Source organism: Lycorma delicatula, chromosome 8 (genome assembly GCF_047948215.1).
Source record: "Lycorma delicatula isolate Av1 chromosome 8, ASM4794821v1, whole genome shotgun sequence".
NCBI classification, from domain to species: Eukaryota; Metazoa; Arthropoda; class Insecta; order Hemiptera; family Fulgoridae; genus Lycorma; species Lycorma delicatula.
The window spans coordinates 112,318,523-112,462,701 of NC_134462.1; the positions used below are offsets into that span (position 1 = coordinate 112,318,523).

General features: G+C 31.4%; 3 protein-coding genes across 7 annotated transcripts; 2 read left to right on the plus strand and 1 right to left on the minus strand.

Annotated features, from left to right (window-relative positions):
• The first annotated feature begins 7,474 nt into the window (after positions 1-7,474).
• wcy (WW domain-containing adapter protein with coiled-coil wacky) lies at positions 7,475-66,299 on the plus strand. Of its 5 annotated transcripts, none has more exons than XM_075373327.1 (12): positions 7,475-7,553; positions 8,541-8,574; positions 10,670-10,699; positions 20,738-20,951; positions 26,829-26,920; positions 28,587-28,676; positions 32,094-32,505; positions 46,665-46,943; positions 56,184-56,471; positions 58,111-58,280; positions 61,453-61,580; positions 63,473-66,299. In XM_075373327.1, exons 4-12 carry the CDS (start codon positions 20,795-20,797, stop codon positions 63,549-63,551), a joined length of 1,695 nt encoding a protein of 564 aa, XP_075229442.1. In that variant the 5' UTR covers positions 7,475-7,553; positions 8,541-8,574; positions 10,670-10,699; positions 20,738-20,794; the 3' UTR covers positions 63,552-66,299. The 5 variants fall into 5 exon arrangements, with proteins under 5 accessions (XP_075229442.1, XP_075229440.1, XP_075229444.1 ...); XM_075373325.1 differs by lacking the exon at positions 7,475-7,553 and adding an exon at positions 8,253-8,427; XM_075373329.1 differs by lacking the exons at positions 7,475-7,553; positions 46,665-46,943 and adding an exon at positions 8,253-8,427.
• Positions 66,300-100,365: 34,066 nt separating this feature from the next.
• On the minus strand, positions 100,366-110,818 carry LOC142329511 (mitochondrial adenyl nucleotide antiporter SLC25A24-like). Its single transcript, XM_075374186.1, has 5 exons — positions 110,675-110,818; positions 107,554-107,844; positions 104,993-105,160; positions 101,263-101,407; positions 100,366-100,538 (listed from the first exon to the last, which is right to left on the minus strand). The coding sequence occupies exons 1-5, from the start codon at positions 110,816-110,818 to the stop codon at positions 100,366-100,368; spliced, it is 921 nt and encodes a 306-aa protein (XP_075230301.1).
• Positions 110,819-111,632: 814 nt separating this feature from the next.
• LOC142329512 (calcium-binding mitochondrial carrier protein SCaMC-2-A-like) lies at positions 111,633-136,374 on the plus strand. Its single transcript, XM_075374187.1, has 7 exons — positions 111,633-111,727; positions 115,881-116,030; positions 118,930-119,068; positions 121,771-122,058; positions 123,615-123,782; positions 126,987-127,134; positions 136,334-136,374. Exons 1-7 carry the CDS (start codon positions 111,633-111,635, stop codon positions 136,372-136,374), a joined length of 1,029 nt encoding a protein of 342 aa, XP_075230302.1.
• Positions 136,375-144,179: the final 7,805 nt, after the last annotated feature.

Sequence of the window (144,179 nt, forward strand, 5' to 3'; positions counted from 1 at the left end):
ATATTCTAAGCTTTCTGGAGGAAATATTTTCTGTGAGATATACGAGTGATGTAATGTCTTGTGAGGATAAATATTGAACAGGAATGAATGTTTAAATAGTAAATACTAAAAACTATTTAAAAAAATATCTAAAATAAAATACATATTTCAATTGTTAAAAAATCACCATCTGATAATCGTAAAGGTCTAATGAATATTGTTTAATAATTAATATGTTTACTGAGTTTTAGTCATTAATATTTATTTAATAGTCTAAGCATTTTCTGTTTACAATTTTATTTCAATAATCTCTTATTATAATTCTTTTCCTATTGACTATCAAATTTATGTAATTGATTAAAGGAGGGGGGGGCTTATATATCAATATATTGTCGCAAACTGTTCTTTTCTTTTTTACCTTAAATGTTATGTTTTTGAATAATTCATCATAGTATGCTTCTATTACCATTTTAAATAACACTGGTCAACATGATATTTGTCTCATGAGTATGAATAGGTGTACTTAATGGAGTTTTTTCCTGTTTTCAAATATGTACCTGGAATTTCTCCATCACCCATAGTATTTTGTTATTTTATTTTAAAAAAAAAATACTTTAAACATTTTTTCATTCATTTGTCCATTGTCGGTAAAAGCTCCTAGAGCATTATAAACGTGATGGAACCAGATAAGCTAACTCAAAGGGTAGCATTGCTATTGTTGTGCAGGTTCAGACATGTATAGACATGTACAAACATGATCTAGTGTAGCACACATTCGTCAGAACGATGCCAGTTGTGAGCTACTAGTGAATCAGTAAACACGTCATTGTGAGTGCTTTGTGTGTCTGAATTATTGTTATTACATGTGTATAACTTTATTTCTTTTAATTAGTGGTTAGTTACAAAATGCCTAGAGTTTGTTTAAATCATCCTAACAATTTTTGTTATGTATGTGGTGAAGTGATGTTTAAGTCCCAAAGGGGAAACCTTACTCCATTAGTAAAAAAGTGTTATGAACTTTATTTTGGGTGTAAAGTCAGGGACCAAACAAGGGGCCTGGGCCCCATATATCTGTTGTTTATTGTGTTCTAGGCTTCTCACTGGGTGGAAAAATTATACACGTCACATGCCATTTGCTATCCCTATGATTTGGACGGAATCCAAAGATCATTACTCTTTTGACTGCTACTTCTGCTTAACAAACATTAAAGTGATTACGTCAAAATCAAAACATACAGTGGTGTACCCTAACTTACAATCTGCAATGAAACCTGTTCCTCACTGTGAAGAATTGCCCATACCGAAGCCTCCAGAACATGTGACATTAGATGAAGAGAGCTTAGAGTCTGATGGAAATGAGGAAGAAAAAGAAACAGATTCTGGTGATACAACTTTTGAACAAAGCAGTTCATCTGAGTCTCATTTACTGATTTAAGAAAATCTTAACAATCTTATATGAGATTTAAAGTTATCCAAAAAACAGTCTGAAATGCTTGCTTCCTGGCTAAAAGGATGAAATCTTCTTCAAAATAATACAAAGATATGTACTTACCATAATCGTCATTCTGAATTTAAAGACTATTTTTCTGAAGAAAATGGCTTAGTGTTTTGTAATGACATTTTTTCTCTTATGGAGACACTTTGTAGTAAATATAATCCATAGGAATGGTGCTTTTTCATTGATTCCTCCAAAGTTAGTTTAAAAGCTGTGCTTCTGCATAATGGCAATAAATTCCCATCAGTACCTGTGGCTCACTCTGCTAGTATGAAAGAAACATATGAAAACTTTAAATTTATACTGGAAAAGCTTCAATATACAGTGTATGAATGGAATATTTGTGGCTATTTGTAGGTAGTTGCACTTATTCTTGGTCTGCAGCTTGGTTACACAAATTACTATTGTTTTTTGTGTGAATGGGATAGCAGGGACAGAAAAAACCATTTCATTAGAAAAGAATAGCTTAAACGCGAATCACTCATTCCTGAACAGAAAAATGTGTAACATGACTCATTGTGTAATCCTAAAAATATGTATCTACCTCTGTTACATATCAAACTAGGATTATTGAAGAATTTTGTCAAGGCCATGGACAATACTCTTGGTTTCATGTACTTAAAACAGAAATTTCCTAAAATTAGTGTTGCAAAAATTAAAGAATTAATATTTGTAGATCCACAAATATACTAATACATAAATATACTAATGTATGAAGAAATTAAAGAAGGAATATTTGTGGATCTACAAATATACTAATGCATGATGAAAAGTTTAAGGAAATATTGAATCTACTGGAGAAAGCAGCTTGGCAAGCATTGAATAATGTTACTCAGAATTTTTTGGGAAATTGGAAGGCGGAAAATTACTGTGATATTGTCTACAGTATTATAACATCTTATAAAAATTTGGATTGTACATGTCCTTAAAAGTACACTTCCTCCACTTGCACCTAGATTTCTTCCTGGTAAATCTTGGCACAGTGAGTGATGAGCATGGGGAACACTTTCTTCAGGATATTTCAGCTATGGAAAAGAAGTATCAAGGCAAATGGAATCCTAATATTCTGGCTGATTATTGTTGGACCATCAAGAGTGATGCTCCTCAGGCGAAATATAGAAGAAAATTATTATTTCTTACTTTCTAGGTGAGTCAAATGTTTGAATATTGTATAGTTAAGAATGCATAAAGTATTAAAATGTTTGAAATTATAAATGTCTGTCTCTTGGAAACCTTGCATGATGGGGAAAACTGATATCATATTTTAATTCAGGGAAAAATATACTATCAGTTCATATATTTTTCTTACCGAGACAAAAATTATTTTTTGATCCAGTGTAATTTATTGAACCATTTAAAAGAATCTTCCCTTACAAAAATATTATTATTCTATCAATGGATTTTTAAATAGCACTAAAAAAAAAAATAACTAAATTTTTAGCATTTCTGTTCAAAATGTACATTAATATGTTCTCAAATAATTTTCATTTATGCCCTTTGAATTGTGATTTTGTAGTTATTTTTACATTTAGTAAATTAATATAGCAAATTGATTAATATTATTTCTAGTATTAGTATTTTTATAATTAATATGAACTTAATCACATTCTATAATTAATTGTGCACTCTATGATGCTGCTCAAATCAAGATCTGAGCACAATTTCTCTTGATCCGTCCATACAAATTTTGAAGAATTACCTTTTGTTTATCCACGGAGTAACTTATCTACCTATTACTGATATGATTTATATAATACATTATTACGTATTAACCAGAATAAAAGATTTATTTATAGAAGCAATGTACGAGTATAAACTCTTAATTAAGTATAAACTCTTAACACTCTTAATTAAGTTGCTGCAAAATGAGGTCTCTTTTGAGACCTCTTAATTGAGTTCCTGGTTCCTGCCTGGATTATTCTCATGGCATAATGCAGTTTGTAAAAAAAAATATGTATGAATCAATATCAGTAGGCATATGATAGTTGAAACTGGCATTTAGACTCTATGTGCTGTATTGTATATTATTTCAAGAAAAACTTAAATCGAAAATCTTTTGGTAGAATATATCCAACATCTATAAATTGGAATCTCAGATACACATTTCAATGAAAGATTAGAAATGATAATCAAACGAGGAAAAGATTGTGAAATGAAATTTAAAATGACATTAAAGAAATTATTAATTTTGATTTATATGGAGTACATTTTTTTGCACATTCAACAATGATAAAGTAAAACTATTAAAACTATGTTCACTGAAATAAGCTGCCCATACAAAAACATCAATAACAAAACAAAAATCTCACAATAAGACAAACTTGAACAATTCAAAATTTATACACAAATAAATATTAAAAAAATTGTAAATGAATAAACTAAATTTAAATCAAATAATTTAAAAATCACTGAAAGCCAACAATGACTTCTATTTGGGTTTTAATTGTAATTTAGCCAATTAATTACAAAGAACTGGAGAAACATAAAGGGTTAGTTTTCCTATGCAGGAGGTAGACAGTTTCAAGCCTGCCAAATGAACAAATAACATTAATGCTAATTATTATTCACTTTTACTCCTATCTAATACATGGTACATTGGTAAAAAAATGCCATACTCTTGACAAGAACTGAACCCCAGACCAGGTGATCTACTGAAAGGCTACAGAGTCCCTTTCCATATAAAGAAGTAAACATGAATAATTTTTTATTAATTTATTTAATATTTTTACGTATTAAACTTACTTTAAATTTGATCTGTATGTGCTCCTCCATTATCCACATACAGTTTTATCAGTCATCAAGTGTGTTTAGGCATTGTCTTCCATGTTGATGGATCAAGTAAATGTTGGAGGATAAAAACAATCTACAACAGTAATTTTCAGCTAGTCAACATTCTTTATTCGCAAATGAGATTTTTTCTTTGATTATGACCTAAAGGGAATTGTCACAGGTTGTTAAGTCTGAACGTTCAGGGGGCAACTGAATATCAGTGGCCCGTAATCACTGAACACCAACCCATCATCCTTCAAAATGTACATTTAAAAACTCTCTTACAAGTTGAGCATAATCCAGCTTACTGTAAAATGATAGTTAATTCCAAACCAATCAATTGAAACTGAGTAATAGAATAATCTTCAATCATGATAAAGTATAGAATGCTGTTGATACGTTCTTAAAAAAAAATATGATCCTATCAGTGCATTTCAGAAATTACTGTCCACATGAGGTGGGTGTCTGTGATTTCCTCATAAAAGTGGCGATTTTCTTTACACCAAAAATACGAGTTCCAAGATCTATTACCCAGGTAACTGGCACACTGATCAGAGAAGAAAACTGGATTTTAGGATTGAACAAGATCTGAAGAAGACCTTTTCCTGGTTGACTTAAGAGGAGATCATAAACAGGATTTCTGAACAATATCAGAACTATTCAATCGATTGGAAGAACACCCAGATAATTTCAAATTGAGGTTGACCTCAAGGTGAGGAAAAGGTCAGTCCTCAAAAGGTTTTTGCACTTTTGAGTGTTGCAGACTCCGTGCTACAATGCTAAACCAATCTGTCTCTTATGATTTCATAGTTTTCATTTACGTTTGTACGATCATGCACACAAACACTAGTAACAAGTCTTTCTTCAATTGAATACTCACTAATGTCTACTGTTTTAACTCGACACTGTACTGAATGTGATAATAACACCAATTTCTAATAATACTACAACTTTGTTGAGTAAATGAAAGGAGCTGATTAATCTTTACAATCACTTGATGACACATAATGTTACCAATCCATATGTTATAACTTGGAAAATGGAATTTGTGGCCATTCCGTAGAAGTCAGCATGCTACCATTAGACCTCTGGTCATCCTTAAAGTAATATCTATCAGCTGCATTGTCAATCTGTTTTTTTGTGTTGGGGAAAGACTGAAACTTTTCTTGAGATCCATACTATATGTTTAAATACCATTAAATCATTGATTCTTAAACTTTTTCACCCACCATCCACATAGAGAATCAAAAATTTTCTAGTGCCCCTAAAATTTTTAAATTTACCATCCATTAAAAATAATAATTGCAACTGCTGTTTTTAAGATATGCTCTTAAAAATAGCAATTGCAATTATTGTTTTTAAACGTGGCATATACTATTTCTGAGTTGAAACTTAGTTTCTAAATGAGAGCAGTTAAAATGCATATTTAATTATATTTGGAATTATTTTTTATTAAAATTGCTTTAAAAAAAAATTGCAATTATATCTGTACAGTTATATAACAACAATAGTTGTTAAATATTGGTGTCCCTTGAATTTTCTGTACTAGTGTAGTAGGTATTTAATTTTAGTTTGAAATATTAAGAAAACATAATTTTTGTGGTTTTTTTTTATTCAGCCATTGTATTCCTAGACCACCTGAACGCGCCCAATTTTCTGTGGGCCTATTACCGCCACCCCCTGAGGGCCACCATTACCCACAAGGGGGCATTATCGCTCACTTTGAGAACGAATGCATTAAATTAATCTTTACATGAAGAATGTGTTTTGTTGTGATTGATTTGAACATACTAATATTCAACAAATTAATATTTTACTGAAAAAAATATAGATATTTGGTTTATTATTTTTTACAGTAATTGACTTTCGTTCAGTTACAAGTACCATGAGAGATGAAATTTGTAGTTTATGAAAAAGCTAAGTCTGATTCAACCATAGAACCTTCTGCATGAAAAACAGATGATGCTATACCACCACAGAGACTTAGGGATACAATTATCTAATATCAGTTTTACTATTGCTGTGGTAACATAGTTACCACAAGTTTAGATTGTTGGTTTAATACCACAATAGATATATTATTTAAGACCCAGCATGTTATCTGCAAAGTTAAACAATATCTTTGTATTCAAGTACTTGGTTTAGATTTTCCGAAGACCTTTTTTTTAATGAATGTTTAATACCACTGAAAAATTTTATTTAATTGCTTCTTAATGAAATTAAGTTTTCAATGCATGGATCTTCTTACTTTTTGTTAGTCCTTAATCATCACATAGACTTACAGCTTGTCTGTAGAAATATGGAATGTAAATATTTTAATGGACATAATAATGTAAAATATTTTAGCAAATGAAAAATTCCTTGCCTGACTGGGATTTAAAATTGACAAATGAAAAGCTCATACAATCTGTGTGAGAGATGGACAAACATTTTCATTTAAATGTTTATTTTGATTTTTAATTTAATTTACTGAGGCTGACAATTATTATTTTAGTGTAAGTGAGTGAATAACAATTTACTGCCGAAATTGAATTTAAAAAATTTAAAGTTTATTACATAAGGGCTTGAAAACAAATGTTCATTAAGTAATCTGAAACATAATTTTTTCATGTGTGATTTTTGAAGGCAAAGGGAAACATTTTTAATTAATAAGCTCAAACAAAAACCAAAAAATTATTTATGGTAAAATTTTCATTACAGAAAATTTTTAATAAGTTAGTTTAAGAAAAATAAATAAAAAATGATACAGTTCTGTTTAAAATTAAGAAAGGTCTTTTTAAAGTTACAAATAGAAAAAAATTACATTTTTTTGTAGGGTTATTTAAAATTGGCTGGTATTTTTCTGCCAAAGTTGTAAAAACTTGCTTGGAAGTAAAGTTTGAAGCAATCATGACATTCACTTCTAGAAATGTGAACATAAAAAATATTTAAAAGCAATTATTATTACCATTTTGTGCATCATAAAATCATTTCATATGTAAGAAAGAAATTTTCATGTTGTTATATCTATTAAAAGTAGTTAAATAAACAAAATGAACCAGGTAATTCATTTATTATCAATAAACTGCATTATTGACGGTGTAGGTTAAATGTCATAAACGGCGCCATTCAAAACAACGAGATTACGAGTTCATAACCTAGCATGTAATATGAAATTATCAAACGTTATTGACTACCGTTCATCCTGTTGTAATTTTACTACACAGTTCATTCATTACCTCTTTGTTAATGGCACTTCTTTGTATGGTGCAATTTTTATAGCACTTCGTTTTCGTTACTGAGCTATCAGTTTTACGTCCTGCACGAAAAGGTGAGGAAAATTCTTTTCCTAATTGTTATTGCTACATAAAAACGCATGTGACTTACTAGTGTTATCTATTTTAGTACATAGATTGAAAGTACTTCGTTATATAAACTGAAAAACTAGTACTTTGAGTGTGTTGTGTATATTTATTGATAACGCAGCAAATAGTTGAATTATGTTACTGTAATAATTATTGCTCTGATACAATATACCAGCATTTCACTTAATTTATTTTCTAAATTATACTAATTTGTAAGGTAATAACATTCGATCGCATGATTCGGGTTGTTGATATGCGTCCTTTATTCTACCATACGAATACGGGTATTTATGTGTGATATTTCAACAAGCAGGTCTTATATTTGGTGAAATGAAGCACCAAATCACTTAACATTAATTACCATAACCAAACGCGCAACCATCACACAACGCTTGCACAGCGGAATTGTTGCCAACTTCGGTAGTAGAAGATTGAGCCTGAAACTGTCAATTCTTCTGAAATACTTTGGTTTCTTTTAGATTTTAAATGATGGGTATACAATTTTTATGTTACTAGTAAAAAAATAATTTTACTGTAATGGCTTCATAATATCCAATTTTTATTGAAAAAATAATGATTATATTGCTGTTAGTAGCGGATTTCATAGGTACTAAGAGGTAAGCGTTCAACCAATCGTGAATAGCATTTTGCCTGATCTGGTGCAGTTCACGTCTGAAAAGTGACATGGCGTCTGGGAAGAAAGTTTGTTAATAAATATACGTAAATGTTGTTTTTATGATTCGTATGTATCGGGAGGGCTGTAGTTAAGGCCGCACATATTTTAAAGAGACTTGCATTGATGGTAATGCATGCAAGGAAACCTCAGAGGATCGGCGATGGGTAGGCTTTTTTTATTATTTATTTCAATTGACACAACCTCTTATCGCCATATTATGTGAAATAATTACACTACCTGCATTATTTTTCTAATTTTTATGTTTGTTTGTTTACAGGTATTTCGAGAAACATCAAGCCCATCCCTACCAGGTAAACAAGAGGCATTTCGTAATGATTTTGAGCCGGGATCAATGATATCGGTTGTCACCATTGGTATTAGTCCTAGGCTGAGCCTAGGCATTTTAAGTTTGCAAATCTTTATAATCAGTTTTATTTAAGTTATCCGTTATGTTTCATACTTGCCATAGCTTTTCTAGAACATAATTACTTTTGAATTTGGCCTTTGATAACTTGAATCGTATTGTATTGTAATAACGTATATTTACATGAACCTATATATATCTACATACATTAACTTCTTAAGCTGCATGCAAATTGTTTTTGTTCCCATTTGGCTTCAGTTAATAATTATTAAATATTTGGTCATGTTCCTGTAAATCGAAAATAGTTATATTAATGATGTAGGCAGTTTCTTATAACATAAGCTTTGTTAACTATTTGTAATATTGTTATGAATATTGAATAAAAAAAAAAAAAAATATTAAATTGATAATTTAAATCGGTTCATGTTTCTTATTCTTATTATTCAAGTTTCTGTTTGTTCAAAATTTAGTGCTCTTGACTTCATTAAGGTTACAGTCTTAGGAATGTTAAATTAATTATTCTAGTAATAATAACAAACACTTGCTTTATTAAAATCAGTAGTTGTCTTAATTTCTAACATTGGATTTGGGTTTTGTCCTACTAAATCTTGTTAAATAGATACAGTTAATATATACAACCATTATATATCACTATCTTATTTTTTATGTTCTTAATGGTATGTCCATGAAATAGGTGAACTCTTAACATAATGCAGGTTATGTTTTTAATTTAAAAAAAAATTAAAGTTATTATAGTTGTCTTAAATATTATTATTTTGAGTTTGGTTTTTAACTCAGTTTGTGTAGTACTGTTGTACTACTATTATTATTTATACTACTTAAAATCTTCCTACCTAAACAAAAGAAGCAACATAATCTGCACTCATAAATCAAGATAACTTGACAATTCAAGTTGATTTCTGATATTTTTTAGACAGCTGTAATTGTAAAATGTTTATTATAGTTAGGAAATATTACTTGTAGATTGCTTAAGTATACGTAAGTACTCTTATGGTATTCATCATGCTTTATTTTTGTAGGTGTTGTTTGGCAATTTTTTAATTTTCTTAATGATTATAAATTAGTATTTCTCACACTCAGTAATTTCTATTGAACATAATTAATAAAATTTGTTTTAGGGTGAGCTATCTGCAATTATGTAACCCATCATTGGAAACATTTTGTAATTAAACCAGTACTGGGGGTACAGTTATTTCTCTCAAGGCATGAGGTTGTTAGTGAAATTTCTACCATTATTACTTTTGATAGTTATTAAATTTAATTTAACAGTTGTACTTAATAAATTTTTTATTTTATTTATAGCTCTTTGATATCATTTTGTGCTGTAGGTCAGTGTAAATAAATTTGAGGTAAATTTTACCATTATTTTGGTTTGAAAGCTATTACTGTTATTAAAAATTATGTGATTTATTACTTAAGTTGCAAGTATGTAAAACCACACTGGTTCTTGTTCTTTTATGAACAGATTGATTAGAAGTGACATCCCATTAATGGGAAAATATTAAATTTTTCATTAATAAATTTGAGATTTTCTTTATTTTTATCTTAAATTTAAGTTGAAAAAGAACACTTATTTAACCAGTTCTTTCTATTTCATTATTGAATTAACAGGAAGTTAATATGTACTTAATATATGTTATAAAACCTTTTTGTGATTTAAAAAAGTAATAAATAAATTTATAACTATCATACTATTTAAAATGTTTTTAAAAATAATTATGATTAACATAATAGTGTAAAGTAGCTTTTTATTTTTAAAAGAATTTACTTAATAAACTTTTGTTTTTTTTTGTCTTGTCATTTGACTGATGTGATGCAGCTTTCCAATATTCTCTACCTAGTGCCAGTCGTTTCATTTCGGTATACCCCAAAAAACTTTTATATTTAGGTTTTTTTTAAGATAATTCAGAGCATTCGTTTTCTAACTGGAAAGGTTATGTTGGCCTATTAATATTTTTATAAAGTTAAATATATTGAATCCAAGAATTACTGATTGTTATAAATAAGGTTTATTGTTTCAGGTTGTAAATGCAGACTCTGCTCACCTTAAGGTATGTAAAAAAGTTATTTTGATCATATATTTTCTAATAGTGAATGATCTAAAAATTGACTTAATTAATTTTTCAATGGCAATCATATTTCATCATTCTGACACATTTTATATATTTATGTGGTATTGGAGTTTTAATTTATGTTGTCTGTGTTAATGTTGGGGAAAAGTTTGCGTTACAATTTTAACATTGTTTTTTAGTTTTGTATTTAACTTAATAATAATTAAAACATATATTACTTATTAAAAAGGTAGTTATAAGGGATAATTAATAAAAAAGGTGGTAGATACATTAATTGATTGTCAATTATAATTATTTTCATGTTTGTGCTATTTGTTTATAAACGTTAATAATTTGGTACATTATTCTGATTGTTTTAATGATTATAAAATTTTAATGAATCAGGAAATGTCAATTTGCTTCATTTTACATTATTTTTATAAATATAAAGTTTTATGATTGTATCTGTGGTTAGAGATTGTTTACATTTATGTTCATCAATGAATTTTCTAGTAAATTATTGTATTTATAGTACATTCAGTAATTATATTTAAATAGTAGTCTTTTAGTAAAATAAAGGATATTTATATGTGATGTACCAAGTTGTATTTGACATACACATTTTCTTAATTTAATAGTAATGAATCAAACACATTGGTTAGCAACACTTTATTTTCTACTTTCAAATTTGATACTGTTGTGAGATTATTTGACATTATTTTCAAGAGTAAACAATGGTTATGCAGATTTTAATGTATTCAATACATTATTTTACATTAGTCAGAAAATAAAAATAACTTAATACTGTACAACTATTTAAAATAGAAGTTGTTGTAAATGAATAATAAATATTATAGTTCAGAGTCAGTCTCCCTTGCAGCTTTAAATAAGTCTATCATTTAGGAGCTATACATTGATCTAGGTACCATATTCCATTTCATTCAGATGAGTTAGACATGAAAGATAATAAAGTGGCTAATTAAATTTAAATTACAGATTATACAAATGATTAAACATGCAAGTGAATCAAAATGCTCAGCTTAATTAACTTCATTGTTGCTTGCACAATATTCAGAATAATCTCACGTTGGCTTATGTCTTAGCTTTTGCTTACACGGATGTATTATAAATTATAGGCTTAAAATTTTTATAATTTTAAAGATAGTTATATAGAATTATGGACTCGCCTCTAATTTTGATTAAGTCTGGTTATTCATTAGTCTGGAAAATTTATTATAATTGAAATTATTTTTCAGAAACTACTTTCACCTGATTTACATCCCTTTTAAGTTATACTGAACCTATACCAAAATTTTGTAATTCAGCACTATACAACTGTAGTAATGTACATTATTTTTGGACTATATAATTTGGTTTCAGTGAAATTAAGTTAAGAATGAGATCAAATTTACTTAAGTTTAAATTAGGTTAGATTAAAGCTTAAGGTGATTAAATTATGTTAGGTTAAAAAAGGTGTAGGTTTTGGTAAACGTGCAGTGTACATTGTTTAGGGAGTAAAATTTAATTAAGTTCAGTTTAAGGTTAGGTTAGAAAAGGAAAGAAAACTAATGATTTCGTGTACTGAACTTCATGCAGTATCAGCAAATATAACCCAATTTTTGCTTCACGTGCTAATCTTGTTTAATTAATATTAAATTGGCTGATTGTTAGGCCGAGTCTATAATTGTATTCAATAACCAATTATTTTATCCAAAAATAATGTGTATTATACTTGTTCAGTACTGAATTACAAAATCTTTGGTGAGGATACTGTAATACATAACAAGGGACATAACTTGTGAAAGGTGGTAATGACACATAATTACATTTGTTTGTATTCAATGAATAACTTAGTTTGTAAAGTCCAAATTTCATCAAATTGGAGGCTGGTCTATAATTGTATATAATCATTTTAAATTTTGCAGAATTAATACAAATTAAACTTGCAAAGGTGTAAAAAAATGTGTAAATCACCGATACTGCTACTACATTGAAGTAGAAAACTTATTTATTGGTGTCCATGTAATGAAGTACCTAAAAAGCTTTGTTGTAGGTGTTTTAAACTGTGCTACTGAGAAAAAACCTGCTTTTCATTTATGACTGTTTAAATTTTATTTATGGATATCTTTAAAATGTTAGTTACACTCATATGATAATTTTTTTTGTTATAGGCAATTGTTTATCCATCTTGTTCTTGTCTCATTGAAGGTGTAAATGCATTTATAGTTTTTAATTTTGTTAGCCTCATGCCTTATTTATAACTTGTTCATGAATAATTATGCGATATAAAATTAACTATTTTAATATTAATTAAATTAAAATTTTTGCATGGAAATTATTGTTTCTTTTTATTATTCATATGAACTGTAACCTGGCCTGCCATGCTGGTTGGGTTAAATGGTTAGCATCATCGCTGATCAGCTGTTATGTGGTGTTGCAGGACCCAGTTTTAAATCCAAGTAATGGATTAATGATCCAAGTTAATTGGATTTGAATGATTATGTTACCAGTATACTTTGGTTCAATAAGTGACACTCTCAGGAGCTGGTCGGCTTGATTATGGACTAGACCTACAACTAACTAGGCTAACAGCCTGTTGTTACAGTGTAATCTTAATTAAAAGTTTGTTAATTGTCAATTGTTTAATTAAAAGAAAACCTAATATTATTATTATTATTAAGCCCAATATAATCCATATGTTTTGAAGTAGTCTTCTGTAGGATTTATTAAACATTTGTATAATTAAGGTGTGGTTGTGGCGTGTATCATATAATAATAACAACATAATATAATTAAATACCAGTTTATTTTAGATTTAGAAGAAGCTTATATTAATTTTTAAAGTTTTTTTTTTTTATTGAGTTTATTTTTAAATTAGGACTGTTTCATTTTATTTGGTATTTTTATAAGTTATAATATCTTGCTTATGATGAAATAAATCTTTTGTATTAAATATTGTTTATATCAAATGTTAATCGCTGAATTTTTATTTTTCATGTGTTATAATTAATAAAATTGTTGTCCTACAATGTAACTAAATTTACATCATAGCTAATAGTAATAATAATAATTATTATTGTTGTTATTATTTTAACATTATGTGAATTTATATGTTGACTGGGGTGCAGATCGTGTTTGGTAATTGTGTTTATAACGAGTCTGACTTTTACACAAATTAGTGTTGAATACACATTAAATTTGCAGTAATTCTTTGTTTTTTAATAATTAAAATCATTTAAATAAATATATATATATATAAATTAAGCCTCAAAATAATTCTTGTGAGAGAAAGATTTGACATTACAGGTGAGATTGATCAATTTTTTTGTTGAAATATTGTAAAATAAGATAAACAATGAATTTTATTTTATGCAATTGCATTTTCTGATTTTAAAACAAAGCTTTTTTAAACTTCTGATGGTTAGTTTTTATTTTTTATTTAAGAACTTGAAGTAAAGGATATTGTGTTGTAGAGTATGGTATTTATTTGAAGTGAGTTTATTTCTTTTTTTTTTTTTATATTTCGAGTTTTAATTGATGGTGTTTTCTTCTTTTTTTTGTAAAAAAAAAAAAAAACTTAAATGACTTCTGATTTTGAACCATAGTTATTGTTGGTTATAAGATAAGGAGAATCATTTTACAAGATAATATTTTAACTAAAATTAATAGTATATTTATAATGAAATATTGATAAAACTTAATTTTGAAAATGACAGTATTCAAATTAATGAAATAATGCTGCTGTTTTTGATCCTTAATTGGATTGAATTGATTTTTTTTTTTTTAATGGTTAATCAGTAAATTCATGAACTTTAATAAATTAGGAAAATATTCAAATTAACTGGGAAATGAATTAATGGCCTAGTTTTCTTGGGGGTTTCAGCCTAGATAGCGGAGGATGAGTAGTGGATCATATAAATTCAATTGTTACTGTCACCTTTTCTAAAATTAGTACACATCCAAGACACAATAATAAACTTTGATTGAGTGAAAAGAAAGTAAATACGTCTTAAGCTAGAAAAGGAAAGGTTGCTGTAAGTAGTAGAAAAGTGTAATTGCCTTAGATGTTGTTAATTGTACAGCAGAAGTTCATTGTGTATTCAAAAAGCAAATTTACCTTTTATATTAATAAAAGATGTATGTAATAATTATGAATGCAAACTTGGGGATTATGAACATTTTGGCTGGTATCATTTTTGCTTTAAGCTTAATCAAATCCTCTTTTTTCATTTGATTTAGGTCCACAACCATAAGTGATAAAAAGCGACCTTTTTTTATGTTGTTCTTTTTAACTCTTATAAATATATAGTTTTTTTTAAAGCTATTCTACATAGTATTCTGTGTAATTTTTTGTTAGAAAATTTTATTAAAAATTTGCTTTTTGGATTAATTTTTTTTAATGTTTGCATTATTAACAGCTTATCATTTTTTGGTAGATTTTTAACATAAACCTTGTACTTTACCATATAGGAAATGAGCTAAAAAAAAGAAATAATTACTTATAAGTTTATCTAGAAAAATCGAATAATATCCCTATAAAACAATATTTACAGTATTATTAAAAATGAAATTGAAAAAGTCTGATGCTAAGGAAGTAATTATGCAATATCTATACATAACTAAAGCTTTTCATATTTGTTAACAATTTACATCAAATCACAAAGCAATATTAATAAAACTTTAAATATATTAAATTTAAGGATTTTCTATCAGATCCACGGAAAGAACTGGTTAAAAACAAAGGTAATAAACAGTTCTTCTGCCATAATGAAGAAAATATCAGTTTTTAAACCACATGATGACGTCAGTGTCTGCACAATGCATGACAAACCATGCTAAAGAGTTAACGCATGAGTGATGTTAGCTGTATATGCTCTGGCTTTTTTTAAGGCATTTGCAAATCATTTACTGATTTTTTCTTATTCTTAAGTATTTTTGTTATTTAGTTTGTTAGCCAGGTGCCATATAAAGAAAAATTTGGAATTAATCAGTATATGTTATTGAAAAATGGTAAATAAAATTGTTTTAAATTTTATGGAAGATTATTTCAAAAGACACATAAAGCTTTTAATAATTCTATGTTCTTTATTCTGTGAGCTTAGTAGTAGTATTCTGTTGTATAGCTTTTTCTGCTTGTTTCACTTGTGGAGGCAAATTTAAAAAAATAGTAATTGTTATTCGTAAAAATACATTGTCTGAATAACTTCATGAAAATACTATTTATTCCATTTGGTCAGTTTTTGATTTTGTAGTAATTGTTGGACTAAAAGGTTAATATAATTAAATTTAATGAATAAGTTCAAGTGTAGTTTAATTTGATTTAGATTATGACTTCATGTTTGTTATTATTTTGCTTCATTTGTATTTACCAGTGAGTTTATTCACTACTTGATTAATTTTATGTTACTTCTTATCAAATATATACCATAATTTTTTGTAATAAAATTTACTTATTCATTAATAGCAGTTGAGAAAAGATTTATGTTATAATATAAATATTCTATAGAGTTTAGGAAATGCAGAAAAGCAAAAGGATAAGTTAGGAATACTTTTGTTATGAATTGAATAATTTTCTCTCTCTCTCTATATATATATATATATATATATATATATATATATATATATAAAATTTAGTAAATTAATTCTTATTGTATTTTTTGTGTTTGTCCATATCTTCCTCTGTACTAATTATATCAAAGACAAAAGTAAAACCTAGCTTTCCACCAGCAGTACAGTCTAACAATGTTTCTTACCTTATCTTATTGTTTCTCCAATTTTTACATTAAAAGTGTTTTCGAAAGTTTCCTCGTCAGTTAAAAATTAAAAAAAAAAAATTTACACATTAAATTAAAAAATTAAAAATCCGACAATTAAATTGCATACTGCGACATTAAATTAAACACATTACAATATGCGACCATTTTTAATGTTTTAATTTAATATGTAAATTTTTAAAAAGATTTTTGATTAACTGATGATGAGGGAACCCTTGAAAGTGCTATTAATGTAAAAATTAGAGAAAAAATAATAAGGTAAGAAACATTGTTAAGATTATGTACTGCTGGTGGAAAGCTAGGTTTTATTTTTGTCTTATATGTATATATATATATATCAAAATAATAAATTAAAAACAAACACCAAATACAGTAATAGAAGAATGTAATAAATTACCAAAAGTTATGGTTTTTTTATGTACTTCTTTCTCTGTACTTTTACAGGATCCTGCATCATCAGTTGGCACATAATTATATGAAAAAAGAAATAAAAACTTAAAGATGTTAAACCTAGCCATCATAAAACCAATGATAATGCGGGATTCCGTGAAAGTTAACTTTCGGTAGTTTATTAGATTCTTCTATTATTGTGTTTGATATTTGTTTTTACGGTACTTACGTATTAACGCCACCGCAGCTGTAGCTTTATTTAAAAACAAAGTAGTCAATCGGATAGAGTTTAACATAGATTCAAAACAGTCTCTTTATTAATTTTGATAAATGGTTATTTATATTTATTTATTTTATAAATATAATTTAACCAAACTTAACCTATGCTCGCTAATCTTGACTAATTAACAGGAGTGTTTTGATTATTTAAATAATAAATAATTGCAATAATTACTGAATTTATTAATTAGTCAAGGTTAGCGAGCGAAGCGAGCGTAGGTTAAGTTTGATTAAGTTATATTTATAAAATAAATAAATATAAATAACCATTTATTAAAATTAATAAAAGAGACTTCATTTTCCACCGAAATCCGATTGACTACTTTGTTTTTAAATGAAGCTGTAGTTGTGGTGGCGTTAATACGTAAGTACCGTTTTTACATATACATATTATACATATCATTTTGAGATTATTTGGCACATTGGTAAGTACAGTAGTGAACAAATTAATCCGAACAAAGGGAAGTTTTGTTCTGTTCTAGAGAATTTTCATTCTGTGGCAGATTGCTTGCTGTTTGGTGTTTCAGGTTATGTTGTTAGTTCATATACAAACAGAATTAGTGGTTTTTGTGCTTTTATAATTTATTGCCAATTAGTTTTTGGTGACCTTGTGAGTTTCCATTATAATTTTGTTATTCGTTTCTAGTGAATATAACCCCATGAAAGCAGTCAAAAATTGTTACTCTGTCCCAGCCCTCGCTAATAACTTCGACAGATTGCCAGTGAGTGTAGTGTGGGGTTAGGTACTGTAAATAAAATGGTGAAAAGGTTTAGGGAAACAGGTCCTGTTTCTAAAGTGAAAAATAAAACGTGGACAGAATAAGAAAACCATGCCTACACAGGATCGATTACTAACAAGAAAAAGCAAATTTAATCTAAGATTGTTAGCTGCTGACCTTAGTAGGGAGTTTGAGAGTCAGTGGGACTAATGTTTCTGATATGACAGTTCATAGAAGATTGTCGGTAGTGGGAAGGATTGTTTGGAAACCTAAAATGAAGCAGTTACTGACACAGGTTGTGAAGAGAAAAAGACTTCAATGGGCAAAGGCACATGAAGAATGGACTATTGAGATGTGAAAAAAGATATTTTTTCAGAAGAGACTTCTTTTCTTTGTCCAAGGGGAGAGAGAGTACCCTACATTCATATGTCAGCAGTACTACTATTACGCAAGTCCTACTACTCTAGCACACCTGCAACAAGCTCTCAAACACCCAGCCAAAAAAAGGTTTTGGAGATGTTTTACACATGAAGGGGGCAGGAGCACTTAATGCCTATGGATGGGATGATGAAATTGAACCAATACGTTAACATATGCCAAAGATAGTCCCACTTAATGCAGAAGAACCCAGAACTCATTTTCCAATAGGACCTGTACCATGTGACATGTCAAAGAAAGCAAAAGAATTCTTGAAAAACCAAAAACGGCCAGTTTTCCTGTGGCTAGGGAACTCCCCTGATCTGAAGCCCATTGAAAATTTATAAGCTACACCAAAAAGAAGACTTGGGGAAAATGAATTTTAGCATAAAAACTGACCGTATTGGTTCAATGATACAGATTTGGTTTTGAGATTGAGTCAAAAATTATTGTTCTACCTTACTGGAATCAATGCCAAAGAGGTTTAATGAGATAATAAAAAATAAAGGAGGATACATAAATTAATAAATTTGAGTAAGTTTGACTATTAATCATATTTCCTTTTAAAAATAAAATTTTCTGTTAAAAATACTGTTCGGAGTAATTTGTTTGCCATTGTATGTTAATGAATTATTTTAATTTTCAGAAAAAAAACTTATATTTTTTTTTTATAAATGTGCATAATTATAATATTTTCTTAGTTAATATAGTGTGGTGTGTTATTTTGAAGTTTTATTTCATATAATTTGTTTTAAAAAAATTAAAATTTAGATCTGAATGCATCTGGTTATTATTTATTGCAAAAAAAATTTTGATGACAAAATGCATATTTTCTTTGTTAAATAATCATATTAACGTATGTGTGTTTTAAATCAGAGATTCTTTAATTGAACACTTAAAATTGTTGCATAGGATATTTTATACATTATATTGGTAGTGAACGAGCTACTAATTTATTAGTTTCAAGTTTTTAGTGTATTTGTTACATAGTGTGGATTTTTAATGACACATAAAATTAACATTTTATTGTTCTTGTAGATTAGATGTATTCAGTAATTCCTGGACAAAGAGGAAAATATATCTAGAAACAGATTTTGGCTTTTTATTTATTTACAGTAAGTAAATTGAATGTTCAGTTCAGTTGGATCTGATAGTTTTTTTAACACAAACATTTTTTTTGTCTTCCTTTTTTTATTTGATTTAAAAAAAAAATTAATTGTACTGTAATGATACCTCTTCAGTTTGGGGATGTACATTGTGCTTTGTTTAGCAACTAAACCTTATTTCAAGAAACCGTGCAGCAGATGTAAATGTGAATGTATCGTGTCATAGATAGTAATATCTCAGTAGTTAAACCAAGTCATTTTGTTACTCCCACATGCAAGTCAATTATTGCTTTATTTGTATAGTGTACAGTTAGCTATCACTTAGTCTGGCACCATGGTGTGCGGGAATGATAAACAATTAAAAATTTTCTTGAGTCCCTGTTGTTGAAGTTTAATACTGATAACGTCATTTGTAATGCTTCACACCATTATTCAATTCAGTGAAAGAAAGTATTTCAGCTTATTTACCGTGTTACTTTGTACAGTATGATAAAGTTTCACAGTTGATTTTTATAACACTTTTATTCAGTGTTATTTTCATTAATTTTAATTTATCTTTTATTTTTGTGTCAATGTGGTTTTAACAATGAATGATTCTGTTGTGAAACATAAACTGGGAAAACTGGTGAAATTGGTATAAATCAAAAGATTGTGTCTTGTTTCATCTTCTTCCATGCCATTGCAATTTTAATCGGATGGAATTGATACAGACACAAGTCGAAGGCTATATTGGGAGTATTAATAACATAACATTAAGTTAAGTGATAAAATATTTATTAGTGGAAGGTGTTTAGAGTAGATACAGATGCTTTGAATATTGTGTTCAGCATGTAATTAAAGAAGCAAAAACCATGGGAAGTGGACAGTTTGTGTGAAAATATTATTGAAGATATTATGATGAATTTGAAAAATGATAACAGTAGTTCATAGCAGTTTATCATGTATGGAAGAAATACATTGAGAGGTAACAAACACTTTTTTCTGCTTTACTTGATAAAATTAATAATAGCAGTAACGTATTTTCTTAAAGTTTTTATTTTTAAGATAAATGTATATAATTTTATTACAACTTTCTAATTTTGTATTACAAGTTATTTTCACTTCGCTTTTATGTAATAAGTAAAGAGAAGTGTTTTTTCTTGGATGGATTTTGCTAAATTAAATTAGAATCGTCATACTGTTATGTTTTAGTTTGCTGTACGGTTTTGTGAGACAAGATTTAGTGCTGCATGTTACAATCCAAATCAGATTTCAGGCTGATCATCATAATTCACATTATCTATACTTCCATCGCTTTTAAGGAGGATATTTATTTAATTTTATGAAGAGTGTTATCGCTTGTTTATGTTGCAGAATTCCAAGTACAGTTGTTCAAAGGGGAACTATGCTGACAGATGTAAGGACGACAGAATGCGGGACTCTCCTAATGGCAACTCCTACCGTTCGGATAGTCCAGATTCACAGAGCCCACGTGATAGATCTTATCATAATAAAAGCTCGTTCCAGAAAGTACGTGAAAAGGAGAGAGAAAATAGAGACTACAAATCAAGGGACAACAAATATTCTGGTATGCTATTATTTAGTATCTGTGTTTTGATATATAAATGTAACAGGGAATTATCACTTCTCTTAACAAACAAAAAAAAAACAGTTTTGGGGTGGGAAAGGGGGAAATCACAATGTTAGCAAATTTCTGTAAAAGTATAAGGGGGAAAAATAAAAAGTTTTAAGGATGTGAAGTTTTATTTTGGTTTTGTCAGGTGGTTAACACACATTAACAGATAAACATTTATCATCTTGAAGAAGTCTGTAGCTCTTTAATTTCCCCTCTCTGGAGGGGAAATTAAATCTCAATAGGGGATTGTTCCCCTCGGTACTGTAATAACAAAACAGTAAATCAAAATATTTTCAAAACTGTTTTTGTTTTTCATTAGGTGTATTGAAAAAAGCCCAAATAAATTAAAAATCAATTTATAGATAATACATTATGTGCTATTTTATATTTAATTAGAAAAAAAAACATTTAAATACCTAATGTATAATTTTATTTCAGTAGTGATGAATAATATTATTTCTGATATAAATTTATATCTAAAATATTATATCCAAAATTTATATCTGATATAACCAATATAAATTTGATGAATAACCATTGCGTGTCTTAATTATTATATCATGGTTATGGTTGAGATTATTATTATTGTTTAGATTAATAACTTAATTATTTTGACAGTACTTTTTTTACGGTCACCTAATTTGGATAAAAATCAGACAGGTTGTGTTGATGATTAGTATAAATTTTATAATACTAATTATATCAAAGAACATTAACTGTGTACGTGTTATAGGTAAATATTACTACAAAATTAAATGTTTATATTTTCTAGACAAATATTATTTAATTTATGAATTAAGTTGGGTTAATAAAGAGTAGAACGTATAAAATGTTTGTATAAACATTTAACTTTTTAGCTTTGCTTTGAATAGAGAGATGTTATTCACTCTTATTTAAGGGTCCAATAAATAATAACTTAAAAATTTTAAATTTACTTAATCATTAATGGCTCGTGCGCTATCTATTTTTATTAGGTTGTGTGCGAGGCAGTGTGTTTAGTTTTATTGTGTTTTTAAGCTAAATGTACACTGTTGTTAGTTGTGTTGCCCAAAATGAGATCGGTTAACATTTAGGTAGATTTCATTAGAAAGCTACCTATTGTAATGGGTACCATTATTTGACTTCTGGAAAATTTGACATATCTTCATGTTTCACATCCCGTAGACTCCAAAACCACTGTCAGTTCAAAAGTTTATATAACTGCCATAATTTTGCGCCGGTCACTTTCAAATTGATACATAAAATATAATGACCCAAAATCTCAGTCGAGTTCGTTAATGGGCAAAGTGGGACCATGGGGGTGAAAATGGAAGGGGGCTTTTTAAAAAAAAACAAAAGACTGATATTTTGTTTTTTAATAACTTTCTTATTAAGTAAAATGTAGAATTCATTTAAAGTTCCTACTATTCTTTGGATAAGGGCTGAAAATCTTAAGTAAAGGTTTTTGATATCACCAACTATTGTTCCGGGGTTGGGAAAATTGGGGTTTCAAAGACAAAAAAGATTCCCTTAATAGCCACAGTATTGAATCTATTTAAAGTGGTCATTAGTCCTCTAAACATTACCTAAAACCTTTGTGTGAAACAATTTTGATATAACCAACCAACCCTTACGGCAAGGGATGACCAAAATGTTGTTGGAATTGTAAGATGGGGCTTGTCATATGTTAAACATATGAAACTTTGTTTCACATGCAACCATTGTTTTATTGAGTAAATTGGAAGTTTTTCTTAACTTTAAGGTGGAAATCTTTTTTATTTCCTGCTTAGCATGGGTGAAATCTACCTCTGCCTTCTGGCATGCAGAAAGGAATTTTTTTTAGTTTCTATTAACAGAACTAGAAATCTTATTTTTATGATGTTTTGCAAGTACATTGTTTAATTTTTTCCATCTAACTTATTTTATATATTACATCCAGTGGGATGTGCTGTTGATGTGTAATAATTAAAGTGGACATTTAATTTTTAGATTTTGAGTAAAATTTTTGTAAGTAGTTTTTTTGTGTTTTCTAAGTTACCAACTCTTGATTTAAAATAATCTTTGCTGTTAAAAAAATATAGTTTTATAATAAATTTTCTGAGCTTTAAGTTGGTGTTTATTTAATTTATTCTCTTAGCTTATAAAATACTTCTTTTTGTACTTAAATAAATCAGTTGTTTTCATTAACAGAAAATTTATAATTTATAGAAAAATAATTTTTAGAAAAATAAGCAAATTAAATTTTGAAATGGTGTGGCTTTTTCTTCTCTTAGTCCCCTTTTATAAAACAGCCTAATTTCAAGAAATATTCATGCTTTAAACGACTAAAGATCGAATGTTAGATGGCATTTGTGGTTGTATAGTGTATTTAATAGCATTGTTTGATTATTAGTTTTTATTACAAAATAACTTTTTGAGAATAATCTTAAAATACTAATTATACAAGAGAAATTTTAGTAAATATTTGAATGGTCCTTTCAAGTCTCAGCGGAAATATTCATGGCATCTCTTTTTCTATTTTTCCTTAAACGATCATTCCTTTCTTGGTAACTTTCCTTTAAATATCACTCTCTCATTTGAGCAGTGTGTTTAGCAAGCTACTCATATTTTAGTTATGTAATAATAATTATATATATATATATATATTATTTACTATATATAATTTTCATATTAACTAACAATTTGTATATTATGAATGGGTTTCTAATGTTAAAAATTGTTATTGTATATGAACAAGAGCGGTCTAGTTATCCTCATCTAAGTGTAAAAGTGTTTTACGCTTTTACATTGTATTCCTGTATATCTGATAAGGTAAGCGCTTATTACTGGAAGATAATATTGCAAGATTATATATATATATATATATATTTATTTATTTATTTTAGAGCACTCACATTTCAGGAGTAAATGCTAGTAGAAAATATTGTCTGGGTAATTCTAAAGTGGATCCCCTCTCACGTTCCTTCAGTACCACACTCATCCTCATATTATATATGTTTTTGATAACATTGAAGTGGTTTTTCTTCTGTATATTAGTTTAACTTGTATAAATGTATTACTTTTTAGATTGTAATTTTTAATGAAAAAACAACATATTTTTAATTGAAAACAACACTTTTCTGGGACTATTTTGATTTATTTTTCAACGTAGTCACCAAAGGTCTGTGCACTTAGTCTAGCGTTCCATGAGAACTTTTATGCCAGTTCGGTATGTCAATTTACCCAACTCCTTAAACTAACCCATCTGTGGCAGCAATAACTTTATTATTGGTCGAAAATTTCTTCCCTCAAAGTCATTTTTTTTAGGTTAGGAAACAAGCGATAGTCACTGAACCAGATCAGGTGAATATGGAAGGTGCGGGAGGATTTTGAACTTGTGGTTCAAAATGCTCCTGCACCTTCCAAATAATTCATTGCTGAATATTAACTACCATATAATTCATTGACTTTTGTCATTGTAATGATTGAAGTGTGAGCTGGAGCATTGTCTTGATGGAAAAGCACTTTTTCCCCCAAATGTGGTTGTTCTTCCTTAATTTCATTGCCGAGATGCTGCAATAGGGTCTCATAATATTGGCCATTTATTGTTTCATTATTTTTAAGATAATCGATGAAAATTATCCCATGTGCATCCCAAAAAAACAGTTACCATAACTTTTTCATATGAATAACCATTTTTGCTTTTTTTTTGGAGCAGGTTGACTTTTTTTAACCTATTGTGTGTCATGTAATGATGAACCAAAGTCTCATCAACAGTAAAAAATGTACGTAAAAATTCCTTGGGATTACGGTGAAGGAGTTTGAGACAATTGCTTAAAATATTTTTTGGCTGGGCCTAAGCAAACATGGCAGTCATCTAGCTTGTTATGCCCAAATGTTTGTGCAAAATATTGTGCACGCATTCTGTTGACATGTCTACAGACTCTGCCTGATAACTCATTCACTGTCATTTGTTGATCTGCCGAAATAATTTTATGCTTTTTTCTATTATTTCTGGTGTAGTAATTTCAGAAGGGCATCCATTGTGTAATTAGTTAACCTGTACATAATGTAATTGGTTGACTATCTTGTTTTATTTTCGTTTTTGTTTTATTGTGAGAAATTAAGAGTTGTGTTAGTTCTTTATTGAATTAAGTAAACAGTATAGTTAACCAACTGTTATGTAATGTATTATCTGTTGTGTATTAATTATATTTTTTATATAGATGTTTATGACGTTATTTATGATGTATTTTGGAATGGTTCTGAGTCATAAAATAGAAAATCTGGAAACATGAGTGCATAAATATTTTGATAAAAAAATGTTTTACTGTAATTTTCTTTTTCTGTTTAGCCTTTGGAATCACCGTAAGTTATTAATTTCAGAGGATGAATGAGGATGATATGTATGAACGTAAATGAAGTGTATTCTTGTACAGTCTCAGGTAGACTGTTCCTGATGTGTGGTTAATTGAAACCCAACCACCAAAGAAACACCGGTAATCATGATCTAGTATTCAAATCCATATAAATGTAACTACCTTTACTAGGATTTGAATCTTAGAACTGTAATAGTATGTTGTTTACATGTTTTGTTTTATACTTCTGTTAAAAAGCAAATTAAGCGAATGTTATGAATTTGTATAAATAAGTAGTGTCTGTATGATTTATATCCTCCTGACATGTTCCTCAGAACAAGTTACAAATTTGTTTTACATGTATATGTACCAGCTGAAGTATCTGTATTGAAAGCACAGATACTTAAGCTTTTTTCAACTTAAAGAAAATATTCCGTATTTGTAAATCTGTATGCAGTTTATAAAATCGTAGTTTAAATTTGATTGTGAATGGAAATGAATGGCCATCTTATGTTACAGTTTTGTGATAAAGCTTTTGACTAATATTTTCAGTTCTTTTGTTTAGTTGGAAAAACAAATCTTTGCATAGAGTTGTTTTAGGGTATTTTCACCCTGTAAAAAATTTATAGTAATAGTCTGCTAACTTAAACATATTTGCCAGATCATGAGTTTCCAGCCTTCTTTAACTCTGCATTCCTTTTCAATCATTGTTTAATTTAAAAGTTAGTAGTTAGAATTATTTATCCTTACGCTAGAATAATTTATTCCTCGGTACTCATCTCAGAATAACTACCAAACCTTAGCTTTTTGTCTGTCTATGAAGTTTGAGAATTAATGGTAAATATATCAGAGAACTTAAGTATTTTTATGTATAATTTTTTTTATTTTAACATCTTATGTTTTACTGTCACAATAATAACAATACGTAATGATGTTAGTAAAATGTTTGAAAATTTTCTTTGATCTCAAAACCTTAAACCGTTGCTAAAAAAATGTACTGTCAGTATCACACAAGATATGTAAAACAGCTGGTCAAAAAATTAGTTTGAAAATATAGGCAGGAAGTCTTTAAAATATTTTATTGTAATTTTCTCTGTCTAGCAGAAGACATAGTGAGATCAGTTGTCAATTAAATTCATTAATGAGTTCTCATCAGATTGGCAGACTATTGTTTTTAGTCAATGAATATCACAATTTGCAAATATCTGTTTCTATTTTTCATTTAATTTAAGAGCAACCTGTTTTTGAATTGTTGATTTCAAGTAATATTAGAAATTCACAACGAAGAATGTGACATTTCACATTATTGCTTTATCATTACAAAGCATGTGATAAAATGCAAAAAAAATAAATATTTGAAAAATTTCAATCTGGGGTATTAAAAAGGTTGAATATGTGTGTGTGTGTGTGTGTGTGTGTGTGTGTGTGTGAGAGACTGAGTGTGTGAGTGTGATCCTATGTATATTGTTATTCTAATGATAAATAGACAATGCGGATGTGTTTCTGTTTACAGACTGTGTTACAAACAGATCACCGAAAGATAAACGCGGAAGAGAGACTCGTGATTCCGAGCACAGGACCAATCATGATAGGAATAGTTCAGAGGTGAGAGAATATACTGCAGCAATTATAAGTCAATCTATATTAATGCATATCCTGTCTCTATAATGTATAACCGGCTAATTGTAAATAAAAATATTTTCTTGTTTTGTATTAGTTTTGCCCATAAGAAAACAGTTGAGATAAACAGTTTTTTTCTTAAGGATAACTGATATACATAACTGTATTGTTTTCTCCATACGTAGGTTTTTTATAGTTTGGCTTTTTACCCTAATCTAATTTAATTGTGTTGAATTTTACATGGAGAATCCTTTTTGTCTTAGTTGTGGTTATGTTCTTGGATATTTTTGTGATTTGAAAATATTGCAAAAACTAAAATGTGATTTTACTTACTAGGTATATTTAAAAAAAAAATCAACCAGCCCAGCTTGATGAAGATTGTACTGAAAGCTGTCTTAAACTTCATTATGTTGATTATGGTAAATATCTTAATCGTACTTGTTTGCTCATAGGTTGCATTGTTTTGTTTATTAAGCTACAGAAACTACACAAAGCATAATCAACTAATCACTGATCAGGTGATTTGTTACACTGGGAATGACTTGAAAAAAAGGGGTATACAGTGTTTGTATTTTTTAAGGTTTACAGTTTGTCTATCAATGTTAGTATATTAAACATATTAATATTACGTCATCATAGTGAAAATTGAATTGCCAAATTCTGTTTTACATCAAACATAATCGGTAGTTCCCATAATAAGTGCAATATGTGTAAGTATTAAAATTTTTATTACATGTAACATAATTTTTTTTTAACATCATTTATGTCTGTATTTGTGCAGATTTCAGGCAATACAAGCAAACTATATAAGGAATTCCTTTAAAAAAGGTATCTACCATCAACATTAGTAGTACTACTGGTCTGTTATTTGTAAATTAGCAGCAGACATCAATGTTTTGATGGGTTTAATGTATATTTTTGTAAAATAGTATTAAGTATAAAGAAAAAATCTGACAACAATGCTGCTAAACTTACTTGGGTTAAGAGTAGAGTTTATAAAATTTGTTTGTAAAATAAGTTTTATCCTTCTTTATCTGTAAAATAAATTTGAGAATTATTCTAATTTTTGGATCAGACCCTCATGGAGGATACTGATCCAGACATCAGTTCCAGTATACACAGGAGGATTTAGATGTGAGGATGGGGAGTTGTGAAAAATATTTTATAAAATATTTGTTGCAGTAACCTTTACTATTGTTGTGACTTCCAAACTCATCTGCACTCTTATCTGCTTTTTTTTACTTTTTGTTTTAAAGTTGCGGGAAATTAAAAAATAATACAGTATTATAGATGAAAGCCGGGAATTTGTATGTGTTCGTAAGTAGAACTGAACTCGAAATCTTCAAATTTGCAGTAGCTAGATCATTTACGGAGAACCCATGCAAACACTCAATTTTCACCCATGGATGTGGTTGGAAATATCTTCCAGTTTTTACTTGGTGATAGATTTTTTTTTTCTTTATGGTTCTAATTTTCTGAAAGATGCTAGAAATTATGGTGAAAGTATAAAAATATACAAATTAGTCGAGCAACCATTTTTACTATAATTAAGCAATTTGATATGGAAAGATTCCTTACTCATCCATACATACAGAATTGTGCCTTTATGTCAGAGTTAATAGCATTTGAATGAGTTTTATTTTGTTTTCAGAAATTAATTTTACATCCAATAAAGTTAGCATCACAGAATTCTTCTTCAAGGGATTCACTGCAGCGGAAACCGCTGCACAATACTTGTCAGGTAAGCATGCTAAGAAATTCTTGTTTCTCTGTTTAATTTTGTGTGCACGTGCACACAATTTTTTTTCTAATCCAGTAGGCATCCTCCTCCTAGTCTTCACTTCAGTCTATTATTCTATTACTTGTGTGTCCTTCCATGAGGGAGTTGCACTCAGAATTTTCTAAGTGGTTTAATGATTAAGGCATAAATTGAAAATTCTATATTATCTAATTATCATTAGTTAATTTCCCATTTAATGCTCTCTTATATTATTTTGCTATATTATTATAACAATTTTTTTTTACATTAATAATGCTTTGATGTCCAATTCATTTTTATTTCCTTGTACGAAGTAAAGGAAGTATTGCGATCGTGAAAAATGTCAGTTTTCTAATTTCATCGGAAATATCCATTTTGACTAGTTTTGGCGTGATGTCTGTATATACATACGTATCTCATATAACTCAAAAATGATTAGCCATAGGATGTTGAAATTTTTGATTTAGGACTGTTGTAACATCTAGTTGTGCACATCCCTTTTTTATTCCAAAATAATTGGATTTTGACTTTTTGTTAACTGCAGTAATAAGCCCTCATTGAGAGTTTTTCAACAATATATCATAAGTGATACTTTTTCAGTTAACCCAAATGAAACTTTAACCTTTTCAGATCATATAGCCTTGGAACTGGTTATGTGCGGCGTCAGTTTTAAAACTCTGTTACAAAATCATTTTATGTGGGATCTAAGTCTGGTTATTTTTTTTATATTCACAAAGGAATCAGTTTTATTACACAATTTGAACGACTTGTATACAATGTAAAATGTTTTATTTAGATTAGAAAGAATATGACCATTTTTTTCTCAAAAATGTGCTTGTATTTGTGTGTGTGTGTGTGTGTGACTTGTGTATTATAATTGCTATGAGGATTACGGATTTATTTATTATTTACAAAAATAGCTTATCTTACTAGCTATGTATTGAAACACATAATAAATTATGATATACGGCACACAAAAAAAAAAGAAGGAATTTGTGGTCATAAAATACATCACTTTTACTTGAGGTCTATAAATATCTTTTCTGACAAATGATATCGGTAAATATGTAACACACATAGATTCGTAATGAATAACAGTATACAGTAAAAATGTTTTTTTGTCAATCTGAATAGCCTTTTTAGTGGTGGGGATTTTTATAAAACGTAGTTTTCTGAATCTACTTTCACTTATACTAACATGTTACTAATCTGTGATTTATGACACGGGTTTTTCATCGTATTTTGCCCAATTTTCAACCGATTTGCTTGAAAGTATTATTTTTAAAATCAGCAAACTATGTTTCATAAACACTAAGCAAAAAAAAATTTCACTAATAAAAAACGCGGTAGAAATGTGCAAAAAAAATTTTGCAATTAAATTATCATAATTTTTGTACTGTTTCAATTTTTTGTTGTTACAGGCATAAAAAATATCCAATCGTAACGGTTTTTTTGGTCAGAATCTGTTAAATCTCTTGAATATACTGTAATATTTTTCACAAGAGTGTAGCATAAGACTATGAAGGGAGGCAATCAGATACAAACATATTTTCGCGGAGCGCTAATCAACCGCGGATCATTGTGATGGGAAAAGGTTAATTGATGAAATATTTGGATGATCTTAGATGGTTTGAATTAGACTTCATCTCCTTTTTTTAAACTTTTATTTTTAATTTAATTATATTGATTTATTAAATTTACAATAAATAATAATACAATAATAATAATAAAAAAAATATGTGGAAGAACATAGAAGTTATTAATGAAATAAACTTTTGTGAGATTCATGTAAAACATCAAATTTAAATCAGAAACAAAATTTTATAATTTTATAAGAACAAATTTTTAATAAACAAATAAAATAAACTTACTATGCTGGGATTTGCGAAACAATGTACTAGGAGTACATTGTACTGGGAGTTGCTTATGCTTCTCGAGCTTAAAAAAAAAACAAAATTACAGTAACTCAACACATCAAAAAATATTTCTAACAGCGATTGATATTACTAATTACTTATAAAAATAAAGAAAAACGACAATAAACATACTTTACTCAGATCCCCATATCTAGTCTACTTAAGTTTGTAGAACCGCTATTACATCTACTTGTATACATCAAAATTTAACAAAATATCTTATTAATACTTATGATAGTAAGGAATTGGCCAATCCAAAATTAATTTTGATTACAATTTTAAACATAATTTGTCATTTTAACATGTTTCAATAATAATATTTTTTAATGTTATAAGAAAAAATTGACGGATAAGAAATCTTCTGATAAATCCATGAATGTCTTTATGGAATGGCCTTTACTATCAAATTCTCATACTTTTATTCCGTACAAATCGCCGCAGTGTATGATTTTCCTGATCAGATTTTTTTTTTTAAATACTCAACACTCATCTTATCATGACGAAGTCCTGCATATAACTAACACTTTCCGATGGTGTCACAGGTCTAACCCTACCATTATTTCTCTGAATTGTCCAAGTCTGTATGAGTGTGTGTACTCACACAAACATAACACTTTGTGTAGAAAATGTTTGCTCATCTTTCACACATGATGTCATATTTCTAAAAATCTATTTTAAGAAGGAATTTGATAACTAACGAATCATGCTGCTATTAATTTAATTTTTATGTTTTTAAAAAAATATATATATTGTCCATCGACGTATTAAGAAATCCATATAACATATAATTTACAATAAAATAAATTCACCAATTTAAATTAGTCAATTCAATTTAATTTAAATTTGGGTTAGAATTTATCATGGTTACAATTTTATGTACTTTTCATTTTTAAAAAAATATGTATATAAAAAAGAAAAAAAGGCGTACAAGGAATTCATGTGTTGCCCACATCAGATTTTTTTCATATCTTTTCTTTCTGCTCTTGTCTAAAAGTTTCTGCATAATAATAATAATGTGTAGTTTGCTACTTTTGAACATGTGATATGTACCACTGAGAAAATCGATAATTGGCCTAGTGGTTTTTTTTGTTGAAAATATTTATGTACTTCAAAATAAGTACTCATAAGTACTTATGTACTTAGGATATATTTATATACTCGAAAAAAATTTGTAATAGCATGTGTTGTTAACTCCTCTATCTTCAGGGATGTGTTAATGAGTTGTTATTAAAAGTGATTTGTGAAATATAATGTTTTTATCATTTTTTTAAGTGTATTTGGTAGATGTATTGTGAATTTTATTCTTTTGATTGATTGTTTGCCGGGAAATTTGAATGCTTTATTCATTGTGTAAATTAATTATTAGTTTAGATTTCTTGATTTTGTGTGTATGTATTTTTTATTAGCATTTATGTGATTTTTATTCTTAATACTTTTTATTTCTACTGATGATGATTAATGGTTCTTACTTCTTTCTTTTCAGGACAAAAGGGATGACAGGGATAGGGATAGAGAAAGGGACCGTGATCGTGATAATCGTGAACGTGATAGAGTGCTGAGAGTTGGTGACTGGTCAGAGCACCTTAGCTCATCGGGTAAAAAGTACTATTACAATTGTAAGACTGAAGTATCTCAGTGGGAAAAACCACGTGAATGGTTAGAAAAAGAACAACAGCGCAGTCGCAGCACCAATGTCCATCAACAGCAATTGCAACAGCAGCAGCAGCAACAGCCAGTGCAAGTACAACCTGTGGGTGGTGGAGGTACTGCTGGCCACATGGTCGGCCATTCTGTCACATCTACAGCATCTGTGAACTATAATATGACTAATAGTACAGCCATAACATCAGCAAGTATGACTGGACCTTCCCCTAGCCCGAGCCCCAGTAGAAATGGTAAGTTGATATTCTTAGTATATTTCAGATGTGCATGAAGTAGCTAAAGTAGTAAATAGGAATTTTAAATAATTATTTCAGCCCAAATATAATTTTAAATATCAACATTCAAAAACACAAATAGTATATCGGTGCTTAAGATGTCATGCAGTTATAATTTAATAGGGTAGTGAACATCGGAACCAGTTCATCTTAAGTAAATATACCTGCTTTAAAACCAGTCTATTATCAGAAAACCAACTTATACATTCTTTTTATTTCTTAGGGCTGAGTTATTAGAAAAAAGTTCAAGAAAATTCTCCCTTAAAAAGAAGTTTCTTTGGAGTAGATTTATAAATTATATAAATGAGTCGATCTTTCATTCTGATTGGTACATTGAGTTACATTATATAGATCATAATTTCATTTATCTTAATAAGATAAAATATAGTATAAATATAAAAACTAATTATAAGATAAAAAAGATAATGATGATTAAATTTTATAAATTATTTAAATGCAAGCATATAAAACAATGTTAAGGTAAATAAATACATTACACCAAAACAACAGTTTCCTTGTAAAAGTGTTGATATCTCCCAAAAATACCACCCCACTAACAAAAACAGAATGGTTTAAAAAAGGATGGTGAATCATACAAACCCCTGACAAACACTTGAGTGCGAACGTACCTCTCAAAAAACAATTTTTAGTCTCAAATTAAAAAAAAAATTGATGTACAAAAAAACGAGTTGTATTTGCTGTCCTCAAACATCTCTAAACACAGTTACTTTGCTTCAAATGCAGAGAAAAAAATATTAATTTAAGTTTTGGTAAAACTCGAAAAAAATTACAAAAATTCACTCACCATGGGGCTGATTTTTCTATGTTTATCTGTCGATGACTGTTTTCTTGTTGTCTTTTACGAAAAACAACAATGTCTGCTGTTGTTTTTCGTCTTTGGGTATAAGGACTTTAATACTATGAAAAAAATAACTGAGCTACTCGGTCATTAACAACATATATCCATTTGGAGTAACATTATTTTGCTACTTATTATTTGGGAATTGAAACAGCCTCATTGCGAGTGAATTTAAAAAATTAAAAAAAAAAAGATTTCTCTGCATTTGAAGCAAAGAATTTTGTTTTCAAGAGAACTGAGCTTGCCTTCCTCTACAGGTTTGGCGTTTTATGACTAATTCATCACAGCTTTGGACCAGAATACAGTGACCAGCATGGAACCATCAAACTTCTACAGCTTCAAGTAAAATGTATTATTGCAATTCATTTGAAAAGTCAAATAAGGTTACAAAATTTGTTACAAATTTCTGCTAAAAGTAATGTTGAAGAATCTACTTCTGATGAAGAATTTAAAGAATTCTAATTGTTGAAATTTGTATTCCCCATAAAAAGTTGAAAGCTGGAAATGCTCTGAACAAAAATTTGATTGTTTTAAGTGAATCACCTATTCAGAAAAGAACGACTATGTGAGAGAAAATACCCTCAGGAAAAGCTTAAGAAAGTAGCAGTAGTGTTCAAAAGCAAAATCTTGAACATGGTTTCAGATTCTGAACAAGATGGTATTCCTATTTCCTCTGACCATGAAATTATTAACCAATTAAAGGAAAAAACTTAATACTACAGATGATGAACGCTCCCTGATGATGAAAAGCTGGACTTTGAATTTGGAGTATCAGATTACACTGAGGAGGAAGGGTAAAAAGAAAGCTAAAAGCCTGGTTACAGAAAAAGGTGTCATGTCATGTCCTGATCCTAAACCTGGTAGGACTTTAGATTTTGTAACAGCAGGTAAAGTAACTGATCTGTTTGAGAGTGAGGAAATAAGTCGAATGATGCCTGGAAAAAAAGATTTTATTTCTCTTAAGTTAAATGGAAGAAGAGCATGCCCAGAAAAAATTAATTTTTTGTAGTCTCTATGAAACTTTTGCATTATTTAAACAGAGGTACCCATTGTTGAAAATAGGATTTTCAAAGTTCTGTGAACTCAGGTCTAAGTACTGTGTTCTTGCAGGTGCAAGTGGAACCCACAGTGTTTGTGTATGTACAATGTACCAAAACGCAGAACTTATGGTTGTGCATTGTAGAATGAAAGAACTGATAGAAGGTGATAGATCAATTAAGTCTTACAAAGATATTATGATGTATGTAGTGTGTGCTAATTCAACTGAAGCTTGCTACTTTAGAAATAGCAAAAATTGTCCTGGGTTTAAAGAAGTCAAGGGAAGGATTGAGGGAGCTTTTGAGCCCAACTGCATTGAAAAAATCACCTACAAACAGTGGATGCAAGTTGAAAAAAGAACATCTCTTGAGAAATTAGTCGAACCTACTGAAGAATTCATCAGTGTACCTTTTGAAAACTTTCGAAACTTCAACACTCATTTCTTGCTAGTCAACAGCCCGGTTACCTCGCTCATCTGAACCAATCTCTGAAAGAAGGTGAATAGCTTGTAATAGCGACTTTGCTGAGAACTATTCATTCATTCTCTAGGATGCAGCTCAACGTTTCCATTGGAACAATGCACAGGCAACAGTTCACCCCTTCGCAATCTATTTCCAAGATCCAACAACAAAAACATTGATGCATACATCTCTAGTTATAATTTCTGACTGTCTCACACATGACACAAAAGCAGTGCGCACCTTCTCCAGAAATATTAATTGGTTTCATGCAGTCTCACTTTACCACAAAATCAAGCCTGATCTATTACTACAGTGATGGTGCTGCCCCTCAGTACAAATACACTCAAGTTTTTCGACCTCTGTTACCATGAATCAGACTTTGGGATCAAAGCAGAGTGGCATTTTTTGCCACATCTCTTGGCAACAGTGCGTGTGATGGTGTGGGAGGGACTGTTACTTGCAGCTAGAGCAAGTCTCTAAATGACTCGATGACCAGATCATGTCTCCATGACAGTTGTATGACTGGGCAAATGGACACATTGAGTTGTCAATACATTTCCATTACAGTACAACTGAACAGCCTAAAGAATAGGCTTTGAAGAGTAGGACAGTGACAACAAAAAATATACCAGGTACTCAGAAACTCCACTCTTTTGTTCCACTGAACAAGAATCACGTGTAAGGGTGTTTTAATTTTCTAACAACTCAACAGTAGCAAGCACAACAAATATTGAGGATGATCTTGAATTCACAGAAATCATTGGGTTCTTGATCTGCAGATATGTTGGATACTGGTGATTGGGATGTGTTCTAGACTCAAATGAGGAAAATCAAAGAGTGAAGATGAAGTTCTTACATCCACATGGACCTTCACCTTCCTTCCATTACACAGACCTTGAGGATGTTGTTAATGTACATAGGAGTGATGTTATTTCAAAATTAGATCCCAGAATAAATACAACAGGAAAAATTTATAATCTCTAAAAGTAAGAAGAGGACAAAACCAGAAGTTGTAAAAAGTGTACACTATGTAATTCTGTAAATGTATTTGGAAGCTGTACTAATTGAAGTTATGTGGTGAGTACGTACAAGTTCATTATTTTATTTCACCATGATTGCATTGTAATCCCATTATGAAATGTGTTTACCACATTGCAACACATTAGGAAGCAAAAAATATAGTTTTTCAAATTTAAAAAAAATACACTTGATATATTTAAGGTCAAATACATTTTTTGGTTACCTTGAACTATTATTGTCACAAAATCTTGCCAAGTGATGTATCACATGAAAGCCCATTCCAAGAGCTTTAAAATAACAGCAATTTGAGCTTTCTAGCTCCTATAGGAGATGAGAGAAATAATTTTTTGTAACTACCTGAACCTTGCTTTTTGCAATTTTTTCACTTTTTTTTTATGGGGTCCTGCACAAAAAAACTGAGTGATCACTTTATAGATATGATCAATCCTGTGAATTTTGTTGAAATTAGTAACTGTCAAGTTGTGAGGCTTGTTGATTTGACATGGAATGATCCACTAATGTACCAAATAGTACTCAGTTTCTTTGTATATCAATTTTTTTCAGATTTGGGGCAAACTGTTGTTTTTTGAGGGATATTGTCATACTGCAAGTGTTGGTAAGGAGTTTGTATTATCCACAATCTTTTTTATATAATTGTTTTTGTTTGGGGAGGGTGATTTTGGGGGGCGATAAGGAAATTCACTAACACTTAAAATAAAATAGGTTTTTTAGCGGTTGTGACATGAGTTATTTTTTAAAATTATTATTCATTATTATATTTGCATTTATAATTTATTAAACAGTTTTTTCGTAATAAATTTCTGATACATATCGTAATATCTTCAGAACCCTGATAGCTTGTGCCATGACGAAATATGGATAAGACATACACCTGCTTGCTCTTGTAGATGAATAGAAATGGCAGTGTCATTTATTGTGATGAGAAAATAGTAAAAACTTGTGAATATGTCTAGTGAAAATAGCTTTTGTATAAAGAAATATGCATAACAAAACTGTATTACCAGTTATCATGTTAGTGTATATTTCTTTTCGTGAACGTAAAGTCTCGATGTTTCATAAGAAGCTTACCCTGTTTGTTGTTTTCTTTTTCTCTCTTGTATTTGAGTTTTTGGCAGAGATCCCCACTCAACTTCCGAAGGAGTCATGAAATATAAAAAAATTACTATAAAATAATTCACTGTTCAGAAGACTCCATTGAAATTTATTTGAGCACATACTTATGTACACATAATGAGATGCAGATAAATCAGTTTTTTTTTTAAAATTAGTGTTTAAAAATTTGTTGACAGAGTAATATTGTTTCTGTAAAAGAAAATCTTTTAATTGTATTCTAAATTGTTGCCGAACGGCTTTGATAGCACATGGCACCTTAGAACCTTATGGCAGCCTTGAAAAAGGCTGTTTGGAATTTTGTAGTGGTGGCCTTGAAAAGGGCTGTTTCTATGTTTGCAAGGAGAAGGATTGTTGGGTCTGGAAGCTGGTCTTTGGTGAAGTTGGCTTGGCCAGCAGGTGGTAGTCTGGGAGTTACGACTCATCCATTGGAATCAGATTCCTTGAGCAGCAGTTGGGTCCCCACTACATTGGTGACACCCAGATCCCTGCATTGCCAGGTTGGCATTGATCGTTTTCCATCAGTGCAGCTGGAGCAGTTCTCCCCAAGTGGTGCTCGTCTGGCTCCATCTTCTCTGTTAGGCCTCCTGGCACTAGTGGGCTTAGTGCCAGGCTGACCAGGCCTGCTGCTCTAGTGGTGATGCTGGCATTCTCTGTGACATTTCAGATTGGGCCGGTTGAACTGCTTGATCTGCTCCTGATACTGGTCTGCAAACGAGTTCCTTCACTTTCCCATGTGCTTGTGCTTGTTATGTTATATATTTGCCTGCAAGTGGGGTGGGGCTGCAGTACTGCTGTGGCAGGAGATTTTTGTGATCAATGGCTTAGTGGGGAGGAATAAATGTGCAGGCGCGTTGGTGGACTGTGAGTTCCTGTGGCATTTGTTGGCTAGTGTCATGCTCGCTCTGATAGTAAGCGCAACATGTAGCAACAAAATAAATTGGTGGGAAAATTTTCAAATAGTTTGAAAATTTATTAAAAATGGCATTAGAAGCAAAAAAAGGCTCTTTCTCATACATTGAAGTATTCTGTTGAGTTACATAAAAACAATCAGTCGTCCAGTTATTAAGATAGATATTGTTTTTTTTTTTTTTTTTAAGAATAATTGTTTTTAGTAAAGATTGTGAATTTATAAATGTAAACATTCAGATAAGTTAACATATTTATTTTTCTAAATATCTGTCCACACAATTCATGCTTATGGGTGCCAGGTAATGATCTGACAGTCCATTTTTGTGTCTCCAAATCTTCTGATTTTTTGAAAGAGTCTAAAGAGATTATTATGTACGGGAATACATGTGTGCATAATAAAGATTTAATAATAATGGCAATAATGGCTTGTCATCTAATAAAAACTCAGAAATCTAGCCTTATGTCTAGTAGAAATACTAATGTTATCATTAATGGGAATTTTATTCTTGTGATCATCAATATTACATCTTCATAAGGACAATGCAACCGTTTTATATATATTTAAAGATGTACAGAAACTGGGGTATGTAGCTTTTGTGTGCATACCAGTTTTGTGAATAATTAAACATTACAATAATTGTAATTTATATTATCATTATAATTGCATGATTATAATTAATAGTTTGTTTTGTATGGTTTTTGAATTTTCAGTAAAGTCGTTAGCACCAAAAAAAGGTACAGGGTGTGGTAGCATAATTTGCTGATTTGAAGGGTCAATAAAAACAAAGATGTTATAGTTATTGTTGTAATTATTTTTTCACCATATGCTACTACATTGGAAATTTACTTTTACACTGTTTTGAAAATTGTGTCCCAATAAGTGGTGCTCCCCCCCCCCCCCCCCATTGGTGATACACTGATTTACCGTAATTTGGAAGCATCAGTCGACTCTTTTCAGCATAGTTAGGGATATGTTGGCAAATATTCTCCTTCAGTTCAGCCAGGATCTTTGGATGATTGGTATACACGAGGGATTTCAGATACCTCCATAAAAAATAGTCACAAGGTGCTGAATTGGGTGAGAGCGCAGGCCACTGAAGATCGCCACTCAAAAGAGATCAGGCGTCCAGGAATGTTTTCCTGCAAAACATGCATTGCAGTTTGCATCGTGTGTGCTTTGGCTCCATCCTGCTGAAACCACACATCCCTAACATCATTTATTCAAGCCCTGGCAAAAAAAAAATGGGCAGCTGCATGGTAGCATACTCAGCGTCAAGGAGATCGCAAAAAAGACTGCCCTACCATGTTGATGTTTTGGGCTGATCTCACAGACCATTCCCCTGATGTTATCTTTTCAGCACTGCCAGATCTCCTGAATGTGTTTGCTCACATAAAAGTCAATTGCTGACCAGGAACATGAGCTTGGGTGGCAATCTTGAAGTGTGCGCAGAATGTTCGCTGCGTGATGACGATTGAGCGGGCATTAGAAAAGTAAGCCTGTATGGCAAACGTGCGCTGTTCCTTTGTTCACCATATTCTTGGTACTGAAGTGGAAGAGAAAAAACTTCCTGGCCAAAAACAACCAAACCTCACTTCCTGGCGCCCAATTCAAATCAGCAAATTAACAGGCTGTCGCACCCTGTATTTGCAAGTCTGTTAATTTGCAGCAATATCTGTCATATATATGATGAGGTGTTTTGTATATTTTTAATTTATATAGTTAGATAATTAAACATTTTTACCAAATACGTTCAATTTTCCATTGAATCTGTACTACTTTTCAATATTATTATGTTCAACATCCCTAGGCATTGTTAGTTGAGTTATGATTTTCTTTCCTTCTCAGAAGCATATATTACCAGTAATGATTTTTCATTCATTTGTGATTTCATGTTTTCCAGTTCTACAATCAGCTCTTGTACAAAATATCCAGATCTAGCAATGATACTCATAGAAAGCTCTTATTTGCTGGTTTTCCCTCTCTTAAGCTTAAATATTCCATCTGATAATTTATATGTAGTTATTATTACTATGTCATGAGTTAAATGTATATCAGTGTTTATTTATAGCTAAATAGCTTGTGGCTTACGGGTGTGTAATGGTGGTGATGGTTTCATGCAAATAATTAAATTATTTGTAGGGACAGTATTCTGTAAAGGTTTTGTTGAGCCCGTTTCTAAATTAAATTTTCAGTAACTTTACTTTGTGTAGCATTTGAAAGTTTACACTTAGTCAGAATAACTAAAGAACTATTTTTATTTAAAAGGAGACTTACTTTATTTTATTGAAATAATTTAATAATTTTATTTGATTTTGCAAAATTTCTTGATTTATTTGTAACAAATCATTATACACTTTTTATATAACAATTGTAATTTAATTAAATAATAAATAATGAAACATTAACTGTTGTTAGTTTTTGTTAAAACTGATCTGAAAGAAATAATTCAGAAAGCTAAATTTTCTACTAAGAATTAAGAGTTAAAATGATAGTTGTGTAAGAAGGAAATATGTGTTTTAATTTTTATAAATTTTTTTTGTAATCTTTTTATCTTGAGTAAAAAATCAGATTCAATTTTTTTTTTAAGTGTATCCAGTCCTTGTTCTAATTTGTTATAAAGATATGCAAAAAAATTATTAGACATTTTATTTTATGAGATTGCTATTTTTACTGTTGTAAAATTTTTTGTTTAAAATTTATCTTATACTACAAAATTTCTAAAACTATTTTTCTGGTAGAACTATTTTTGTAATTGAAATTTTGTAGAGTTGTTTAAAATTTTTTAATGTAGTATGAAAATTTGTAATGTGGAAAGCCTCATGCCTGTCTATGGTTTGAACCCAGAGAATCCTTCAGAATATGCTATTACTCTTTGTCATGGAGGTTAGCAGAAATTTGTTATGGTTTATTACAATTAAAAATAAATCTTTTATTAATATTCTTACTGTATTTTAAAAAAAGTTAATATTTCAAAAGATGGGCAAAGTTAGGAAGGTTTTCAACTAAAAAGCATCTTAAAACAGGTTATATTTATTGCAGAAAAAAATTCTGGTGGTATGAAACATCTAGGAATAGGAAAAAAATTCTAACTATTATTTGTGAAGAGCATTGTTGCTAACATATAATAAAATATGGACTGTAAGAAAGCTAGAAAGAAAGATAAACAGGCATTTAAAATGTTGCTGTTGCAGGAATAAGTTGAAATTTTGTTGTCGATAAAATTTGTAATTAACATGTTTTAAAATGAATTTAAGAAAAGAAGTTTGTGGAAGAATATTTTTAAAATAAGGAATTAGGTTTACGGGTCATGCAATTAAGATGTTAGAGTTAGGTGTTGAGGAAGTGTGTAAAGGTTTACAAACTATGAGGAACACTTAAATTATAGAGTACATGAAGGAAATCCTTTTAAGAGTTGTTTATATTAATGTTTTCAAATTAAAAATAGTTTATATTAATATTTTCAAATTCAAAAAGAGTAGCACAGAATTAGAAATAATAAAAACGTTTGTCAGCCACATGATTGAGAAATAAAGCTGTATATTTTGCAATGATGTTAATACTGAAATAGAAATTACACAAATAGTGCTGCTCAATCTTGGAAAATTATTTATTTTATTGACATCTATTTGTTAGATGGGAGGAAGTTGCATTTTATAAAATTACCATTGTATTTTAATCCAAAGTATTGTTTTCTAGGTTATTTTCTAAGTCCTCTTCTCCGTGGAAATGATTTCATGATATCAAGATTACAGTTAGAAATTTCTGGTGTGAGGATTAACTTTATTGTTACTCAGCCATTGTACTGAAGTTTTTTGATATTTTTAAAAAATATGTTTCTTAGATATGTTTCTTAAATTAGAAATTCTAAAAATAATTTCTCTAAAAAAGTAATATTCTTTGCCTTAAAAACTGTTGATGAATTTCTTGTACATCTGTGTTACTGGTTTTTTGTTGCATATTTAAAATCATATTTTGTACATATCACGTCATATAAATATATATTGATGTAAGACCTGGTGAGAGAAATTAATCATAGACAACCTTAAATGCCTGCTATTTTCTAAACATGAAAGATAAATTTAAACAAAACTGTCTGAAAGTTGATTGGTCACCCATTATTTTATTTAATTAAATTCTGCATAATGTTTAATCCTTTATTTCTGTACCTTGTTTTCATCTTTTTAATTTGATTCATTATTTTTTTTTCTGTTCAATTCATTTTTATTTTTTGGCAGTCTTGTTTTGTAATTTTTATAATTGTTTTTATTATTTATATTTAATACTTCTTAGTGAGCATCGATAAAAATTCACCATTCTAAAACTTATGGATATAATGTATTTATGTACCGATCCAAATGAGGAAACTAAACATTTTAGTATATTTAATTGGCATATACCAATCTAAACTTAGATTTCTTGAGCGATTGAGTTCCTCGAGAGATCTTTTGTCATTCGGATCATAAAGAAATTTTTTGGAATCCAAACAACTAATGCCTAAACTCTCCAATTGTCTCGTGCAATTCAGTGCTACATAGGCCTGGCCCTTGACAAAGATGTGAGTGCTCAGATCTACAACAACTCTATCTAGGGTAGTTCCTTGTAGTTCATACACCATTGCGGCCCAGTACAAAATTAGTGGGAGCATATGCTGTTCCGCTTTGCCTTGTCCCCCTAAAGCATCAAATTCAAGAATAGTGGGCTTGATCCTCAAGCCGACGGCAGGTACCTCTATTTCTACTGTCATCAAACTCTACAAAGACTGTTGTGAGAAGCCCATTATTATTAAACAGAGATTTTTTATGTTTAATATTATTTTATTTAACTTAAATTTAATTCTATAATTTTTGTAATATTATTCATTTGATTGAGGTTGAATCATTTATATATATATATAAGTGGAGAAATGGCTGTTGAAGAGCCAACTTCAATGAAATGAATTAATGAACTGTGAGCCTCTATCTCTGTGTTAGCTGGGTTTGAAGTGTATGATTTAACTCAATTGAATGAATAATATTTCAAAAATTATTTATATATATATATATATATATATATCTCCTTTAAAACTCCCAGTAACGTAAGGATTTAAATGCGGAGTCATACATCTAAATCTGTTCGGTTGTTGAGTTGCTGTGTGGAATAAAAATACATATACCCTAAATATAATACTATATTCCTTTTTGGGCAGTCATGTAAATGAAGTACATATAAGTAAATAAATAATAAATTCATGAAAAAAAAAATTATAATACTGTTTCTTAAAAATACAATCAACTGTTGTCGTTTTGGGCAATCTCAATATTTAAATTTCATTATTTATTTTTCAGGTAAATTTAAAGTAATTTAAGCACAAATTATAAGTAATTAAATAAATTTAAATAATTTAAACTTTTGAAGTCAAATTTACACTTTCTATTGACTTTTTATGATAAATTTATATTTTTTGATACTATTAATTCTTTTTTCAAAACTGAATGCCAATAAAAAAACTGTACTATTGCAATTGTGCATGTGTACAATAATGAGACTTTTAACTGTTGCTGCCACAATCCTGAACTAGGTTGATAGAGCTGTTATTTAAACTCTGCTTGTTTTTATACAGTTAGTCTTGTTTATGTACTCTGCATTAGTTGTTAGCAAAATGTTAGTGACAATCCTACAAAACACCTTTCAAAATGAAATGAAATTTTAATGATTTTTCATGGTGATTTTTTATGGTGATGAAACAGAATAGTAGTAGAACCAATTATTATTTATAACTTTTATTTCAAATTCTTATTTTAACAAGCAACATTTGTCTGTTGCATCACAATATGCCATTGATCTGTGCAAGTAGTACTTTGATTTATTAATCTATAAACTATGATGTTATTTTACTAATTAATGAAATTCATATCCATTATTAACATAAACTAGAGTTTAGTTTACATTTTATGTGTATAGATATATTATTTGGGAAGAAAATTTAGAGCGTATTTAATATATATGTCTCATAAATATTAAGAGAATGCTGAAGTAACTTAAATAAAGTTTAGCAAGTGGTCGGTAGGTTCTTGTGTGATGTTCTGATACACTCCCCCCTCCTTACCTTTTCCTTGATTTATTTTGAAAACATCAGTTTGGTGCAAAAATGCCATTTGGTGTCATCAGGTCATTTTTGGTCCTCTGTTACAATATAACATTTGTTTTGCTTGAATTTGTATTAGTGTTATGTGTGTGCAGGTACACACACACACACACACACACACACACACACACACACACACACACACACACACACACACACACACACACACACACACACACAATTGTTTTAAAAGTATACATTTAAATTTAAACAGAAATCTCATAAATTAGAAATTTTATTCAAACTTAAAATTTTTGTTCAAACTTAATCTTGTGTATATATATATATATATATATATATATATATATGTTGGTACTAATTAAATGTTTTTTTGCTTTTGAGGCCACATTGGACCACTTCAGTCATCCATATTTCAGTCCTAGTCCTCTTGAATTTCTGTATTAGTCTTGGTCTTTCAATTTTCCCAGCATTTCTTCATTCTATCAGGTTGTTGCTTCCTGATCTCGTCTGGGGCTGACCTCCACTTTGTAATTCTAATTTTCCTTTCTAATTTTTTAATGTTGAATCTATTGTTTTGAACTGTAGTTAATTTTCATTTTATCACAGGCGTCCTCAACTCTCAAGCCAATTTGTTGAAGACCTCTTTGAATTTCTCCCAACATATTTTCCACACATTTTTTTTTTGTTAATATTCATTGTGACCAGTTGTTTTAGAATTTGGTTCTCAGGCATTCTTATTACATGGAAAAAATGGGAAATCCTTTGTTTTTTCATTACACTGAGAATCATATTGACTTGTTTGTAGAATGTTTCATTTGTGGCAATTTGCCAGACTCCATCCTTTTGATAACTTTTATTTAAACAAGTTCTGATAATTCGCCTTTGTGTCTTAAGAAATTGGTCTGTTTTACTTTCATTTTTAATCTGAAAGATAGTCTCACAAGCATAAAGCGCAACCGAAAGAACTACTGTAGTGGTGAATTTTGGATTTTATTTAGAGAAATTTTTTATTGTGTTTGCAAGGTTAGACTTTGTGCTCTTTTAATTTTAGTTATTCTATTTTGCCATGTTTTTTTTTTCTTCAGTCTGCAGTGAATGATTTCACCTAAGAATTAAAATTATTCAACTATTTTTATTTCTTTATTATTTTTATTACTTTGATTTTGCTTATAGAGGGAATCTGTGGCCATTATTTCTGTCTTTATAAGAAATTTTCAGGCCAATTCTTTGAGAAATTTTTTCTAGGCTGATGATTTGTTTTTTAATCTATTCCATATTTAGTGCTAGTAAGACCAAATCATCAGCAAATCCTAATATATTAGTTTTTATTGAATTTTTACCTGTTCCTATTATTGTTTTAATGGGATTTTCCTTTTGCCAAATTTTAATTATCTAGTCCAGTGTAATATTGAATAGCAGTGGGAAAGCCCATCACCTTGTCTCAATCTGGTCTTTATCGGGAAGGTTCAGTCATCTCCCCTCTAAATTTAACCTTGGACTGTGTGTTTGTTGATGATGTTAATTTATCATTTTCACCAGTTTTGGGTGAAGCCCATAATGTTGTAGGATCTCTAGCAAAGTCTGTCTATAAATACAATCATATGCCTTTTTTAAAGTCAATGAAAGTTATAAATAATTGCTTGTTGTTTATTTTCAAGTTTTCCCTTATTAATTTTAATCTAAGAATCTGATCTGCACAACTTTCTATGGTCTAAATTCACCTTTATATTCCCCTAATGGAGCTGTAATATGTATATATGTTTAACATTATTCTGGAGAGAATGTTGTAGGTGCAGTTTAACAGCTTTATCCCGCTGCAGTTGTCTGGGTTTGTCTTATCTCATTTTGTAAAGTGGGTGGATTATACTAGTCGTCCAATGTTCTGGGAGTGTTTCTTCTTTCCATATTCCTATCGAATGTCTGTGCAATTCTACCAGTGTGTTTTGACTGGCATTTTTCCAAACTTCGGCAAAAAGTCTTCACCACAAGCTTTGTAGTTCTTCAAATTCTTTTATTGTTTGTGTTAATTCGATGTAGGCTGGGGGATCAGCTTCTTCCCGTTTAGAGAAAACTTCTGGATTTGTTTCTACTAGGAGCAATTCTGCAGGTTCTTCACAATTATAAAGTTTTTCGAACGCTTCAGCCAGGATTTTAGCATTTTCTGAACTACTGTGGGCTATTTTACCTTCTTCGTCTTATAGCATTAGTGTAGGGGGGTGGAATTTTTGGAGATATACCAAATTTTTTTAAGTAATCTCTTGATTTATTTATGTTAAATTTTTTTTCTATTTGACTTAACATGTCCTTGTGGAAATTTTGTTTAGTATTTCTAATTATTTTGTTTGTCAGTTTCCTTTTGAGGATTAAATTTTCATAAGATTCTTCTGTCTGAAGGCTTATCCAGGCTTGGTGTCTTTTCTCTACTGTGAGATCACATTCCCCATTCCACCATCGGTGCTTTCTCCTGGGTTTTAACGGTTTAGTTCTTCTGTTATTGATTTTAATTTTGAAACAAAGTCATTTAAATTTTGAGTGTTATTTATTTATGTTTATTATATTAATGTAATGAAGCATTAATATTTAACTTGAAAAATTAATTTTGTTTTTCAGTTCACGATAAACATTCCAACTCGCGGAGTGTCCCAGTCAGTGGTGGTTGTGGAATAGGAGTAGTAGGTGTCGGTGGTTGCAGTGTGTCTGTGGGTGGTGGTGGTATTGGCATGAGGGACAAGATGATCGTTGGAAGTGGCACCAACAGTGTGTCTCGAAACAATACTTCTGCTATTGGTGATAAGCGAATTATCACTAGTACTGGAGGCACAGAATTGCCTGGTTATTGGCAGCCTGTTGTAGTGCATAGACAACCACATGATGGGATTCATGATCCATGTATGTATATGCATAATCTGTAAGTTAATTGTATTTAATTTGTGTTATTTTTAAAAGCAGATTGAACTGTGATTTTATGAATTTATGATTTAGAACTATGTGAAGAGCTTTATTTCTGCAAGATTATTTAATAATTGAATTACAGGTTTAACAGTTTTCGAATAAGAAATTTAAATCAAATTAATTTAAAGATTTAGTTTACTTTATTTATTATAATGAATATATTTAGCCAGTGCATGAAACAAGACTAGAAAACAAGCAAATTGCTTTACTTTTAATGTGTGCATAAACATCAACATTTTCATTCCTGTCAGTTTGAAGTTTAAATGTAATTTTAAACATTTACACTAAGTTCTGTTTGTCTTCAAAGATTATACTTCTTTAGTATGTTGGCCTTTGTGAGTAAGTATATGTACCTCGTTTACTAAGCTGAATCCTGTTTTAAACATATTGGTACTTATTTATACACAACTCTTGTAGGCTCAAGGCCATGATAACAAAGCATCTGTATAATGTTTAAAAAACTTTTAGATTTGATCTAGACACTCGCTATAGAACAATAGTATGTCTGTTTAAAGGGCACTCTAATACATCAGCAGGTTAGTTTATTTCAGGATTCAGCTTAGAGTAAACGGAATATACAAGCTGACCAGTGTTCTTCTATATTCCCAATCTTATTTATTGCCCAAGGTTCAAATCTAAATTATTGTCCAAGGTTCTTTAAATCTAAATTTAAAAAAATATTTCAAATGATATATTTGTTTTAAAAAATTAATTTTTTATATAAAAAAATAATTTTTTCTAATCTTTGCTACTTAAATGTTTTAATAAATCCTATCCCCTATGATTTAATTGAAAAACAGTCTTCCTGCAGGTTGGGGAAGGAATTAGTGTTAGTTATTTAAAAAAAATGTTTCTATGAAAGTAGTTGGAAAATTGGAAGTTACATTTTTGTATTTTGAAATGTTTTGCTAATTGCATTCATGGCTAATAAGTCATAAAAAACTTTTGTTGAATTAAACTCTTACTCGTCGTTAAACAGAAAAAGAACAACTTTAAGAAAGTTATTTCAAATATTTTTAGACTTATTTCATTAATCTTGATTTTTAGATATAATTTTCTTCACAATAGAAAGATTTGTTAACAAAATTATTTACTGCCACTTATCTACAGAACAAGTAGTGACTTTGATAGGCCAATTTTTTGTGTGAATTGCCAAAATACTACCATTCTCTCTAATGACATTATATTAATTTTTTAATTTGTAATAAGTGTTTTTTTAAATTTGTGTAGCTTCTAGAACTGGTATATTTCTCTTCCTCAGTTTCCTCTAAAAATTTCTTCTTGTTGAGAAAAATTAGTTATTTTACTAGTTCGGTTATGAACAATTACAAACTTATTATTCAGTATTTTCTTTTTATACAAAAATAAGTGAATTAATCGTTAAAATAAAGTAATGATAAAATAAAACTACACAAAAATATGTACACTCTAAAACAGAAATAAAGTAACAATGTGTATTTACTATTCTTACTGGATTGATAAATGTAGTTAGTCTTGTGTTATGCGTGTGCACTGTACACTGCTATCAAACAAGTTATTTGACTCTTCTAACTACTATAATCATAGGTTAGTCAGTCACCTTAAAGGAGATTGTATTCCTTTCTTTTTTGCAGTTCGTTATACTAGTTTTCTTTAATATAGTTACGATTCATATAAAGAATCTGACTTCCAAGAGATATCATTCATAATTTTATTTTCCCCATTGAACAATAATAGAGAGTAATGAAATTTACTACACAACCAGACTCAGATATGAGCAGAAGGAAGAGTTTCATTTATAGGAGTGAATATCATTTGCATTTTGCTGGCTTTGAAAACAATTTGCCATAATAAATATATACATTTATTTTATTCTTTTTCGTTCAAATATACTATGGAATAGATTGTTTTTCAAGCCAGTTTGAAATCGTTTAGTTGTCATTTTTTTCTAGTAAGTTTGACGTTGGAAGGTGTTATTCTTGAGAATGGCTATGACTTTTTAAGAATTATTTATGTTTCATGCCAGCCCTTGACACTTCTGGCATACAATCATTTTATTTTTAATTCCTTGTTTCTGTTTCCATTGGTTTAGGTGATCACAGGTAATTGTATAATAAAATTGATGACTTCAGTAGGAGACCAGAAGAGTAAAGTGGAAACCAGAGTGAAACAAGGTCATATTATGATTACTGTTCTTTAGAGAAGTGGATGTGATATTATGCAGGAGGTCAAAAAAAAGGTTAAGGAAAATAAACATATAAGGAATTGGTTGAATGCAAATGATATTTTAAGAGAATGAAAAAAAAAATAGGTAGAAAATCAAGTAAAAGTACATAATGAAATTATTATAAAACTGTGGAATAAGTATTAATAGGGGACAAAGCGAATTATATATTACAACTAAACAGAAGCAAGTTGGACCAGACGTAAATATGTATTCTTGGTGAGGAATCCTTTCAATAAGAAGGCTTTTTCAAAGTACATCCTGACTCCTTAGGGGCAGACACCCTCCATCTGGCAGTTTCAGTTGCCACGCTATCCCCTTCATACCTAGCCCTACAGGCTTTACCAGAGGTCATCTTTAGAACTCCGGCAAAAGGCATCTCTCAGCCTTGTTCTTGCCTCAGTCAGAATGCCACCGATGGGATGTGATATTCCCATTGGTGTACTACAAGGAAGTGAACTCTTTAAAATAAAACACATCTGTGTAGAATGTTTAAGACTGAGTGGCATGATGGAACTGAAATTAAAAACACAACTACCTACCTGATAGGTTAGAAGTGAGTTCAATACGGAACCATAACGTAACAAAACAAGAAATAAAAATAAACTTAAAACTAAATAAACAAATCACTACAAAAAACATCAGACCTTGTAATAGAAGAACAACAAAACCAAGACATAGGAAAGACCAGGCAGAATCCTAAATTCCCTTAGCCATCTGTTCTCTGGCATCCGATGAAATTTTCAACGATTACCCATTTGGCCAGTCTTAAAATTAAGACCCCAATCAGGATTGACCACTCGTTGAATACCAAAGAAGACATGACAGTCTTCTCCACAATGTAATTAAGGTGCTTCATGAAAAATTTCTTGTTAAGAAACACCCTGAAGTACTTTAGAACTTGAACATATTTAACCTGACGCCTCGCTGCCAAACGGCCTTTAAGAAGCATCATCGTGGCCTTCTCTGGGCTGAACGTTGTCTTATGTTGATGACCTTCACAATTCAAGTATTCTGCTTGCCTGGGTGGCTTGGAATTCAACCTCCCTCTGCGAGCTTTCTTTGACCAGCAGGAGTCCGTCGTCAGCATAAGCCACGATGAGACACTCTCACTGGGCAGTCTCAGTCGCAGAAGGGAATCAAACTCCACCACACAACAATGGACCCAACACGCTACCCTGAGGACAACCCTTGGAACAGTGTCTAGGCAAGACACTGAGGTAGGCAACCTCATGCCTGTCCTCAGAGCAGCATATCCTGATGCCTGAAGTAAATTTGCATTACTCTTGAGTTCACTATCAGTGCATTGTCTCTTTTGTAATTGATAAACAACAGAAGGCCACCACAGGTTATTAAAAGCACCAGAGATATCCAGGAAAATTCCCAGAACATATTCCTCCTCGCAAACTCCTACCACACTCATTATGTGGAGTATGGTGACCTTGGTACCCTTTCTGGGACGAAACCCGCACTGATTTTCCATCAATAAGCTTTATGGGATCAGCCTCTCCGAAAAGGCATGTAAATGAGGCATGTTATGTCTCTAAGAACCTTTTCGAAGACCTTACCAATAACAGGCAGCAATGTCAAGGGTTTATACGACAAAGTAACTACGGGATCTTTGTCGCTTCCTTTAAACAACAATTTAACAATACTCTTCTTCCAACATTCCAGGAAGTAATCCTCCAAAGAGTAATTTGTTAAATGCGTGTGCATGTTTTCACACTAACCCCAACTGAGTGATGTTGGTAATCTTCAGGGACACTGTACCCCTATGAAACTGAGCAACCTCACGCCACAACCACAGATGGTATGTGGTTTCTCCAGTTTCACTATTGTCAGGCAGTAAATCGTTAAGCAATTTTTTTAGGATCTCAGACATGCCTGAAATTATGCCAAACCAGGTCGAGAGACAGAAGAACGTCCTTTTGTCGTTGATGTTCCAATACCCTATAGATGACTCCTCTGGGATCCTTGTTCCCCTGCTCATGCACAAAGGAATGCTAAGAATCCCTCTTCACCATTTTAACTTTGTGAAAATATTGAGATCTACAATCTCTGTATTCAGTCACAAAAACTGCCCACCGTTCTGGATCTCGCTCACATTGAGAAGCTCTCTGCAAACGACTGACAGCTTGTTTCAAAGCTGATTATTCCCTGTTCCACCATGGAGCAAGCAGTTCTCAACCAGAACTGCAAGGGATTGAATTTTCGGCAGCGTCAATAAAGGCTGCTGACAGACTCTCTGCCAGGTCCTCCAAATCCAGAACCTCCAGACTCTGATCCAACACTCGAAGCCTGGCCAAAAGAAAATCAACAAATATTTTTCAGTCCGCATGCCTGTGCAGAAAACAACCCTGCCAAACCGGAATGTTACATTGGTAGTGCTCGCCCAAACCACTAGCAATCTCATAAAGAATCAATCTATGATCACTTGAGCAATCATCAACTAACTACCTTCTAGTTACAAACAGTGACAGGGCTATACCTACCAACGGTAACGTCAATGTTCGTTCCTCTAAACAATCATTGCCCATCTACATTACCTGTGTAGGTGGGTAATTCCCCAGGTACATTAAATACCTGAAGACCATGCTGGGCTAAGAAGCCCTCTACTAATTTACTATCATTGGTGAACCACTATGCTACAAAAGTGGCTTAGCGTTCACATCCACACCGGCAGGAATTGGACTAGTTCCAGAGAATTGAAGGATATTATCCCAGATCTCAAGATGACGATCGGCAGGATCTCTATGTTGAAAATAAATATGAACTTGCAACATACAGATGCAAGTTTAGAACATCCACACGGACCACAATGTGATGACTACTTGAGAGCTGTTTAATGAAGACACAATCAACCTCTCTTTTGCACAAAACAGCAGACATGCTATCTTAACCAAAATAAATTTTAATAAAGGAGGTGGTATCATTTATGTTGTTTTATATAATTATTTGTTAACCAAACTGAGAAATTGTAATGACAATGGTATAGGTTGCAGGTAGAGAAAATGAGATTTTTAAAAATATAAAGTTCGTGGAATAAAAATGGATGATTCTAATAAAATCAAAATGTAATGTTTTAAATTGGAATAAAAGTAAAGTATCAAGAAGTGTTAGGGGTGAATTTGCTATCAACACCCTGATGCAAGCTTGATTTTGGAAAATGGGGGAAGGAATTTTTTTTGAAATTAACCGATACTTAAGTTCATTAATTTGTTCATATCTTAGGTTTTGAAGTTCAGTTTTATTCATTATTTAAAAAAATTAACATTTTTATATACTACCAGCTATTGCCTGCAGCACATCTCTTGGGTTTTGGATTTGTACAAGAATAAGTTTTCAAAAGAAACATTAGATTTTTGTTAAAATGCTGTATTTTTAAGGTTGTTGTTTTACTGGGTATTTTGGCAAATTAATTTATTTATGTTTAAATCATTCTAAATCCCAGTTGGCTGACAAAATAACAATATTTTGCATAAAATTTGAATGATCAAACGATAAAAGAACTGAACCCAAGTTTTCTTCTAGAATACACCATTCATTACACATTGCTGAGATTTTGAATTTTCATATAAAATTTTGGTTCTTGCCTTCCAAATTAGATTTTAATGTAGTTTAATGTATTCTACATTAAATGGTATGTTGGCATCATTAAGAGTATCTGTCCAAATATACCACCAAATTGGTTCTGCCTAACCCTTATTAAAATTTGAAAAATGGGAATAAAAATAAGAAAAACAGGCTAATTTTCTGCATTGCTGATTTTATATATTTATTCCATTGGTATTTAAAAACAATTTTAAAATTTTACGCTAAAATATTTTTTGTTTAACTCTGTTTTATTACCTAGAATATGATATCCCTGTTGGATTTGTGTTGTATCATGATTGTAAATCAATCTATCTTCTATTGTAAAATGTTGTATATATGAACTGTTTAGAAGGATAAAAAAGAGTAAAAGGATAAGAAAAGAATAAAAAAAATTTTCCTTATTTAATTGTATTATGGTGTGTGATAGGTTACTTGGTTGTGTGATTGGTTTGGTTGTTACTGTAGCGAGCTGTTTGTGTAAATAAATAGTTAAAATCTTTCCTGTCAGTGTATATGATATTTTTTTTTATTAATATGCTCTTTGAATTGTCCATGCTCTTAAGTAGGTAGTAATTTACACCAATAACATTTTGTTTTCAAATGGTGTAAGTATATTAATTTATTTGTATGTTAGCATTATCTATGTTAAAATTTTACAGATAATGGTGGTGTAAGATAATTCGCTTTGTTCTATGAAAAACAGTTTATTCTATTTATGCTCACTTTATTAAGATGTACAAGGCAACATTATAGCAAGATTGTGAAGAAAGCCCTACATTTTCTGAATTTCAATTTTTAAATGTTAAAAACTTAAGAAATCAAATTTAAGGTTTTGAAATTACGACTGTTTTCAAAAAGATTTATAATTTTCTTTATGGTTTTTCAATTTACGGTGGAAATAAAGTACTTTTGTGGTAACTGACTAGACTACAGATGAACCTGCGTGAGCACAGTGCGTATGCATGACAGTGGTCACGGCTACATGAATGCAGTGCTTGGAACACAGTTTTTATGATCAGAAAATTATTAGTATCCTTAGAGTTTAATAATAATAATAAAATCTGTATTTTAAATTTAAAAAGAAGACAAATGAAAAATATAAAAAAGTTCATTTAAAAAAATTTGCTCAACAGATTAAATCTGTTTAGCAAATTTTTTTATATGCATACTTTTAATATATGATCATGTATTGGATTGTATGAAATATATCTTTCATTAAAAGGTTAAAAAAAATATTTTGATAGTATATTTGTGTAAATGAATGTTGTTATCCAGCAGTTTTTTTTTTACCCCTATTTCACTGCATTCAGTATCAAGTTCTGTTGTATTAAATATAATGTCTTCTTTTTTGCATCTTCAATAAAAAAAAATTGCTAAGAACAAAAAAACAATGCAAATGAAGTAAACTAAAAAGTGATTCTCTTAAAGAATGCTTAAAAAATTCCATCAGAGCAAAATACAACACTTTAAATGTACTGTGTAAATTGATCATATATTTGACAAGATAGGGAGGAGCAAAAACATAATAATAAGTAAATTAAGGCAAACGACAAAGTAATCAGGTCACAGCAGTTGAGAAAAATTTGGTGGGTAGGAGGACTATTGTGGTAGAGTAATTAGTATCTTAGCCTTTTATCTTTATCCACCGGGTTGGTCTAGTGGTGAACGCGTCTTCCCAAATCAGCTGATTTGGAAGTCGAGAGTTCCAGCGTTCAAGTCCTAGTAAAGCCAGTTATTTTTACACAGATTTGAATACTAGATTGTGGATACCGGTGTTCTTTGGTGGTTGGGTTTCAATTAACCACACATCTCAGGAATGGTCGAACTGAGAATGTACAAGACTACACTTCATCTACACTCATACATATCATCCTCTGAAGAATTATCTAAACGGTAGTTACTGGAGGCTAAACAGGAAAAGAAAGCCTTTTATCTTGAAATTCTATTGTTTAAATCCCAGTCAGGTTAGGCAGTCTTGCTGCTACGTTAACAAAATGTTTCATATTTCCAAGCACAAGTTTTAAACTTTATGAATTATTAATAGGAAAAGAAAAGGTTGGCTGAAATGAGTTAAAATACAGCGGTTGCCATTTATTATAATTTCAGATAATGTTTTCAAACGGTTAATTTTTAAAAAATCTGGATATTTAAACAACCTAAAAATGTACTGTTTATTGGAATCGCCACTTTGGCTGCTCATTACCTGTACAAATTGTGGTGTAGTTGTAGAAGAATGTTTTGGAAGAAAATAAATTAGTGTAGAATATGACAAAAAAATTAGTATAAAGGATGGTTATACATGAACAAGTAACTGCTGTAGTGGCCAAAGTTACTGCAAAAGATGTTTGTGAAGCGATCATTTCCCATCAATTTGTCAAAAAATAAATTGTGTTAGTAATAGAAGGTGGCCACTGGGAATTTATACTTTTATTGAATAGTCCGTTGAACATTTTTTAATCTAGGTCATATATATTTTAAAAATTTACTATTATAATATTTGTTATATATGCATAAGTACTTAACTTTTAGTTAAAGATGAATGTGTTTTGTTTCTTTAGATTATGTTGGATTATTATCATAAATGTTAGTGGTATTGTTTAGTTAAATTTAATATATTTACACCTTCTTTTATTCATTGATTTTACAGTGTTTTAATTTGTGTTCCATAATATAACGTGTTGTAATGTTTGAATATGGAAAAAAGTGCATTTTAATGTATTAATATGCATATTTTTAAATGTATTTATTCATTTGCTATAAACTGTACTGATGGCTGTTTACTAATTTTGTGATTGCGTTTTTTTTTGGGATTAGACTTAATAATGAATTAGGCACTCAGTATTTTATAAGCCTATTGTGTAGGCAAAAAACAAGAGTTCCTCAGTCAATTTGAAGGCAGGCACATATCAGATATCTAGAACTCACTGGCACTTAAGGTCCTGGTATCTTCAGCATGGAGAACCTATCAGGATGCATTCATTGAACTGATAACTGGGAAGAAAACTCAAGGATTAGAAAAAGGGTTGGGTGATGAGAAAAGATGATCTTTCAATCTACTCAGATTAAAATAATTTACAGTTTTAATCAGGATCATCATAAATTCCTGTTATTGACTACCAAAAATGTAGTTTTTTTTAATATTGATCCAAAGTTTTGTTTAAAAGGTGCTTCCCTTTTCCTTATTTTAATATTTCTTAATTTTTGAAAAGTTTCTAAGCACTCATAAATGATCTGTGTGGAATTCAAGTTGTGAAATTTTCATGAGTTATGAGTAAAAGCATTTTATAACATATATTGTTGAATTCTATAGTGGTTTTTATTTTGTAAATTTTTTAGTGATATTAAAATAAAATACCTATTCACATTTTTTTTTTTTGCAGGTGCTGTTGCTGGTCCAGAGAGTCAAGCACAAGATATGGAGATATGTTCGGGTGACAGTACGCCTACTGAATCAGAAGCATCGTATGCACAAGCTGTAGTTACACCTACACCAGTAGAAACACCTACAGCAAATGCACCTGGACCTCCAGTTACAGCGGTGATGCTTCAACCTCTTAAAGTTGACACTACAAACAACCTTAACACAAACACACAAAGTGGTCCAGCTGATCCTGGACCTCCAACTCCAACACATTCTGAGAGCCAGGACTGTGTGGATGTCAGAAGATGTAAGTAAAGCGGTAATCAGTTATGCCTGTGTCTTACCTTTTAAATAGTTCATGAAGTAATGGATACTGTTTATGCACACTGATGCCTACTTTCTTATGAAAAATAAAATATAATGAATTTCAATTCTTTTGTAGGTAGACATTTCAGATATTTTTTGTTGGGCTTTTTTATCGTTAATGGATAGGAAACAGTCCCTTGACATCAGAGTTTCCACCCAATAAATAAGTAGCTGCCCTACTCATTCTTAGAATAGCTAATATGAGAAGTGTAGTAAAAAAATCCAACTACTACTTGAAGTATTGTATTAGGTCTATCACACGAAGATAAACCCATGGTATAACAGATTTCCCTGGGCAATGGCTGGCTTAAATAATTTTTGTGGTAGGATGGGGACAGTCAATTTACAGAGCCTTTGAGTTGGACATAGCTTTGAGAGACTTTATGTCTTGTTGTAAGTGCTTAGGTGTGATGTTTATCGGTAGAATATACTTGATTGTTGAGCGTGTTATATTGTGCTTTTTCCATGAAGAAAGATTTTAATCTTTTAGAGTATGTTTAGAAATATATATAAAAAAACTATTTTCTGTTTTTTATGACTTAGAACTATGAATATAATCTTGTTGACAGTTCCACAACCCTTGTTGACAGTATTCAGGTTTTATAAATTGATTATACATTATTACGCTTTTGGTTATAATGATTTACTGAACAGTTTTTAAAAACCCACAAAACAAAAGTGAATGCAGACAATAACTAGCTGTGTTTGAATGGTGAAAGAAAGTTTTTTCTGTAGTTGACAATGGTGATGAAACCTTTTTTTATCGGTTACTTCTCCTTGAAGTTGGACCTGCTTTTAATACGAACACAGCCCCGAAGGGAAAATCAGGGGATTTTTGCCCCTGTACTTCCAATGCTATCTTTATGCTGATAATTGTGACCAATGTCTTAGACACCGCATGCCATGCCTGTTTGGTCTACAGCAATAGTCCCAGTGATGTTATCAAGAGTTCAGCATGTCAAAATCTTACAGGTATGCCATTCTTTGATTCAATAACTGGTTGCATATGAACACCATTTGTTTTTCAGCGTCTTTCCTTCTGCCGTAGTCACACTCTCCAGTCTCATTGCTTGCATGCACATGTATGCTTTAAAACAACCATGATCGATCAGGAGATGGGTGATCTCACCCCAGTTCTCCGGGCTTGTGGTCCAGCCATCTCTGGAGATCTAATATCAGCCTATAGGTCCATCTAATGGTAATGAAACTAGAATTGTTAAGACTTATAAACAGCTGTGTTGCTTTCAATTTGTGAAATTGGAAAATTCACATTGTGCTGTTATGGCAATTGTATATATAATGCCTTTGTAATTTACTATGTAAAAATTATTTTCCTGTTATTAATTATTGTAATAAATTAGTTCTGAAATTGTTTAAACACTTGGAAAAACTTTATTAAGGTGCAATGGTTTTTTTTATTAGATGAGTGGTGAATGCAAAAGTGAGAACAAGGAAATCTTTGAAAGGTAGATTGTAAAAAGAACAGATAAAATTGTATATTCAGTGGATTGAGGTGGTTTTGAGCTGTGATTGACTAATTAAAAGGATTTTGTATATTTATTGATATACTTATTTTACAGTAGGTAGCCCACCCAGCAGTCTGAGCTCGTTACAAAGTCTGACAGGTGGAGTTGGAGTTGGTGGTGTTAGTTCCTCGCTTGCTGCGCTCACACCGAGCCTTGCCAATCATTACAGAGATGATCTAGTTAATCATGTTCGAGGTTGGCCAGCTGATGTGTATGAAAAACAGGTAAAAGATGCTGAAATGTTAATTGTGTTGAGCATTTTGCACTTTTTTGCTGTGTGAAGATAGATTGAATTTTTAATTATGCAGTTGTATATTATTGTTACTGTCAGGAAACTGATAAAGGAGTGTGTAGTTATGTTATAATGTGTATGTGCATGGAGTAGAAATAGTACGATAATTTGAACACTTATCTTCTTTCTGGAACGGTTAAATGTTTTCATTTTGTCCAAAATTTCCTAAGCAGATATCAGATGCTATTACATGTAAAGCTTTTTGGCAATATAATCTTAAGAGTCTTTATAAAAAATTATTTTACAACATATTTGATAATGGAACTACATGATTTTATACAATTAGCCATCTTGGAAGTGAGTAAGACGTGTAGTTGAGAAACTAGTAAAGACAAAGTTACAGTCGATTCCATTTGAGAAAGCTCAAATCATCACAATTTAATTTTGTTGTAAATAATTATTATTTATTAAAAAAAGTAATTAAGAAGCTCATTTGAATCGTGTTACTTTAAATGTCAATCAGTCAGACACAAACAATAATCAAATTACAATATTAATTTAGTATATAAAAAAAAAAATTGAAATTGTATTCATATATAATTATGAAATACAATCCTGTTGTAGATAAAGAAATAATTTGAAAATTCTCACTTGGCCAAAATTCTTACTTCTTGTCTGCGCTAGATTGATGTTATAGTGAAATCGCCCTAAGAAGACCAGCCCTGGTTCAGGTAATTTTAGTCTTTTGTAGAGGGGGTCGCCTTAGAGAATTGGCCTTAATTTCTTAAAGATGTACTGATGTGGCCAAAATAATTCTCGTTAGTTTTACAGAAATTAATGTTTCTATTAAAAAAATGTAATTGGAAGTTCAGAAGAAATTCTTTAATTAAAATTATAAAAATTGAGTCAAATGATACATATTACTGTAATAACATGGATAATTTTGGTTGATGACAATAATGAAAAAGAAAAAACCAATGAAAGGATGAAACAGATTCTCCGATTATGTTAATGAATTGTATAAAATGAAAAGAATTGTCGAATATGAAAGTAAATATAGTAAACGAGAGGGTAATTAATTTTGTATTATAAACAGTTGAATTGCACATTGAAAAATACTGTAATACCAAATACAGTATTTAACATAAATTTTGTGTACTAACCTCTAAAAACGCTTACTAGAAGTATTAGTTCAGCGAAGTCTGCCTATTTGACTTTGTTTAATCGCTTCCTCTTTTAACACAATTTGAACTACATAAAGCAAGTTGACAATTTTATTATTACCAAGATTATGACCTAATCGTTTTAATTTTTTTATACAATTGAAAGAGTCTTTCTTACGGAACAGCTGGGATTTTTTCATCTTCCATCATAGTCTCTTTTTCATCTTTAGAAGTAGAAGCATTAGCATGTTTATCCAGAATTTATTTCTCTCAGTAAACCATGTTATTTACATCTTCAACTTCTTTATCCTCATTAATGTGAACATCAATGGTAATGTCTTTGTCAATCTGCTGACCTAGTTCTATGATTTCATTTTCAGTTTGAATTCTAGTTTCTTCATTCATATTTTCTTCCTAAGATAACCTAAAATCAATACCACCTTTCTTAAAACACTTTTTTACCATGTTTTTGCCCACACTAATCCATGCTTTCTTTACATATTCTACTAAATTCATCAAAGGAATTTTTTTAATCAAATTTGTCTACATTTTAAACTGAGTTTATAACTGCTAAATGAATAGTCATTGTTCGACAACAATAATGAAGTTTAAATTACTGAATTATTCTAATGATATTCTATAAACTCTATAACTCTAATGATATTCTATAGATCTAATGATTGTGATTTATTTGTAGTGTTAGCAGGTAAAAACATTTATCAATGTTGCATAACAGGCTCAATCTGAAAATTGAGCCTGTTACGCAAGCCTTTCGATTTGCATACCATTCTACTTTTAGTTTGGACATACTGATGTTTTTGAAACATCTTTGCCACAGTGAACTGTTTATTATTAGTGGAGAGTCTTTTTCTTCTATAGGATTGATACAAAACATCACTGTTACTCTTTGTTTTACTTTTTTTAGTATCATACTATATGTAGTTAGTACGTTTAAACATCAATGACTTGAGTAAAGCTTAATAAAAAGTCCAGTTTTGTCAACTTGTAATTGCTTAATTTTTATGTGAAAAAGTTTCACATATTTAGCATACGACAAGCCCTCATCTTCTTACAATTCCAGCAACATTTTGGTGTCATCCCTTGCCATAAGGGTTGGTTGTATCAAAAATTGTTTCAGACAAAAGTTTTAGGTAATGTTTAGAGGACTAACGACCACTTTAAACCAATTTGATACTGTTTCTATTAAGGGAGGTATGATTCTTTTTTGTCTTCAAACCCACATCTTTTTCTACCCCGTGGGCCAATGGTTGATGTTATCAAAAAACTTTAGTTATATGTTTTAGGCCCTTATCCAAAGAATAATAGGAATGAATTCAGTATTTTACTTAATAAGAAAGTTATAGCAATATTTTGTTTTTTCAAAAAAGCTCCACATTTCCACCCCCATGATCTGATTTTGGTCAATAATGATCTCGACTGAGATTTTGGGACAAGTTATTTTTAAGGAACAATTTTAAAGTGTGGCACAAAATTAAGGCAGTTATCATGTTCATAAGAAAGTGACATTGGTTTTGGGGTCTGGGGGATGTGAAATGAGAAGATATGTTGAAATTTTCCGGAAGTCGAATTATGGTACCCATTACAATAGGTAGCTTTCTTATGAAATTTACCTAAAATGAATCAATAAACCTTGTATTTTTGTACATTGATTTAAATCTACATTTTCTTGTCTTGTTTTAAATTAAGTTTATTTTTGCAAATGATTAAAATGTTTTTATAATAGAATTAAAGTTTTCTTCTAATCTGCTATGAAATTTGTGATCAACACTTGGTTTTGTACTAAAGAGAATTAAATTTCATATTTTACTTATGATCTTTTATTTATATATGCTCCATATTAATCTCAAAAATAAATTCAAAATAGATCTTAAAAAAATAAACTATTCTAATGTAGAACAGATCTTCTTTAAACATTTTCATTATTGACACAATTATTATAGTTAAATACATATTTTTTAATTTCAATTATATATTTTTTAGGCACAGAAACTGAGCGAGGAAGCACACAATTTTGGCAGTCTGCAATGTACCCGTGTATCAGCTGACCTTAAGTCTGCAAGAGCAATTGTTAGGTTAACTGAAATTCAAGCAACATTGCAAGAGCAAAGGTACTATTACTAATTGCTGCTAATATAGTTATTTAGTTGCATTTTTATGAGATTTATATTTTATTTTGCATTTTACTTATGCCTTATATTTTAGTGGGGTTGAATTTTTTATTGTGCTAATATACATTGTTACCACATATATGCCTAATTTAATGTCTGCGGACAAACGCTGTAGAAACTCAGATGTGAGCTGGCGCACAGTATACATATGCGTTGATATAAGCATCACTACCACCATGCAGATGACCATGCAGTTCTCCCACCGTAGCGGCACTGTGGCCTCACCACTTTCAGGCTCCAATAAAAGTGTGCAAGAGATTGAATTTTCTATTCGTCGACCACCACCTGGAGAAGACCAAGAAGAAGATGGAGTTCCATGGCTGCCTTAACGTGGGCCGGCCTGCCGAGGGAGCTGCTGGACACGGATTCTACCTTCCTGCTCCAGCTCGCCAGGCTTCAATCAGTGGACTCTGCAGCAGTAGCCGGCCCAGTGTGATTGCTTGGGGAGAACTGCCTCAGCTGTGCTGGTGAAGGACGACCGACGCTGACCCCAACTCGACTCTGTGGGCCACCACTGCCATGCTGTAGTCGGGACCCAACTGCCGCTGGGGGAAAGCCTGGTTAGACATCAATGGACAAGCCGCAACTCCCAACTTTGCTGGAGACCAGCTTCCAGACCCAACAGCTCTTCTCAGAGCTAACACAAAAATGGCTCTTTTCAGGGCCACCACAAAGTTATGAATTATGAGCTGTTGAAGCCATTTGATGACAACAACCCTTTTCAGGACTACCATAAGGTTAGTAATTACAACGAAGCCATTCAACAACAGCCCTTCTCAGGACTACCATTAAGGTAGTAATTACATCGAGCTGTCAAGGCCAATCAATGACAAAAACTGCCCTTTTCAGGGTTAGCATAAGGTTAGTAAGTGCCACGTGCCGTCGAAGCCATCTGGTGACAATAGATTTTTTTTTTGCTGGTTTTCTCTGGTTTATATCATTTTATTGGCATTACATGTTACAGGTGATCAAAATGTAAGTGATAAGAATAATAAGTAACTTAACTTATTTATTAATCCTGAAGTTTGTAGGATACCGTGCATATTAAAAAACTAACGCTCATTACTAGTCAGGATCTGTCACTAGATGTACCCCTTGTTTTTGTAATAACAGAGTATGGAAAATAGAACTGCTATGACTTCAACTCAACCTTTTTTAACCTTTCCTACATCAGTGCCAGAATTTTACTGCTTCTCCACCCTGTCTGAAGCACTTACGTCTCCCAAATACTACAGTCAAGGTAGGGGGCTAAGATTTATTGTCTGATGAATATAATTTGTTGATTTTATTGAAGTACATCAATATATTCACCCCATTTTCATTCATCTACAATAGTAATCTTTCTTTAGATAATTGCTCATTGTAGGAAGTGCTGCTTCTAAAGTGTCATACCAAAGGTATATAAAGATTATTTGAATTTTATTTTTCATTGGTTTCTCTTTTTTATAGTGATCACTTGATGATATTTAGATAAATAAATAAATTTATACTGTAATAAACTAAATAATTTATTTCTACATAAAGCTGCAGAACATTGGAATAAATTTAGAAAAAATATAGTTTTTATTGTGTGTAGTTTTTGGGTTATGCCGCTGTTAGAAATTGTCAGCCGGAGACTGTGGACAAGTTAATTACAGATTTGTAATTGAGTATTCAATCTGTGAAGCAATGTTGAGTAAATGTATATTCTCTTTATAGGCTTATCTGATAATAAATATTTTGTTGTGAATCTCTTAATTAAAAATCTTACTAACATTTTGTTTGATTTCATTTTTCTCTTTCAGCTTAGTATATCTGTTAAAAACTAAAATTTAGAAATTTTTTGCTTGCAGGGTGCTTTTTCTTCGTCAGCAGATAAAGATGTTGGAAGAATTAAAATCACAGAATTCATTTATGGCTGATGATTGTTAATGGTAAATCTTGGTCAATGATGAAAATATTTAACTGTGAGCTCGTATAAAACTGATGCTGCATTTTAATTTTTTAAAAATGTATTCACACACATGTATAAAAATAAATATGTGTGTGCCCTGTGTGAGTGAATGTATGCATATGCGTGTGAATGTGTGTGTATAAAGGAAAATGGGGGTTTTTGTACATGTACAATATATAATGAAGTAATATCAGATACAGCCAGGTATAAAAATAATAAAGTAAATAAGATTGAATTGTGTAAATCTTTGTTTAATATTAATAACAAGGGTTATGATGTGATACGACCGGCATTTGTTTAGATTTTGCATAGGTAACAATTACTTGCATAATCTTAAAAAAAAAATAATTTATTTAATTTTGTTTTTTTTAGACTAGTGACAATAGTGATATGGAATGGTAGCAGTTTCATCTGTGGCGACTAACAAATTGTATAACCACTCGTTATTATTTATTTTCTAACTTGTTTATTTTATTTTCAAAATACAATTAATAGTAAGTCAAGGTTGTCCAGAAAGTAATGCTGTCTTTGCATATTACTTGCAAAAGTTGAAAACTGGTCAGAGTTCAATGTTACCTTACTAATTGATTGGTTTTCCCAATGCAGAGTTTCTTGATAAATTTATTTTTTTAAGTAATAAAAATATATAGTTAGTGCAGTTTGTTCTTGATGTTTGCTTCAAAAGTGAATGAATTCCTCCATTTTTCTCTGAGCTCATCCATCTGGAACGAACCGTGTGCCATGTGCATACATATTTAATTAACTTACCAGAAATGGATTATTATTGTAATTGGATTTTTTTTGGTTTTTCCTTTATATAATTATTTTTCTGTATTTTTGACCTTCCCAAGATTATGACTCAAAAATACATTAATGTAACAAAGACTGATAAGTAAGAAAATCCTTTTTGTAAAAATTTTTAATCTGATCTGACTACTTTTTTTATTATTAATGTTGGAGGAGTGGTAGAAGTATAAGTTTTGAACTGCAGATTGCAGTAATATACCATTACATAATTACATGTGTTTACTTTTTATATATCCATACATTTTCTTTCCTATATATTAATTTGTTAAATTATTTCTTGCTCCTTCACTCTCTTTTCTCCTCAATTTTTTGATATCAATTCTTGCATTAGTGTTTTGAGTGAAGTGATCATTTTTCCATCTTTGATGAAAGTGATCAAGAAAAAAGATCAGTGTAAAAATACAAAAGACGGAACAAATTACTATAGATGCCGTGCAACAAAAATATTGTTCCTATTTTAATATATGCAGCAGAGATATTGATGATAGATTATAGAAAAGGAATTTAAATTCAGGATGAAATTAAGGTTGGTCTTCCTACCCAACCTTATTCTTTTTTTTGTAAGATTTTCCTCTGCTCTTTTATTCTTTTAAGACTTCTTTGCACCTCTTTTTTAAGACCTTTCTCTCTCTCTCTTTGCTACCATGAATCAGTACATTCAATTTAAATATTTTTGAGAAATTCGCCAATTCCTGAATCCATGATTGAGATGAGTAAATTCTCTAATTTGTCATAATATAGTCACGCAAAAAGATAACAGAGCAAATACTGTAATTATACAAGGCTTTTGACCATTTGTTTATTCTCTTAATTGAAAACAGAGAAGAGAGTAGAAAGAATTGTGAGGATGGAGCAACTCCATTCGATTACAATAATCCAGAATGATGAATATATTGAGAAAAACCACGAAGGGAGAATTCAATCTAACAATAGGAAATATACATGAATTTTAAAATTTGTGTAAATTTTAAAAAACCATTCCTGAACCATAATGTTGTAGATTGTGTGCATTATTTAATGTTCTGAGTCACTGGGAACATCTTTTTTTTATACAGATTGTTTTCTCTCTAATGTCATTAAAGAAACTACTTCATATTTTTTTTGTTGTGAAATTTATGATTAACAATAGTGGATGTTTTAATTCATACGTTTTTGAAAGTGATGCGTAGAACATAAACCTTATCATTAAATGTTTAAAACTAATACCTCATGGCATATTCATCTGTTATGCTATTTTTATTCTCATTCATTCCCATAACTTTAATGATTGTTACTGTGTAGGTCCACATTTTGAATGTGCTATTTTACAAAATTAACGTTCAGAGTTGGCAGAACTATAAATTTGTTTCTATTAGGTATTCTATGAATACCTAAACTTAACCAAAAAAATAGTTTAATCTTACTTGATGGTGGGTGACAATGCTTTTTGCACTGTTGAATAATCTATGGTTTATTAATATAAACTATATTGTATGAAATTTTTCATTTTATTATATGAAAAATGTGGAGTTAGGAATGATTGAGTGTAAGATAAATAATTAAAAATATTACAAATTTATTATTTTCATTGCACATGAGTAGTGTAAACAAGTTAAACCTCCTTAGAAAACCATATCCTTCTGGTGAACTTTTCTGCTATTTTATCAGATACTATTTGATAAGTAAATATTTGTTAAAAAATATAACAGTTTTCTTTGTTCATATGGTTTGTAAATGTTCTCATCTGGTAATAACTGGAGAATAATCTCAATAGTTGTAAAACTCAATGAATTTAAACTTAAAAAATTAATTCAGAAAATTATTTAGAAATTTTTAGTCTCCTGAAAAAAAAACTGGGACTTGAATAAATATTCCATTTATCCAGTAAGATTGTGCCAGTATGATTTATCCAGTATATGATGGACCTAATAATTAATAAGAATTTCAGTAGAAGAATCTTTTTAAAATGATAATTTGGTAAAAGTTAGCAAATTATCATTGGATAATTTTTGATCTGAAAAGATATTTTCAGATCTGTAAAGATCTGAAAATATCTTTACAGATCTCAGTAATAAATTGAGATTCATGCTTTTGTAAAGTAATATATAATGTTTAGTAAAACTCCTTTTCTAAATATGAGAAACAAATTTTCAGTTACAGTACTGAAGAAAATTTTCTGATAGCAGCATATTTTCAGAAGCATTATTTAGAAAATGAATTATAAGTATTTTATGATTTTCTTAAAGAAAATATTTTATAATTTACTTCACATTTAGTCACTATTAGAGTGAGAAATGAGAAATATATAATAATCACTATTATATATGAGACTACCAGTATCAAACTCTGCTATCTCCATCCAAGTGAATTTTTAGCTATTAAGCAGATGATAAAACAATAAATTTTAGCCACAGTTTTTCCTATGGTCACTAATATCATATTTTGCCTACATCTGCGTAATTAGTTTGACAGATTGTAGGAATACAGATTAAATTATAGAAATAGTCATGTTTGATTATCACTTGTGGATATAGCCATGTTTGATCTGAACTTTGTTCTGATCATATGGCTTTAACAGTAATAATTCTTTACTTAGTAAGTATGTTTTAAAATGTTACATGTGGTCAAAATAAAGTGTTTCTTTCTTAATGTCATTAGTTTAATAGCTACTTTCTTGGAATATAGAAGAAATTCACTAAATAGCCGCTAAATATTACATCAGACTACCAAAAGAAAATTTAGTACCAATAAGCACGCCTTATCAATGTTTGTACATCAAATTTATTACTTTGAAAAATTTAATTTGTTTAAAAAACAAAAAAAAGTAAAACTAGTAACACAATTTACACCATTGAAGAGTTACTTTCTATATTCTGTGAAATGTCAAATTAAACCACAGGAAAATAAACCAGGAACAACATATTCAAGAGATTCATTTTATTTGTTTATTCAAAGCAAACCAAGAAACTAATAGTAAAACTTAATACTGAAAGGGAAATAATTATTTGTAAAGAATCTAAACATAAAGCAATTTTCATCATCTTCATTATACGGTTCACACAATTGTTCTTCTGGGGGGAGGGTCGACCTGGGGAAGTAGATAATTTTTTTCTATGTCAACATAGTACTGAAGTATTTCGATTTCTCGCCAATTCTCCCCATAGTGTGTCTCTTAAGAGATTCTTCATGTCTTTGATCTTTGCAGGTTTTATGTTCTCTAAATTTCCAATAGCTATTTCATTAGGCTGGATATCATCAGTTAGCTGTTCACCTCGAATTAAAACTCTACATGAAACCTTTGACCTTTTCAGAAAAAAGTGTTTACATAAGGAAATCTTAAAATGCCATGAACTAATGTTCTTGAATACTCTACAGCCTCACTCTTCCAGTCACTTACTATACAATCATTTCCAAACTTTTGAAGGGAAGAAAAAATGCTTATTATACTTTCATATTGGTATGTAGAATCAATTACTTCCTTCTTTTAAATTTCTTTTTCAATATTACCAGAAACTCTGTCAAAAGGAAGAAATTAATTTCTCCTGAGAGAAAAAACAATTCAATGTTTTCTATGTTTTGTGGAGCATTAAGAACCCATTTGGAGCATATATACAAAATTATCGGATTCTTATTCTGGTCCCCCACGCATCTGCTACTAATCTATAAACAAGTAGTAGTAGTAGTAGTCTTTAAACTAGTCCGTAATCAATAGAATTTAATTTGTGAAATACTGCAGATGCAATCTGGTTTGAGTCTGTCTAACAATAGCTTGAACATTTTTCACAATTTAATTCACTTTTCCTTCAAATTGCCTTCCACTATCGTAAAATTGTGAAGGTAAAGTTGACGTGAATAGTAGTACGCTTGTTGATCTAGTACTTTAGGGAAGCAAAGATTTTTTTGTAGGTCATAAGGTAGAATAAGAAGATCGTGATCAATATCCTTTAATAGCTTGTTAACGACTTTTAGTAATAATCAATTCTTGCTTCTTATTACGATCTTTTTCCATCTTCATTGCTCGGTGAGCACCATACAAGTTAAACACATATGAGACCTGGGACTTTTTAAACCCAGATTAAAACATTCGTTAAATATCTGTCTAAAATAATCACGAGTCGTTTTTAAATCTTCAGATACTTGTACAATGTACATTTTAAAAAGTTAGTTTGTGCTCAGATCTGATGATAAATATTTCCTTACAGAACATCCTTGGAAGTAATGGGACTCAATGCATGACAATGAGCAGATAAACATTTTAATAGCATCCCTTTTAGGTTGATACATGGCTGTTTTTCTGTTACCTCCTTGTTTTTCAGAGGCCACATTGCCCGTTGCAACAAATATTTTAGCAATATAATCAACCCTAGCTCATGTAATTTGGAGAACATTAAGAAATGTACTGACACAAAATTGATGAAATTTCACCCAAAATTTGATGTAATGTTCTGACAAAATTTTAACTGTAGACTTCTAGGGAACTGGGATGAGTCCTTTTGCCTCCGTCTTTTGACATCCTGTGTACAAATATATTTAATTAAAAAATTATCCTGATCTTTACTATTACTATAAAAAGTTATGAAATGATAAAATATCTTTCATTGTTAAAGTAGAATACTTGAATGCTTTGGTCCCATGTTTACACACCAGGTACTGTGGCAAGAATGATGGTGAGTAACTGTAAAGAAAAAGAAAATGAGGCCTATTTATGGTATATTAAGCCATTTTATATAAACACAGACTTATTTTGACTGCTGAAAAAAATTAAAAGTTGCATCTCATTAGAGATTTTTGAAATATTAGGCCTATAGAATTATTATTTAGGCCTTAGTAAAAAATAAAATAATACCCCTAACTAACCTCAGTTGTTTCGCCACATTTCTCTTCCATTTCTCAGGTTAATGAATTTTCTTCCTGGCTTTCATTGGAGAAACTGCTCGTACTGATAATTCCATATTATAATTCAAACAACTAAACTATAGGCTTTAATCCAAACAAAAGACATATTTTTTGAGCCAACTTCACAGCAAACAAAATCAATATTCCAGCTGTTGTGTTAAGTAACTTCAGAATGCTTGCTCATTAGCTGCTTAGGATGTGGCCATGTTTGAAACTAGAGATAGCTGATATTGTTCTGAACACTGATCTTTAAATTACAGTTTATAGCAAGGTTTTGTTCAGGTTTGAATTTAACTCGCTGTATATTCTTAGAGATTTTTATAATGAAAATTCTCATAAACAACTCAATTCGGAAAAATATTGGAGATGCTGACTATGATACTAGTAGGTGGTCTCATATGATGATGTGTTCTTGATTAATAATATGTAATAATTTAAAATTTTAATGAATGTACTAATCAAAAAAATTATTTTAACAGTTAAGCTCATTTTCTATTTTAATCCTTTGGTACTTATTTAACAAAATTATTAATTAACATATAATGAAAAATATTTTTATATTATGATATATCAGTTGAGTTTATTATACGCTCAAAAGTTGATAGATCATAATTATGAAACTTCTTTTATTAATAAAAGCAAACAGGTGATTGAGGTAAGGTATTAATTATTCCGAAGCATTCATTAAGCTCTCCAAACACTGTGCCTAAATGAAATTACTTTCTGGATGATTATTGTAATTATTAAGGATTTATTTAATTAAAATCCGTGATACTGTATAAAAACATTGTTGTGTGTATGTATATATATATATATATATACTTATGTTATTGTGTCTGATTATATAGTAAATGTCTCTTTGCAGAGATTTTAATAAAATAAACAGCAAAATTGTTTTATATAAAAGCACTACCACCATCACCAAACTACTATACAATACCCAGAGGTAATTCTGCTGTCATATATATGTAATTATAAATATGTACTGTAAATAATTTACTGTTAGCGCAATTAATCTATTAAAATTATTCCAATTACTTAACTATATTATCTTTGGGGACTGGGTAATGAGAGAGGGGTTTATAAAACAGTTTAATGAAAATGTTTCTGAATTTTTTTTTCTCAGCGGGTTTGAGGTAGTTATGATAAAATAACTCAATTAAGGATTAAAGATTTTGTTTTTTTCTTAAAATTAATTTTTTTCTTTTTTTTTTTAGTATATTTTAACATAAGTTATAAATTACGCAGTTTGTTATTATTAGTTGTGAAATGCTTTCAGAATTAGTGTAAACAGTCAAAGTAATTTCATTCGTAATTAAATTGAAACAAAAAATCAAGCTACAGCAATTATTAAAATTAATTGAACTGAAAACTAAGTAGTTATTTTGTTTATTGTTTAATTATTATATTGTGAATTTTTTTTTAAGTTCATGAGTGAATATGAATATTTAAGGATAACTTTGTAGAGTTTTAGTGATCCATATGTATCTAAATTATTATGCCTTCAGCTAGCTAGATTCCTAGCAAAGTGTTTCTTTTTGTCTGCAGTTACTCATCTGCTAAATTCTAGTAAATTATTACATTCACTTTTCAAAGTAAAAAAGAGACTTGAAATTATTAAATTATAATTTTAATAATAATATTTCATAAACTGTTGTTTGCTATACTAAGAGTTTTTTTAAAGGTCAGGAAAACATCAACAAAAATCTCTGAAAATTGCCAATCTGCAAATATCTGTTTTAACTTAATTTTTTTTATTCAGTACCACATCACAACTTAATTTCATTAGAAGTCATTAATTTTATTTTGAAATTACAATGATAAATATTTTCAACATAAAAAAATAAAATTTATGAACATATTTTCCCACAGTTTGTTGTTACCTTGTGTTTATGTTTCAACAGCCAGGAACTGTTGAAATTCTTCTGATTGAAACAGTGTTAAATTTTGTATGAGTGGATTTTTACAGTGTAGAAATGGAACCACTCCTGAATTTTTTCATTCTGGGCATAGCTACATTTCCATACCTAACTTAGTTATGCCTTCAATAATATTTGTGTAAAAAAAAAGGAAATAATTTTTCACACACTGCAAAGAATGTGATGTATTAGCTTTTTTATAGAGATTTTTTTTGTGTTTGTGAGTACTTTTTTTTACATTGCTACAAATTTTTTCTCAGTGTATATGTAGCTGTAAAATGTTACAAATAGTAAACTGTCAGATTAAAAAAAAAGAATCATATAGCTGTGCATTAATTTCTTTTTATGTTCTTTATTTCTCAAACGCGTATTGTATGTTGTATTTGTTAGTTGTATTATTATTTATGAAAAAAAAAGAAATTTAAAATTGTATTGTTAATTGATTATGAGATGGATAGTTAATTTTTCTATTTTACAATCATTTTTGTGTTATTATTTATGTAATATAGTTGAGCATGTTTTAGTGAGAAATAATAATGTATCTTGTTTATTTTCATCGAATGAAAGGCTGAAGATTTTAGATCATCTTCAGTATTTATTTTTCTTAAAATTTTATTGACAAACATGTAAGTTTGTTGTTTGCCTTCCTTTAAAATAGTTTTGTGGGGAAGGAATTGAGAAATACTTCTCTACTTCCTACATTGTGACCTGTTTTTTCTTTGGGTGAGTACTGTGTACATAATGATAAAAGTTAACCAGTAAGCTGAGTATGAGGAAACTGGTTCATAGTTGTGCAGTGAACAGGAACAATTTTTAGTAATCAGTTTGTAATGAAAGCATAGAGCAATAATTGTGCCTGATATGTATGACATATCACTTTGATATGTATGACATAACACATTACTCATGTGTTTTTAAAAATGGGTATAATTTATTTGGCATTTATTTTGATTTTTATTCACATAACTGTTCTTGGTAGATCGCTTAAATGTGGTTTTTGTCAACTGGCCTCATTTGTAGTATCAGTATTACATCGCCTAGATACAATTGGGAGGTAAATATATTATGGATGGCTTGATCTTATGAAATTAAACTTATACTACAGTACTTGATTCCTTACCATATATTAATGTATATATATATATATTTTAACTGAAATCTTTGCGTATTTGTATTTTCTTGATCTTTGTGGAAATTTTTACCATCTGAGTTATTTCTTGCTAGTTAATTTCACCGAAGTGCTATTCTGTGGACCATATCTGAGCCTACATGATGTGTTTTTAAATAATCTTTTAAGTGATACCAATCATCTGAAAGAGTTTTTTCTTGCCTGCTTTATAGTGATTTTTTTTTGTTGTTTTTTGCAAATTGTAGAAGTTTATTTTTAAAGGTATTGATTGCTAAAGGTATTACCTAAATTACTCCAAATAAAAGATATTTTCTGAGACATTCCAGACTATCAGGTCAAGGATGCATTTTGTCAGGCCTGCATGCAATATTTTTAAACTAACTTTTCAGATTCTCTTTTAACACTGGTTTGAACACTAAAAAAATAAATTTTGCCATTTATGCTGAAACTCAGTTGAAATCTGTTAAGATTTTGTTTTCATTAATATGACATGACCAGTAACTATTTACTTCGTACTCTACTTGGATTTGTCTACTGATGTTTGAGAATCTTAGAAAAGAAGGACAGAAAGTGTAGGAAGATTAATAACATGCTTGATTCTTTTGAAATCATAAATAGCTTAATGTAAGAAATTGCAGGTACAGCATTTTTCTTCCTAATGTGTAAACAACACAATAGTAATTAATGATTGATCCCAATTAATTACCACATAGTGATAGTACATTTTGTAGCACATGTGATCTGTCATGTCTAATCTGAATCTGAATTCAATTGAAAGGCCAAGATGCTACCACATAGAAAACAATATATTTAACAGCATTATTATAAGAGATTAAAAAAAAAAAAAAACACCTTTAAATGCTGGAAATTTCGTGATAGTGCTCTGTTGTTCTAAAGGATGTCACAATTGCGCAATTTAAATAGATAGTTATCCATTTATTTACAAATTTACTTGATGTTACTTAACTTTGTTGATCTGATTAGAAGTACTACATGAACATAGTTAAATTTATCTAATATATTTTTTTTAAAGTTTTCGTACTGAATATGCTCGACTGTACATTTGTGTGTGGGTGGTGTATGTATGTGTGTGTGTGTGCACATACATATGTTTAAATGTGTAGTCTTATTTTTAAAAAAAAATTACAAGGACAAATTTCTTTTTCGAGTGTATATTAAAAAGTAATAAGTGATAGATTGCTTTATCACCGAAAGCCTCATAATTCTTTAATTTATTAAAGAAGTTTTGTGCACATTATTCATAAAATGAAAGGCTAAATCCAGCTCATAATTACTTTCAATAGAATGCAAATAGCTGCAAAGTAATAATGTAATATAAAGGTTCCTTTTAAACTAAGTCTGTGTAAGAATAATGAAGGCTTGCTCTCCTTGGCTATGATTTACTGAATGATTTTTCTTTAGATAGTGTTGCATGGTTTATGAAAAAAAATCTAATTCTTAGTTTCAAAATCGGTTACTATAACTAGCATAATATATATTTCTTGGTATTAAATGTGGTGAAGCTGCAACACAGAAAACCGTTTTAAGAAAACTATTCTTCAAGTTGTGAAACAAAATTAATTTATTGAGTTTGCTGTTATTGTTTCCATTTAACTTCACTCAAGATAGTTCTGGAGGACTGTTAAAACTACCACTGCTATAAGTGTGGTTTATGTTGAGTGATATTGTAGTTTAGAGTCGTGTAAGTCTAAAAGTAATTAAATGTCATTTTATGTTTTTCTTATTTCCTAATTGTAAATCTGTTTTAAAATAAAATTTTTTACAGACATAAAAAAATTGAACATTTTTACCACTTACAATTTTATATATTAAATAATTTTATTATTTTATTATTTGAGGTGTATGTATAATTATGTAAATCTGTATTTCTTGAAAGAATTGAATCAAATTAGGTTCACTATTTTTTACTAAACTTTTTAACAGTTCTGCTGGTTTTTCTTTTTTCTAATATGAGAGTAACAAAGTTAATTTGAAGTAGTAGCCATGCATGAAGTGGTTCTGACTATTCTATGTGCCATTTCTTAAGCAAATTGTGGGCTGCATGTCATATGTGTGGTTATTTGCTCATGTGATGTGTAAATAAAGTTAGATTTACACGTTAAATTTTATTTTTTTAGACAGGAATCATTTTTTATGTAATTTTTTTTAATAAATTTCATGCACATTAGTTGATTTTAGGATACCTCTGTGGTGTGGAAGCAGGTATCTGTCGATAAGTAAGACAAATGAAAAAAAAACTATTCAAGTTTAATTTTTTATTTACATTCAACATTATCTTCTTGACTTATCCAATGATATGTTTTAGGGCCTGATACCATTTTTACATATCAATTTGCCAAACACTTCAAAACAATCATTTATAGCATTGATCATTTAACGTCTTGAATAATAAATAATATAATAATAAATGTTTCTAAGTAGTGATAAAACACATAAGATATTTGGAATATAATATGATAAGGTCTAAATAAATGATGATATAAGGTCAGACAGGAGGAATAAATAGGTTTACTGGTGATTGCTAAAGGCTGGGCATTCTCGACAGGATTCAAACTTGTACCTACCCCTACAAAGGGTAGAGGGGGTTTTAAATTATTATTTAAAAATCAAAATTTCTTTCCTTTGAGCTGAATCTTACAATTAGGAAAACTATGATAACAATTTGATGATTGTAATTGTAAAAACCGCTGGTTCATTACTACTATGAATCGATGAAACAGCAGTTTTTTTTTTTTGGTTAATTGAGGTCTGGTTTTTTTAAGATAGTTAACGAAAATGATGCCCTTATTGTCATTATTTTATTTAAATGACTTTTACATGACCACAGTTTTACATATTACACTCATCAGTATTATTTAATGTAAGTGTGATTTTAGGAAACCAGTTTATAAAACTTGGTTTTGATTAGTGGCATTCTATCTTTTTTTTTTGCTTAGGATACCATGTTTCAGTTTTAGAATTGCCAAGTTGTAACGAGAGTATACTAATCTGAAAAAATTTAATATTTAAAACATTAAACATTAGGGAATCCTCTTTTATCCATGCCAATTACAGATGTGAAGTTTTGTTGTAAAGGTTATACAATTTCTTACTTCTTACTCTTTAATAGCCACATCAAAAGAAATTTTTATATTTCCCACTCTGTTAAGATGTTTTGTTACTTTGTTTTATGCTAAACAGTTGTACAAATATGTATATATATGAATTCTTTTTTTTTATTTTCATTGGGTTTTAAAGTAATTTTAATTTTTTTTTTTATGTTTTAAATTTATGCTCTGCTTTAACACACATGTTCACTTTAGTATAATGTAGTGTACGTGTTCTGTAAAATATTATTTATATACATTGTTTAATGTTTTTATATATAATATATAGTTTGTATTATTATTATTTTGTTGAATTTAAATTTTAAATGTATTAATAATGAAGATGATGGTGATCATTAAATTGTAGTAATTTTATAATGATATTTAATTTCTTTTTTGTATATATTATTTATATATATATATATATATATATATATAAATGTATCAGTTGAATGATTTCAGAACGATGTTGATGGAATTTTTTTTCAAAACGTCTGTTTAAATGTATTTAAGATTACGTTTTTTTCTTTATTTAATATTATTATAAATATTTTTTAAGTTCTTAATTTCTTTTAGTTTAATTATTAATATTAATTATAATTATTATTGTTTTATATAAAAAATATTGTGATCTTTAAAAATGTTTAAAAAATATATGTTAGGTAATGTATAATAATTAAAAATGAAATCTTAAATTTAATGAGTGTGATCTTATTTATTTTTTCAGTGCATTTTTAAAAAAAAAATTAATTTCCTTAAGTTGTTAACTGCCCGTTGCATAGTGTGATATTGTTTTATGTTTGCATATTTTGGATAGAGTGAGAGTGTAAGTTAGCACACACAAGTTGAAATCATATTGTTTGCTTCGGGAACTTATATTATTTTGTAATTATTTTAATTACAGATCTAGATTCAAACAAAAGCTTGTAATAGTTATGTTTTTTTTTGGTATTTTGTAATTTAAGATGTGCACTGTATTGTTACACCAGTGATAAAATTTAATGTGACAAAAACACTAAATTAAAGAACATGTAATACTGTAACTGTGTTTAATCTGTTTTTAATGGAGGCTGGCCCATTATCAGTTATATGTAATATTTTTAAGTGTTTTTATTATTTGATAGTGAAGTTAAAAGTACAGGCTTCAAAATAAAAACACTAAGTTCAACTAACATATTTATTACAAGTTCTTTGAATGGCTTGCTAAAGATAGAAAGAAAGGATTATTAGATTTGAAAATGAGGAAAAATTTATTTTTTAGACAGTGCATGTATGACTACGAATTCTGTTGGATTTTTATTGCATAAAAACCAAAGCCATAAAAAGAATTAATCCTCTGTTTATATAGCAGAGGAATTTTACACCTTTCTTATTTGTCAATAAACTTCTCGATGGAATCAGTACACTTGTTTCATATGTTTTGCACAGTTCTTTAAAACCTTGCATATCCATAAAAACTATTAATAATAATTTAGCAAATAAACCTGAAATGTTAACAGATAAATAACTATTATTCAACTGTATGTAATTTTTTATAAAATTTATAGATTTTTTGTGAATTATGGGGGGAAACACTTGTCATAATGTACATAACCGCTATAAAAAAATTGTATGTGGTGGCAAATAGTTTTTACCTTTTGTACAGTTGCAGAAAAGTATTTTTATTAGAACCTAGAGTGAAGTTTAATGTTGCTTGTATTGGATTATTTATTACCCTCGTGTATTATGTGGTGTTTTAAGGGGGAGGGAATAAGAGGTGAAATTACAAGGGTTGTCCAGAAAGTAAAAACAGTTTAAGTATTACAACATATTTATTTTAACTTTAATATATGCATCATAATTTACATTTTCGTAGCTATTTTTTCACATATTCACCTCCTAAGTTCAAACATTTGTCAAATCATGGCACTAGTTTTTATGCCATTGTCAAAGAAGTCTGCTGCCAATCCATCCATTAAACCATTCGCTTACAACTTTCTTGACGTTGTCGTCACTTTCAACTAACAAGAGACCATGAACATTAAGAAAATTTATCACCAAGTTCTAATGTTTTTCTGTAACATGTTGGATGTCCTGAGCCTTGCATGTTGTGATCAGATGTTCTCCCTGATATAAATAAACAACACCATTTCTTTATGTTTCCTTCATTCATTGCACTGTCACTGTATACATACACACACACACACACATACATATATATATATGGCAGTAATTTGACGATGAATTTCCATCCAAAAAATTTATGACCTCATAGTTGGCAGGATTTTCAATTTATTTTCATTATAAATTCGTGCAAAATCATTCTGTGTCACAGTACAGCTACAAAATTTCATATAGCGCTAGCAGAACAACAAATGAGATCAGCCGGCCTTAACCTGACCCATTGTTGAGAGTGAAGCTGGGTACATGTGTTACCCACTGGGTTGGACTAGTGGTGAATGTGTCTTACCAAATCAGCTGATTGGAAGTGGAGAGTTCCAGTGTTCAAGTCCTAGTAAAGGCAGTTACTTTTATGTGGATTTGAATACTAGGTTGGATACCGGTGTTCTTTAGCAGTTGGGTTTCAATTAACTACACATCTCAGGAATGGTCGAACTGAGAGTGTACACAACTACACTTCATTTACACTCATACATATCATCCTCATTCATGCTCTGAATAACCTGAATGGTAATTCCCGGCGGCTAAATAGGAAAAAGAAAGAAGATGCATGAAGTACACAAATGATTCTTACTAACTGGGCAACCTATGTAACATCACATGATATCTAACTTTTTAACAGAAGTATAGATAGCAGACTGACTGGGATTGATCTGTAAAAAAAAATTGTTGAGTTTAATATTTTTAAATTTTTTACTTTGAAAAATCTTTAAGTTCTGTAAAATAGATTAAGTGCTGAAAATTATAATATCCAAACATATCAGTTCATTTTTTTTTTAAGATTCCATTGAAAACTTAAGGTTAACATCAACATCAATTCTCTTCACTGGTTCAAAAAATTTGAACTCTACTGCTATTTTAGAAATTTTTGATTTTTTTATGTATACACAAGTATATGTTGCTCGTGTGCTAGAAGTATTGTATACATATTTTATTTGTTGTGAGTTGTGACCTGCACATATATGTAGGTATGTACTTGACAGAGTAGAAAAATAATTTTATTTTTGAGATTTCAAATCTGGTGTGAAAAGAGAGCTTCTTTATTATTATTAGTACTTTATGAATGTAGTATAATTGATTTAGTTTTACATTTTCTTGGTTGCAATAATGATAATATATGTATGTATGTAAATACTATTGCAAATAATAATATAGTTGGAAATTTTGATTATTATTTTAATGTTACAGAAATTATCGCATCAGAATCTTTACCAAGAAAATTATTTAATTAATGAATTTTTTTTTGAATTCTCAAAAGTAGTTATTGAAAAAATTATTATACTTCATTAATGTGGATGTGATTATATGATTTAGTCCATGATGAAGATTTAAATATACAGGTTTGTTTTAGATTAAATAAATTTATTATTAATATGAATTTAGGACCCTTCTATTTGAAATATGTAGACTGAAGCAAAACATAATTTGTAAATGTCTTTGTTCGAGCGGGATTATTATAAGAGACTTGAAAGGTAGGTTTATTGTTGTTCATATAAGAAAAAAACTAGGTGGAAGTATAAATCATAAAGGTGTAGTAGAGAACATTTATTTTAATTAAAGTTATTGGTTTTTATGAAGTTAGTAACAACTGTACATGAAACCAGATCAAATGGAATAAGAATAGAGAAAATATTTCACTATTAATACATCTGAATATGAAATCGGGGTTTGAATCCTGGCTGGAGTGTGTATTTCTCATAATGTTATAAATTTCATCATATTACAGTAATTATAAACATTTTTTTTTTAAGTATACTTGTGTCAATTGTGTTTTAGCCAATTGATATGAATAAAGTTACAAACTTTTGATTAATGTGTATGATTGATATCAACAAAGTGCATTCCTCTGAAGGGCTTATTTGGTTTTCCCCACAGCATTAAAAATTTACTAAATATTTATTATTATTAGATTTTTTTTTAAACAGGTTCTTAAACAATTATTAAAATGCAGGATTTATTATTAAATAACTGTAAAGAGGCATAATTTTTATTACAAATGCATTTTTTCTTTCAAGAATTTATTGTATTTTTAATTTTCATATGTGAATGAATGAATGAATTGTATTTAGAATAAATTTCATTAAAAACAAGGTTATATTATTTTTGAGCGAGTTTGTTTGTTAATATATACATGGATTTAATTATGCATTTAACCTTTTTCCTGTTTGCTTACAAACCTATGTAATATTATGTAAAAAGGTTGACTACTTGTATTAAGTACACTATTTAGTTAGATGGATAACATGATACATTAAAACAAACTAATCTAATATTGAAAAAACAAACTTAACCTTTCTGTTGTATGTTTGGTTTAAGTATTTAAAAAAAAATAGTATTTTTAAGTATTACTGTATTTTAAACAATGTTATAAAAAGATACAATACATATACTAAAAAATGCGGAAATAATACTGTAAAATTTAAATCTATAAAATCATTTTATGGAATGAATTAAGAAAAAAAAAAAAAATCTGTTACGTATAGACCAAATAAATTTTTGTTATTGTATAATTCCATGTAACTGCTTAGCTCTCTTTGTAGTGTTCTAAGGCATTATTTTCCATTTCATAAAAATCATGGAACTCTTCTGGCCCTCCTCCATGTAATTCCAAATATTTCCATAGAACTGTTAGCGCATCTGGTATTTCTTTTAATGATTGTGCTTGCAGCCAAACCTCCTCTGCTTCTTCAATCTTGCCCTCTTCCAGCCCTTTATTAATAATTTCTGACACAATAACACAAGCAGGAATGTCCTTCTCAATAGAGATCCACTGACTATTTCATTATCTACATCTTTGATTGAACTTATCAGCACAACATCATCAGATTCAATAAAACCAGCTTTTTTGAAGCAGTTTCAATTTTTAAATCATTACAAGTTTTGCATAACATATGAGTTGCATCTAAAAATGTAATTTTTTACTATATCATTCAGTCGTCTCACATTTGGCTTCATCTCTCACTTGAATTATCATAGTCATATTTTTTCTACATGAAACTTTCAGGGGTTTTATAATTCCCTGAACTAAGTGCTGTATTAAAGCCCTTATATATTTGATGATAAAAAAGAAATATATTTTTTAAATCAAATATATTTTTAAACAGTTAGTATGAACTGCAAAATTGTCAAAAATTGAAGCTATTTTTCTTTTCTGACTGATTAATTTTTCATTTCATTTAATCAAAAACTGAAAACAAATCTTACATTATCCACACATTTTTGTTTGAATTGTAGTTTACAGGCAAGGAAATGCCATGGGAAACATCTAGGGTTTTTGATTTACCTATAACTAGGAGGTTTTTCTTTAATCTCTTCCGTTCATGTTGCCAATAAGAACTGTTGTGTGGTCTTTCTGCTTTTTATTACTACCCGAGTTGTCAATTTTTTAAAACAATGAAAAATCAGGAAGTACTCTGAAATACAACCCTAGTTCATCGCCATTGTAGATATCCATCAGGTTTGAAGTTTTTAAAATCTTGGGATACAGTTCTTACTCCTGTCGGCTGCAGCAGGTTGAGCAGCACCCAATTTTTCACCAAATGATTTCTTGAAAAAATATTGTTTCTTTCCAATAAGAGAGCCAGCCATCTGTTGGTTTGAAATTATGATCTTAAATTTTCTGCAAATTGTTTGGCCTTTAACCATTAAGATTCCATGACTGATGGTGCATTTAATTTTCTTTCTTCAGTGAACCACTTTAATAAAGCGTGTTCAATATTGTGATTCTTACCATCATCTTTACTCTTTCTGTTCACGTTCTCATTTAGGTCAACTGCAGCCAACAGTTCTTTGCGGCTTTTAATGATGAAGAAAGTGAAGTTTTGAGAAAGTCCTAGTGTCGTTGCAGCCTCCCGCTGACTACATTTAGGAAGTCTACCATATTTTCTAAAACTTCTGATTTTTCATGTAAATATAAATCTGTATGTTTATGTGACATGGCTTCAAAATTCACAAAAATTTCAGTATAGTGCACAAAAACATAAGACAAAATCACAAATAATCACAATGAAACAATAGTATACTATACATTAACAACAGTTAAAGCAGCTGAAAGAAAACTAAAAGGTTTAAACGTACAGATCAAACCATATATAAAGTATACACAGTGTAGAAAAATGAAATGCGCTGAAAAATGAATGGTCTGAAGCGTACTGTACTGCACGCATGCATGCACACATATTTAGTCTGCCATCTTTTACTGATGGAAGTCTGGCACAATACTGTTTATCTTTAGCCAGCTAGCAGCAAGACCATGGGGTTCAATGGACATATTTCCTTGAGAGTAATCAACTTAACATTAAATACGGGTACTAAAGTAAAATGAAAACATAATTCATTGTAATAAACATAAATAATCCATTTTGTATTATAACAAATAAATGTAGATTCAATAAACTGATTCTAGATTTTGTTGTATGAAGAAATTTATAGAAATTTCCTGTATTTTGATTTGGTTTTAGAAAAATGATTCAGTAATCCAGCTGATTCAATTATCCAGTGATTCTAATAAGCAGCTTCTACTGTATATTTAATGAATTTAGAAAAATAATGTGTTAACTTATAAAAGTAATGTAACTTATAAAAGTAATTTAGCAATTATTATTCCCTTATTTAAGGAGATAGTTTATTCATTGTTTCAGTTAGAAAGGGGTTCATTAATCTTTGGCATAGAACTTAATCCTCTACCATTCTTTAATCTGCTATGAAATGTGTAAAGCATAAGCATCTTAGGTGCTTTTATCACTATGGTGAACAAAGTGAAGATATCACTTTGTGTTTTTGCTGCATGCTAGTGTGTAACAGTGTGTTGCATAGATCAATGAAGGAAGGCATTTTAAAACTAATTGAATTCTCTTTTTTGATTATTAAGACTTGCCCAGTAGCATCTTTTATTATTGAGAATGGCTGTTATTTTGAGTGTCTGATCTCGGATTACTTACATCCATTCAGTTATGCCATCTGACTTAATAGTAATTATTATCGTTATTGATTTTTTTTTTGGTCTAAGCTAAAAAAAAATTATTTCATTTTTTTATGATTACATAGAAGGATGAATCTTTTAAATACTGTTTTGAAAGCTGCTTTTTATACTCTGCTTAGGTAATTGTTTAAAAAGAAAATATTAAATGTAGGTTAAGGAGTTTCCAGTTCTTTATAAAATCTGGCTACTTAACAACCAAAGAAAGCCCACCCAGAAAACATATTTGAATAATTAAAATTTCAGAATAACAGGATTTTCATTAAATATGCAAAAATTTCAAAAACTGTTTCAGTCTATAAGATTGATTAAGAATTTGCATGTTTTTAAAACTCATTTTATAATACTGTAATTAAATAATAATAGAGGAATATATGTCCCCCCTTAAAATTACCTTAAATACTGTAAAATTTAAAAGTATCAATTACTTAACACTACCATATATTTATAACAGAAAAGAATCTCTCATCTTAATACTTTTTCTTCCAGGCTTAAAGTACATTTGAAAATAATGTTATATATTTATATTTTCTAGAGCCTAGAATTACAATTATTGATTAATTAAAATTATCAGTGCTCTTGATGTTTGATAAATATGTTTGTCTTATTTTTCATGTTTTCATTTCTTCCTCTTACCTCAATACCTCTTACCTCAATACCTCGTTTACCTCAATACTGTGCGCATGATTTGATAGACAGTTATTACATAATCATTTTTGTTGTAGAAAATGTTAATACAATTTCAATATTTTGGCATTGCATTACACCTAATAAAAACAGAGTAGTTTCATTATTAATACCTTTTGGTATTCTTGAGATCATATTCCCAGAACCTAATAAATAACATTATAAACCTTAATAAACAGTTCCATAAAGCAATATATATATATATATATATATTGTTTGCAGATCAAATATTAATATTAATGTTTTAAATGGTATTTAAATTGCTTAAAGTTTTTCAATGTACATAAATTACATAACTACATTTTTTATTAGGTTACAATATCAGAAAATGTAAATTCCTATCTGATATATTTTATTTGTGATACAGCTTCATCCTTTTTTTGCTGATTTTTTGTTGTAATAATTATTGAATTTATTAATTTCCAATAAAAAATTATTTTGCAATGTAAATTTTTATGGCTATTGACAAGTCATTGCCAGAATGGGTATGATTTTCTAATTGATTCTGGGTCATTAGCCAATGAACATTTTTAGAAGCAAGGTGCTGTTTGAATTTCTCAATTAACTAATTCATAGTGTAACACTATATTTTCTGTACTTTGTGATTTAGCTCTCTATCTATAGAAATATGTAACTTCAATCAATTTTATAGCATCATTTGGCTATCATTAGTTCATAGTTTAACAACAGAATCACACACTAAAGACAGGTGCTGACCTGGTTTTTTTTTTAGTAATTTTCAGCAGATTAAAAAAAACCTCATTTAGTAAAAAATTTTGATGATTTTTTTTTACAGAATTTGGGTTAAAAATGACTTTAAACTAAGGAATTACCAGTTTTAACATGGAATAAAAAATATAAACAGAAAAATTACAGAATTTAAAAAAATTTTCTCAAGTGTTTTTATCACAGAGAATGGTATAGTTAACAAAATATATATATATATACTAATTCAAAATAATTTATGCATATTATAAAAGGCAATTTTGCTGCAAAATATATTGTTACTGAAATAAATATTGCGAATATTTTTTATTTCATTATAATATAATTAGGTATATCGATGTTGACACGGTGAAGATGTACCAATAACATGTTTTACAGAAAGACTGATTCTTTCTAGTAATTAATGTAAAATGTATGGACTAAACATAAGTTAAGTACTATTTTCTGCACATCCAGAAAACTGGATATTGGCACTAAAAGGTTAAAATAAATTAGAATTATTAAAGTAAATTTTGTTTGTGCAAGGAAATAGGAAAATAATTGCCTATCAGTTTGTTATAAAACACCTGTTAGATTTGTACCAGTGTTTATTGCTCATTGGTGACATGGACAGTATTCAAAGTCTTGTATCTGTAACTGAATAAGATCAATTGCTTAATTATAATTAGGCTTTCAACTTGTTTAGAAGCAGAATTATAAAATTGGATGAGTTTATATTAATCCTTTGTCAGATAAAGAATAGTCATTTACCATTTTTATATCAGTTATATTTTAAAAGGAGTATTTTTGTTAGTTATTTCAACTGGAAAATTGATGTTTTCTAAAAAGGGTGTGTCTAAAGTTTTACAATCTGAACAGGTACATAACCTAAAAAAAACTTTGATAGGGACATGATGTATGTTCTGAATTATGGTAAAATGTGTTAATTATTAAAAAAAGAGATCTGTTGGCAAAAAAAATGTGTAATGAATTAAGAAGTATTTAATAGTTCAGGCTCAAGTTGGACCCTGCTAATCCCCCAGAACCAAAAGAAAGGATAGAGGCAATGAAAGAATCCATTTACCCCGCCCGAAGGAATGCTCCAAGATCACTTCCAGCTATTTGGTGTGCATTCCACTTTAAATTTAAAATTTGTATCTTTACCCAGGTTCAGTACATGTGAATAATTGGTATTACATTAAGTAACTAGAGTATATACAACTAATATCTTTTATTCCAGAAGATTAAAAAATGATCTAACTGAGAATAGGTTTTCTTAAGGAAAAACGTATCAAACTAAAATATAAACTATATAATGAGAATCTCTCTGATGAAGGCAAATATTTAATTCTACAGAAATATCATTAAAAGGAAAAAAATCTGTTACGTGGTCAGCCTAATTAAACATTTGCAAGCAGCTTCAAAAAATTATAAAAAGTATTCAAGCTAGGCTGATTATATATAATCTGCAAGTTACTTAAAACTTTGAAGCTGAACATGGTTTAGAAGGATTGAATTGGATATATTAGAATTAGATTACTTATTTATGGGAAACTTGTTATTTTATAAAATGTGTGAAAAATAACTTATAATTACAATTTTGATATAATTTGTTATTAATAGAGATAAAGATTTTCAAGAGATAAAGTGTATTTATATTTAATTTAAATATATGCTATGTTTTTATGATGATGCTAATAATGAAATGAAAAATACAATTATGAATTTTAAACTTGTTTTTAAATTAAAAAGTGAAATTTTTTTATATAAAGTAATATAAAATTACTTTCATATAGATAAGTATTTATTTTGAAAAATTTGATTGAAAAATAATTTTAATATAACTTAAATACAAACAAAGTAAAATATCTGAAGGAAAAAATTATTTATTAACTACATCCCTGCTACAACCTTTTGTAGTTTTGAAACAACAGACGTGTTTTATGTAGTAGCGTTCCAGAATATGGGTGCGAACTAAGGTAAAATGCTGCTGTAATGAATTTAGTTCCTAACTAAATAAATTTAAGAATAGTGGATGTAGTTCACTGTATTACTTAGGGATTTCGTAGAAAGTTATGACCACAGTGATCAATACTTAAGAAAACATAAATAGCAAAAAAGGTTCAAGTTGAGCATATGACTGTGACACAATGGCTTCTAAATATCTCAAATTTTGTTTCCATTCTGGTTCTGATTTTTTTTAAGTCTGTAAATTTGGTACATGATTCCTGTGAGGTAGGGTAAATGGCTAAGGAAGAATGAGCAGAGAGTAATTACCACCTCCCTATTACTTTTAAGTAATAAAAACTGTACATATTTCCAGAGCATCTTAATTATATGAGGTTTATCAGTATTATTACCATTACTATAATGAAGTAACAAAAGTTACTACTATTGTACTTAGTTAACTAAATTTTTTATGTAGAAACTTATTTAAAACAACTATCCAACATGGATACAGTTTTATTTTTAAAAGATTTTTATGATTTACAGTTTGTTAATTGTGAATTTAAATACCAGTTATGATTAGTTATGTTTTTTTTATTTATCATGTTAAAATAAAAATTTAATTTGCTGTTCATATAATTGTCATTCCTGATATTAAAAAAAATAATAATTTGTTTACCAAGATATATGTTATACATATATTTTAAAAAAGGATGTAAATTTTGATGTAATTTATAGTAAAATAATTTTGTTACATTTATTGTGTGCGATGAGTATGTGAAGTTAATTATTTGAATGTATGAAAAAGTGAATGCTTTGATAAATTAAAAATAAAGCATGAAAAACGTTATAACAATTGTATTTTAAGCATTATATTGATGCAAATCAGTCACTTGCTGTGTGTGCCGAAAAGATTATTTAAATTAACATAATATATTAATTACATGATAGTATTTTATTGTATTATATTTATTACGAATCTATAGTATATTTATAAAAAATAAATCTACTCATACACTATTATTATAAAAAATTTAATATGTAATAAAACACAAACAGAATGTCATGTTTATTAATTATTATAATATTTGTTAGTTTGTGTTGTTTTGTATGTATGTATATATCAGTCCGTCTTTTTTTTTTTAATGTTCTGTTAAAAATGATAATATGGAACTAGTATTGAATAAAAAAAGTTAAGTATGTATGATGATTTGTTGTGGATAAAGTGCAAGGGTAGATAATAAATAAAAATAATATTGAGAAAAAAATCCTTAATTCTTTTAAGTGTGTGTTTTTATATAAATAATTTTATTAACTGATCCTTTCTTTGTCATACTTAGCCATTTTTTTTTATTGATAAATAAAAAATGGTTGGCTGAAATGTTTTGCACAGTTGCCTGTAGTTCGCAAAAGAAAAAGGATAGTCAAAAAGGAAAGTTGTGTTTTATTTGCTACAAAACTAACATTTATTTTTCCATGTATTCACCATATATATAGCTACACATTTCTTCCACTGGTGAGCCAGTTTTCTCATTCCGTCAATAAAGAATGCTAGTGGTTTTCCCCTGATCTACGACCTCACTGTATTCTCCAGTTCATTGTCTGTGGTGAAATAAAATACCTTTAATATCGCTCTTTAATTGTTGAAATTATTACTTCTCATTAGTTACCATTGCGAGATACGTCCTCAATATTTACTTTATCTTACCAGCCTTATAAAATTATATTGCCCATCTATTCACAGTATTTAAGTTCATCACCATAAACAGCATTTAGATGAGCGATGATTGTCATTTGCATTCATTTTTTCTTCCGCATCACTAAAAAAAATACCATTGAACAATGTTTACTAAAACAACGTATGCCATTGAACATTGTTTTAGACTTGTTGACATAGTAGGCACATTCAACTTTATAACAAGTGACATAAAAGTGTGGGTCAACAAGTTTTAGAAAGTTAGTAAGAATGAAACTACAAGATGGCAGCATCTGTGGGTTTGTGCAACATTTTATTCTTCTGTTACATTCCAGTATGCATTACATTTGTATTTTGTTAACTTTTCCTAAATAAAGTATATAAAACCAAATTTTTTCAAGTAAAAAAGTGCACAACCTTCTTGCTTTAAGGCTTACAATTTAATAAGCATTCTTGTATAATAAATTCTATGTTAAATTTTGTGTATTACATTTTTTTGTATTGTATTGCCAAATGTTAGTACAAATTAACACATTTTGTTAAAATATGAGTTTTTTTAATATAATGATGCCAGAGTTTGTGATTGTTGAAAAAAGCCAATCTAAGCTGATGTCAGTGGATAAGTATTCTGCCCTCAAGTTGGGGCATTACAGAAATATAATTTTTTTTAGAAAAAATGATGAAGTTAATTTCTGAATAAATAAATTATTGTGAAAGATTAAAGCTAGAAAAAAGTTTCACTCTTTGATTGGTGTTGAAAATGAGAATGTTAAAAAGGTTCAAAGACACCATCACCAAGAGTAATAATGCAAGAATTTGTGAAAGTTTGAAGCTAACAGAACAATAGAAAACAATAGTAAACAAGGAGCTGTCTGGATAAGAAAAACCTCTACCTGTAAAGAAAATGTCGCATACTTTTACATGATCCCAATGAACTGTCTGGCAGTTTTTTCATGCGATTGGTATTAAAAAAGTCAACATTCATAGATTTTTACAAGCTAATGCAGTTAAAACCTTTACAGTCAGCTTGTTGCTGAGTAATAAATCATTGTTGTAGGTGTGTAATCATTTTGAACATAAGCTTATATAAGTTAAGCTAAAAAAACAACACAAGCATCATGTATCTGTTTTCTTTAATAAAATATAAATTCAAATTGTGCATTTGAAACTTGTGTATATATATATATAAAGAGTAAATTAATTAATTAAGCATATAGATATAATGCCTCGCATTTTATAATAGTTTTTAATAGTTGAATCCAGTCAGTTGAAAATTCATCCCATTCTAAAGTGATTATTTTTTAGTGATCTTGCATCATTTTTAAAGCAATGCTATATATATGCATATAATCATTTGAAGTTTTTCATACAATACAAATATTGTACTATACTATTTGATACAATACAAATATTGTATTGTATCAAATAGTATTACAACATATTTATTTTACTTAATCGATGCATAATTCACATAATCTAATTTTTTCATGTAAACTCCTAAGTTTACATCAAATCATGGCACTAGTTTTTATGCCATTGTTAAAGAAATCTGTTGTCAACCCATTAAAAGTCACAAACTTTATTACTAAGTTCTAATGTGAAATACCAGTTTTATTGTCAATCTGCTCTGTAATGAGGTTAGGGTGACCCAAGCTTTGCAAGTCATGAACATATGAAAAATAAAGGGTGTTGATATAAATAAACAACACCATTTCCTTGTTTCCTTCATAATGTAATTTGATGATGAATTTCTGATGGACGAACACCTTGTGCATTCAAAAAATGTATGACCTCATAGTTCGTAGGATTTTCAATATTAATTTTAAGCTCATGCTTAAATCAAAATTACAGCTACAAAATTTCAATTAGCAGAACAGCAACTGAGATCAGCTTAACCTGACCCATTGTTATGAGTGAAGCTGGGATTTGATCAGTTCATTTGCTTTTTAAGATTCCATTGAAAACAAATTGAACTCACTGCAATTAAAGAAATATTTAATGTATACAGAAGTATATTTGCTCATGTGCAAGTATTGTGTGTGTCGTGAGTTTATACTTAACCTGCATGTATATATAATGTATGTACTGACAGAATAGGAAAATAATTTGTAAGTGGGTTGTGAGTCTTTCCCCCTCCTTTCTCTACAAACACTATGTGTTGTTACTCTCTCTCTCCCACTGTGTGTATCTCTTCTTTCTCTCCTTGTGAGTTTGCTCACTGGGGTGAGCTCTCCTATCACTCTCTACAAACTGTGTGTGTGTTTATCTTCCCACTCGCTCTCTGTAAGCGTGTATATTTTCACACTGTCTTTGGTTTGTGAGTCTCTCATCTATGAACTGTATGTATGTGTGTGATTGTCCCCCATCACACACACCTTTGTGTTTGTGTGTGTTCTACAATATGTATCAATACAATGAAGTGATGATACTTCATAAATGGCATCGTGCACAACAAATTTGTACAAATTAAACTTCACTGCTGAAAAACAAAACAGAAAAAAAGAATAAGTTTTCTTGATCTCACAATCTCAAAAAGCAACCTGAAAATTATCTTTTAATTGCAAAAAATGCAAAATGTTTTTGGTTTACGTTTTACTTTTTTATCAAATAATTGTATACTTAAAATAATTATTCATTCAGCTGATTGGTTCCTGTTTATAAGAATATTTGAACATGAAAATACAATACCAACAAATAAGAGCAAGAAAGAACATACTGCCTGTCAAAAATCCTAAGAGTTTTTCTTAAATGTTAATAAACAAAGTAACTAATAATAATTATAAAATGATAAATTTTACCGAGAGAGTTACACAATTATATAGATTATCAATTTAGTTTATTTTAACCTCCGGGTCCAAGAGATGAATGATTTGTAGCGCAAATGCCTGGGATTTGAACCCAAGCATGACATTAGATTAACTTATTACTGAACAATGACAAACCCTTTTTTCGCATTAACGCATTTTTACACAAGTGATAATCAATTTTGGGTACCTAGTAACAGATTTTCGTTTAGGATAATGATTTTACTGCTACAAATAGTGTGTCAAATGTTAGTGTAACTGCTATTTACTACAGAAGCTTCATTCGTAACATCTTGTGACTGAAAGTTTGAAAAATACGTCCAAAAAAATCAAATTTTTCATTTGCAATGGGGAGTTTCAATTCACGCACCTACATATCGCGAGTTCTGTTGATATTTACGTCGATTATGTTTGGGAAACGCTTCGCCACCCATCATTGAGTCCTGATTTGGGCTCACCGGACTTTGGTACGGCGGACTTGAAGTTCATAAAATTAAATTTTTGCAAATGTTATAACCTACACTTCACTACTATTTACCAATAACTCACCGAACAACTTCTTGTATTCACACACTACCGCAGCCGGAAGATGGGCACTGTACGAAACTTAGCTCCGGTGCATTGTGATCGCCGTTCCGCTCCGGTTCTGGCCCGGCTCGAAACCGCATCCAAAATGCCTCGGCCTCACGACCTCTTCGCAACTTCCACATGGCTGCCCGAACTTTCACCACTAAATCGATTGGGAGAGGCTTTCCCAATATGGTAGTAGCCTCGTAGGAGGATGTTATAAAAACGCCAGTGCATACTATTAAGGCTCTGTGCTGGGCAGTCCTTAGATTTTGAAGCAGTGCTCTATTTCTATCCAACTTATGCGCCCAAATTGGCGCCGTGTATGCGATCTTACTCCCGAAGACGCCTTAGTACACCAAGTACATTTGGCGGTCCGACAACCCTTAGTCCTTTCGAGCAATCCTTCTAAGTTTTTGCATCACAGAGACAGCGTCCGCCGCACTTGCTTAATATGGTTACTAAAAAGCACTTATCAAACAAAACACCTAGGTACTTATGAACCCTTACTCGGCTGATTACGTAGCCTTTATAATTAATGTGGGGGTTACGACTGCATGATAATTTGTCTGGGCCTTTGAGAAGCATAAACTTCGTCGGGCACAGACATTTTTAAATTTTGCATGTCCATCCAGCCTTCGGCGGTTGACAAAGCCACCTGCGCTCTACTTTCCAGTTGCGGTCGTGAATTACCATGAACTAAAAGGAGACAGTTATCGGCGAAAGCCTGGGCCGTGACCCCTTCTGGGAATGTCAATCCCAGAAATCCGTCTAAAACCAGGTTCCACAGCAGAGGACCGAGAACGACCCTGCGAGCTTCCCCTGGTGACGGAATTTTCCACAACTAGGTGCGCATCTTTAAACAGAGCCGAGCGATTAGACAAATAGTCTCTTACTACGGCCTTCAAGGCTTCGGGAACATTGCGGCGTTCCAATTCATAGAGAACAGAACTCCACACAAGGAAGGAAATGCTGCCTCTATGTCAATAAAAATTGCCAAAACATGCGTACAGCTGTCGCCTTCCACCTCGGCAAGAGCATTTAAGATCAAATCCTCGGTGTCAATCCCTTTCATGAAGCCATATTAGTCTCTATTTAGAAAACAGTTCACATATCGATGTTTTCCCAGAGCCGTTCCACAACCAGCCTTTCTAGCAACTTGCCGAGGACCGGCAAGCGGAGAGGCTGATGGGTCGATAACTGCTGACCTGACCAGGATCCTTTACAGATTTTAAGAGCACCCTCACCAAAGCCACCTTCCATCAAGCCGGAAAGCAAACCCCAGCTTAGGCACCCCGAGAACAGTCTGCCAAGCGGCTCTCTTATGACAGGCAGCAGATGGGAAATTATATCCGGGTCAAGTTGGTTAATCCCCGGTGCTTTCTTCAATGCCATTCGAGAAACCACTCTGTCTATATCTTCGGGTTCCACAGTCCGAACGCCAGGAAATGGTGTTTCACCCGCCCTAATGCCGATTTCCGCTTCACCCTCCGAAGCATCTGGAAACAGAGTATCCAGGAACGCCTGGTAAGTCGCCACAGATGTTAATGTGTGGTCACGACCACCAAACCCACACCTAACACTGGACAACACTTGCAATGGCCTCGGCTTGTAACAAGTCTTTACGAGCTGCCAGGGATTGCGTTGCAACTCGCTCATGGAGTCCTGCCATAACTTGAGTTTGGCTTCCTTGATGGTGTGAACGTATTCATTACGGGCACGCCGGTAGATCCGAAGACGCTCAACGCGCACGTGGTTAACGATGGTCCCCGTTAGGGGGCAGTGCTGGTACCTTATTCGCGCGGACCTAACTCTTGCGCGCAGCACGCTAAGGTCAGATGATCACCATTTCTTACCGGGCCTCCGTCTGCGTTCCACAGACGCCCCCCGGAAGAAGGGGTCATGACGGCTCCAGGCATGCTAAGATCAGTGGACTGGCTGCTTATGATGGGTCCGTCCATTGGACTAGGCCGCCGTAGGACCGCATCATAACCAGTCTTGATGGCCCAACCGATTTTCTCCGCCATCAATTCCACCTCCTCCCTACACTCCATGCGCCACTCCAATCCCTGTTAGGCAGCATCGCATACACACCTCGGCCTGTATCGATCCAGGCCCATTAAGTTATAGCGACCTGAATCTGGTGCTCTTAGACCGCCTCCGTAAGCAATATCATAGGATAAGCCTATGATCGCTCACACTGGTCTCGGGCCAGACAGTCCAACTACTTGTCTTTCGAAGCAAGTCTTCCGTCACCAAAGTGATGTCTATATAACTTTCTCCCAGTTTGCAAGAGAAAGTTGGCGGCTGCTTCGCATCATTAATCAAGTAGAGGTTCCTGGCTTCGACGAACTGTTCCGAGACCAGCGCCTCAGGGGTCTGTGAGTGGTGAACCCCAGGCGGTAGACATGGCGTTAGCGTCCAGAGCAACCAACACTGGTGCCCGGGAGACTGTCCAGAATCCTACCCAACTTCGCCAGCAAGTCGTCGATACTCCATCCAAGCTGGAAATATCCCGACACTAGTAAGACATCGAGCGTACCCCTCGTGATCCGCACGACGGTGAATTGCTCGTCAGACCACTGGGGCATCCAGAACACATCCAAAGTTCCAGTGCTCACCACGATCGCAGAGAGCAGCCGTCCCCACGAGAATGAATAACACTCACCCCGTGGAAGCTGACCACCCTATCCGCGATCGCGTACGGTCCTGGACCAAGAGGACCTCAAGGTTGTATACCTCATGGCTTCACTCGTGGCCGCCCGGGAATGGTGCAGGTTTAACTGCCACAGGCGCAGCCGTTCAAATTGGTGGAAACCGTCCTCGAGGGGTTCCTGCCGATCAGGCGTCGCCATAAGCTGTGTTCTTTACAGCTTTAGCCCGAGCAATTTCGTACGTCTTGCACTGCCTACGCCCGACCCGGTGTTCAACATTGCTGCCATTCACCAAGGCACAGGCGGCGCACTTGGCAGGCGACGATTTGCCAGGGCAATTGGTCGCCCTGTGCCCCGAAGCGGCACAGTGCCCACACATCTCCGCCTGCGCTCGGCATCGGACAGCGGTGTGCTCAAAGCTCTGACACTTGTAGCATCGGGCTACCTCGATATGGTCGACTACCCTACAGGCAGTCCACCCGAAAAACAGCCTTCCACCGGCCACTAAGACCTGCCGGATCTTAGGTGAGGTCTCGAGAACCCAGTGGCTCTTCGGGGATTCCTTCCTTCCCCAGCTGCCGAACCACCTTGGCTTCCCTAAGGAAGTCCTCGACCGCCATATACAGGTCTGGATTTTGGCTATGAATCGCTTTTAGGCTAATTTCGGGCTCCTCTACCCTTGTTATCCTTGGCATGTCGTAGATCAATATCTGCGGCCTCCGCTCGGCCAGCAGCTGAGCCTTCAGCCCGTTCTTGGCAAGAACTTCTGCCTCCAGCAGTTGTTTAGCCTGCCGCTCATTTACCACCTCCAGGACTACTCCGTTATCCCTGGTTTTAGTGACCCGGGAAACTTGGAACCTTTCTTTCCTCGGGTCCAGGATCTTCTTGAGGGTTAGCTCCGTCATAGCTGACGAAGCCCGCTGACCAGGCTTTATCGGAACCACCTTTACGGTGGCCCGCTTAATTTTAGTTGCCAGCGCCTGGGCTGGCGGCGGCGGACCTACCCGCTTAGGCGCAGGCGCAGGCGCGGTGGTTACGGATGCGAAGGAGACAGGCTTTTTTACCTTCTCCTCCACCCTCTTAATTGATCTGTGGGCCTCACCCGTTACCGGCTTGAAGCCCCGGACTCCCTCCACAACCTGGTCGACCTTGCCGGACAGTCGACTAACGACTGAGTCCAGAGCAAGGTTAGCACCCTGGAGGCCTTCACACTTGTGCGAGTCCCGAGACCATTAACGCACACTCGCTCAGGTACGAGTCCACCAATTGGCGAAACTCTAGAGCGATCCTAGACTTCTTTTTAGAGGAGATCTTCTAAAGGACCTTCTTTTAGAGGAGACTATTCGGCCCGCATCTTCTCAATCCGCCCCAAGCTTCCAGCCCCAGAGGTCACCTGCTTTTCAACAGGCTTCTCCTCAGGAACCTTAGGCCCAGGAACGGACTTAGTGCTACCGCTTTCTGCCTTCCCTGACTTCGTTGGGAGGCGTCCTTCCGAATTGGCGCCCTCCTCAGTACCATGCCCTTGCTGAGCGGATCCAGCTTTTGCCTTTACCGCGCAGCTCGAGGCTGAGGTATCCCGCAGGATTTCCTGCAATGCCGCTTCAAGGGGCATTGCAGGAGACTTCCTTTGCGGATGACCGGGGCCGCGGCGGCGACCTGCCGATTGACCTTCGTGGTATGAAGTGGTCACCGGAAACCAGGTCGTTGGCCAATCCGACCAAGTCCTCCAAACAACCTCCCCCGGGTTGCTCCATCGCTGGACGAGCTATTTCTAATACACCAGCTGTGTCGCCAGGTACTACAATTACAGCTTGAATGAAACTAACACCTGACAAGACCAAGCGAGAGTCCAACTAAATCTTCCTCGAATGGACCGTCTGTTCGGCAGCCCACTCAAGAGTCAAAACTTAAAAGTTCCTAAATGACCACCGTCGAGGTCGGAGCGAAATCGCTTCCCGAACCTGCCAGAGGATCTGAAAAGTTGTCTGGCCTCACCAACTACGTATGGGGACACCGACAATTACAAAGGAAACGTCCTTATTTAGCCGACGGTGGCACTACTGCAACACACTGCGCTGCTACTTTGTCGTAACGCATCAGCAACGTAGGTTGACTAACAGCCACCGATCGTTGTACAGTCCCGACGACGGGAGAACGTACGTAGAACACTGTCCTTGCAGAAAACACACACATCGGTAATGTACTTGCAATTCACAGTACGAGGCCAGAGGCTGAGAAGCGATCAAATCATTGAGTAAGGCATATATTGCTCTGTTCATATATCTTGCCACTAAGGCTATACATTTGGAACTGATTTCAGATTTAACTTCATAATCATTCATCGCAGGTCTAGAAAGATTAATATTTCGTAGGGAAATCCCTACTCAAATCATTTCAGATAACGGTTCCAGTTTCCGTTGTACCAAAAACATACTTCACAATTTGTGCCAGCTATTTAAATCAAATTAATTCAGTTCAAAAATTCAAACATTTACGACTAAATAAGGAATCAATTGGTTTTTCATTTCTCCTGCTTCTCCCCATTTTGGTGGTTTATGGGAGGAGAGCGCTATTAAGAGCGTTAAATTTTATATGCGTCGAGTAATAGATCAAACGGTTCTTAATATTGAAGAATTATATAAGATTTTCGTATTTTATATACGATTCACGTCCCATTTTCGCTGTTTCAGCAGATCATAGAGATCCGGAATCTCTATCACCAGGACATTTTCTTATTGGATGTCCACTTACATATTTGCTTGAATCTAATTACCAGAAGGTCAAAATTAATAGTTTAATTAAATCTGCATTATTTACAACAACGCATCAAATGGCGTTATCCATCGCACAATCTTTCCATTGGAGACTTAGTGCTAATTATCAACGAAAATTCCGCACCCATTTACCGGAATCAAGGAGTGATTACACAAACATATCAGGGTTTCGACAACTTCAATTTCAATCAAGTGGTTGATTTAAATACAACCAATTACGTAGAGCAGTGCAAAAATGATGGTTACTACCAGTAGCTGATCGACTGAATTTATTACTCGCAACTTATTGTTATTATTTAATTGCATATTTATAATTGTTGCATTTTATTTAATCTTTGTAATTTCATATTAATTTACAGTATTATTTATTATTTTTCATAGTTCATTCACATTCACATTAAAATTTTCCATCATATTATTATGAGCTTCTTAATTAATTTATTGTACATTTATATGAATAATATTAATATTATATAACAATGAATGTACGAGAGGTTATCGCTAAAGTAAAAACTGTTTCATTATATAAAAAATCTATTATGAATACTTTATAAATATATTTTTTTCTCTACGTACCTAATACTACTTCTCTATAAAATCGCCACAGGAATTAAGAAATTAATCGTAACTATACACTAGCTTTAATATACCCTCATCGTATTATTCTGCCACCAGTCCATTTAGCCACTGATTAACAGAATTTTTAAGTTCATTAAGTTCAACGTGATAGAAAAACCCACTTTCCAAGATAGAATAATCAGTTCAGAAAACTTACATGCAGTCCAACTGCAGAAAACGAATATCAAGTTTGACAAACCCATTTATATAGTTTTGGTGATGTTAGAGATAATCTTACGCGGTTTAATTTTGATGTAATAAAACGTAGATATGGTCGTAAAATACATCTGCTTTATATGGATACTGACATATGGATACAAAGGTGCTCCACATATTCAAATATGAATGTAACTGTACTTCAATCGCAGAGTTTGTTGGGTTGCGGGCGAAGATGTACTTTTTCAAGTTGAGGATGGTGTGGTGAAGAGAAAACCCAAACGTATCATGAAGAATGTAGTAAAACATAACCTCATTTTCGATGTTTATAAACGTCTTTGCATACTATTATATAGTTTGTAATGTTATCATTTATCTCATCTTATTCATATCAATCATTACCTGTTAAGAAATAGTATATATTTGAATTATGTTTTCTTTCCGGATAGATTATAAACATGTGCCCATGACTAATACCGGTGGTCATCTATCAAGTAGAACTTTCATATATCGTCCAATGTAACTCGGGAGAAACTTGTTTATATTACATTCGTATGGAACGTTAACTGTTATCTTACTTTGATATATAAACTTTGTTTGTATTGTGTCGTGTTTACAAATCTTTGACTTAATATCTGTAGTATTAATTGCTTATATATTTCCTTATTTATATGAACCTTTAATCTTACATTATATAAACTTGTACAGAGTGAGCAAGTACAGGGTTATTCACGGGAACCGGATGTTTTTAAAATAATCATAAAAAATTGAATATTTACTTTAAAAAAGTTTTATTGGTACTGAAACACTTGTTAAATCAAAGCATTTGTTACTTACTCATGAACGAAAAATTATGTCCGGCAAGTGATGTCCAGTTTGGGCAATACATTGTTGTAGCCTTTCACGGTAACCGGCCTCAATTCTTTGCAGCATGTCTACATCAATCTGGGTGATGTGATGACGAATTGCGAACTTTAGGTCCTCCATCTACGCGGTTTATTGCCGTACACACGCGATTTCAGAAACCCCACAGAAAAAAAAAATCACAACTACTCAAGTCGGGGGACCGAGGGGCCAAGGAATGTCGCCGAATTTGGAAACGATCTCTCGTAAACAAGTCACGAAGAACAGCCATCGTTGCCCTAGCTGTGTGCGCTGTAGCTCCATCCTGCTGGAATAACACATTTTGAATATCGATTCCCCGGTTTCGTAACTCAGGGATGAAAAACGTATTCAACATCGCAATGTAACGATCAGCTGTTACAGTTACGGCAGCGTCATTTTCTTCAAAAAAATATGGTCCAATAACACCGACCTTTCTATTGCACACCAGACAGTCACCTTTGGGCTATGAAATGGTCTCTCGTGAAGCTGATGTGGGTTTCTTTCTGCCCAATACCGGCAATTCTGTTTATTGACGAAGCCATTCAGATGAAAATGGTCTTCGCCACTCATTAACAATAACAAATTTTGTTATTTTGTCATTTTCTTCAAAAATGATTAGCATTTGTCGACAAAATTGTAATCGCTGCGTGAAATCTTGCTCGTTTAACTGCTGCACGACGACTATCTTGTAAGGATGGAAATGCAGGTCTGTATGCAGAATTCGTCTTACCGTACTTGTGCTCATTTGAAGCGCTGCTGAATGCCTCTGAATAGAGCGACGTGGGCTTCTGACAATGGCTTCCCTTACTCGTTCGATGTTCTCCGTAGTGCTAGCAGTTCGTCGGGGACCCGGTGGTTTTTTCTTCAATATTGAACCACTTGTTCGAAGGTTGTTTACCCATCGCAATATTGTGTTACGAGAAGGGACACTTGCATTACGATGGATATTAAACTGACGGCGGAAATCTCGCTGAACAGCAGTTACGGATTCGTCATTTTGCACAAAACTGTCATACGCGTACATGCGTTGGTTTAGCGTCCACGGCTCCATCTCAACGACTAAAATGTAAATGCTATGAACAAAGGAAACGTCAGACACCAGCCACGTGCCCCTCCCACCACGAACGCCCTAGTAAAACCCACTTCAAAAACATCCGGTTCCCGTGAATGACCCTGTATTATCTGAACGGTAATTACCGGAGGCTAAACAGGAAAAAGAAAAGTTGTGTATGTAGAATGCCTTATTCAATCCAGGAGAGGATAGCTATAGTTGACGCCTATATTCGTTTTGGATCGTTTGAAGAATCACGTCAAGTATTCGTAGAAAAATTTCCGAATGCCTGTATCCCAGCGAAGAGTAAAATAACACGATTTAGTTAAAAATGCCGTGCAACTGGTTCGGTTTCAAAAGCAAAACGAAATAGGCAGCCTTCCGTTAGGACTCCAGTTACTGCCAGTTCAAGAAAATCACTACGCAAGTCATCCCAAAAATCTGGTTTTAAATGCACATCTTTTAAAATTCTTAATTAATTAAAATTGAAACCATACCGCGTTATAACTGTGCAACAACTTAAGGAGACAGACAACCAGCTGTCAGCAGAGGACGGGGGTCTACACGTTCGTCAGAGTTGTCTACTTGCGATTTCTTCCTTTGGGGCTAATTAAGAGAGAGTTTATGCATCCAGTCCTCTCAATACTGATCAACTAAAGGTGAACATTCAACGAGAAATCAATGCAATTGACGTTTTGAGTCTGACGACCCTCGTTATGGTCAGTCGAGCATAAAAGTGCATCGATGCCAGGGTGATCATTTGAACATCTTTTGTATAAGGTAAATAAAGGCAACATTTAAATTACGTTTTATGTTTTGGTTTAATTTATCTGTTTCGTTGATAAAATTTCATTCCAACATATCCTACCCGTTCTAATATATTATTTTTTTTGTATTACACTGGTTTACTACTCTCAATTTATTATTTTACTATAAATTAGCAGATTATATGTTTCTCATTAAATATAAAAGACATTCTATCAGTAGCATTAAATGGTGATAATAAAAATAGCTTATATATTTCATGCTTGTTTAACCACACTTCCTAAAATCTTAATTTAGGATATGTTAAAGGATTATGAATAACAGAAAAAAAGGATCTTAAATAAAAACGATAATCTGGAATAAACACATTAAAATTTATTTATTATAATCTATTAAATGTATATAATTAAAAACAACGACCGTAACGGCATTTACATTTTTTTGCGTTTTTTTCTTCTTGGCATTGCCGACGTCTGACCTTGACCTTTTCTATCACATTTTTATACAATCATAGCATATGAACACCTAAGGCTTTTAAGCCTGTTTCATAAATTGCATAACCGATGCTGACGGATGGAACTACTTTCATTAGGTTTGGTGTTAAACCATGATAAAATCCAGTAAATCCATGATTTACAATTGTTTGTCTGATAATTGTCATCATTTTTGGCTTGCTGCCCCCTGACAAAAAAAAAAAAAAAATATTAACAATAAATAAAAACTTAAGGAATTACTAATTTTTTACAAAATTACTAAAATTATTAAAAAAGGTTTTAAAATTATCAATGATATTCAACATAATACTTATGAAATTTCACCAGAAGAGGTTGAAGATTGTGCAAGGAATCAGGAGATAAATGGGAATTTGGTGTACGAAAAATTCCAAACTTGTTCATTTTTGTTTTCCTGGTTGCACAATAAAACGTCGTTATCAGCATCCGGAAATGATATTTACATAGGATTTTCACCCAGAACATTCCGGATGGAAGGCTTAAACGATACAATCCTGTAGAGGTCTTATTGTCTGTAAATTACATGCCAAGAGAATTAAAAATTTCAGAGTTCCATTCCTATCTTAGTTGTAAATAATCTGTGAAAAAATAATACTTTTGTTGTTAGTTTAAACTTTTATAACTAAAATTTTGTTCGGTTTGTCTTAAAAATAATTAATTTTGTCATTATTTTTAATAATAATTAGGATTTATAATAAAGTATGGGCATAATATGTCCAGCAAACATTTGTGAAGATAACAATTACAAATACATATAAAACAATCAGAATTCATTTACTTCCCAGAGACATATAATACGGGTGGGGGTTTATGGCTAATTGTCTACAAAGCTTATTGTTAAGTTTTTTGTTCAAATTATTACTTTATTTTTACTTATATACTATTTTAGTTACCACTTTCTGCTTGCATTTTAGTTCGCAGCAATGACAAGGGGTAGCAAAAAATTAGAGCACAAGTGCTACCTACAGCCCCACAGCCAAGCAAAACCAAAGAGCTTATATTTCCACCATATTTATCTTGGTAAAATGCTTTTAAAGTCTATAAACAAAAAAATAAAATAACATGACTTAAATATTATAACTTACACAAATAAAGTAGTCAACTATCTATGATTGATTTATGTCAATAGGCTGATCAGGTATAGACTGATCGTGTCAGTCATCAGGCATTAATTATTGCCAACCATAATTAATTGTAAATCAGTGTTAACTAAAGCAATGTATATACAGTTGATTACAGTTCATCAACTGTATGATATACAGTACTGTATACAGAACTGTATGATATACAGTTTATTAAATTTGGATTCAGCCGATGACATTTTGTTCTTACTTCATACTATTTAATTTTCAAGAATGCTACTACTTCTTGTACTTATGTTATGGAATCATCTGGTTGTAATTATACATGACTAAAGCACCTTTCATAAAGTTAAATATGTGACACACACATTGATTAAGAATTCTTGTATTTTCCAGAAACTACTTGTAAATCAGTTACCATATATCTAAAGATATGTAGTGTTTATAAACAGAAAAAATAAAAGATCGTAAATATAAGTCTAGTAGACTTAAGGAATTTAAAATATTTGCCAATTTTTGGCCATATTAATTAAAATATCAATTTTATATGCTAGCTTAAACGTCTGATCTGGTGTCTCAATGTACAAAATCAAGGAGAAAATTCCGTAGTCACAGTAATTATTTTAAGGACATATTGGAACGTCACCCAGATGCCATCAAGTATCTATGTATTAATTTGTTGTGTCTAAAGAAAATTTCTTTATGGCAATAACTAGTATTTACAACTTCTACTGCATTCGCCAGCTTCAATGTTCCAACTAGCTATTCTGCCAAGCTGCTGTCAACAAAAGTCATTAAGCACGTAATCAGAACATATAATATGTTTAATGAAAATGTTCAAGATTTCCTGTACTTGCCTATTTTTATAGTAAAACAGGAATTATATTTATATTTTTTAGTACATTTTTCCCCTCAAAATTGTTTTTAGAAATTTCATTCAACCACCCATGTTCTGTTAGATAAAAGAATCTGATGTGGACACTACATGACTTCCTTGTATGCCTATTAAATTATATATACACATTTTTTGCTACATTTCATTTAAACTTATTTCATTTGAAAGTGAGATACGATCCTCCAATTCTCTAATAAAATGGACAGTTACACAATTGCTAAAATATTAATTTTTATTAACATCAAATATTTATACAATTATTAATTCAGCAAACTTACATAAAAAATTTTGGGTAGAGTAAAGTCCCTTTGTTATTCTTATTACTAGATCAATATTATTCGTATCTTCATGAGTTGCTGATTAACAAAAGTTTCAGATTTCTGGTGTGATTCTGTCTAGTGAACTCTGTATACTGGTTATAAATGTTAATTTTAACCTGATTACTACTGATGATGATATAATTTTTATTTAAATTTTCACAAAAATTTGATTAAGAGAGATAAAAAAAGTATAAACTAAATTTTATTAAGAGCAGTTACAGAAAAAAAACTCCAATTGTGATTAACATGGGGTGATAGAAATGAATTAACTAAGATACATGTAAAAAATGTATTACCCACATAAAATCAGAAAACATTGAAATAGGCTGATAATCAATTATCATTCTACCCATTTAATAATAAAGGATGAATTACCTGGACAGTCAAGCATATTATAACGGGTAGAGAAGCTTCCGGAAAGATGTAGAAGAAATGACAGATCCTTTTCTGGATAGAAAAGCATGGAAGGTGCGAACAATGGAAATTATTATATGCTTGACCAGATGAATGGGTGGGTCAGGTACTGATACTGTAGGTGATTCCGTAGGTCCACAGATATAAATATGCTGGAGTCCAGCAGAGTGGCAGTTTCAAGGTCAGTACAATGTTCAATAACCATGAGTACAGTTTGCGATAAATGTAATCACAGTGTGGAAGAGCATGCAGAACAAGTGTACAAGTGTACAAACAAGTGAAGAGTAACATCATGAGTATTCCATTTGGACAGCAGTTAAAAAAAAGAAGCTGTTCGGTGAGTTCTTCATATGTAAATGAAAGTAACATTCACTTATAAAACGTAAGGTAGTTCTTTTTGTAAACATAGTTTCTGTTAACTATTTATATTGACCTATTTTGTGTACTATAAGTGATTTAAAAGTAATAAATTGTATTTGTAAGGAATTTTTAGATGTGACATTTTAAAAATGCCTCTTACCAGGATTTGAATTTAGAACATTCACCTGCCACATATCTCTCTCTCGGTGTGTGTGTGTATGTGTATGTGTATGTGTATGTGTATGTGTATGTGTATGTGTATGTGTATGTGTATGTGTATGTGTATGTGTATGTGTATGTGTATGTGTATGTGTATGTGTATGTGTATGTGTATGTGTATGTGTATGTGTATGTGTATGTGTATGTGTATGTGTATGTGTATGTGTATGTGTATGTGTATGTGTATGTGTATGTGTATGTGTATGTGTGGGGGGAGAATGTAAACAACAGTTCCCATTCACAGTTTCATGAAATTTATAGTTGCAATTTTCACCATACATGATAATATATTCTTTATTAGTTAAATATTCAATGGAATTTTTCATAACATTTACAATCAAGGGAAAATTCTGTATTGTGACTCATAGGGTATATATTGGAGGATTACCAGACAACATAAGGAATGCATGTGTTAACCTGATGTACCCTGAAAACAGAAAACTGAATAATAGCACCTTTAATGTTTAAAGGTGCTAAATTGATACAACTGCATCCCACTGAACAATTAATTTAAAACTTACTCTATTCTAAATCTTTATTCTAAATCTGTTATTTGACATTATAGGACATTGAGAACCAGACAAGTTCACAAGAATTAATGATTTTTCTTTTTTGCTAGGTTCCCTGGTAATGGTAGTTAACTTGAAAGAACCCCCTCCCCACCATCACTTGGCACCATATACCCTAGTTACAACTTTTTCTGGACTATGAACAATCAACAATCAGATGGTCATTGTTGTATGAAAGCTTTATGTAACAAAATGCTGCATCACAGGTTGGACTACTGATGATATAATTTTCAGAAAATTTGAACAGGATAGGTATAAAAAATACAAAATTAAAATTCACACAGTCAAACACATTCAAGAAATTTATATTATTAATCTTGGCCATAGGTGATAATATATTCTGTATTACTACATAAACATACAATGGAATTTTGCACATACACATAAAGAAAAACACATACTATAAAGAAAAACTTACAATATATTGTGGCACAAGAAGTATGATGAATGATCACCAGATGTTATAAGAAATCCACCTGATGTGCCCTGATACCAACTTCTTTTGGCAACTGCCCAATGCTGATAACTTCTATGGTGACACATTCATTGTACAAGGAATGTGGAAACAATGGACCACAACATGCTTTACAGAATTCAGAATTTATATAAAACTTACTCTAATATAAACCAGTTACTTGACGGTATCTTTTAAAATTAATATATTCCTTAAGTGTAAAAGAACAATCATGATTCAGTGTTGTACTAAGTGAGAACTACTTTTACTACTAAGTCAGCTCAGGTTTTCATATAAACTGAAAAATTACCTCATATACAGCGAGATTTATTCCTGCATATGGTATAATACCAAGCATGTTTGGAAGATATCCTCGGTAAAAACCTGTAATACCTTTTTTTATGTAAACCTGTTTTGCAACATCAACTATTCCTCGGTATTCATTGGTTTTACCCAAAGCTAATCGAGTTTTCAATAACTAAAAACAATAATTGAAAATTAAAAACATTGATAATTTACTTTAGTTCATAAAATTTAAAATGGTTATAATTATTATTATTATTGGTACACGAGAGCGCCCGGGGCCCTCTCGTGCCCCGAGAGGGTTCCGAGAATATTCTCTTTATGAAAAAATATAACGTCAATAAAATCGACGAGAATAAATTCAAAGGAAAGATCTCCCCAGGGGTGATAGCCTCTGGAAACATCACCAACGGGGGTGACGCTGACGCTGAAGCCGTAGTTGCTACGACCGTAGCAACTACGAAGCGAAGCCGTAGTTGCGGCTGATCGCTTCTGCATGCGACGCTTCCATGCCCCACGGGGGGCCGAGGCACCAGAAGCGACCCGTGTAATGGTGGACACCGGAGATTGCGGGGTTGCGCCGAGAGTGTCTTCGACTAAGACGGGTGGCGCAACGTGCAAGGAATCGCATAAACGCGAACGCCAGGTCAGCCGAGTATAAGACGGCAAAGAAGCAGCTCCGTCGAGCCATCATCGTGAGCAAGGCACGCTGCTGGAGAGAACTGACGGAAACCGTGGATGCAGACCCTTGGGGGCTGGGTTACAAGATAGTAACTCAGCGACTGGGGAGGGTCTCGCGGTCACCAGCTCTACTAGACGAGGCTAAAGCAGAGCACGTAATTAAGATGATGTTCCCGGTTCACTCGGTCCGTGCCGAGTGGGACTTCGGCGACGTGGGCGATTTCCTGCTCTTCTCGATGCAAGAGAGCGCCAGGTGAACTACAGGAGGTGACGGGCAGGCGAAGACCGGGTGACCATTGCCAACGAGGAACGCACTCGCACGTTCCTCGCATGGCAAGAGACCTGGGACCACGAGACTAGAGGACGATGGACCGCAAGGCTTATCCCTTTGGTCAGACCGTGGACGGAGGGACGGCATGGAGAGGTGGAGTACTACATTACCAAATTTTTAACGGGTCACAGGTACTTCCGCGCTTACCTCCATGTGATAGGGAAAGCGCCGTCCCCCGACTGCCTATATTGCCCCGGTGTACGGGACGACGCTGAGCACAACTTTTTCAAATGGGCTCGGTGGGCGGCAGATCGAGGGACACTAGAGGCGGATCTCAGAGCACTGAGTCCCCACAACGTGGTTGCGATGATGCTCCGTGACCTAATAAGCTGGGAAAGTGTAGCCCGATTCGTCGGCAACATTTTCAGGGACAAAAAGGTTGACCTGGATAGTCCTGAAAATTAGGTAGCACCTAATCAGGCTAGTATAGGGGGACTCCACCGGAAGTAATGTGTTAAACGGTTCCGGGTCGAGTCCTGGTAGAAAGGGGGGTGGTTTTAGTCAGTAGTCTGCTGATAGTGATTGGATAATACCATCAGCGGGAGCCCGACATTCCGTGCGTAAATGCATTTCCACCTCCCCATCTACTAATAAAAGATAAATCAAGAACTTTTTGTTAAACATTTGTGAGTTTTCTTAATTAAAAAAAGCAACTACATACAGAAATAATTTAGATTAGTATTAATATCAAAAATTAAAAAAAATTTCAAATCTGCAAATAGATCTACAAAGAATTGCTCTTCCAAGCTACTTTGTTTCTATAAATAGTAGAAGGTTGAAATTTTCACACAATATTTTAGAATGTTCAGGTCTGTAAAGTTTCAATTCAATCTGTGTAGGAACTGATAAGTGATGTGGGACACACATTTCATTTTTATCTTCATAAATACTTTATATATCATTTTGATAAAGGATTTTCATGCAAAAAATAAGGCAGTCATTCCCATTCTAATCTTTTTTTACATAACAAAAAAATTACACGTACATTTCATTTTTGACTTCATTTGTGCAGTATTTTCTTGCAAAATTCAAGAAAATTACATACAAACAGGGTTAAAAATACACATCTGCATTCCAGACAGTCTTAACATTCTTGACTTATGACTTCATAAGCAAAAATGTAATAAGCATTTTTTAATATAGTGTTTTTTTTAAATATGTAGTTATTTTTTTTATAAATTTTAATTTATCTCGCATACTGTTTTATTGATTATTTCTTATAATGAAGAAATCAATGCTTTACCTCTTCACTCTTCAAAATAATTTTATGGAACACAACATACGACAGTTAGTAGTAACTGACACTCACCACATCAATCCAATAAATAAATTAACCTTATATATAACAAGTAATATGAACAACAAATAAGAAATTGTAATAATACGAGTGAATATGCTATTTTTTGATTAAATGATCTATTCTTAAAGTAAGCAATCTCATAAAGGATTGAGCCCATGACTCCTTTCCTTCATTTGGTCTTTCACACCACCGACTCAATATTATTATCATTTCTATATTTAAATGTATTCAGTTGCATTATAATAAATAAACTTACGTCTAATGGAAAGGTTACAGATTGACTAATTGAACCCGCAACAGAGCCAGCGATAAATCTTTCACCCATACTAATAGGGGTGAAAGGTTCATCGATGGTTTTTTCAGTATTATGTTTTTTGACAATAAATTGTTTAGCTTGCTCGTATGTCGTGAATCTCACTGCTGTGTCGGGAGCTATTCTAAGGACATTAATACCATTACTACGCCAAAGGCTTCTGATACCACCTTCTTTTATCATATGTTTGCTAATAGCTAATATACTTGTAGTTTTAGTCGTTTTTCCAAACACCTAAAAACAAGGAAAACAACTTATTACTTCTTAATCATATTAAATTACAGATCATGCATACTTAAATGTAAAATAATGTACATATTTACACATACGAAGATTATTTTTTTCAAGGTCCGATCGGTCGCGAAATAAAAACCCGCGCAAAAATCGAATGGACCTTTGTGCATATGTGTTGCGCAGCGTCTCTAGTATGGCCTTCAATCACGCCGCGTCACTTCGTTTGGTTTTTAACACGCAGCTAGCACGTAAACTTGTCTACAACAATAGCATCTCCCGCCAAGTGTGAAATTCGGTTTCTTCAGGTTGAGGGGTGTAATGCGGCTGAAATTCATCGACGAATAAGTAATGTGTACGGTGAAACTTTAATAAGTGACAGCAAAGTGCCACAATGATGCAGGAACTTTAAAGCAGGACGTACAGATGTTCATGATGCAGACGGTCAGGGAAGGAAGCGAGTGTCAACCGATGATCTCGTTGAGCGAGTGGATGAGGCGATTCGAGAAAATCGTCGGTTCACAATTTCTGTATAGAGTGATTCGTTTCCTGAAATTTCAAGGTCAGCTCTCTACACCATTGTGAGTGAGAGACTTTAGTACCGCAAACTGTGTGCGAGATGGGTTCCCAAGATGCTGTCCGACCATCACAAAACAATGAGAACGGACGCCTCCCTAACGTTTCTCCAGTGCTATCACAATGAAGGAGAAGATTTTTTGAACAAAATTGTCACACGGGACGAGACATGGCTTCATTTCGAAACTGAAGAAACATAAGAACAATCCAAACAGTGGATGTATTCTGTCTCCCAGTAAACCAAAGAAGTTCAAGCGAACCTTCTCCAACAGAAAGTGTAAGGCTACTGTGTTCTGGGACCGGAATGAAGTTCTCTTGGCGGAATTTATGGAAAGTGGTACGACCATCAATGCAGGCTCATACTGCGTGACTCTTCAACGTCTACGAAGGGCAATTCAGAATAAGCGGAGAGGAATATTGTCATAAGCATTGTCTTTCTCCACGACAATGCTCGGCCGCACACTGCAGCTGTAACGAAGAAGCTCCTGCAGCGTTTTCGTTGGGAAGTGTTTGATCACTCACCATACAGCCCGGACTTTGCTCCATCCGATTTTCACCTCTTTGCTCACATGAAACGCCGGCTAGGAGGACAGCATTTTGGCACAGACATCGAGCAGCAGACCAGCGTAGAAACATAGCTGAAAACACAGGCGGCTCCGTTCTATGACGAAGGTATTGAGAAGTTGGTACCACGCTACGACAAATGTCTAAATCGGAGTGGCGACTATGGTGAGAAATAGCGTATAACTATGTAAGTAGTTGTTACAAATAAAAGTTTTTTTATTATCACTGTGGTTTTAATTTCCTGACCGATCGGAGCTTGGAAAAAAATAACCCTCATATACAAAAAAAAAGAAAAATCAGTTGACAATAGTTTTTTAAAACCAGACAAATATTTTAAACACTACTACAAAGAGTAAATTCATAAAATATAAGGATAGTAAAATAAGTTACATTTAAAATGTGTAATTTATGAAGGAATAAAATTATACATAAAACATGACTGTAACCTACAGCTACAACTACAATGATTTTGATAACGTTCTATAAGCTGACTAATGTAATGCTATTTATCTTCATAGGTTATTGTATTTATTGATCCCACAATTCAGTAGTTAGTAATGTGTTACATGTTTACTATCCATTTCCTAATTCTATAAACAAATCATCTTAAAATTACTCATCTTTTCATTTGCACAACTTTAATTAACCTCCAATTGTAATAAAATAAAATAAAAATTAATCAATTTAACCAAATAAAGTAATTTAAAATTACAAACACTCATGTTATACAGCAACCACTTCTTTATTTTTTTGAGTTTTTTAATTTGAGATATGTGGTGCCTACTTTATTTATCCATGTAAATTGGGTTTGTGTTTTTATTTACGCTTGAAACTGAGTTTAAAATTTTTTCTCACTCTTCAAACATATTATATATAAGTCTTATATATAAGAAAAAATATTTACATTACTCTAAATAAATCCATTCCAGATCGATAAGTTTTTGCGGTTATAGTTAGTACAGTATATTTATTAAACAATTTTACAGTTTTTTCTTTCTTAGATTTCACATCCTGGGATATTATTCTCACTCAGATTTATTACAGAATATTTTTTTAAGAATATTTATTTTTGAATTTAGTCAGTGGAATAAAGATCTTACTATGAAAACTCAGGAAAAAATCTCTTTTATAAAGGGATTGAAAATTCTGCTTTTAGTTGCACGTTCACTAAAAACTTTGGTGTGTTCTTGCAATTAAAAGGAGTAAAAATTAATTTAATTAAACAAATTTTTAAAAGTTAAACTATAAAATCTCTTTAATTATAAAACGTTATTAACAAACAATTTAAAATAAAAATCATTTGTGTAACACTTTCAATCAATCCTTCGTAGTCTTCAATCCTTTTAAAACCAAATGATCTGGGTAAATGTAAACTGTACATAAGTATGCACTTATATTTGAAAAACTAGTTAGAATCCATTGTGAAGAGCAATTATCAGTTAGAAGAGAATCATCACTGCCTAGTTCTTTATGGAGACGAAATCCTGAAAAATAAAACTCCAGTTCTGAAACACAATAAAAGCTTAAGTCTCTAATTCATGATAAATATTATCGTCTGGTATTTGTAATATTAAGATGCATTTTCATGTTTATTTTTACAAAAAGACATGAAAAGTTTTCTATTCCATAAAAAGCAGTAAAAAATTGCATGGATGAACTAAATAAATATACGATAAATAAATAAAAAACTTACTTGTAAATAAATTTTGATTCGTTCCAGAGGTGCTGTAGAAGTACGGGATATAGCACCTGCGATCCCACCTGCAATCATAAGTCTCCACCAGCGACCCGTTTTCTGTTCAATAGTATGGATGTTAATATCGGGGTCCATTGGCATAATTACAAAATAAAAAGTGAATGTATGTAAAATGTATATGTTTGTTAAGCTTATGCGTCAGATGACGTATTATATTAGCTTTATAAGCAAACTGTTTACGTTTCTATGGGAACAGTCATTTAAAAAAGCTGACAGTTGGGAGGGCTTTCCCGCCACGCGGCTTTTTTCTGATGCACGGCTTACCCGCAGAACTTAATTTAAAATATTTATCATTTTATTTAAATATAATATTTTTGTTTATCTAATTCAATGATTCTATTCGCCCGGGGGATAAAATCAATTATTCTAACTAAAGCGCGCGCTCATATGGTATTTCATTCGCACGGGTGAGGTAATACTAGCGGCCACTTTAAATATTGTTCATTTATTTAATTCTACAGCTCATCTGTGACGTTACAATATAGAAGACGACTGCAGCAGCTGCATGTCAATGCTGCACTAGTGCTCCTTGCGGTGAGAGGGGTACTAATGACACATTATATCCACTTTGCCGCTAATTTATTTAGAGCATTTTTTGGGGTGCGATTTTGCAAAATTTTCGTTTTTTTATTTTGTTTTAATAAATTTTATATTTTTGTTTTCCGAGTGATGATAACATAAAACTGTTTTTCACTCCCCCCCCCCAAAAAAAAAATATATCTGTAGCACACTTTACAGCACAAATAACAGAAAGTTTTTTTTAAGGATAAAAAACTTTACATCGGAAAAAAGCGTAACATACATGTGCTCTTCAAATAAAGAGATATACGATAAAATTGAAGACCTGGAAGTAACAATAAGAAAACGAGTAAAATCCTATGGTCACATGGTCGAAATGAACCGATTAAGACTAAGCAAACGAATTATAAGTAAACTTCGAAACCACAAATCTCAAGGTGGCTTTAAACAGACGAAAGAAGAGCTCAAAAGGTTAGATATGAAAATCATTGTCTACCGAAAAACATATAGAAAGAAAATTTTTGAATTAAAGGTTCCTGTAGGTGAAAAGAAAATATTCAGAGGAGAAGAATGGACTCAAGAAGGAACGGAATGGAATGGAATGCAAAAGTGGCGTTAGTTTCACAAATTCTCCCTTCGAATCGTAGAGCCTGGACAGTATCTCTTGCTGCTGTATGATTCTGTTAATCGGGCGTGTTTAAGGGTTTATTTTAACGACGGGTCTAAGTTTCAAGTTTTATTATATTTTATGGACGGATTTATGATTAGCGTTCCATATCCGTTTGGACCAGCGTTCTCAAACCCATTTCTGTGTCCGGGGGGGGGGAGGCTAGGCTTTTAAAACCTGTGCCCCCGACGTAATTCCCCTTAAACCGTCCGTTGAAGTCCTTTCGGTGCTAGCGCTTCATAGGCTAGCAGGAATACACCACAAAGGGGCCCTAATTTTGGAGGCAGCAATGAATGCGTCCCCTTTTCCGGAGGGAGTCGCAATTGCTGGTTTAATTAATTGTAAGTATTAAGATATTTTAAGATATGGATAAGAAGTTCTTCATCTACTTCTTCTGTGGCTGCCCTTCACGCTGCTTCTCTGCTGGGCTCTTTCTCCGGACTCCAGTCCGTGACGTCGTGTCGCGTAGTGGGTTTTCTTTTTCTTCTTCATCAGATGACCTTTTCGTTCTTCTTTGGCCTACACTTTCCGAGACTCGGCAGTAATCGAAATTACATACCAATAACCTTGATGTTCCCGTGGCCCTGAAGTGCTGAACGGGGGAAAGTGCAGGTTTCTTCTTTCTTCGTTCTTCAATGCTGTCGCTGGCTGCTGGGCTGGTAACTGCTGGGCTCGTTCCCTCTTCTTCGTTCTTGAAAGGAAAGGAAAAAGGGGAACTTGCAATCGGGGTAAAACATGATTCGCGATCGCGGTTTGGGAGCGGCGATCGCCTTTTGTCGAAGAAATAAGAGCGGATTACTCAAACACATCAAATAATTAATCTTACAGACACACGTGTGTTCGGGAAGGGTTTGGGGGGACCGCGTGGCCGCAGTGAAGAAACCAGTGATTGTGTTGGCTGTGATATCTGGAACATAAGAAATCACACACAAGCACAAAAAAAAGAAAAAAAAAGGAAAGTTTATTATTATTTTATTTTGTGATGGTTAGGATAGTGAAAAGGAAAGGGATTTGTCCTCCTTCTGGTGGGCGCCATACATATATATTTCGGAAATAAATATATATAATTTTCAGCTATTTTATATATATATATATATAATGGGGGGCACATCTCTCACGCGAAAAAAACAAAAAAAAACGCGCATTCCCGACGCCAAACGGCGTTTGTTCGACTCCTTACTTTTGTCGGCATTGTGGCAAGGCTCCAATTTTTTTCAGAATTGTCGGTACGGTAGTTGTCCATCTGAGAAAAAAAATGTTCACTCGCGATTCCGGAAACTTTTCTAACGCGTTATTCCGGTTATAGCTCACGCGATACAGAGGCCCCTAAGCCTGGTTTGTCAATCCTTGACTCCCGCCCCGCACCGCATCCTCACGGTGGTTCATCCAATACGGCGTGAGGCCGCTTCCTTACACCTTGAGGAGTTGGGTCTTGCTGGCAGATGTCCCGAAAATGACTATGTTCGGACATGGCCGCTCTCCCGAACAGCCTGCGCCACCCCCACTTCGGACACGGTGTGAAATCTCGCGTCGCATCGGAGAGTGGCGTTTCTGACGAACCACGGAGTTCCAAATATCGTCCGCAACGGTACATTTTGGACGGCCTCAATCTTCTTTTGAAGCGTGGAGCTCGGACTGAAGAAGGAAGAGCTAAACAGCTCGAAAGAATGAAGAACTAGTGGAAGAAAAAGAAAGAAACTACATGAAATTACTACTGAATAAATTTGTTATTGAAATTTACTACTGATAGATTTTATAAATATTAAATTGCATACATAAAAAAAAATAATTTATAATGAAAGATAATAACTTTTGCTTGTCTTATTTTTGAAGCCATTTATTTTAAGGGAAAACTTCTTAGATGATTACTGTGTAAACATTAAAAACTAAAAATGCCCACAACAACGTTTTAATACATGTATTTTTTTAAAACAAAATTATAAATTAATAACGTATTTTGAAAATAGAAATGTAGTGTCTTACCTTTTTTGATATCAGTATCATTTTATTAAAAACAGTTTTATTTATATACAGAAGGTTTTGTTTTTTGAGTGGAAGAAATTATATCTGCGAGACTTTTACCGTACGGTTTACAATTTCATTGTAATTTTCTTGGATATCACTGCATTTTGTAAGATTATTCTTTTATTTTATTTTTTTTATGAATTACTGATTGTTATCTTATGGATTTATTCTTAAAGTTTATTGCCTTTCTAGAACAAAAATATACATTTTTTGAACTTCTCGGCCAATTTTTCTTTTATTCGTAGTCATATTCACTTCATACCATATTTTTTCTTTTTTAATAAAACCTTCACGAACCGAAGATCTGTGATATACTCGTAATAATGCACTTATTACTTTGTAAATGTAACCCTCGAATTTGATCGTACCCATGGACACACATTTATATTATTATTAAATAAACTTTTTTTTTTATTTCTCCATCGATTAGTTCAAATAGTTCTAATTGTAGAATAAAAATCTTACTGATCGAATTTATTTCTGTTTTATGAAACAAATCTTTGTTGCTATATTTGCAACACTTTCCTACTGTTCGTGGTTTTTGTGTTTTTTTAGCAACTACAATCTCTCGTGAACTAATACTTTTATTTTTTTTAATGAAGTGATGGGAATTGAAAAAATTGTTTCAGTACTTTCATTTACAAGAGGTTATCTCTAAAGTATTTTTTATTTATTTATCTCTCTCTTTTTTTTGTTTAGCCTCCGGAACCACAGTAAATTACTTCAGAGGATGAAATGTATGAATATGAATGATGTGTGTAGTCTTGTACATTCTCAGGTCGACCATTCCTGAGAAGTACAGTTAATTGAAACCCAACCACCAAAGAATATCGGTATCCACAATCTAGTATTCAAATACATATAAAACCTTTACTAGGATTTGAACCTTAGAACTCTCGACTTCGAAATCAGCTGATTTGCGATGATGAGTTAACCACTGGACCAGCCCGGTGGGCTAGGCTTAGTATCTCAGGAGAGAGAGAGAACTTTTATTGAACTTGTTTCTGCCTTATTGTGGGGAAGAGGGCTTCTATTTTAATTAAAACTCAACGGAGAGTGCTGCTACACAGCCATGAGAATTGCAGTTTGATAATTTTTCTGCTCAATTTTAACAATACCAACTAAGCTGTTAGTCAGCTAGTTGTGATCTTTATGTCCTGAAACCAGATGTTTTTTCTATAAAAAATATATCTATTGCTGTAAAGAGTAAAAATTTGTATTGAACACTGAAATAGTGTTTAGTGTTCTCCAGCTAATTGAGGTGGCAGTTATTTTATATTTTTATTGTAATTATCCAAAACTTTTATTAAAGAGATGTAAATAAAAATCTTATCACAGGGTTTTTTTTTAATAACCCTATTAAATGTGGTAAGCATTTTATGACAGTTCCTGCTCTTTAACTCTTGATTTCCTCTTCTGCATTAATAATAGTTTTAAAATATTTATATGACCATACATCAACACTCTGTTATCACCTTGCCTGACTCTCACAATAAGTTAGTGGTTATAAGATACCCCGTCCTTTGTATGAAAAATAACAAGTTCATTTATTTTCTATTAATACAATTTTTCTTTCTTTTTTATCATATAATTTTTTAAAAATCTTTTATTTATAAACTGAAGTGGAAAACTGACATTAATAACGGTCAAAGCAAATTGCCACTAACTGTTGTTAGTGAAACAAGTACCTGCTAACAAATATCAGGAGTTTAAAGTAAAATTTACCCAGTGTGAAATTTATAAAATAAATTTATTTTTATTACATAAATTTCTGGAGTGTTTTATTTAATATTATTGTTAGATCAAAATTATCATTATGTATTTTCCATTGGGACTCTCAGTAGACTTAAGAATAAATCTATAAATTAATACTATTATTAAAATTATTTACTTTATTACATTTTATTTGTTTATTAGGATGATTTTTTTCAGACTATGTTCAAATCTGCTGGCAGAAGTTGTAGATAAACTGGGATTTGCTTCAGCTAAAGCACAAGGCATATTGAAATCTGTTACTAGCGCTGAACGTTTAAGAAATTCAGAACACATAGTATACTCATTTGCTGAACCAGAAGAAAATAAGTTAGTATCGCTCATACTGATATGAAAACTTCACCCAAGTGAACCCAATTCACTTAGCTCTTACTCCAGATGAGTTACCCATCATTAAATCTCTGTTGTTAACAAATGGGTTGTTTCACATGTCATATGGCAATTGGAACCATCCTGCTGAAACCATATGTCACATCGAAAACTATGCCATCCAAATACGGTCACAGAAAGTCCAATATCAACTCATGATAACATTCATCAATGACAACTACAGTGTTTCCAGCCTCATTTTTAAAATATAACAGGCAGTCATTCCACCAGTATGAAATTGTCACTCATTGGGCATGCTTAAGGTTATTTTTGGGTATGCTTGGGTCATTCTTTGAATGACCCAAGGATTTTCTTTCTTTACTCCTAGTGTGACAGTTCTGCTTGTTGGCATATCCACTAAGGTGGAAATGTAGCCAAAGATGATTTTTTTTTTAGCAAGATTGGCATCCACTTTCTGATTTTCAAGCACCCAGTTCATGAATGCCTGGAATTTCAAACGATTATCTGGCTTCAATGGATGCAGATGCAGATCTTTTATTGGATTAAGCTTTTTGAAATGTCCAATTACGATGACCAGTGGTGCACTGAGGTTTCATTAGATTCTGTCACACTTAACATTTACAGCAGTAATGTTTTCAGTTGACACCATTCCGAGGGGTAGTAAAGTTCTCTCTTCGTACAATATCAATTAAATGCTGGTTATTACTAAAAGATGACCAATCATGGTGTGCCAATGTTTCAGAGTACAATAGTATAGCAGTACTGTGCAGACTGATCATCCAAGCTTGCTGTCACATGGCGGCTACTATAAAAATCTAATATAATAACTAAGAAATATTAAAATCAAATAAGAATAACCGGTCAAAGTAAATATCATTCGTAATTTTTTTTTTTTAATCTTACGATCAATAATAGTTTGTTAAATGGTTTTGTATTTTAATAATTATATTAAGGAAAGTTCTGCAGAAATATTAGATGACCTTTTTTATAAAATCGGCAGGTATAAATTATGTAGTATGACATAATATTATAATTATTATACATTTATTATTATTTATATTATTTATTATACATAGTTTTTATACAAAAGCTGAAGAAGTTATTTATAACTCAAGAAAAATTAAAAAAGCTCTACTAAAGAAGGTAGTATATAATCCCAGAGAGCACTGCGGAGATCCATTGATGATCGTGTCGTACAGAAAATTTTACATATGTGAAATCGATCCAGAAATTTAGAAAAAAGGTGCAGAGTGAGTGGGCTAATTCTAGTAGGCACTGTTGAACTATAACATGATAATTGGTGTATTTTACATGGGTAATTTTGCCGACAAATTCAGAAGTTTATTGTGAAAACCGAAAAAACTAAAGAGGTCCAAAACAAAGATGTAGTAGGATTCTCACAACGGTGTTATTTTGCATGACAGTGCACAGCCCCCACTGGACAGTTTTTACTAAAAATTAACTTAAACAGCCAATTAAGAGATCTTCGGCTGTCCTCCTACAACCCTTGGTCTAATACTCAAGGTAGTGAAAATACCCTTCTGTTAGCGCCAAGTTATATTTTTATCATACGGATGAGGAGAATAACAGTCAGTTCCTCTAGCAGCAGAATTTTTTTAAGAGTTAGTTTATTAAAAACCCGGCGTCACGATATGAGCAGTGCTGAACGTAGGTGGTGACCATGTGGAGAATTATTCTGAAGTAGATAAATTACTCATATGTTTAATAATATCTTTTCTTTATTATTTTTTCTCCAGGAAATCAGAAATCAATTTTCCAACAGCCCGTTATATTTTATTTACATTATATATTATATTATTATTTTATTTTGCTGTTAAATTAAAAGTTAATATTACATTTTATTAATTAGATTTAATACATTTTTTTTATTTTAATAATGGTTCTTCATTTTTACTTTACCCGCGGGTATAGAAAGGAAAGTATGGTAATCGGTCCAATTTGGGCATATGGGGTTTTCATCGGATCTTTACGTTTCTACACCTAATGAACTCTGGAAAAACCGGATTTAAATTTTCCAGATGTTCGTAAGTACGTGTGTATGTTCGGTGTTAGGTGTCGCATCCTAAATCATCTTATATCTCCCGAACTACGCGACCGATTTTGACCAAACTTGGGCATATTACTTCTTTTTTATAAGGCATTGATGCCGATGAAGTTTTAGTTTAAAAGGTTCACTTAGTGAGACTGTAAAGCAAGGTCACCCTCAGCATCTCGAGATTTCGCCTAATTATGGTCTTATTTTTCTTAGTACATTTGTTAACGATTAAAAAATAACAATATTTCAACAAAAAAAATTTGCAAAATCGCACCCCCCGCCCCATAAAATGCTCTAAATAAACTAGCGGTAAAGTGGGTATAGTGTGTCATTTGTTCCCCCGTCTCACCACAACAAGTGCTAGTGTAGCACTGACGTGCAGGTGCTACAGTCGTCTTCTATGTTGTAACGTCACAGATGAGCGGTAGAATTAAATAAACAAATAATACTTAAGTGTAAAAAAGTATTTAAAGTGGCCGCTAGTACCGCCACACCCGCGCGAATGAAGTACGATTTGAGCGCCCGCTTTAGTTAGAATATTTGATCTTTTTTCCCGGGCGAATAGAATTATTGAATTAGATAAACAAAAAATATTATACTTAAATAAAATGATAAGTATCTTAAATTGTGTAAGCCGGGCATCAGAAAAAAGCCGCGTGGCGGGAAAGTCCTCTCAACTGTTTGTCAGATTTTTAAAATAACTGTTCCCATGGAAACGTAAAACGTTTGCTTATAAAGTTAATGTAATACGTCTTCGTCTGACACATACACCTAAACATAAACATTTTACATTAAATCATTTTTTTATTTTGTAATTCTGAGAATGGAGTCTGAAATTATTATCTTTAATACTGATATAAAAACGGGTCGGTGGTGGAGATATCTGGTTGCAGGTGGAGCTGGAGGTGCTGTATCCCTTACTTGCACAGCACCTTTGGAGCGAATTAAAATTTATTTACAAGTAAGATTTTTTACATTTATTTTATTTATTTAGTTCTGCAGTGGATTTTTTAATTGCTTTTTGTATAATAGAAAACTTTTCATGTCTTTTTTAAAATAATAAACATGAAAATGAATCTTAATATTACAAATGCCTGACTGCAGTATTTATCATGAATAAAACTTCAGTTTTTGTTATGTTTCAGAACTGGAGTTTTATTTTTCAGGATTTTTTTCTATAAATAATTAGGAAAGTATGATTCTCTTCTAACTGATAACAGTGATAGACAAAAAACATTTTATGTTTCTCTAAGTGTGATACCATTTGCGGACATAACAGTTTTGTAAACACAATTTTTCTATCACCTTAGTTTTAAATAAATTGCGCTTTAAAAAAACATTAAGGGAAAATATAGTTAAAATCTGTAAAATTAATAATTTTGCATGGCCATGCCTGTGTTAGAATGATTTCGCTGATGCTTTTCTTTTATAAATAGCCTCAGGTACATCCCGAATTAATGTCAAACAGTAATCGGCTAGCATGTTAGTATTCCATTTCCCTTTATAGCGGCTTTCCATCACCGAAATATCTTGGTGGAAACGTTCACCGTGTTCGTCAGTTACGTCTCCGAAGTTTTCCGGGAAAAAATCTAGGTGTGAGTGTAGAAAATGTATTTTCAAAGACATATTACATCCCATAGCTCTGTATGAAGTAATTTATTAACAATATCGTGGTAATTGTCGGATTTTTGTTTGCCGAGAAACGTTTTGTAAACTTTTTTAAATGAAGCCCAAGCCTGCACTTTCTACATTATTTAACATCGAGTTAAATACATCAACTTTTAACAACTCTCTTATTTGAGGACCAACAAATATTCCCTCTTTAATGTTTACTTCACTAAGTTCGGAAATTTCTGCCTGATGTGCATAAATCCGGGATTCTCCTTCTTAATTGCGTTTACAAAAGTTTTCATTAGTCCTAGCTTAGTCTGTGAGGTACAGACCTGATTGCAGATTACAATGAAGGTTATCTTACAGTATGTTTAGATTTTTTAGAAGTTCTCCAGACACACTTGTTAAACAAATGTAACAATCAGTTACATGATTCTTTGGTTCACGCCAAACCATAGGTACATATCATAAATATGTGACTATTATATGATTTAATTCTTTGTCTAGTATTGTTTATTTACAGCTTACAAATTATGTTAACAAAGTTAAACAATAAAAAATGAGCTAACAAAATACAATATAGGAGGTAAAAAAGCTTGAAAAATGAAAAAAATCCCTTAATTAAAATTAAAAAATTCTTCAAAAATGGTGGGTAATAATAAGATTCTGAGTTCACATTTGTTTTCAGTATGAAAATACAAATTAAATCATGTCGCATGTCAGGAAACAAAAATTATGTTAATCAGTGTAATCATTGGTCTTCACAATGGACTCATAACTAGTTTATCAAATATAAGTGCATGCTTGTGTACAGTTTACATTCACCAAATTATTTGGTTTTGTATGGATTGAAAACTAAGAAGGATTGATTGAAAATATTCCACGAATGATTTTATTTTTTAGACTGTTTTAATAACATTTTACAGTTTAACTTTTAAATAATTATTTAATTCAATTAATTTTTATTCCTTTTAACTGCAAGAACTTGCCAAAGTTCTTAGTGAACGTGCCACTAAAAGGGAATCTTCAATCCTTTTAAGAGATTTTTTCCTGAATTTTCGTACCAAGATCTTTATTCCACAAATTCAAAAATAATTAATATTAAGTAATTCAATAATTAATTAATTTAATAATTAGATAAATAGAAATAAATATTTAAAAATATTTTAATATTTAAATAATTAAATGAAAAATTCAGAAGTAGGTCTTAAAAAAATAGTCTGTAGTAATAGAGTGAGAATAATATTCCTGGACGTGAAATCTAAGAAAGAAAAACTGTAAAATTGTTCAATAAACATACTGTACTAACTATAACCATAAAAACTGATCTGAATAAATAATAAAAACTGAATAATATTCCTGGACGTGAAATCTAAGAAAGAAAAACTGTAAAATTGTTCAATAAACATACTGTACTAACTATAACCATAAAAACTGATCGATCTGGAATGGATTTATTTAGAGTAATATAAATATTTTTTCTTGTAAAATAAATAATTACTGTGTGAGACTTATATTTAATATGTTTGAAGAGTGAGAAAAATTTTAATCTCAATTTCAAGTGTATGTAATAACGCAATCCCAATTTTCATGGATAATTAAAGTAGGCATCACATAAGTTGTGCAAATGAAAAGATGAGTAATTTTAAGATGATTTGTTTATAGAATTAGGAAATGGATAGTAAATGTGGAACAGATTACTAACTACTGAATTGTGGGATCAATAAATATAATATCCTATTAAGATAAATAGCACTACATTAATCAGCTCATGGAACGTGGTCAAAATCATTTTAGTTGTAGTTTCAAGTTGGTCATGTTTAACTAATTTCATTCCTCCATAAATTACACATTTTAAATAGTAATTTATTTTGCTATCCTTATGAATTTACTCTTTGTACTACTGCTTAAATTATTTGTCTGATTTTAAAAAACTATTGTTGACTGATTATTTTTTCTTTTTTGTATGTATGAATGTGTATATTATTTTACATTAAAGTTTGCGTGATATGTAATTTAGTATGATTAAGAAGTTGTTTTCCTTGTTTTTAGGTTCATGGAAAAGATTCTAAAAATATGAGTACATTAGATGTTTGCAAACAAATGACAAAAGAAGGTGGTATCAGAAGCCTTTGGCGTGGCAATGGTGTTAATGTCCTTAGAGTAGCTCCTGACTCAGCAGTCAGATTTACGACATATGAAAAAGCTAAACGATTTATTGTCAAAAAATATAATGCTGAACCTAATGATGAATCTTTCACCCATATTAGTATGGGTGAAAGATTTATCGCTGGCTCTATTGCCGGTGCAGTTAGTCAATCCATGACCTTTCCATTAGATGTAAGTTTACTTATTATGATATAACTGAATACATTTAAAAATAGAAATGATAATAATAATATTGAGTCGGTTATGTGAAAGGCCAAGTGAAGTAAAGGATGGGTGTTAGTCCTGGACTCAACCCTTTACGGGGATTATTTACTTAAGAATAAGATGATTCAGTCAAAAAATAACATTCACTCATACTAGTAAAATTTCTTATTTTTTGTTAATATTATTTATTATAATAAGGTTAATTTACTTATTGGATTGATGTGAGGAGTAACAGAAGTGTGCAGAGGTAAGCATTGATTTCTTTATTATAAAAAAAAATCTTAAAATAGTATCAAAAATAAATAAAAATTTATATAAAAATAAATGAATTATAAATTAAAAAACACAATAGTAAAAAATATATTTCATTTTTAAATTTTTGCTTATGAAGTCAGAAGTCCAGAAAGCTGTCTGAAAGGCTGTCTGAAATGCAGATCTGTTTTTTTGAACTTGTTTGTGTGTAACTTTCTTGAATTTTGCATGAAAATACTTTAAAAGACATCAAGCATTGAATTAAAAAAATGAAATGTGTGTTTGTTTGTGTGTGTATATATAGTTTTTTTCTAAAGGCATGTAGGAAAAACTTGCAATGAGACAGACTACCAGAAGGGAATTTTTTTCTTACAAAATGAAACAAAAGAATTATAAAAATTTGCCAAGTTATGGAAAGTTCCATATTTATGGAAAAACATAACTATATAGATTGAATTGAAAACCTTCTCTTTTTTAAGGTAGAAAATATTTATTTCATTTTGAAAATTTATTAAAAATGAGTGTGAAAAAAATCTGAATATGCTTTCTTAAAACTGTTTTCCTCAGTACAATATTATGTATATTTTTACTTTTTTTGAAGAAATAACAAAAATATTCTAGGTACACTATTTTAAAGATTAAAAATAAAGATTCTATTTAAACTAATTTATTTTATGGAAATTTTAATAAACTAATAACTGAGTCTAATTTCTGTTTTATACTGGCAAACATTATGTTTAATTTAAACAAAAATGAGTTAAAGTATAGTTGATGTATAATAAAAAAAAAACCAATGTATTTTCACAGACAGTTCTCAGACAGTGTCATCAACTGAACTGTGAACCTGCAACATTTAAGAAAGCTCTTAATTTTAGGCTGTTACTACTGGTTAGCCTTGTGGAATTATCACTGGTATTGTCTGAAATTATTAATAAAAAGACATTACTTTATGTACGTGTTGAAGAATTTTTCTATTTGATTCTCCATACATTATACATTTAAGAATATTTTATTTTTTTTTGTAATCTAATAAATGATTCAGAATATTTAAAATGAGAACAGGTTATACAGCGAGAAGGAATTGATAATTACATTATGATTTTTTACATTCTTTTACTGATTCCTAAGCATTTAACAAATAATGTGTGATGTATAATGGCTACCAACTTTATATAGTAACTGAGATTAATATTTGTACCTTCGAAGTTATCATTTATAAAATTATTAGCAAATGATTGAATTTGTTTTAAATTTTAAATTGTTGTTTTTAGGTACTGAAGACTCAATTAGCTTTGGGTAAAACCAATCAATACCGAGGAATAATTGATGCTGCAAAAAAGATATACTTAAATAAAGGTATTAGGGGTTTTTATCAAGGATATGCTCCAAGCATGGTTGGTATTGTACCATACTCAGGAATAAATCTCACTGTATATGAGGTAATTTTTTTGAGTTTATATATGTTTAATATAGGTTTATTTAAGTTTACTTAAATAACTAGTAGTTCTCATTTACAACATTGACTTATGATTTTTTTTTACGCTTAAGGGATATATTAATTTTAAAAGATACTGTCAAGAAACTGGTTTAGAATAGAGTAAATTTTATATCAGTTGTTAAGTGGGATACAGATTTATCACTTGTTGCTTAGAGTGCATCTAAACAGTGCATGTATTCTAACCAAAACGCATGTTGTGGTCGATCGGTTACACATTCCTTGTACAAGGAATCTATCGCTATGGAAATAATCAGTGTTGGGCAGTTGCCAAAAGAAGTTGTCTGATATCAGGGCACAAGAGGTGGATTTCCTTATGACTTCTGGTGTTCTATATTTTAAGTTTTCCTTGTATATGTTATGCAAAATTCCATGGTACGAGTATGTTTAAACTAATACATTATATAGTCACCCATAGCCAAGATTGGAAAATATCAATTTTTTGAATATGTTTGACTGTGAATTTTATGGAATTTTTAATCCCTGATGAGGGGAACACTTTTCATCTTCTTTAGTTACAACTAATTAATATACATGCTGTACACGCACACACACACACACACACACACACACACACACACACACACACACACACACACACACACACACACACACACACACACACACACACACACACACACACACACACACACACACACACACACACACACACACACACATATATATATATATATATATATATATATATATATATGTATATTAATTAGCATGTATATTAATTAGTTGTAACTAATAGAAATAAATAGAGAGAGAGAGAGATAGGGAGAGAGAGAGAGAGAGATAGATAGAGCGATATAGAGAGAGATATAGAGATAGATATAGACTTTTTTTGACTTCAAATCCTGGTAAGAAAGACATTTTTAAAATATTGTTACATGTTCACAGTTCGACAAGGATATTAAGATGTATTGAACTATAAACTGTCACTTTGCTAGTCCTCAGCATATTTATATCATTGTACCTAGGGACTCACCTGCAGTACCAGTACTTGACACCCACCCTTTTGTTTTGTCAAGCATAATAATTTCCATTGTTAGCACCTTCTACGCTTTTCTACATAGAAGAGGATGTCATTTCTTCTAGATTTTTCTTTCTTCATTTTCTCCCTCTTTCATCTTTCTGAAAGCTTCTCTACCTGTTACAATATGCTTGACTGTGCAGGTAATTAATTAATCCTTTATTTTTAAAAGGGTTAGATGATTGTTATGGTCAAGCAACCTTTTGTAATGTTTTCTGATTCTGAAAGTGATAAATTTTTTACTTCCATCTTGGTTAATTCGTTTCTTTATGACCCCATATTAATCATAGTTAATAAAATTTAGTTTGCGTTCTTTTTTATTTATCTTGTTCAAATTTTTGGGAAAATTTATACAAAAATTATATCAGTAATACAGCCTGTGATACAGAATTTTGTTAGATAAGGCTTTCAGGCAAAAAAAAACCAAGCAATGATGATTGTCTAGAAAAAAGGTGTATCAAGAGTATAACTTGAGGTATGGTGCAAAGTGGTTATCTGCTGACTTAAATCTAATGATTGACATTATTTTTTTGGTAGAATAAGACTTAAAACTGTACTGTGTGTTATTTTGTTTCTGAAATTGTTTTTGTATTTAGAAATTCTATGGAAACTATACATTTTATCATATAAGTATGAAGCAATTATTGATAGTGTCCAAATTTTTTTATTTAAAAGGACAAGCATGGTTGAATGAAGTTTCTAAAAACAATTTTTCTTTTATACATATGTTAAATCGCTTTCAGAATAAAGTTCCATCATCAGGAGCTTAAAAATTTTATATTATAATCTTAATAAAACTAAAACTTCGTCTTGTAAATTTGTTTATGTAATGTATTAACAGTGGTCAAGTCGACATATGTTTAAAATTATGTCGACTTAACGTCCTGTTATTATGAATGTCTTCGCCATTCGTGGTGGAGGCATTCATAATTTTTAACATACAACGACCACTGTTATATTATGTTACAAAAACAAATTTATATGATGGAATTTTAGTTTTATTAAGATTATAACAAAAATTTTTAAGTTCCTGATGATGGAATTTTATTTTGAAAGCGCTTGAACATATATATAAAATAAATGTTGGTAAGTGGGTTCTTTAATTATTAATTAAAAAATAATGTACTTAAAATATAAATATATAATAACTGTTTACTACAAAAATATGCAAGTACAAGAATGCTTGTGCACTTTTCATTCACATTTTCTGTTCTGTTTATGTATATGCTTAATGATATTTTTTGTTGACAGTAGCTTGACAGAATAGCTAGTTGACAATTGTAACAGTACATTGAAGCTGGTGTGATGCAATAGAAGTTGTTAGTACTAATTGCCATAAAGAAATTTTCCTTAGACACAACAAATTAGTACTTGGATACTTGATGGCATCTGGGTAATGTTCCAATATGTCCTTCAAATAATTACTGTGACTACAGCATATTCTCCTTCATTTTGTACATCATAATAATCTCTCATAAGAGATCGGATCAGACAGTTAAGCTAGCATGTGAAATTAATATCTTAATTAATATGGCCAAAATTGGCAAACATTTTAAATTCTTTAAGTCTCCTATACTTTTGCCTGTTTTTTATCCAGTTATTAAAAATTTAGTAATATTTATTTGTTTGTTTTTCTAATTTGCTGCAACTCTTATTTTTTGTGTTTATAAATTCTACATATCTTGGGAAATATAGTAATTACGTCTGATTTAGTTTCTGAAAAATACAAGAAGAGATTATTTATCATTGAGGTTGTCAGGTATTTAAGTTTATGAAAGTGGCTTAGTTATGTGTAATTACAACCAGATGATTTCGTAACATCTGTACAAAAAGTAGTAGAATTCTTGAAAATTAAATAATACGAAGTAAGAACAAAATGTCATCGGCTGATTCCACGTTTAATAAACTGTTTATAATACATCGCTTAAGTTAACACTGGTTTATAATTTATTATGGTTGGCATTTATTAATGGCTAATGACTGACACGATCAGTTGATACATGTTAAATCAGTCCATTGACATAGATCAATCATAGATTAGTCAACTACTTTATTTGTGAGTTTATTATTTATTAAGTTATATTATTATTTTCATTTTTTTTGTTATAGACATTAAAAAATAGCTACCTAGATAGTTATAGTGATGAAAATTCAAGCACTTTGCTTCTGCTTGGCTGTGGGGCTGTAGCTACCACTTGTGCTGTAACTTTTTGCTACCCGTTAGCCTTGCTGCGAACTAAAATGCAAGCACATCAAGGTAACTAAAATAGTAGGAGGCTCGGCTAATAAATTTTACACACTCGTGTGCTACATGGAGAAAAAAGGTATTATCAAATTCGTTGTTGCAGTACATGAAAGTTAAATTCCCCCCTACAAACTTGCGATAATGCGTTGAAATCCGTTTCCGGGTTTGTTTTCAGTAGCAGTTAAAATGGAGTCGAGTACGGCCAATATATCAACACTGTTAAAACAGCGCACAGTGATCGACATTTTAGGTAGCGTTTTAGTGATCGACTTAAGCGGTTAACGGTAGTGAAAACTTTTGACAGTATTGTGAATAGGTGGAATGAAATTTCGCGAATGTGAAGCTGGTAAAGCGACAATTAGGAACGCACTTCGGAGCGGATGATCAGTTTGCGTGACTGACGAGAAATGTCGAAAGGAGGTGGACGATTTGCTTCAAAGTGACCGGTGAATCGCCGGCACATCTAAAGAACGAGTAGGCCATATTATCGAGGAGTTGGGTTACCGTAAAAATTTGTGCACGATGGGTACCGTGCAAACACTCTTGATGGCTCTCCGTAATCTGAAGCTGAAGTTGACCCTTATTCCGCATCCGCCATACTCGCCTTATTGGGCTCCGTGTCACTTCCACTTCTTCCCTCATCTCAAGGTAATCACTACACCACCGAGGATGAGGTGAAGGAAGCTGTGGCCACTTGGATACGAGAAAGACCGCCAGAATTTTTCAGTGACTGAATGCAAAAACTTGTCTGTCACACGTTGGCAAAAGTGTATCAGTGTAAATGGTGATTATACTGAAAAATAAGTATTGCATTTTGTAGCTAAGGTATTATATTTTTATTCGTTTTTTATTTCATTCCAATATCTCTTTCATTCCCATGCTACGCATATATGTCAAAATGTATCAGTCGAGCCTCGTATATAAGTAAAAATAAATATAAAGTAATGAAGAAAAAACTTCGCAATGAGCTGTGTAGACAATGATCCATAAACCCATCCGTTCTGAATGTCTTTGTGAAGTAAATGAATTCTAAGCGTTTTAGTGTTTTATATGTATTTGTAATTATTTTCACAAATTTTTGCTGGACATACAGTACTATGCTCATACTTTGATATATATCTAATTTATTATTATTATTATTAAAAATAATAAAATGACAAAAGGAATTTTTTTAAGACAAACTGAACAAAATTTATATTATAAAATTTTTTACTAGCAACAAAAGTATTTTTGTAATTCACAAATTATTTATGACTAAAATAGAAATAGAACTCGGTGAAATTTTTAATTTCATAGGCATATAATTTACTGAAGGTAAGACCTCTACAGAAAGGTATCTTCTCAGACATTCATTCAGAAGGTTCTGGCTTGAAATCCTACGTAAATATCGTGTCTGGGCGATTATAATGACGTTTTGTTGTGCGCCTAGGAATAAAAATATGATGAGGTTTGGCATTTTTCAAATACAAAATTCCCATTCATTTACCATTTCTTTTCACTAACTTTGAGCTGGTCTGATGAAATTTCATATATTTTGTTGATATTGATAATTTTAAAACCTTTTTTAATTATTTTATTTTACGTATATACTCGTTACATAAGCGTGGGATAAAAACACCTTTGGACTTTGAGTATTTAATTTTTGCAGAATATAAATAATATATAAACATAAAAATAGATAAAAAATAAATAAAAATAAATAATTAATATAATATATTAAAAAAATAATATAAAGTATGTAAATAATATATAAGGCTTTCAGGTTGGGTTAACCAAATCTGAAAAAACCTCTTAGAGCAGTTAAATCTCAAAAATTGAAACTGTACTAAAATTTCCATCACTTATTTGGAGTTTGACTACTTTTAAAACTATTCAGTTTTGGTTACATATCAACCATCATAAAATGGTCAATTTTCATTGGCTTTGTGTCAAATTGTAAAAAAAAAAAAAAAAAAAAAAAAAAAAAAAAAAAAAAAACATTTAGTTAGAAACTGTTTTAAGTCATTTTTTCATTAATTGTTGAATTGAGGGCAGAAAGTAAATAACTAAATTACATGTAAAGTTTTTTTTTTTTTTTTTTTGTCTTCAGTCATTTGACTGGTTTGATGCAGCTCTCCAAGATTCCCTATCTAGTGCTAGTCGTTTCATTTCAGTATACCCTCTACATCCTACATCCCCAACAATTTGTTTTACATACTCCAAACGTGGCCTGCCTACACAATTTTTCCCTTCTACCTGTCCTTCCAATATTAAAGCGACTATTCCAGGATGCCTTAGTATGTGGCCTATAAGTCTGTTTCTTCTTTTAACTATATTTTTCCAAATGCTACTTTCTTCATCTATTTGCCGCAATACCTCTTCATTTGTCACTTTATCCACCCATCTGATTTTTAACATTCTCCTATAGCACCACATTTCAAAAGCTTCCAATCTTTTCTTCTCAGATACTCCGATTGTCCAGGTTTCACTTCCATATAAAGCGACACTCCAAACATACACTTTCAAAAATCTTTTCCTGACATTTAAATTCATTTTTGATGTAAACAAATTATATTTCTTACTGAAGGCTCGTTTAGCTTGTGCTATTCGGCATTTTATATCGCTCCTGCTTCGTCCATCTTTAGTAATTTTACTTCCCAAATAACAAAATTCTTCTACCTCCATAATCTTTTCTCCTCCTATTTTCACATTCAGTGGTCCATCTTTGTTATTTCTACTACATTTCATTACTTTTGTTTTGTTCTTGTTTATTTTCATGCAATAGTTTTTGCGTAGGACTTCATCTATGCCGTTCATTGTTTCTTCTAAATCCTTTTTACTCTCGGCTAGAATTACTATATCATCAGCAAATCGTAGCATCTTTATCTTTTCACCTTGTACTGTTACTCCGAATCTAAATTGTTCTTTAACATCATTAACTGCTAGTTCCATGTAAAGATTAAAAAGTAACGGCGATAGGGAACATCCTTGTCGGACTCCCTTTCTTATTAGGGCTTCTTTCTTATGTTCTTCAATTGTTATTGTTGCTGTTTGGTTCCTGTACATGTTAGCAATTGTTCTTCTATCTCTGTATTTGAACCCTAATTTTTTTAAAATGCTGAACATTTTATTCCAGTCTACGTTATCGAAAGCCTTTTCTAGGTCTATAAACGCCAAGTATGTTGGTTTGTTTTTCTTTAATCTTCCTTCTACTATTAATCTGAGGCCTAAAATTGCTTCCCTTGTCCCTATACTTTTCCTGAAACCAAATTGGTCTTCTCCTAACACTTCTTCCACTCTCCTCTCAATTCTTCTGTATAAAATTCTAGTTAAGATTTTTGATGCATGACTAGTTAAACTAATTGTTCTGTATTCTTCACATTTATCTGCCCCTGCTTTCTTTGGTATCATAACTATAACACTTTTTTTGAAGTCTGATGGAAATTCCCCATTTTCATAAATATTACACACCAGTTTGTATAATCTATCAATCGCTTCCTCACCTGCACTGCGCAGTAATTCTACAGGTATTCCGTCTATTCCAGGAGCCTTTCTGCCATTTAAATCTTTTAATGCTCTCTTAAATTCAGATCTCAGTATTGTTTCTCCCATTTCATACTCCTCAACTTCCTCTTCTTCCTCTATAACACCATTTTCTAATTCATTTCCTCCGTATAACTCTTCAATATATTCCACCCATCTATCGACTTTACCTTTCGTATTATATATTGGTGTACCATCTTTGTTTAACACATTATTACATTTTAATTTATGTACCCCAAAATTTTCCTTAACTTTCCTGTATGCTCCGTCTATTTTACCAATGTTCATTTCTCTTTCCACTTCTGAACACTTTTCTTTAATCCACTCTTCTTTCGCCAGTTTGCACTTCCTGTTTATAGCATTTCTTAATTGCCGATAGTTCCTTTTACTTTCTTCATCACTAGCATTCTTATATTTTCTACGTTCATCCATCAGCTGCAATATATCGTCTGAAACCCAAGGTTTTCTACCAGTTCTCTTTATTCCGCCTAAGTTTGCTTCTGCTGATTTAAGAATTTCCTTTTTAACATTCTCCCATTCTTCTTCTACATTTTCTACCTTATCTTTTTTACTCAGACCTCTTGTGATGTCCTCCTCAAAAATCTTCTTTACCTCCTCTTCCTCAAGCTTCTCTAAATTCCACCGATTCATCTGACACCTTTTCTTCAGGTTTTTAAACCCCAATCTACATTTCATTATCACCAAATTATGGTCGCTATCAATGTCTGCTCCAGGGTAAGTTTTGCAGTCAACGAGTTGATTTCTAAATCTTTGCTTAACCATGATATAATCTATCTGATACCTTGCAGTATCGCCTGGCTTTTTCCAAGTGTATATTCTTCTATTATGATTTTTAAATTGGGTGTTGGCAATTACTAAATTATACTTCGTGCAAAACTCTATAAGTCGGTCCCCTCTTTCATTCCTTTTGCCCAGCCCGTATTCACCCACTATATTTCCTTCCTTGCCTTTTCCAATGCTTGCATTCCAATCTCCAACTATTATTAAATTTTCATCTCCTTTTACGTGTTTAATTGCTTCATCAATCTCTTCGTATACACACTCTACCTCATCATCATCATGGGCGCTTGTAGGCATATAAACGTTAACAATCGTTGTCGGTTTAGGTTTTGATTTTATCCTTATTACAATGATTCTATCGCTATGCGTTTTGAAATACTCCACTCTCCTCCCTATCTTCTTGTTCATCACGAAACCTACTCCTGCCTGCCCATTATTTGACGCTGAGTTAATTACTCTAAAATCACCTGACCAAAAGTCGCCTTCCTCTTCCCACCGAACCTCACTAATTCCTACTATATCCACATTCACCCTATCCATTTCCCTTTTTAAATTTTCTAGCCTACCAACCTTTTTTAAGCTTCTAACATTCCACGCTCCGACTCGTAGAATGTTATTTTTTAATTTTCTGGTGACCCCTTCCTTAGTAGTCCCCACCCGGAGATCCGAACGGGGGACTATTTTACCTCCGGAATATTTTACCAAGGAAGGCGCCTCCATTATTGTTATGTGAAAATGCAGAGCCACATTTTCTTGGAAAAAAAAAGCAGCTGTAGTTTTCCATTGCTTTCAGCTGCGCAGTACTCAGAGGACTGAGTGATGTTGATACGGCCGTTTAAGTCGTCCTGACTCACGCCCCTAACAACTACTGAAAGAGCTGCTGCCCTCTTTCAGGAATCATTCCTTAGTCTGGCTCTCAACAGATACCTCTCCGATATGGTTGCACCTTCGGTCCAGCTACTCTGTATCCCTGAGCACTCAAGCCCCCTCACCAACGGCAAGGTCTCATGATTCATAGAGGAGGACATGTAAAGTGTGTACTTGAATTTAGTAGTTCATGAAGAGCTTTTTTATACTATTAGTAATTTTGTAAAAAAAATTAGTAATTCCTTAAGTTTTTTATTGTTAATATAATTTTTTTGTTTTGTCAGAGAGCAGCAAGGCCAAAACGATGGTGACAATCAGAAATATAATTGTAAATCAAGGATATATTGGCTTTTATGATGGATTAGCAGTAAACTTACTTAAAGTAATACCAACCGTCAGCATCAGTTATGTAATTTATGAAAATAGCTTAAAAGCCTTAGGTGTAAAAATGTTATGATGGTGTAAAAATTCCAGAGTATGTGTCAGATGTCAGCGATGTCACGGGAAAGTAATAGTGTCAAAAAAGGATACAGGTCAAGAGTCAAGCATATTAAAAGGTCAAGGCCGGGCCGGCGCTATATTTTGCGGAACACTGTGCAAAATAATGAAGCTGAGCATTCTCTCATGTGAAAGGTACTTAGAAAAATTACGCATTGAATTTTTCCAAAATTTTAAAATCAATAAATTACAGAATGATAAAATTTAAATGATATTTAATCTAACTCTCTTATTAATAAAGTTGTTTATAACAAAGTCATAATTGATTTTCTTAGCGATTTTATATTCGATGGAAATTATAGCCAGTGACGATAGAAGTTCTTGAGTCGTGGAGATCCGCAAGAAGTTTTTTATCGGTTTCAATTTTGAAAATAATCTCTGTGACAGGTTTAATTAATAAAATTTTGTAACCAATTGTTACGTTCAGGTAAATATCCATTAATTTATTTGCAATTTTGTAATCCAGTATATTAGGAGGAGGCATGTACGAGGTGTGTGAGGAAAGTAATGAGACTGACTTTTTACTTAACAAAGTTTTTATTTTTTCAAACAACAATATTATCCCCTTCAAAGTAGTTCCCTTGTGCAGCTATACACCGGCGGAGTCGTTGTTCCCACTCCTGGTAGCAACGCTGGAAGGCTTCAACTGATCGATCACAGACTTTGAATGTTCTCCAGAGTTCCAAAATGACGTCCTTTTAAGACATGTTTCAATTTCGGGAAAAGGAAAAAGTCACAAGGACTCAAATCAGGTGAAGAAGGGGTTGAGAAACCATAGGAATGCGTTTTGAGGTCAAAAATTCCCTGCTGAAAATGGCAGTGTGACACGGGGCATTGTCGTGATGAAACATCCACTTGTCTGCAATGTCTGGTCTCACATGAATCTCTCTTTTCCTGAGCCTTTGTAAAACAACTTTGTAAAACATTTGGTTGACAGTTTGTCCTGGACGAACAAATAAATCCTTTATGCACGATACTCCTACTGTCAAAAAAGGAAATCGGCATGGTTTTTATCTTTGATTTTCTCATTCGACATTTTTTCGGTCGAGGAGATGACGGAGTTTACCACTCTTGGCTTTACCGCTTTGTTTCAGGATCGTACTCAAATATCCAGGATTTATCACCTGTGATCACACGATTGAAGAATTCTTGGTCGTTGTCAATCCTCTCGAGAAGATCAACGCTAACGTTTCTTCGATTGTCCTTCTGTTCCGTTGTGAGGTTTTTCAGCACCAGTTTCGCATTTCCAAATCGTCTGTCAAAATTGTATGTACGGTAAAAGTGTTTAAATTTAACTGTTCACTCATCATCATTGTTAAACGACGGTCTGATTTCACAAGAACCTAACACGCTCAACGTTTTCGTCAAATTTTGAAGTTGAAGGTCTTCCTGAGCGAGGTTGATTTTCAACGTGTTCTCGGCTTTCCAAAAATGATTTGTGCTTGGATAACTTGTACTCTTGATAAGCTATGTTCCGCTTAGGCCTGTTTCAACCTTTCAAAGGTCACACTCGCGGATTCCCCAAGTTAACAAAAAACTTGATTGCACAACGTCGCAAAATGGAGCACATGCACCATTTTCGTAACACACGACAAAAACACAACTTCACTGATGGCGCTGTAAAAATAATGTGTTGGCTGAACGAAGTTGAAACTCGTACTGAGCATGTGGAAGGGATGAGCAAACCGGTCTACCACAGACCGGTAGACACAGCGTTCCCAGATCGCTCGCAGTGTTAAAAATTTCATTACTTTTCTCACACACTTCGTACCTTGGGACAATATGTCGTAATATAAATAATTCGTTATAAAGATCTGCTTCATCGATATCAGTATTTAATTTTGAATAAACTGATTTGTAGCAACCCCTTAATTTTTCTGTCAGTTCGCGTAAAATTTTTGTGTTATAAAAAAAAACCATACGGTTTTTGAGTTCTTCATATAATTCGAAGCGTTTTTTTTTTTTTTAATGGATTGTAAAGCTGTTTTGATAATAACATAAAAGAAATGTATTTTAAAATTGTCCCTCTTGTCACTCACGTCTGATTCGTCAGGAGTTTTATAATAAAATAAAAAATCGTTTGCGACGGGCACGCTATTAGAAAAGATTTTTTAAATCCTGAATTCTAAACGTTTCAAACAAGTTAATAATTTAATATGTTTTGTTGCTACATCTATAGGTATTTTATCATTTTGCAATATTTTACTTACGATGCTTATTTTGGACAAAAGTTCAAACCAAGTAACTAGACTCAGTATAAATTCAGATAAATCTATCAGTGAATAAATAGAATCGATTTCTAATTTAATACTCTTATCTGATACAACTGTAGGTAATTCTTTCAGGTAATTTAGAAATTCCTGTATTTGGAAATCTAAAACTCTTTTTAACAGATCCTAATTTCTATTCCCATCTTGTATCACGCAGTGGCTATAACCGCTTAACGAATCGCTTCAGTACATTCCAGCGTGCCGTTGAGACAGCGAATAAGGTTATATGTTTTTTGGATGAAGTTAAAAAAAATTGATTGCCATAAGTGACGATTTTCCGACGTCGCCCAATATTGAATTCAAATTACGCCAAGCGCAAGAAGTACAAAATGCCTTTTCATTTTCATTTAAAATGTAAGCGCGAGAACACCTTTCATATACGTCATTATCATAACCTTGCCCTCGACAGTCTGATAATTTATATATATTGCATTTAAAAGCGATTTAATTTTTTCATAAATGCCTTTATCAGTAGTATCGTTAATCGTTAAGAATGTTAAAAAATATTCCCCAATTTCAATACTCCTTCAAATTCATACAAGAATCTAAAAATGCCGATATTTGTGCTTGATGATTAACATCGGTCAAGAATAATAGAATAATATTTAGCTTGTAATATCATATTTGCAATATTGAATAATTTGATGTTTGTATAACTTGTCTACTGAAATGAAAAAATGATTTCACGATCAAGAGTAATTAAAAAAGTAATTTTTGAATATCAAATCATATATTAAAGTTAAACATTAAATGCAAAAAGATTATCAATAATGTAAAATTGTAAAGAGGAAAATTCATTTAAAAGATCATTAAAGAAATTTTCACCTGGTACACTTCAATTAATTGATGAATTCCTTTGTAATATGGTATTACATTATATAGATAATAAATGTGTACAATATTATATTTGAGAATAATATATAAATGAGAACTGTTTTTTCTGATTTTTTCTCACCTTCTTTGAAGAATCAAGGCATTTCTTCACTAAAGAAAAAAAAAAGTCAAAATTTTCCAAAACCTAAAAAAGCAATGTAGAGCAATTAGAAAATCGTGTAGTACAGAAGATCTAAAAGAACTCACAAAATCAAAAATCCGTATAATACAAATATATTAAATATCCCAGAACCCAATTATTTCTGCCCAAACTTACTTTGTCATCATAAAATGGAAATTTGATGCATTGCGATGTGATAAACAAACTTCCATTTCACTATTATTAAATAAACTTTTTATGATATTCTGTTTTGTTACAGCTGTGAAAAAGGATTCAAAAGAGAAATGCCCAATGGGATGACAAGTTTATGAATGCTTTAAGAACGGTGCCAAGGTATTTGTTTAATGATAATTTTTATTTATAAAAAGTTTTACGTAGATTTAAAATTTATAAGATTATAAACATATAAAGATTTTTTTAAAGTTCAAAAAAAAAAATTGTTAACATTCACAAGAACTACTTCTCTAAACAAAACATTTATTCCAGTTATTTAAAAATTTAACCTCTAAAATTGTAAAATGCAAAAGTAGAAATACCATATTGCATTTCTATCTTTTTGTATCAGAAGAACTATTAACAGTGGAAAGCTATGTTTATTTCAATAATTTTTTTTTAATTTTAGCAAGGTAATTGAAAAATGTACCTGTCTCCTTCAGCAAAGTAAAACCACTCTAATCGAATACCACAATAAGTATCTTAAATTCTTCATTTAACTACTCATTCTTTTATAAAAAGTTAATTTTAAAATTCACTATAATTATTTTGTCTGTAAAAATATTGCAAAAAATTAGCAAACTAGACCATGGATTTCTTAACATAAAAGTTAAAACAACTTTAAGAAACGTTCTGCTGAATTTGAAACTACAGTGTTTAGAAAGTAATTATGTACCTGATAGATCAGACAATCAATGGATTTCATTTTGCGCTTGATATTTTCATTCAGAAGCATAAGGAATAGCCTAATAATGAAACAATAAAAAATAAAATTTAAAGTGTATTCATATCATTCAAAGAGATAAAAAAAAGTGAAAATGCAATTTAGTAATCGTATATTCCATTCTGTTCATAAAGTCCGCTAACATTCAAGAATTTTTTCATAATACAGTCATTAATTATTTTTCTTTCATAAATTCTTGAACTACATTCATCTTCACATGCTTTTACACAAAAATAAATATTTCCACTGAAAGTTATTCTCTCTGATAGGTTATCAATAATGTAAATTATAAAAAGGAAAAATCCATTTAAAAGATCATTAAAGAAATTTTCACTTGGTACATTCTTCCACTTAATTGATGAATTCCTTCATCATCATAGTTAATGTGTACAATATTATATTTAAAACATATTGTAAATATATTATGTATAAATATTGTAAAGAATGGAGGGACCATTTTTAGTAATATAAAAAAATACCATGTCAGACTTATAAGAGAATGAAAGTTATTTGCCTTTTTTAATGAGCCAAATATACCATTGCTATTGTTATCACCACAACAAGCAAGCTTTTTGTGGTGATAACAACAGGTAGTTGACAAGTGCAACTATGTCAATACACCAATAATGCAGTTGTGTAAGCGGCACCATCACTCTGTTCAATGCAATGACATGCTGAACAAAAAACCAGTCATTAAAATAGTAAAACTAATTCTTGATTTTTGCATGTCTGGTAGATTACCTAGACCACAGCTATAGAAAACAGTAGAAATTATAGTATTCTCTCCTGTCAAGAAACAGTGTAGTACAAAAATTCCCTTTAATCCAGAAGAAAATAATTTAGAAAATTAATTATCAATGTTATTAATACATGTATTATTTAGAGAGTAGAAGGCCCCCCTTCATCTGATTGCCTTGTCAACCTTACTTAGGTTTTTGTACAAAAACCTTGCAGACACCTTGTTTTCAAGCCTCGCTGACTACCGTCTCTCCAGCAGAGCTGATAAAGCTAATGCGATGGGTTGGAAAACCAGAAGCCCCTCTGGAAATTGAATCCTTTAAAGTAGTGTTCCTAATCCAGGGCCAAAAAAACCTTCAATACAATGATTATTTTATTGAAATTTTGTTGATGTTTTTATGTTTCAGATAACTTTTTTCCAAAAGCCTGAACTGATGACAGTTATATGAACCTGGTTAAAAAATGGATAATTAATTTAAAGAACAGTGTGTTCAGATTATCAGTTTTTGTTGTAATTAATGAAGTAAATATTAAGAAAAGATGAATGACAACCATTCATCTATAAGTCAGTTATTATTGGATTTTTATTGCTGCGTATTAGTATTCTTGTACACACCATAGAAATAGATGTAGGCATTGTATTTTATACTTTGTTTTTTGTTTGTGTTAAATATTTTCATACTTTTCTAACACATGATGACATATTTTTTTGATACTAATAAATGAAGTGAATGAGCTGTATTAATGTCTTTTTAATTCGTAATGTTTTATTCTTCACGCGATAGCATATGTATATTTTTGTTATTTTAGTATTTATTAAATGTACTTATAAAACCATAAAAAATGTATTAATATCAATAAATATTATTAAAAAGTATGCATAAATATATTATTAAAAAGCGCAAAATTTTAATATTAAATTAAATTTACTACCAAAATTTTAATTTTAAATTAAAAAACACAAAAGTACTCATAATTTTAATAAACTATATATTAAAACCATCATATGTTGTTAACTGCTTAACCACCTAAGGTCATCGCATTTTACTTAACATTTAAAAAAAAACTTTTATGCATTGTAAAAGTTTTGTCATTTCTGTCAGTCATGTTAGATTATACAAGAATTCTAATTTAGTTGTCCATAATGATATGACAAGACAAAGACTTATACAATGTTGAACTTTGTTATATATTAAATCTATAATAGTAGGGCTTCCCTAAATGTGCATTCATAAAAAGTGAAACAGGACTGCAAGGTTGGTAGTTAAAGGTATCAACGTGTGATTTTTTAAATACAAATTTTAAAATTAATACTTTTTAATAAAATTTATTGATATCATTTATGTTTATTTTTAAAAAATATAGGATATTTTAATAACTATAAATCAGAACTATAAATAAAAAACAGTTGCTATTAAAATAAACACACCGCTTCGAATGAAGCATTTGAAATCCCTACAGTAGTGAAGTCTTCTGTTAAGGTTAAGCTTGACAACAAGCTAAAGAAAACAAATTAAGTGTAAAAAACCAAAAAATTTCGGGAGTGAAAATAACTCAAACCGAAAAGATAGTTTAACAAAAGTTGTAATAAGACCAAGCAGAAGTTATAAGTGTTCACAAAACCACCAAAAAGAAGACAACATTGAAGACTTCAATTATATAAAATCTAGTAGGATTTAAACAAGAATTTAGGTCGTTAGATTCTAAACAAGACCCTATTCCTGTTTTCCCCAGAACCGTTTTAACTAAAGATTGGTCAAGAAATTGGACTTTTTTTGTTTGTAATTTATTTCCTTTTTTATTCATATTAAAAGCTTATCGTATATTTGCGTTGATTTTAAGAGCAGTTGTGTACAAGAAACGGTGAAAGTGCTGTTAGATAGAGAAGGAAGATTCTTGTGAATACTACATGAAAAATAGCCGACAGACGGTAGCATATAACTGCCTGCCTTGCTCTTGAGAAAGTTTTATTTCAAATACGCTGGACGATTTTTAAATATTGAAAACGATCTAAATGTTAAACTAAAAAAAAATTCGGTCCCATTTACCCCCTTGATTTTGCTAAAAGAGGTACCGCTGACCTTACGCGCTTTTCGGTAGGAGAGTGGACTGAAAAATATGCAGTCTGACAATTTCGTGATCCACTGAAACATTTCAGCGATATTTAAAATTTCTGTCAACCAATTTGGACAGATGAGGTGTCAATTTGTTCACGATAAATGACTTAATATTTTATCTAATAAAACATAATTCGATAAAACTAATAATAATTACATAATAACAATAATTCTGATATTTTTTCATATATATATATAAAGTTAATGAAATAAAATTTTATGTACTTATGGGTGTACGTAATTTAATAGGTGTACAAGTAACTCATGTGGTGTCCACATCAGATTTGGTGAAACATCTGATTATTCTTTTTTGTTTTTATTTTGTTGATGGTTAAATATCAAATATTTACACAATTATTAATTCAACAATCTTACCTGAAATATTAGGAGGATATATTTAATATTTCAGGTAAGATTGTTGAATTAATAATTGTACAAATATTTTATATTTAAAAAAAATGTGTATATGTAATTTAATAGGCGTACAAGGTAGTCATGTGGTTCCACATAACATTTTTTATTTCAAAAGGTGAAATTTATAACTTATGTATTTTGTAGATTTTGTATACCTGTGAACTAAATTTCCTTAAAATATTTCAACCCTTTCTTATAAATTATTTTATTGAAAAGCACAAATTGAACAGACGAAAAAAGAAAATGTAAGATAGGCATTTGTCCTCTTATACTTTTTTTTTATTTTGATGTCCTGAATTAGACCCTTTAAATTTGACCATACCAACCCCATGTCTGATGGGGTCGAAAACTAGGGCAAAGCTGGAATATATATAGAAACATATTTGTGTGAAATCTAAATTTTTTTAACGGGTTTTCGAAATATGATGAATACTATTGAATATTACACCGCTACATATTCGATTGATTTAAAATTTTGAAATTTTTAATAACTTATAAAGCACAAAATGTTACTCTTAACAAAGTGGAAGCCGTTAACAAAGTCACCGTCTCATATACACAGGTATCTGATAATATAAAACGTAGAAGCAGTATTAAACTTCACATCGCATACTAACTTCCTGTATTGGGAAAAATGCCTGTAAGGAAAGAAAAACTTCAATTATTTTTTTACGTTTTTTTAAAATTATTCTGACCAGATCTGCTGTAGTCGGATTTAAAAAAAAAATTATTTAGTTTTATTTATTTCTATAATTTTACCGTTCAGTAATACTAGTCATCTAAATAGAAATTTAAATGTTAATGCACATATGTAACGAATGTATGTGCTAGCTGCGATGAATTCCTGCTTTCTTTTGCCGAGCACATTTTTCGCTTATATCTCGAGAATGATAAATATTTCGACAACAAGAGGCAAAAAGCGTTTCATTTTTATCGTGTTATGGAAAACCATAATTAAAATCTGAAAATAGCGTAATTTTTAATTTTGTCCTACAATACAGTCCCCCCAACTAGATAAGACAATTTAAGTTAGCCGATGTTAATTCCAGTCCGAAGATTGTTACTACCCAAAAATTAGTTGTAATCGGTTGGATCTATGAAGCTACTGAAGGGAACAAACAAAGAAACAAACCTAACCTTACATTACCACTCCTATGAACGTAATCGGGTAAAAATAATATAATACATGTCCTAGCAAAATAATAAAATTGATAATAGGAATACCAAAGAAATTAAATATTAAAAGTAAATAATAAATAAGGGAACATAGTGTAGTTACAGGAACTTGTTAAATTTGTTAAGAAACTTGTTAATTAACTTGAAAAGTAGTTTATTGAAGCTTCATATAGAGCTTCATTTACTGAAACGTGAAAGAAAATAAACTAATATAATCACGGCACGGTCACGCTAGCAATCTATGTTGAAATATTTTCATCAATATCTTTATAAATAAACAAATTTTTCGGGCTAATGTTCAGCAACATCATTCATTAACAAATTAATATGAATTTCTATTAGTAACCTATGTAGTTGCTCGATAACTTCGATTTCCGTAAAGGGTTTGACATTTTTTCACCTATCATTTTATATATTTCATCTTCATCGTTAAAATATGTAGGTGGTAGAAAATTTAATATTTCAATAAAATTAAAATAAACATGTTTAAACTCGTATTCCAGTTCATGCGCTTAACAAACTATTACTTGTACTTTGACCTTGCACCAAAGTGCCAATGCTGTTTTGCATTTTTAGCTACAAGTTCCAAACACATTTCTCTCTCTCTCTCTCTCTCTCTGTGCGAGTGTGTGTGTGTGTGTGCGCGCGCACGCGTGTGTGTTGTGAGAGAAAGATAAATATTTTTAATAAATTGCATCCTAGCAGCAAACATAATTATTTACAAAAAAATTAATTTTTCTGCTAACTGCTGTTTTCTACATTCGCAGAGATGGGAACGTTTTTCTGGAATTAAATTTAAAAACATTACTAGTTAAATTATTAAAATTATAATGAGGTATGTTTACCGTCACATTAACTAATGTAAAATGTGATTGAGATTATATGCAGCTATTAGTCTTTGAAGTTAATTTTGAGTATTTTTTAAATTTAATTTATAAATACATAAGTATAATTTCTTCATGTTACTGAAAAAATCGAAATTTCATAAATTAAAAGTAAAAGAATTTCGAAACGGCTTTTGTAGAAAATATTATTTGGAATTTTGAGGGGCAGTGAACCTTTAGGGAAGGTATTTTTGTGATGTATTAATAAGTATGAAAATGTAGTAAATATTTCTAAAATTTTTACGGCACTTCCTCCCTCTTATATTTATGAATTGAACCAAATATATTTATATATACGGATATATACACATTTTTTAATGATCATTATTGTTATTTTCAAATGTACTATAGTGAAAAATGTTTAATTAAGAAGACTTTTTTTTAGCGTATTTTTTGAAAGGGCCGCGAAACCATTTTAAAAAAAAAGGGGAAAAAATTTGTTTTGGTTAATATGTTTAGTAGTTTTAATTAGTCTTTTTAATTTTAGTAAAAAAAAAGAAACTCGGTTTTTCAAGAGGGATTGAGATGCAAGTTTAACTCGATGCTTGAAAATATTAGACAAAGATCTATGTAAAAGATTAATTAACTTTTTCTTAAAGTAGAAATAAAAGATTTTGAAAATCTTTCTTTTCTATCTAATAGCGCTTTCCCCATTTCTTGTACCCAACAGCAACAAATCTGGATGAATTGCGTCACTTTTAAAACAAACGCAAATATATGCTAAATAAACTTGTATTAAGAATAAAAAAGGACATAAATTGAGACGAAAAAATTTCCAATTGTTATCTTTAGTTAAAACGGGTCCAGGGAAAACAGGGGTAGGGTCTTATTTAGAATCTATTGTGACCAGCATGTTAACATTTTTTCTTTCATTGACATTTGATAATAAAAATGACCCTAACTTCAGCGTTAATTTTTAGTTCTAAAAACAAAAAAAAATGTAATAATTACCGTAATCTAATATCTTAGTTGATTAGTTTAAAGCACAATAATAATTCTCGAGCGAGGCAGTTAGCCTTGGGGCGCGTCCACCGGGTGGCGGTTGGAGAAAACCTTTCCGCGGACTCACGGCTCCACGGCGCTAGGGGAGTCGAGGCTGGTGCCTGCGGGTGAAATAAAATAGCTCCAGTGGACCAAAATGCGGGGGAAAAAACTCTGATATCAAATATAAGGCAAGTTCCCGAAAAAACCTAGACATGCTCGGCTCCGTAGTGAAATATTCCGTCGGAAAAATACTTCCCTTATTCAGATCTCTGGAAAGGGAGTACTCCGAGACGGTCCAAGTCGACAATAATAAAAATGTCGATAACACCAGCCAGGAACAACACCTCCTGGCACTGGCGGAAGCAACGAAGAAGCTTGTAGATTTCAGGAAAATCTGAAGCAGGCTGAAAAGATAGAGGAAGAGTTTAACAGAATGGAAGTAATCATGAACGATATGAAGAAGGTAATGGCTTTTCTTTCTTTTTCTGTTTAGCCTCTGGAACCACCGAAAGGTATTACTTCAGAGGATGAATGAGGATTATATGTATGAATGTAAATGAAATGTAGTCTTGTTCAGTCTCAGGTCGACCATTCCTAAGATGTGTGGTTAATTGAAACCCATCCACCAAATAACACCGGTATCCACGATCTAGCATTGAAATCTTTATAGAAGGTAATGGCTAGACAGACGAACATCAAAAAGTATGTAAAGGACGGCAGGCAGTTCCTCGAGGATATCCTTGACTTGCTTCGAGAGCAAAGAGACCGCCGAAAGAAGGCTATAGATGGTGTGGTAGCCCTGATGAGAATGCCACCTGTCAAGCCTACTGAGAAACCTAGAAAAAGAGGCCGGAG

Coding starts and splice junctions, on each gene's coding strand:
- wcy (XM_075373325.1), top strand. CDS start 8,387: ATGGTAATGCATGCAAGGAAACCTCAGAGGATCGGCGATGG. Junction 26,921..28,586: donor ATGATAGGAATAGTTCAGAG/GTGAGAGAATAT, acceptor TTTTGTTTTCAG/AAATTAATTTTACATCCAAT. Junction 61,581..63,472: donor GCAACATTGCAAGAGCAAAG/GTACTATTACTA, acceptor TTTTGCTTGCAG/GGTGCTTTTTCTTCGTCAGC.
- LOC142329511 (XM_075374186.1), bottom strand. CDS start 110,818: ATGCCAATGGACCCCGATATTAACATCCATACTATTGAACAGAAAACG. Junction 105,161..107,553: donor CTGTAACCTTTCCATTAGAC/GTAAGTTTATTT, acceptor TATTGTTTTTAG/TTATTGAAAACTCGATTAGC. Junction 101,408..104,992: donor TAAATCTCGCTGTATATGAG/GTAATTTTTCAG, acceptor TTTTGTTTATAG/ACTTTAAAAGCATTTTACCA.
- LOC142329512 (XM_075374187.1), top strand. CDS start 111,633: ATGAACCGATTAAGACTAAGCAAACGAATTATAAGTAAACTTCGAAAC. Junction 111,728..115,880: donor ACGAAAGAAGAGCTCAAAAG/GTTAGATATGAA, acceptor GATTTTTTTCAG/ACTATGTTCAAATCTGCTGG. Junction 123,783..126,986: donor TAAATCTCACTGTATATGAG/GTAATTTTTTTG, acceptor TTTTTGTTATAG/ACATTAAAAAATAGCTACCT.